The 144,179-nt window shown below is 45.5% G+C and overlaps 2 protein-coding genes across 2 annotated transcripts; one reads left to right on the top strand and one right to left on the bottom strand.

The window, feature by feature from the left end:
* Positions 1–63,970: 63,970 nt before the first annotated feature.
* Positions 63,971–82,670, bottom strand: LOC141178610 (uncharacterized). Its single transcript, XM_073660497.1, has 7 exons — positions 82,569–82,670; positions 71,738–71,887; positions 71,432–71,608; positions 71,225–71,348; positions 71,044–71,141; positions 70,763–70,853; positions 63,971–67,226 (listed from the first exon to the last, which is right to left on the bottom strand). Exons 2-7 carry the CDS (start codon positions 71,813–71,815, stop codon positions 66,049–66,051), a joined length of 1,746 nt encoding a protein of 581 aa, XP_073516598.1. The 5' UTR covers positions 71,816–71,887; positions 82,569–82,670; the 3' UTR covers positions 63,971–66,048.
* Positions 72,673–129,960, top strand: LOC141178690 (uncharacterized). The gene is made up of 7 exons (XM_073660576.1): positions 72,673–72,753; positions 124,451–124,600; positions 124,726–124,905; positions 124,986–125,109; positions 125,193–125,290; positions 125,459–125,549; positions 127,605–129,960. Exons 1-7 carry the CDS (start codon positions 72,673–72,675, stop codon positions 129,296–129,298), a joined length of 2,418 nt encoding a protein of 805 aa, XP_073516677.1. The 3' UTR covers positions 129,299–129,960.
* The last annotated feature ends 14,219 nt before the right edge of the window (positions 129,961–144,179 follow it).

The following is a 144,179-nucleotide window of genomic DNA, read 5'->3' as shown; positions in this document are numbered from 1 at the left end:
TATTTTGTATTTTTTTTCTTATATTTTTATGATATATGACATAACCTAATCATGCATTGTGAAGCGGTTAATACTATAACTATTGGCCAAATGGACCAGGTCCTTCTGCCCACTTGGATTTACCCTGCTCTCTATGAGAAAGCTAAATCCCAGTCGGCTAAAGGACCAGGTCCCTGTGAGTGTTTTAATACTAGACCTAGCCGGCTAAAGGACCAGGCCCTTCCTCCCACTTGGATTTAGCCTGCTTTATATAAGAAGGCTAAATCCCAGCCGTTGATTTCTTGGTGTCTTTATTTGAAGTAAATAGATTTTTCAAGTGAGTCAACACCCAAAGTTGTACATTCATTTTTAAGGCTATGTGCCCACGATGCAGAAATGCTCAGGATTTTTTCCTGAGCGTTTCTGCATCTCCCTGGCAGAAAAAATACATGCGGATTGTACATGCGGATTGTACATGCAAATTGTACATGCGGATTATACATGCAAACGGCATGGATTTATATAGTGTGACCGTAAAGAATGTTAAAAAATAAATCTATACTTACCTTCCGATGGCCCCCGGAGTCTTGATTCCATGCGTCTCGGCTTGCCAGCAGCTCTACACTGAAGGACCTGCTGTCACATGACTAAATGACATCAGCGCAGGTCCTTCAGTCCACCGCGATCTGCCGGCAAGCAAAGACGATCACACCGCGGGCCATCAGAAGGTAAGTATAATATTTATTTTTTATTTTATTCTTTTTTTTTTACAGGTTCTATGGTACCCGGGTCTGGAGGAGAGTCTCCTCTTCTCCAGACCCGGGTACCATCCGCACATTGAAACGCTTGGATTCCGCATGTACAGATGCAGTGATGCGGAATCCAAGCGTTCCCATACAAGTCAGTGGCGGCGAAAATGCAGCGCTTCCGCAAATTAATTGGTAATGCTGTGTTTTTTTCCACAATGATAATCCGCAGCGGAAATCTCCGCAGCATGTGCACAGCACATGGGATTATCATTGGGGAACATGGCAGGCCTTGCCGCTGTGGAAACGCTTAAAAAACGCATAGTGGGCACACAGCCTAATACCATTTTATATTTTTAATGCATTTCGATTCAGCCCAAAAAAATAGCAAAATGTATTTTTTTGTGATGAATAAACCTAGCAATTTTATTATACAAATAATTACACTCAGTGCTGATTGTTCAGTTTGTCCAAAATTCAACTTTTTACGAATGTAGACCAGTGCTGACCGACAGCACCACCGTTTTTAATAGTGGGGGGAGCTTTACAGGGAAAAGCCTAACGGAACGCAGCCGACAATTATCAGAATTTACAACAGAAAAACAATGTAAGTTAGTACAGAAATGTACAGGGTTACTGGAGTATAAGGATGTCCTCCGTGCAACAACTCTATTCTAGCTGACTCACTACAGAAAACCAAGTAAATGAGCCAAAGTGTAAATTGATATATGTGGAAAGTGTAAGAACACGTTCACACTATGGCCAGTCCAGAGAGAAAACACAAGATAAAAAAAGTTAAGCATATACCGTATTTAGTGAAAAAAAATGTTAAATTCGTGGATAAAGGTTGGACTTGATGGACCTAGATCTTTTTTCATCCTATGTAACTACAACCCCTGGCAAAAAAGATGGAATCACCGGGCTCGGAGGATGTTCATTCAGTTGTTTAGTGTTGTTGAAAAAAAGCAGATCACAGACATGGCACAAAACTAAAGTCATTTCAAATGGCAACTTTTGGGCTTTAAGAAACACTAAAAGAAATCAAGATAAAAAATGTGGTACTCAGTAAGGGTAATTTTTTTTCACACCAAGCACAGGGAAAAAAATATGGAATCATGAAAAACAAACACACAAAAGAACACTCCAATACATCACTAGTATTTTTGCACCACCTCTGGATTTAATAACAGCTTGCAGTCTCTGAGGCATGGACTTAATGAGTGACAAACAGTACTCTTCATCAATCTGGCTCCAACTTTCTCTGATTGCTGTTGCCAGATCAGCTTTGCAGGTTGGAGCCTTGTCATGGACCATTTTCTTCAACTTCCACCAAAGATTTTCAATTGGATTGAGATCCGGACTATTTGCAGGCCATGACATTGACCTTATGTGTCTTCTTTCAAGGAATGTTTTCACAGTTTTTGCTCTATGGCAGGATGCATTATCATCTTGAAAAATGATGCCATCATCCCCAAACATCCTTTCAATTGATGGGATAAGAAAACTGTCCAAAATATCAATGTAAACTTGGGCATTTATTGAAGATGTAATGACAGCCATCTCCCCAGTGCCTTTACCTGACATGCAGCCCCATATCATCAATGACTGTGGAAATTTGCATGTTCTCTTCATGCAGTCATATTTATAAATCTCATTGGAATGGCACCAAACAAAAGTTCCAGCATCATCACCTTGCCCAATGCAGATTCGCGATTCATCACTGAATATGACTTTCATCCAGTCATCCACAGTCCACGATTGCTTTTCCTTAGCCCATTGTAACCTTGTTTTTTTCTGTTTAGGTGTTAATGATGGCTTTTGTTTAGCTTTTCTGTATGTAAATCTTATTTCCTTTAGGAGGTTTCTTACAGTTCGGTCACAGACATTGACTCTAGTTTCCTCCCACTCGTTCCTCATTTGTTTTGTTGTGCATTTCCTGTTTTGGAGACATAGTGCTTTAAGTTTCCGGTCTTGACGCTTTGATGTCTTCCTTGGTCTACCAGTATGTTTGCCTTTAACAACCTTTCCATGTTGTTTGTATTTGGTCCAGATTTTAGACACAGCTGACTGTGAACAACCAATATCTTTTGCAACATTGCATGATGATTTACCTTCTTTTAAGAGTTTGCTAATCCTCTCCTTTGTTTCAATTGACATCTCTCTCATGATTCATGTCAGTCCACTTGGTGCAACAGCTCTCCAAGGTGTGATCACTCCTTTTTAGATGCAGACTAACGAGCAGATCTAATTTGATGTAGGTGTTAGTTTTGGAAATGAAAATTTACAGGGTGATTCCATAACTTTTTCCCTCTGCTGGCTGTGAAAAAAATTACCCTTACTGAGTACCACATTTTTTATCTTGATTTCTTTTAGTGTTTCTTAAAGCCCTAAAGTTGCCATTTAAAATGACTTTAGTTTTTTGCCATGTCTGTGATCTGCTTTTTTTCAACGACATTAAACAACTGAATGAACATCCTCTGAGCCCGGTGATTCCATAATTTTTGCCAGGGGTTGTATGTAAATAATATGCAATGCAAAAAAAAGAAGAAGCATGGACCGCACCTCCAAAAATCATACATTTGATCTAATGCCTCTCGGCAAAAATATATATAACTGAACATGAGGTTCTTAGTTTAACATTCTGATCAGACTGTATGAAACCCACTGCCACGTCACGGCAAACCTCGTAGTGGGTCCTAACATTTCCTACCTGAACGGGAGTGGAGCCGTGCGCCAACCACCGCCACAGCAACAATGCACCAGCAGGGCGGGCGGCCTGGTGCCTCACAGCACCCAAGCTGCAAGACTGAGTCCCCATGACTCCAGGCCGCGCCACCCCACAAGCACAAAACCACAGCAACAATGGCCGACACACTGCACCAACACCACATGAAAGGAGCATTGTAGCTCACCTTCCTCAAGCTCTCAAGTGAGAGCAAAACATCCTGGGGGCCAAATGGCGGGGGGCGAAATGTACCCCGGAGCGAATTGCTTGGGGCGAACTGCTGGGGGCGAAACATCCAATTCCCATTTAAGTCACATGCTGTCCATTTCCTTGTGATCCTCCTTGAGATGGTTCTACGCCTTCATTGGAGTCCAGCTGTGTTTAATTCAACTGATAGGACTTGATTTGGAAAGGCACACAACTGTCTATAATACCTCACAGCTCACCGTGCATGTCAGAGCAAATGAGAATCATGCGCTCGAAGAAACTGCCCAAGGAGCTCAGAGACAGAATTGTGGCAAGGCACAGATCTGGCCAAGGTTACAAAAGAACAGCAATAAACTGTACCGTGGATTCCCAGGCGCCAGTACGTGTCACAATGATGACACATGGAAGTCATCTGTGTGTCATCCTTGTGCGGGACGTTTTGTGGCCAGTGCCTCGAGAAAAAATGGACATGTCAGCGTGTTTTGCCTATTGACACACGGTCCGAGAAAACATTGACATGTGCACAGACCGATTCAATAAAATGGGTCTACGTGTGTCAGTGTCTCCAGTACGTGTGGAAACGGATACCACACGTACTGGAAACATGGACGTCTGAAACACGCCTTAAGAAGTAGGTTGGATGTCCAACCATGGCTATGTGGCTTCCAGAAAAAAAAACAGCATCGCTTGAGAGATAAGGGTGATAATGGACGTCAGACTGACCATCTGCACTGCTGCTCAGTTCTACAAGAGATAAGTGCTGCATTGTGCCGTATATGATGGGCGATAAGGGGGTTATCTGGTGAAAACAAGTTTTCTATACTCATGTTTGATAGCATTGTTATAAGATACTATTGATCAGATGAAACAGTATTATGTATATCATATATCCATGTACTCTAGATTTGAGTTACTGCAAATTAGGTCCTCCTCCGTGGCTAAAAATGCTCACAATTTGTAAGAGGCTCACGTTTAACACTCTGTAAAGTATGTAATGTGACCTCTGCCAGATTCTGTCCTATGGAGCAGCGGCAGCACCAGCAGTCAGACCCTCAGCGAAAAGAAACTTTACGAAAATGCCTCTTTATAAACAAAAAAAATCTGTCAAAAAATGTTTTGCCCCATATATGACCTGGAAGGCTAATCAGACTGTATGGGCCACATGGAAAGCCAAGTTACATAAGCAACTGTTTTTTAACCCCTTCGTGACCGGGCCATTTTCAGTTCTTCCCAGAGCCATAACTTTTTTTTATTTTTCGGTCAATATGGCAATGCGAGGGCTTATTTTTGTGGGACGAGTTGTACTTTTTAACGACACCATTGGTTTTACCAATTTATTGTACTGGAAAACGGGAATTCTAAGTGCGGTGAAATTGCAAAAAAAATTGAAATTCCACAGTGGTTTGTTACCATGTTCACTAAATGCTAAACCTGACCTGCCATTATGATTCCAAAGGTCATTACGAGTTTGCAGATACCAAACATGTATAGGTTCTTTTTTTATTTAAATGGTGAAAAAAATTCAAAGTTTGTTAAAAAAAAATTGCAACATTTTTTGGGGATCTGGGGCCGGGTGATGGCTTATTTTTTGCGCACCAAGCTGATGTTTTTATTGATACTATTTTGGAGTAGATCCAATATTTTGATCGCTCGTTATTGCATTTTATTGCAATGCTGCGGTGACCAACAAAAACGTAATTCTAGCGGTTTGAATTTTTTTCTCGTTATGCCGTTTACCGATCGGATGAATTCTTTTTATATATTGATAGATCGGACGATTCTGAAGGCAGCGATACCAAATGTGTATATTTGATTTTTTTTGCTATGGTTTTATTTTGAATGAGGCAAAAGGGGGGGGGTGATTTAAACTTTTATTTCTTTTTATATTTTTAAAAACTTTTTGTTTACTTTTTGAATGCTTCAATAGTCTCTATGGGAGGCTACAAGCTGCAATTATCTGATCGCCTCTGCTACACACAGGTGATCATCAGATCGATAGTGTGTAGCAGAAATGCTCACTTGATATGAGCCACGACCGCTGGGCGGCGCTCATAGCAATCTGGCAATGGAAACCGCAGAGGTCTCCTGCAGGCGCCGGGTTGTCATGCCAATCCATCGGCGACCTGCGGTCATGTGACAAGGATGCCCATAGGCGGCATTAGTGACGCGCTTCCTGTAAGTGCAAGTTAAATACCACTATCAGAGATTGACAATGGCATTTAATCACCACAAAAGTTAGCTGAAATGGCAAATAAATAGTATTTTTGTGTCGCTCAAAATTCAAAACCCTAGAAAAGGACACATCAAATTCATAATAGGGTCATAAAATCTCAAAATTTATTAGATCAAGTTAAAAACATGATGAGAAGATAAGGGAAAAAGGGGGGGAATAAATCCAAAGAGGGGGCATACATAGGGGGATGTATAAGTAAATATCAATAGTAGATAAAAAGATGACTCTCATGTCCACATAACATAGCATATATAACCACAGTGGGAGAAAACATCACTGAAATGTGTAAATGTTAATAACAGATACCACAATTTTGAATGGGAGCAAAAGCATAAATAAGTAAAGTGCACAGTGCCTAAAAGACAATAATGCCCCTAGATGGATATTCAGAGGATCTGTATATAACAGAGTGTACTACAAGTGAACATATAATATGCGGAGAAACATGAGCTCAAGATATAATGAAGTTAGTAAGAAATACTGACCCCCTGGGAACCACACCTCACATCCGATATGTGATCCGATGTCTTTGACAAAGCATTGGCGAAACGCGCGTCGGATGTGAGGTGTGGTTCCCAGGGGGTCAGTATTTCTTACTAATTTCATTATATCTTGAGCTCATGTTTCTCCACGGCAAAGAAGGGGGGCAAGACACGGCAAAGAAGGGGGGGAAGACACGGCAAAGAAGGGGGGGAAGACACGGCAAAGAAGGGGGGAAAGACACGGTAAAGAAGGGGGGGACACGGCAAAGAAGGGGGGAAGACACGGCAAAGAAGGGGGGAGACACGGCAAAGAAGGGGGAGACACGGCAAAGAAGGGGGGAAGACATGGAAAAGAAGAGGGGGAGACACGGAAAAGAAGGGGGGAAGACACGGCAAAGAAGGGGGGAAGACACGGCAAAGAAGGGGGAAGACACGGCAAAGAAGGGGAGAGACACGGCAAAGAAGGGGGGGAGACACTGCAAAGAAGGGGGGAAGACACGGCAAAGAAGGGGGGGAAGACACGGCAAAGAAGGGGGGGAGACACGAAAAAGAAGGGGGGGAACACACGGCAAAGAAGGGCGGAACACACGGCAAAGAAGGGGAAAGACACGGAAAAGAAGGGGGGGAGACATGGAAAAGAAGGGGGGAGACACGGAAAAGAAGGGCGGGGGAGACGCGGCAAAGAAGGGGGGAGGACACGGCAAAGAAGGGGGGAAGACACGGCAAAGAAGGGGGGAAGACACGGCAAAGAGGGGGGGGAGACACGGCAAAGAAGGGGGGAAGACACGGCAAAGAAGGGGGGGAGACACGGCAAAGAAGGGGGAGACACGGCAAAGAAGGGTGGGAGACACGTCAAAGAAGGGGGGAAAGACACGGCAAAGAAGGGAGAGGGGAAAGACACGGCAAAGAAGGGGGGGACACGGCAAAGAAGGGGGGAGACACGGCAAAGAATGGGGGAAAGGCACGGTAAAGAAGGGGGGGAAGACACGGCAAAGAAGGGGGGAAAAGACACGGCAAAGAAGGGGGGAAGACACAGCAAAGAAGGGGGAAAGATACGGCAAAGAAGGGGGGAAAGACACGGCAAAGAAGGATGGGAGACACGGCAAAGATGGGGGGAATGACACGGCAAAGAAGGGGGAGGGGAAAGACATGGCAAAGAAGGGGGGAAGACACGGCAAAGAAGGGGGGAGGACACGGCAAAGAAGGGGGGAAGTCACGGCAAAGAAGGGGTGGAGACACGGCAAAGAAGGGGGGGACATGGCAAAGAAGGGGGGAAGACATGGCAAAGAAAGGGGGAAGACACGGCAAAGAAGGGGGAGACACGGCAAAGAAGGGGGGAAAAGACGGCAAAGAAGGGGTGGGAAAGAGACGGCAAAGTAGGGGGAAAGACACGGCAAAAAGGGGGGGAGACACGGCAAAAAAGGGGAGAAAGACATGGCAATGAAGAGGGGAAAGACACGGCAAAGAAGGGGGGAAAGACACGGCAAAGAAGGGGAGGGGAAAGACACGGCAAAGAAGGGGGTGGAAAAGACACGGCAAAGAAGGGGGAAGACACGGCAAAGAAGGGGGGGAAGACACGTCAAAGAAGGGGGGAAGAGACACGGCAAAGAAGGGGGGGAGACACGGCAAAGAAGGGGGGAGACACAGCAAAGGAGGGGGGACACGGCAAAGAAAGGGGGGAAAGACATGGCAAAGAAAGGGGGAAAAGACATGGCAAAGAAGGGGGGGAGACACGGCAAAGGGGGAGGGGGAAGACACGGCAAGGATGGGGGGGGGCATGGGATCTCGAGCACCACGCAAGTAACAACGCCTCCTCGTTCCCCACACAGACCCCCAGCACGCAGCCCCATGCAAATAAAAGGATCCCCTCTAGTGTTGATCGAGCACTAAAATGTTTGGGTGCTTTAAGCTCGGGCCGAGCTCACCGTGATACTCGGGTGCTCGACCCGAGCAATGAGCCCAATGTTAGTCTATAGGAGACCCGAGCATTTTTGCGGTGGCACCCCCGGCAGTCTGTAGAAAGCCTAAAAAGTGCCCAAAACGATAGTGACAGTGCTCAAATGACATGGGGACAGCATGGGCATCGCCCCAGGAAGCATTTCTGACCCCCAGGTCACTGCTGTCAACAACGTGGTCAGAGGTATTAAGCCACTTTTACAGGCTCACAATAAAACGTTCAAAAACGAAACTGAAACTGTTTTCCTGTGAAATATGTTAAGGAACATCCTTTCCAGGGTAACGACTTATGTATAAGGTAAAATAAATAACCAAAAACAAAAATACTCCTCCACACCTTGGGCTATGTTCACAAGTAGCATTTTTTATGCGTTTTTGCACTTTTGTATTGCTTTCAACCGTGACAAATGCATTCACCGGGAAATGTCATTTTAACATTTTACAACCTTATCTGGCCATGTGCTGTGTGACACATGCATACAGTGCTGAAAAGACATGGGAACAGCATGGGGAAGACCCCTGGAAGCATCTCTGACACCCAGGTCACTGCATAAAAGTGTGCCCATCAAAAGTGATCCTTGCCGCATCAGAAGATGCAGACTTGCAACTATCCCCGTGCAAGTCCTTGTCCCAGGGCAGTGTTTAATTGTACCTCCCCCATTCCTTGCAATGCAAGCGCAAGTATGCAGCCTGCCACCCACCCACTCCCAGGCTGCAGTACCATACTGCTTGCTTGCACTTGAAATTGGACCTTTTAGGCATGTGGAGGCGGAATCTGGCCACCACTTCATGGCTGCGTCGGCGGCCTGGTATCCATACTCAGTCTCCAGGCGGCCGGGTGTCCACGCTTGGTCCCCAGCCGCCAGGGGGCAGCCGGGTGTCCATACTCGGTCCCCAGCCGCCCCGCGGCCGGGTGCCCACACACGGTCTCCAGCCGCCTGGGGGCGGCCGGGTGTCCATAAACGGTCCCCAGCCGCCCCTATTTGTCGCGGTGCGCCTTATACACAAGCGTTCATACCAAAACATTATATGTGCTCTCCCCAGTGCATTTAGTGGGAAGGACAGCCTAACCACAAACACGTGGACAAGTGAATGTGGCCAGGGATGGTCCATCTCACTGACGCCTTCACACTGGGTTAATATTGTAGAAGCCGGGACACAGTTGGACACTGGGATACAACACGTCCTCCAGACATAGAGGATTGCGGGTCCTGGGTCAATCAGGCTTCAACACAAAGTTCAGAAGGTAGACAGCAGCAGTGGTCGGCCTCCTACACAACGAGTAAATTATTAATGATCTTGAGGCCATCCATCTCCTTAGCTTTCTGTTACTTGGAATGCAAGCGCATGTATGTAGTAGCGGCTAGGCCTGAGGTGGTCAGCGTTTTGGCGCATATCCTACCTCCTCCGAGGATTGCTGGATGTTTTCCTGCTACTATACCAGTTCTATGACTCCCATTAAAACAAAGCTTCAGGTGATGGATGAGGTGGTGGCAAAGGAGAAAGAGCAGGAGGAACAGGGACCATTCACATCAATATCAGGCCAGTCAACCACACATGTCTTGTAGGATATGTTTCTGTACCAAAAGGAGCGGTTCGGCTACACATTTATAGGGCAGTGAGTGCAAAGCCTACCAAAAATTTCGAGGCACTCCAATGCCCCTTGGAAGTGACATGGAGGTCAGAGGGCCTTAACTAAGCCGTTTTTTCCATTTATAGCAACTGGGTCTCCTGTACACTGTTGGCCTAAGCAGTGAATGGAAGGCTTTCCAAAAATTATGAGAAACTGCAATGCCCCTTGAAACAGACGTGGATTACATTGTACTAAAAGCCTTCTACCCATTATTGGGGAGTGGGTCTCCCTTAGTGTTCGCCTATGCATTGAAAAGCAAAAGCTGACTAAAATTAGGAGGAAATGCAATGCCCGTTGGAAGAGTCATGGAGGTTAGAGGTAATTAAAAACAACATTTCAATGCCCCTTGGAAGAGCTGTGGAGTTCAGAGTGGTTTAACAAGACGGTTTTAATGCCCCTTGGAGGAGACGTGGAGGTCCCAGTGGAATAAAAAGACAATATCAATGCCCCTTGGAAGAGTGGTGGAGGTCTCAGTGGAATAAAAATACAATATCAATGCCCCTTGGAAGAGTGGTGGAGGTCGCAGTGGAATAAAAAGACAATATCAATGCCCCTTGGAAGAGTGGTGGAGGTCCCAGTGGAATAAAAAGACTATCAATGACCCTTGGAAGAGACGTGGAGGTCACAGTAGCTTAACAAGATGATTTTAATGCCCCTTGGAAGAGACGTGCAGTTCAGAGTGGTTTAACAAGACGGTTTTAATGTCCCTTGGAAGAGATGTGGAGGTCGCAGTGGAATGAAAAGACAATATCAATGCCCCTTGGAAGAGTGGTGGAGGTCGCAGTGGAATAAAAAGACAATATCAATGCCCCTTGGAAGAGTGGTGGAGGTCCCAGTGGAATAAAAAGACAATATCAATGACCCTTGGAAGAGACGTGAAGGTGTCACGCTGTCTCTGTATACTGGAGGAGGGGGGCCTAAGCTGACCCTAAGCTGGGGCCCTGACTAATCCCTCAACCTGGAGGTACTGTTAAAGGTACAGAGGTCCAGGCCACCAGCGTAACCCCTACCTCCTGAGGATCCCTGCACCTAAGTAATCTAGTCCTGAGAAGGACCCCGATCACAACAAAAGGGGACAAGTAATAATATGCCCACACACAGTACTTAGACGAACGAGACAGTACAAGGGAAAAACCAAAACCACCTTGCATACAAAAACTACACAACTACAACAGAGGGAACACCAACGGGAAAGGAGATAAATGATAAAGCGAGGAAGGGAAAAAACTCTCCAAATACACTTATCTCTGAAACTCCAAAAACCACGATCCGCTCTGTTAGTCTGCATGAAATGCTTTCACCGACACTTCCCTAACAGACCAGCAGGCATTTGAAGGAGTCTCACTACAGCAGCATTGATTGCAGCTGGGCGAGGCTGGACCTCGTCTAGCACAGAGAGAGAGAGAATTAACTCCCTCACTGCCGAAAAACACAAAGCACCAAAAAGTCAGCTGCGAGAAGTCAGGCTGTGTAATCGTGACGATCTTCGTGGCGACACACCCGTGACAGAAGGTCACAGTAGCTTAACAAGACGATTTCAATGCCCTTTGGAAGAGACGTGGAGTTCAGAGTGGTTTAACAAGACAGTTTCAATGCCCCTTGGAAGAGACGTGGAGGTCACAGTAGCTTAACAAGACGGTTTTAATGCCCCTTGGAAGAGACATGGAGTTCAGAGTGGTTTAACAAGACGGTTTTAATGCCCCTTGGAAGATACGTGAAGGTCCCAGTGGAATAAAAAGACAATATCAATGCCCCTTGGAAGAGTGGTGGAGGTTACAGTGGAATAAAAAGACATTATCAATGACCCTTGGAAGAGACGTGGAGGTCACAGTAGCTTAACAAGATGGTTTTAATGCCCCTTAGTCTCCCATAGTCTTTGCCTATGCCGTCCAAGCAAAAGCTGCCAAAAATTAGGATGGAGGAACTTGCAATGCCCCTTACAAGAGCCATGCAGTACAGCATATTAAAAACATTATTCCCAATATTGGTGAGTGGGTCTCCCACAGTCTTTGCCTATGACTTCCAAGCTAAAGCTGCCAAAAATTAGGACGGAGGAACTTGCAATGCTGGCAAACAAAAGCCATGCAGTACTGTATATTAAAAACATTATTCCCATTATTGGGGAATGGGTCTCCCATAGTCTTTGCCTATGCCTTCCAAGCAAAAGCTGCCAAAAATTAGGATGGAGGAACTTGCAATGTCCCTTACAAGAGCCATGCAGTACAGCATATTAAAAACATTATTCCCATTATTGGGGAGTGGGTCTCCCATAGTCTTTGCCTATGCCTTCCAAGCAAAAGCTGCCAAAAATTAGGACGGAGGAACTTGCAATGCCCCTTACAAGAGTCATGCAGTACAGCATATTAAAAACTTTATTCCCATTATTGGGGAGTGGGTCTCCCATAGTCTTTGCCTATGCCTTCCAAGCAAAAGCTGCCAAAAATTAGGACGGAGGAACTTGCAATGCTGGCAACACGGACCACGGTCACCCTGGTGGTATAGTGGTGGTGGAGGCTGAGGATAAGGAGAAGAGAAAAAACAGCCGAAATGAGGAAGCGTATACCCATTTGTGGGTGTGAAGCGGTGCATGGGAATACACCTCCCGAAATAACACAGTGGATTTGACTTTATGTTACTCTGCTGTCATTTGGTGGTGATGAGAAGTCTGACCCAATCCAGCCCTTGTTCATTTTGATAAGGGTCAGCTTGACAGGCGAGTGCGCTTATCAGTTATAATTCCCCCAGCGGCACTAAAAACACACTCCGATAACATGCTAGCGGCAGTGCCGGCCAGGACCTCCAAGGCTTACAGAGCGAGGTCATTCCAAGTGTCCAGCTTGGATACCCAATAATTAAAAGGCACAGAGGAATCACGGAGGGCGCTGGTACGGTCGGCAAGGTACTCCCTCACCATCTTTTGAAACTTTCCACTCGTTGTGAGAGTACCCCGCCCCTCAGGGCCTGTTAGCTGGGCGGGTCTCAGAAAACTGTCCCAGAACGTTGACAGTGTTCCCCTGCCTCTGCTGGATTGGAGTTGCGTCTCTCTCGCCTGTACGCCTTGGTTGGGCAACGAACTGTGACCTCTGCCGCTAGCATGTTCAGATGGGAATTTTTTTTAACAGTTCTGCAGCAAGGGCCTTCTGGTACTGCCCCATTTTTGTAGACCTCTCCACCTCAGGAATAAGAGAGTTAAAGTTCTCCTTGTAGCAGGCATCTAAAAGTGTCACCAAACAGTAATGACTGTCACCCAACATTTCGACAACGCGAGGGTCACTGTTAAGGCAGTGTAACACCAGTCTGGCGCACATGGCTGACTTTATAACGGGCAAGACTTCCGTGTCCTCACCAAGATGACGACTGACCATGCTCTCTTCCTCCTCCTCCTCCCCCCTGTCCTCGGGCCACCCACGCTGAACCGACGGTATGACAGTTGTACAGGTACTACTGTCTACAGTGCATGATACCAGCTCCTGTTCTTCCTCCTCTTCCTCCTCTCCCTCATTGTCCCCCAATGCACGTTGGGATGAGATGAGGCTGGGCTGTGTGTAATCGCCCGCTACGGCTTCTTTATCCATCTCATCATACTCTGGCTGCAATGCCTCCTCTTTAATTCTCTGCAGAGAGCGTTGCAAAAGACAGACAAGTGGGATGCTGACGCTAATGATGGCATCATCGCCACTCACCATCTTGGTGGACGTCTCAAAGTTTGTCAGGATGGTACATATGTCAGACATCCAGGTCCACTCCTGAGGTCTTATGTGTGGAGTCTGACCTGAATATCGACGGCCTTGTTGCATCTGGTACTCCACAACTGCTCTCTTCTGCTCACAAATCCTTTGCAACATGTGCAGGGTAGAGTTCCAACATGTGGGGACATCACACACCAGTCGGTGTGCCGGAAGCTGCAAACGCTTCTGCAACACAGCAAGGGCGGTAGAAGCTGTAGCCGACTTCCGAAAATGAGCTGACAGGCGGCGTACTTTGACGAACAGGTCTGGAAACTCGGGGTACGATTTAAGAAACCGCTGAACCACGAGGTTAAGCACATGAGCCAGGCATGGTACGTGTGTGATCTCGCCTTTCCTCAGAGCCACCACCAGGTTACGGCCATTGTCACACACGACCATGCCTGGATATAGGTTCAGCGGTCTCAGCCACAGATCTGCCTGCTCTTTCACAGCTGTCCACAACTCACAAAGAGGTGTGACGTTTATCACCTAAGCTTATGAGTTTTAGCACAGCCTGTTACCGCTTGGCTGAGGCAGTACTGCAGTGCTTCCAGCTTGTAACTGATGTGATATCTGAGATGGAGGCTGAACATGAGGAGGAGGAGGAGGAGGAGGATGATGCGCAGGAGCTGTGGGGGCAACTCTGACTGACATAGGGCCCGCAATCCTCGGTGTGGGGAAGATGTGTTCCGTCCCAGGGTCCGACTGGGTCCCGGCTTCCACTATGTTTACCCAGTGTGCCGTCAGGGAGATGTACCGTCCCTGGCCACAAGCACTTGTCCACGTGTCCGTTGTCAGGTGGACTCTCCCAGTAACTGCGTTGATGAGGGCATGGCAGATGTTTTGGGACACGTGCTTGTGTAGTGCGGGGATGGCACACTGGGCAAAATAGTGCCGGCTGGCGACCGAGTACCGAGGGACTGCCACCGCCATAAGGTGGCGGAAGGATTCCGTCTCCACCAGCCTAAAAGGCAGCATTTCCAATGTAAGCAGTCATGAAATGTGCGAATTTAGGACTGTGGCCTGTGGGGCATTGGCTGCGAATTTGCGCTTTCGTTCAAAGGTCTGGGATATGGACAATTGAACGCTGCGGTGGGACGTGAACGTGGACGTTGATGCTGTTTCTTGAGAAACTGCCATAACAACTGAAGACTGAGAGGAGGGGGCATCTTTGCATGCAGTATGGACAGGGGATTGCCTTGCACGCACAACAGGGGGTGCTCTTACACGCACAACAGCTGAAGAAGCAGTGGTGACACCCTCTGACACTGGTCGTGGACCCTGGGGTTCGCCCCACAAAGTCGGGTGCTTTGCTGACATGTGCCTGATCATGCTGGTGGTGGTCAGGCTGGTAGTTTTGTCACCCCTGCTGATGCTGGCCTGGCAGGTGGTACAAATGGCCTTTTTGGGGTTATCAGCAGAGTCTTTAAAAAAATTCCAGACTCTGGAAGACCTACCGCTTGTACTGGCAACATCCCTCGTGTTGGTGTTACGGGGAACGGTTGCCCGCCTTCTGTCTGCGGCCACCACACTGCTTCTTCCTGCCTGTTGGTGTACTCTGCCTCCCTCCCCCTGTGTGTTGCTGGCCTCGCTTTGCGTGTCTTCCTGCCACGTTGAGTCAGTTACTAGATCATCCACCGCCTCCTCCTCTTCCACTTCCGCACCACGGTCCTTCTCCTCACTTCTTGGCAATTGTGTCTCGTCATCGTCCACCTCTTGCGACAAATTGCCAGCGTCGCCTTCCTGTGGCCGTGGCTGTTCAAATATTTGGCCATCGCTACATGGGATCTCCTCTTCCACCACTTCAAGCGGAACAGGCGAGGGGCCCAAATATGGAAATGGACCAGTGAACAGCTCTTCAGAGTGTCCAACTGTAGGATCAGTTGCTGTCTGACGACACTCGGCATGGTGGGAGGAAGGAGCATCAGGGTGAGGAGGAGTATGCAGTCGAGACTCATGGCTACTAACATTTGACCGTGTGGAAGACAGACCGGAGGTGGTGGTGCCCAGGTGACTGGAAGTATTATCTGCTATCCAATTAATAACCTGTTCACACTGATCAGTTCACAATAGTGGTGTTGTTGTGTGCTTCCCTAGTAATTCAGTCAAGAACTGGGAGCGAGAAGATGTGGCTGTTGGTTGTGGCACATTTTCACCTTGGCCACGGCCCCGTCCTCTGCAGTCACCATCACCAGAACGTCCAGTTTCACGTCCCTTGCCACGTTCCTTGCCCATTGTAAATTAAGTAAAATAGCTTACACTCGCACTATCAATGGAAAAAGGGTAATAAAAAGGAGATTAGAATCGTGGAAGAGGAAAACCACAGTTCTAGTTCTCTGGTCTACACCAGAATCTTTTAAACAGATATATTTGTGTCTGAACAGTCAGCGAGACACTGAAACTGTTTTTTTTACGTAAAAAAGGCAAAAAGGTGGATTACACCCAGATTTGAACCGTGGAAGAGGAAAACCACAGTTCTATTTCTCTGGCCTACACCAGAATCTTTTAAACAGATATATTTGTGTCTGAACAGTCAGCGAGACACTCAAACTTTTTTTTTTTTATGGAAAAAAGGCAAAAAAGTGGATAATACAGAGATTTGAACCGTGGAACTGCAAAACCACAGTTCTAATTATCTGCCTGAAACCAGACTCTTTTAAACAGATATATTTGTGTCTGAACACTCAATTTTATTTTTTTTTTGGGGGGGGGAATACTAAAAGGTTAATAAGACGGGTATTTGTACAGTCTGACTGAGGAAAAAAAAATAAAAGAGGCTTTAGATGAAAAAAAGGATTTTTCCTGGCCCCTGAGACCTGGGGCTAAGTCTAGCAATTTGAGAAGCAGCACACAGGACTGTAATGCACTGTTTGTTGGTATAACCACTGCGTCTCCTATACAGCCTGCCTGACTGCCTGCCTGATATCTGGGATGGATATTATCCCTCAGAAGGACTGTTTGTTTGATTTTGCAGGCTTTAGAGACCCTACACTACCTATTTCGCAGTATAAATCTCTCCCTAGCTCAGCAACACTCTCCCTACACTGTCTGATCCGGAGCGACTGTGTCCAAGATGGCGGCGCCCGGTTTTAAATACTCGAGGTGATGCTGTGCGGCCAGCCAATCACTGTAATGCCCACAACCAACATGGCTGCGGCATTACATTGACTGGCTGGCAATCCCTGCATGTTCATTGGCTCTGTAAAGAGCACCAAACATGCAGGGCAGAGACCCAAGCTCCCGCCCGAGTAACCATAAAATGCTCGGTGCTCGCCGAGTAGTGCTCGCTCAACACTAATCCCCTTCTTTCCTACGGAGATCCAAACCTACAAAATCCTCCTACAATGGAGCATGAGGCCCCGCCCCTTCTGGTGACATCATCAGATTGCATGCTCACATTGGTATGACGTCAGCAGAGGTCCTTTAGCCCAGAGGTCCCCAACCTTTTTTGCACCAGGGACCGGCTTTAAGCAAGACCAGTTTTCCATGGCCCGGTGGGGGTGGGGGCGGGGCTTTGGTCATATGGGGGTGGGGTTATGGAGGGGTGGAGCTGTATGGGGAGGATGCTGGCGGGACCTCGGTGTACAGCGCTGCTAAGTAGCAGCATTGTACATTGAGCGTCAGTGTATACAGCGCTGCTGCTTAGCAGCGCTACACACTGAACACCGGTACCGGGAGCCGCGTCACTGAAGCCAGTCTGCTGCCCCAGCACGCCCCACATAACATGTTCTGCCGGGGGCGTGTCAGTGAGGAGAGCCTGCCGCCCCACCCCGTCAGGAACACACCATGCTGTGCTGTGGAGGGCCGCGTCACTAAGACCCGCCCGACGCCCCACCCCGTCCTGCATAATGTTCTCTGCCGGGAGCTGCGAGCTGTCACGGCTATGGCAGAAAACATTATAAATCCACACAGAGCGAGCTCTGACCAGGCGCAGGGCCGCGGAGCTAGCTGTCAGCGGCGCCGCGGACCGGCTGAAAAACCCCAACGGCCCGGTCCTGGTCCGCGGACCGGCGGTTGGGGACCTCTGCTTTAGCCGACTTGGCTTTACTGTCTATCCTGACTGTATCCCACGTGGCTCCTTCTGTCCCTGTGTGCGGCTCTGCAGGTGCAGGTCTGTGCAGACTTCGCGCTATTCTCTGTGGATTATTCCTCTTCCTTCTATATCACTGCCATACTCCGCAGCGCTGTACACATTATTATCGCACTCACTATAGTCCTTATTCACACCTGCGATTCCTATCTGTGTCTGTGCAGTGATTGAGGTTTCCTCTTTGCCTCCAGAGAGTAATGTCCTCCCCTCTGTACTGGCCACTGTAATAATTCTCCCTTCTCCCCCTGTGACCCTACATGATAATATTCACCTGCAGCGGCCAGAACTCCTTCTATGTGCCCGAAATAGTATTACTGCCCCCTGTGTGCCCCCATATATTAGTAATGTTCCCTATGTGCCCCCATATATTAGTAATGGCCCCTGTGTGCCCCCATATATTAGTAATGTCCCCTATGTGCCCCCATATATTAGTAATGGCCCCTGTGTGCCCCCATATATTAGTAATGTCAGCTGTGTGCCCCCATATATTAGTAATGCCCCCTGTGTGCCCTCATATATTAGTAATGCCCCCTGTGTGCCCCCATATATTAGTAATGTCCCCTATGTGCCCCCATATATTAGTAATGGCCCCTGTGTGCCCCCATATATTAGTAATGTCACCTGTGTGCCCCAAAATATTAGCAATGTCCCCTGTGTGCCCCCACATATTAGTAATGTCACCTGTGTGCCCCCATATATTAGTAATGTCCCCTGTGTGCCACCATATATTAGTAATGTCGCCTGTGTGCCCCCATATATTAGTAATGTCCCCTGTGTACCCCATATATTAGTAATGTTCCCTGTGTTCCCCCATATATTAGTAATGTCCACTGTGTGCCCCCATATATTAGTAATGTCACCTGTGTGCTCCCATATATTAGTAATGCCCCCTGTGTGCCCCCATATATTAATAATGCCCCCTGTGTGCCCCCATATATTAGTAATGTCCCCTGTGTGCCCCCATATATTAGTAATGTCCCCTGTGTGCCCCCATATATTAGTAATGTCCCCTGTTTGCCCCCATATATTAGTAATGTTCCGTGTGCCCCCTTATATTAGTAATGTCCCCTGTGTGCCACCATATATTAGTAATGCCCTCTGTGTGCCCCCATATATTAGTAATGTCCTCTGTGTGCCCTCATATATTAGTAATGCCCTATGTGTGCCCCCATATATTAGTAATGTCCCCTGTGTGCCCCCATATATTAGTAATGTCGCCTGTGTGCCCCCATATATTAGTAATGTCCCCTGTGTGCCCCCATATATTAGTAATGTCGCCTGTGTGCCCTCATATATTAGTAATATCCCCTGTTTGCCCCCATATATTAGTAATGTCGCCTGTGTGCCCCCTTATATTAGTAATGTCACCTGTGTGCCCCCCATATATTAGTAATGTCCCCTGTGTGTCCCCATATATTAATGCCCCCTGTGTGCCCCATATATTAATGTCCCCTGTGTGCCCCCATATATTAGTAATGTTACCTGTGTGCCCCCATATATTAGTAATGTCCCCTGTGTGCCCCCATATGTTAGTAATGTTACCTGTGTGCCCCCATATATTAGTAATGTCTCCTGTGTGCCCCCATATATTTGTAATGTCACGGGCCATATACCAGGATGCACTACATGGGACCATTATACTGTGGGTACTGTATGTGGCCATTATACTGTGGTGCACTATATGGGACCATTATGCTGGGTTGCACTATATGGGGGGGATTATACTATAGTGCACTATATGGGGCCATGATACTGTGGGGCACTATATGGGGCCATTAGACTGTGGGGCACTGTATGGGGCCATTAGAATGTGGGGCACTGTATGGGGCCATTAGACTGTGGGGCACTGTATGGGGCCATTAGACACTGGGGCACTGTATGGGGGGCCATTAGACACTGGGGCACTGTATTGGGGGCCATTAGACACTGGGGCACTGTATGGGGGGGCCATTAGACACTGGGGCACTGTATGGGGGGCCATTAGACACTGGGGCACTGTATGGGGGGGGGGCATTAGACACTGGGGCACTGTATGGGGGGGGCCATTAGACACTGGGACACTGTATGGGGGGGGCATTAGACACTGGGGCACTGTATGGGGGGCCATTAGACACTGGGGCACTGTATGGGGGGGCATTAGACTCTGGGGCACTGTATGGGGGGCATTAGACACTGGGGCACTGTATGGGGGGGTATTATACTATAGTGCACTAAATGGGGTCATGATACTGTGGGGCACATTATAGTGTGGGGCACTGTATGGGGGGCCATTAGACTGTGGGGCACTGTATCGGGGGGCCATTAGACTGTGGGGTACTGTATCGGGGGGCATTATACTATAGTGCACTATATGGGGTCATGATACTGTGGGGCACATTATAGTGTGGGGCACTGTATGGGGCCATTAGACTATCGGGCACTACATGGGGCCATTATACAGAGGACTTGGTGACTCTGATGAGCGGTGTAGTTACTGAGGTCACTGCTCATCAGAGCCGCCAGGTCTTGTGGAACGCAGTGGGCCCCAGAGTGGCTGCTGCTGCGGCCTATGGAGCGTCGTTGTCTGAACAAGGCTCCATAGCCTTTGGATGTTGGATTCAGGGATCATCGTGGGAATACCATGGACTATGTCGGACCTGCATGGTTTTGTTTTTTTTCAAAAATAAATTGGTGAACCAGGAAGAGTGTCGGGGAGTCTTTCTTCAAATAATTTTTTTTTTATGTCTGTGTATTTTTTTCTCCATTACTAACCCCAGGGCTTGATGCCAAATGTGTTTTTTGACAATTCACAGCTGATATCAACCTCAACTATCATTACCCCAATTGCCACCGCACCAGGGCAATAGAGAAGAGGTGGGCAAAGCGTGTATTTTCAGGCTGGAAAGGGTCAATAACCAGGATCCTTCTGAGCCTGATATCAGCCCGCAGCTGTCTGCTTCACCTTGCCTGGTTATGAAAAATAGGGGGGGACCCCACGTGGTTTTTTTTTTTTTCATTTATTTATTAGGGTAAACACCATTTAGTGCCACATGAAAAGCACTTAAGGGTGCAAGTTTATTATATGTAGGGGCTTGTGAAATTATATATAAAAGCCTCAAACTTCTGTGTGTGAAATAGACATGAGATGTAACGTGATAGAAGATTACAGTCCGGGGAAGACGGGAAACATTCATATAGACGACCGGTGGAGATATAGTCAGTGACGGACTCTGGCCAAATATGTTTCTAGAGCCATAGAAGAAGATGAAGATGTCGTCCTCATTATGAAGTAGTTATTTCTTATGTCACATGTAATGAATATCTCCTGCAGTATTGCTAATGCTGATTCCAGTGTCTGTAAATGAGACGAAAATTAGCTTTATGGAAGATGAGTTTATGAGAAACGTGTTCAGCTGCAGACTCCAAGGAAGAAACTGCTTGTTGTCTGTGACCTAAAATATATAGGTTTTATTACTAGATGTAAAGCAGAAAACTAAATACTGTAAAATAATAAATCTCATATGTTTCCCCTTATTATCTCCAGTATTCTCCCATCAAAGATGGATATGGACAGAGTCAAGATGGCGGAGAGGATATTACACCTCACCCTAGAGATCCTCTTCCGGCTTACTGGAGAGGTGAGAGATTCTGATGATGTCACATTACTTCATTCTTATCTATGGGAATAACAGATGGACAGAACTGGAGAGGTGAGGACTCTGGAAATGTCTGGAGTGAGATTTATTAATGTGTCTCTCCATAACCAGGATTACACAGTAGTGAAGAAGACCTCTAGTGAGCACTGTCAGGACCCTGTGTCTGAGGGATGGGAAAGACCCCTGAGCCCAATCACGGGGCCTCCACCTCAACCCTTGATACATGAGGACATCAATGACCAGAAGATCCTAGAACTCACCTACAAGATGATTGAGCTGCTGACTGGAGAGGTGACACTGCTGGGACATTATACAGTAACGCTATGAAGAGATTGGGGGAATGACGGTATCATTGTGTGTGTCAGGTTCCTATAAGGTGTCAGGATGTCGCTGTCTATTTCTCCTTGGAGGAGTGGGAGTATTTAGAAGAACACAAATATCTGTACAAGGACGTCAAGATGGAGGTTCCAAGGTCCCTCATATCACCAGGTAATAGACAGGACTAAATACACACGGCCTATAATTATCTGTATGTAAAGAATAAATTCAGTCCCTGTATGTGTTTCCTCCAGATCTATCCAGTAAGAGGACAACACCAGAGAGATGTCCCCGTCCTCTTCTTCCACAGGACTGTAAACAAGAAGATCCCAATGTTCCTCAGGATCATCAGGTAGATGGAGAGAAGGTGTCATGAGATCTCCCTTATGATGTGTAGACTGCTGTGAAGGTCTTGTGCTCAGTCTTGTTTTATCCACCATTATTATGTTTTATACTTGTGTAATGAGAATGGTGGAGATGGAAGGATTAGAGCTGATCATAGATGTGACTTCTCCATCTGTCTGTGACTTTTACAATATTTGTTTCAGGGTGAATATCTGACCCATATTAATACTACAGAGACATATGAGAGGGGTGATGAGCGGTGTAAAGAGATGATCCTACAGATAACCTCCCAGGTGAGTAGTAACCACTAAATGCACAGAAGTCACAGATTCTTCTCAGTCACCGGCTGTGGCTGCTTTATCAGTGGTGTAGTCCGGCCGTATCACAATCGTGTGATCACCATTTTGCCTCTAGACCAAAACATTCTCTTCCACCCAAAACTGTTCAAATGATTTTGGGCATTGAAAGCCCTTTTTCAATAGAATTTACAACCTGCAGGATCCACCTACCCTCTGTTGGCTTCCTAGAATCCTGATATCTTATTGGATGAATCTACCTTCTCTCCCTTCTGTGCTGCTGAATGTGCTCATATGGTCCCTACAAGACCAGGTCCAGTCTTTCTGGCCCAACTTCACATTTATGATCGACAACATTAAATGTGCAGTGAGGCCAAGTGTGAATTTCTGTACAATAACAACAGACTTTCCCTTTATCCTGACTTTACAATTTCTTTTAAAACCAACTAACTTCAAACCAGATTGTGATAAACTACATAAAAAACATTACACCTGTGCCATGATATATCTCTAAGCTGTGCGTGGCTGATGGCTGTAATATACATTTATTCACGCCTGCAGGAGATGTGTTGGCTCGAGCCCTGGTTTCATGGATTCACTCCACGTCATAAATTCCATTATGTTTTCAATCCTAAAGGAATTCGGATTACTGCACGATCTCTTTTAAAATGGGGGCGCTAATACTTTCTCTTTTCTTCTGGTCAGGGCTCATAGTAGCTCCAATGGTCCACCATAAATGAGTGCAACTCCGGTTTAGTGTTGGCGTTCTCCCCCCCATACATAAGATTTTGTTGGGGATGTAACATTTTTTTATTCCATATCTTTTTTTACAGGTTAATTCTGTGTGATGGTTTGATTGTGGTGGGATCGGCCTCACTTATGTGAGTCTGTAACTCCCTGGTAGTCTTTAAAAAAGAAAAAGGTCTACATTTCCTCTTCCAAATGCCCTTACGATACGTTAGATTGCTAACAGCCACTGAGCCCCATGCTCTAATTACCCCAGAGAGGTTTCTCCACTAGTTACGATTTACTGATGAAGACTGTTGACTTTGATCATTTCAATAGATGTGTCATTGTCTATACTCGCAATTTTTGACTGCACTAGTTAGTGTCCAAAATAGGGATTGCCTTGCCCATCACCCTTTTACCCCTCTACATGGATCTGGACTTGCACCCCTAGGCTTGGGCCACGGTGTTACCTGCTGTTCTTTGATGTGAGATAGGAAAAAGAATAGTCATGTAGCCGGGTCAGAGCCAAGGGCTGGACAGAACCTGCATCACCCAGAGCTTCTGGTTCTGATGTCTCCTCCATTACCAGCGCCGCCTGCAGGATGAATAAGGCATCTGGTGAGAGAAGCAGATGTCGCAGGAGCAGATCCCAGAGAAAATGGGACCCACCTTTTGCAGAAGCCCTAAAATAACAAAATTGCTGAAAACCAGAGCAGTAGAAATCCCCATAAAGTGACTCTATTTTGGAAATTATAACCCTCAGTGAAATAATCTATAGGAGTAGTGACTATTTTGATTCCACAGGCACTTTCCGGAAATTAGCACACGGTGGATGTTGGAGAAAGAAAATTGGAAATATATAATTTCATTACCCAACACATAGTGCCCAGATTGTGCTTCAGGAGACACATAACGTAAATTAAGTGGGTTCTTCTCACTATAGTAATGTCAAATACATGGATGCTAAATGTGGTTTGGGTGCACTGCAAGGCTCAGAAGCGAGGGGGAGATTTCAATTTGGGCGAGTGGATATTGCTGGATTAGGTTATGGAAGCTATGTTACTTTTCAAGAGCCTTTGAGCCAATAATGGTGTAGAAACCTTTGTTTTTCCATTGACAGATGATGGACCTGAGTGGGGACTTGTTTTTTGTGAAATGAGTAGAAGTTTTTATTGGTATAATTTTCTCCTACATAACATTGTTTGGTGACTTTTTATTCCATATTTGGGAGGCAGAATGAACAAACAGTTGAACACCACGCTCCACTGGTTCATCCTATGAGGTTTTCTATTAGACTGTGATCTGTCATTGTCTTGATGAATAATTCAGTATTTTACATAACTTACCATTTTTACAGACAGTTTAAGTAGAAATGTTCAAAAATATAAAATTCAAGGATATTTTATTCTAAAATAATAATTGGTTTTATTCTTGGCAGATGACTGTACCAGGAGATTAGAGGGACAGCTGACATCTTCAATTTTTAAATCAGATGATCTTGAGATCCCACAGGGTACAACTGAAGTGAATGCTATTACTACAGATAAACCATCATCCCTTCACAGCAAAGATCTGTCATCTGATCCTATGAAACAGATCCTGTCTTCTGATTCATTATCGACTACTACGGAAAATCAAAGTCACAAAATAAGCATTAAAGAACAAACTGCTCCTAAAGGAAAGAAGCCATTTTCACATTCAGAATATGGAAATAGTTTTCCCCTCAAAAAGTCTATTCTTAAACATCAAAAAATTAACACGACAGAGAATAGGTTTGTATTTTCCAAGTGTGGGAGATGTTTTAACCAGAAATCAGATTTGGTTAAGCACCAGAGAACTCACACAGGGGAGAAGCCTTTTTCCTGTTCAGAATGTGGGAAATATTTTAACCATAAATCAAGTCTTGTTACACACCAGAGAACTCACACAGGGGAGAAGCCTTTTTCCTGTTCAGATTGTGGAAAATGTTTTAACCTGAAAGCACATCTTAATAGACACCAAATAACTCACACAGGGGAGAAACCATTTTCCTGTTTAGAATGTGGAAAAAGTTTTGTGAACAAATCATATCTTTTAAGTCACCAAATAATTCACACAGGGTAGAAGCCTTTTTCATGTTCAGAATGTGGTAAATGTTTTAACCATAAATCAAATCTTGTTAGGCACCAGAGAACCCACACAGGGGAGAAAGCATTTTCCTGTTCAGAATGTGGAAAATGTTTTAAACTGAAAGCGCATCTTAATAGACACCAGAGAATTCACACAGGGCAGAAGCCATTTTCATGTTCATAATGTGGAAAATGTTTTGTGAAGAAAACATGCCTTCTTAGTCACCAGAGAACCCACACAGTGGAGAAGCCTTTTTCATGTAATTAATGTGGGAAATGTTTTACACGGAATCAACTTTTAATAAACATCATAGAAGTCACATTGGGGAGAAGCCTTTTTCATGTAATTAATGTGGGAAATGTTTGACAAGGAATCAACTTTTAATAAACATCAGAGAAGTCACACAGTGGAGAAGCCTTTTTCATGTTCAGAATGTTGGAAATGTTTTAACTGAAAATTGTATCTTCTTAAAGGAGTTGTCCACTACTACTGCCAACTCCAGAACCAGGCAGTAAGAACTAACACTGGCATTACCTAAGTGTCAGAGGTGAGCTTATATAGCAGAGGGGAGTGGCCAACACTGAACAGCTGAGACAATCCAGGTAGGAAAGCTCCAGCAGCTTCAACTAAACAGATTAACCCTTGCACTGCTAGCAAGGAAAAAACCTGCACTTTTGAATATGATGGTGAAGTACTTTTAACCAGTGCAGAAGTACATGAAACCAGACACCGCAGTCTTCTGGCCCCTCTCTGTCATGGTAACCCAGTGACTCTAACTCTGAAATTGCAATCACTATTAAGCCTCAGCCCTAAAGCACACCACATATTTAATTTCTGCTGGTATTTTTTGGGGAAAAAGGTAACAATTTTAATGGAAGTGGTCATCAGAACGTGATACCTGACCAACCTAGGCGGGGGGATGTGTTAGGGGTCCTATTAATTACTCTCTGACCCATTCCTTTACTCGGGTTGAGGTGCCATTGGCCTTATTTAATGCATCCAACAAAATTGAAGAAAAGCGGCACTCACCAGGTATGCAATTCAAGAGTCCTTTATTTCCAGTACATTGGAGCAGGATCTAACTGAGTGGAGGACAGGGAGTGTGCAGGGGAATGAGGGAGAATCACAGCCGTTTCACGCAGCTGTGCTTCAATGGGTTCAGCTAACAATGCCGTAGCCACTGATTCCTTTTGTAAAAAAACAGGTGCAGAATAGTTGTCATTATCAGTGCATGCAAAACATTGTGCAATTTAAAAACATGTTAAAAGATAATTACAAAAAACACGGACATTTATTTTTATTTATTTCACTCACTTATATACCACTATTAATTCCATTGGTGCTGTCAATCTAAATTCCCTGCCAGTATGTCTCTGGAGTGTGGGAGGAAACCCACCCAAACACAGGGTGAACATACAAACTCCTTGCAGATGTTGTCCTTGGTGGGATTTGAACCCAGGACCCCAGCGCTGCAAGGCTGCAGTGCTAACCACTGAGTCACCGTGTTGCCCATCCAATCTGTCATTTAGTCGCAAAGGACCCTGGGCTGCAGAAGTAAGAATCCATCTTGCTTCTTGTTTTAATAATAACACATGATGATTTCTAAATTGTGGAGGGAACTTGACCTTTTCTATTCCTGCAAAACACTTCGGATCAGCATTATGATAATCATGCATGTGTCGTCTAAGTGGAGGAGCTCCCTTTCCAGCAATTGTAGAGCGATAATGTTCTCTAGATCAGATAAACAGAGGTCTTATAGTTTTACCTTTCTTATAGAATTTACATGGGGAGATGACGTATACCACACATGCTATGCTATGTATGATGCTATGATATGATGTGCTTAGTTCTACATGACACAAAGTCCTTCACATGTCAGGTCAATGGTCCTAAGCGGAAGCTTTTATCTGTGATCTGCAGGTGGTAGAACGAGCAGCTGCCGCATCTGAAGGGTCTCTAGCCAGTTACCTGTATTGTGTTCAGTTCTGTTTCTGACTATTAAATCTCCCAATTTACTACTTCTACATGAAGATAGGGGTTTATTATTGGCTTTCTCGTTTAGCTCTTTGTCACTTTCTATCAGGTGTCCGTTTTGTCTTATAGCTGTATGGATCACCTTATCCATTGCTTTGTGTTTGACAGTTAAAGTTAACCTCTCTACAGTACTCTGCTTTGTCTTATCTTTCTGTTTTAATAAATCTTTTTGAGTTTTTTTACTGACTGTCTGTTCATTTAGTAGGGGTAATGGATAACCTCGACTAAGAAAATTATGTTTGAGTTCATTTGCTTGTCTGGAAAATGTGTCATCATTGTTATTGATCTTTCTTAATCTCAGGAATTGACTGTAAGGAGCCATCTCTTTGTGTGCTGTGGATGTGCACTGTTACAATGTAACAGCAAATTTGTTACAGTGTTGTTTTTATACATTTCTGTAACTATTTTTCCTTCCTGTATGTTTATTTTGACATTGAAATATTCTGAGTTCCCCCACAATTTGCAGCAAATTTCATATTTTGAACAGTAATTCAGATAAGGAACAAAAGAAAAAAAAACTGCAAACTAGTGCCCGCCCATCCAATAAACACATCATCTACATACTGGAGATATGCATGGATGGGTTTGAGGTAGTGGTGACATATTTATCTTCAAAAAAAGCCAAGAATAATTGGCAAAAACACATGCCACAGGGGTACCCATTGCAGTTGCAGCCTGCTGAAGGAACCACTTGTCCTGAAATTTAAAAGTGTTATGGGATAAAACAAAACCCAAAGCTTCACTTACAAAGTCATTATAGTCCTTATTTTCACTTGCATTATTTAACCCCTTTACCCCCGAGGGTGGTTTGCACGTTAATGACCAGGCCAATTTTTACAATTCTGACCACTGTCACTTTATGAGGTAATTACTCTGGAACGCTTCAACGGATCCCCCTGGTTCTGAGAATGTTTTTTCGTGACATATTGTACTTCATGATTGTGGTAAAATTTCTTCGATATGACTTGCTTTATTTGTGAAAAAATAGGAAATTTGGCGAAAATTTTTGCAATTTTCAAAAATTTGAATTATCATGGCCTTAAATCAGAGAGATATATCACACAAAATAGTTAATAAATAACATTTCCCACATGTCTACTTTATACTGTCTACTTTTTTTTGTTAGGAAGTTATAATTTCTCATTTTTCCAACAAAATTTACAAAACGATTTTTTTAGGGACCACATCACATTTGAAGCGACTTTAAGGGGCTTTTATGACAGAAAATACCCAAAAGTGCCACCATTCTAAAAACTGCACCCCTCAAGGTGCTCGAAACCACATTCAAGACATTTATTAACCCTTCAGGTGCCTCACAGGAGTTTTTCGAATGTGGGAGAAATATGAACATATAACTTTTTTTTCACAAAAATTTTACTTTAGACCTTAAATTTTTTTTTTATTTTCGCAACGGTAACCGGAAAAAATGCACACCAACGTTTGTTGTGCAATTTCTCCTGAGCACGCAGATACCACATATGTGGGGAAAAAACACTGTTTGGGCACACAGCAGGGTTCGGTAGGGAAGGAGCGCCATTTGACTTTTTGAATGTAATATTTGGTTGAATAATTAGCAGACGCCATGTCGCGTTCTGGGAGTCCCTGATGTGCCTAAACAACTGAAGCTAGACACCTCAGGGAACTTCTCTAGATGTGTGGTGAGCACCCTGAACCCCCAGGTGCTTCACAGAAGTTTATAACGTAAAGCCATGAAAATAAAAAAATCTAACTTTTTCCACAAAAATGATATTTTAGCCCCAAATTTTTTATTTTTACAAGGGTAAGAGGAGAAAATGGACCCCAAACACTGTTGTGCAATTTCTCCTGAGTATGCCGATACTCCATATGTGGGGAAAATACACTGTTTGGGCACTCGGCAGGGTTCAGAAGGGAAGGAGCACTATGACTTTTTGAACACAAAATTGGCTGAAATCAAGAGCGGGCGCCATGTCGTGTTTGGGGAGCCACTGATGCGCCTAAACAGTGGAAACCCCCCAAAAGTGACCCCATTTTGGAAACTACACCCTCATGGATTTTATTAAGGGGTATAGTGAATATTTTGAACCCAGAGGTACGACACAGAATTTGAAAACATTAGGTCATCATATTGAATTAGTTGTCATTAGTCTTGAGTGCAAGTGCTCGCTACTTGAGTTTGCATCGGGTACTCGGGTATGCACCATGTATCGCGGATGCTCAAGTGACATGCTCCAGTCCTCGCTCCGCATGTTTCACGGTTATTAGACACCCAAAAAAAACATGCAGGGATCACTCGTGCATGGCAGGCAATCCCCCGTGTTTTTTTGGTTGTATAACAGCTGCGAAACATATGAGGCAGAGCATCTCACTCGAGCACCCACCATACTCGGGGCATACCCGAGCACCTGATTCAAACTCAAGTAGCGAGCACCTGTGCACAACACTAGTCGCCATATCGTCATTTTTTTTCTTTACTTCTGAAAAAATCCCAACCCCAACACAACCCTAATACAACTCCAACCCTAATATAAGCTTTACCCTAGTACAACCCTAAAGTTTATTTTTTATGCTGTTCCTCGTGCGGTATTTAGTCATCTAAGTAATTAGACGACTTTATTTTACGGGTCGGTGCGATTACAGCGATACCAGATTCATATCGGGTTTTCATGTTTGTCAGTGGTCACACACTAAATGACGTTTTTTTTGCAAAGACTAGTTTTTGCAACTATTTTTCCATATTTCGGCTGACAGTCATGTAAGGGCTTGTTTTGTGTGGGACGAGTTGACGTTTTTATTAAATGACCATTTTTGATCACTTTCTATTCCGATTTTTTGGAGGCAGAATAAACAAAAACCAACAATTCAGGATTTTTTTTTTATGCCGTTCTGCGTGTGGTAAGATTGATAAGACAGCTTTATTCTTTGGGTCAGTACATTTACAGTGATACTACATTTATATACAGTACAGACCAAAAGTTTGGACACACCTTCTCATTTAAAGATTTTTCTGTATTTTCATGACTACGAAAATTGTACATTCACACTGAAGGCATCAAAACTATGAATTAACATATGTGGAATTATATACTTAACAAAAAAGTGTGAAACAACTGAAAATATGTCTTATATTCTAGGTTCTTCAAAGTAGCCACCTTTTGCTTTGATGACTGCTTTGCACACTCTTGGCATTCTCTTGATGTGCTTCAAGAAGTAGTCACCGGAAATGGTTTTCACTTCAAAGGTGTGCCCTGTCAGGTTTAATAAGTGGGATTTCTTGCCTTATAAATGGTGTTGAGACCATCAGTTGTGTTGTGCAGAAGTCTGGTGGATACACAGCTGATAGTCCTACTGAATAGACTGTTAGAATTTGTATTATAGCAAGAAAAAGGCAGCTAAGTAAAGAAAAACGAGTGGCCATCATTACTTTAAGAAATGAAGGTCAGTCAGTTCGAAAAATTGGGAAAACTTTGAAAGTGTCCCCAAGTGCAGTTGCAAAAGCCATCAAGCGCTACAAAGAAACTTGCTCACATGAGGACCGCCCCAGGAAAGGAAGACCAAGAGTCACTTCTGCTTCTGAGGATAAGTTTATCCGAGTCACCAGCCTCAGAAATCACAGGTTAACAGCAGCTTGGATTAGAGACCAGGTTAATGCCACACAGAGTTCTAGCAGCAGACACATCTCTTCAACAGCTGTTAAGAGGAGACTTTGTGCAGCAGGCCTTCATGGTAAAATAGCTGCTAGGAAACCATTGCTAAGGACAGGCAACAAGCAGACGAGACTTGTTTGGGCTAAAGAACACAAGGAATGGACCAGTGGAAATCTGTGCTTTGGTCTGATGAGTCCAAATTTGAGATCTTTGGTTCCAACCACTGTGTCTTTGTGCGACGCAGAAAAGATGAACAGATGGACTCTACATGCCTGGTTCCCACCGTGAAGCATGGAGGAGGAGGTGTGACGGTGTGGGGGTGCTTTGCTGGTGACACTGTTGGGGATTTACTCAAAAATGAAGGCATACTGAACCAGCATGGCTACCACAGCATCTTGCAGCGGCATGCTAATCCATCCGGTTTGCGTTTAGTTGGACCATCATTTATTTTTCAACAGGACAATGATCCCAAACACACATTCAGGCTGTGTAAGGGCTATTTGACCAAGAAGGAGAGTGATGGGATGTTACGCCAGATGACCTGGCCTCCACAGTCACCAGACCTGAACCCAATCGAGATGGTTTGGGGTGAGCTGGACCGCAGAGTGAAGGCAAAAGGGCCAACAAGTGCTAAGCATCTCTGGGAACTCCTTCAAGATTGTTGGAAGACCATTTCTGGTGACTACCTCTTGAAGCTCATCAAGAGAATGCCAAGAGTGTGCAAAGCAGTCATCAAAGCAAAAGACATATTTTCAGTTGTTTCACAATTTTTTGTTAAGTATATAATTCCACATGTGTTCATTCATAATTTTGATGCCTTCAGTGTGAATGTACAATTTTCATAGTCATGAAAATACAGAAAAATCTTTAAATGAGAAGGTGTGTCCAAACTTTTGGTCTGTACTGTATATTTTTTTATGTTTTGGCGCCTTTACATAATTATATAGAAAAAAAAATTTTTTTTTGCATCGCTTTATTCTGAGAGCTATAACTTTTTTATTTTTCAGCTGATGAAGCTGTATGGCAACTTGTTTTTTTGTGGGATTTTTTTGTGGGATTATTTACATTTGTCTTTTTATCGCGCGTTATTCTATTTTTTGTTTGGCGGAATGATGATAACGCATTGTTTTTGCTTCGTTTATTTTTATTTTTTTTCCCGTGTTTACTAAAGGGGTTAACTTGTGGGACAATTTTATAGCTCAGGTTGTTCCGGACACGGCGATTCCAAATATGTGTACTTTTATTGTTGTTTTTGTTTTTTTTCATAATAATATTTAATTTAAGGGTGCAGTGTGTATATATATATATATTTTTTTTTTTGATTATTTTTTCTTTATATATATATATATATATATATATATATATATATATATATATATATATATATGTATAGATATATTTTTTTTACAATTTTTTTTACTTCTTTTTTTCCCACTTTTTGACACTTTCTTTTACTTTTACACTTTATCCCACTATGGGACTTTCACTTTTTTGCTGGCTGATCACTAGTATAACATAGAGATGCAGCACCTGCATCTTTATGCTATACAGGCTTTCAGCCTACATGCAGAAGTTACTTTGATTGAGCTGTGCGCATGATCAAAGTACGTTCCTGATGCCTGGTGACCCGGATGTCGTCATGACGACATCAGGTCCCCATAGCAACTACCGGGACCCAGCACAGACAGCGCGAGATGCCTGAGAGAAGATAAGAGGGGCTTGCTTACCGTCCCTTGCTCCTGGAATGCCGTGATCGGCTTCAATCGCAGCATTTCGGGGGTTAATGTGCCAGGAGCGGGGTGGCACCGCTCCTGGCACATAGTACCGGCGGCGATCTCCCTGCACAGCTTGTGTGCGGGAGTGATCACATTGTGCGTAATGGTAGTAGTCCAATAGGCTCAGGACACAGGGACGTACTATTGCTGACAATGTCAGAGAGGGGTTTTAATATACATTCAATTGCCGTTTTTTGGGGAATTCTTGTACAAAGGCTTTCTACATCTATCGATGTTAAAATAAAATCCTCCTGCCATTCAATGTCATAGAAAGTCTTCAGGAATTCACCAGATTCTTTTAGATATGATGGAACATTTGTTAACAATGGTCTCAGCAGCCAGTCGAGATATTTTGACAGTGGTTCCATTACAGAACCAATCCCCGAGATTATCGGACTGCCAGGAGGTGAGGTTAAGGATTTGTGCACTTTGAGTACATAGTGCCAGTATTTTTCAACCTTTTTCTCAAAAATGTACGGAGTTGATTTTTATATTTATTAGTTGGATCATCCGGCAAAGGAACATATGTGGAGTCATCCATTAATTGTCTGTGTGCCTCTGAGATATACCATATGATGCCCTGTTATGGGGGAGGTCTGCTGCTGACACTGTTATAGGGTTAATGTACCCCAATTCTATACTAATATCCCCCATCCTGATATATATATATGTCCCTATCCAGACATATATGATTCCCATATTGATATATATGGCCCCCCATCCAGGTATGCACACACAGCTCCGCTCCGTACGCCTCTTGCACACGCGGCTCCGCTCCGTATGCCTCATACACAAACGGCTCTGCTCTGTATACCTCGTATACACGCGGCTCTGCTCCGTCTACCTCGTACACACGGCTCCGCTCCGTACACCTCGTACACACGCACCTCCGCTCCGCACACTTTGTACCCACGCGGCTCCGCTCCGTACACCTCGTACACACACGGCTCTGCTCCGTACACCTGGTACACACACGGCTCCGCTCCGTACACCTCGTACACACGCGGCTCCGCTCCGTACACCTCGTACACGCGGCTCCGCTCTGTACACCTTGTACACACGCACCTCCGCTCTGCACACCTTGTACAAACGCGCCTCCACTCCATACACCCTGTACACACGCGGCTCAGTACACCTCGTACACATGGCTCCGCTCCGTACACCTCGTACACACACGGCTCTGCTCCGTACGCCTAGTACACACGCGGCTCCGCTCCGTACACCTCGTACACGCGCGGCTCCGCTCCGTACACCTCGTACACACGCGACTCCGCTCCGTACGCCTCGTACACACGCGACTCCGCTCCGTACGCCTCGTACACGCGCGGCTCCGCTCCGTACGCCTCGTACACACGCGGCTCCGCTCCGTACGCCTCGTACACACGCGGCTCCGCTCCGTACGCCTCGTACACACGCGACTCCGCTCCGTACGCCTCGTACACGCGCGGCTCTGCTCCGTACGCCTAGTACACGCGCGGCTCTGCTCCGTACGCCTCGTACACACGCGGCTCCGCTCCGTACGCCTCGTACACACGCGGCTCCGCTCCGTACACCTCGTACACACGCGGCTCCGCTCCATACACCTCGTACACACGCGGCTCCGCTCCGTACACCTCGTACACACGCGGCTCTGCTCCGTACACCTCGTACACACACGGCTCTGCTCCGTACACCTCGTACACACGCGGCTCCGCTCCGTACACCTCGTACACACGCGGCTCCGCTCCGTACACCTCGTACACACGCGGCTCTGCTACATCCACACTGTAAACCCCTCCTGACCCCACACATAAACTTCAGCTCATCCAGCACCATGACAACCAGCACAGCAGAGTCCTGCATCCACTGAGGCCCCTGATCATGTGACCCCTGACTCCTCCCCTCCTGTGACCTCATCACAGCTCCTGTGCGCACAGAGCAGCCATATATGTGGTGGCGGCTCTGCAGGTGGAGGTTTGTGGAGATTCCCTGTTATTCTCTATTATTTCTTCGTCTTCATTCTATGGCGCCTCCATACTCCGCAGCGCTGTACACACATTATTATCACCGTCCCCATCGGGCCTCACTCTCTCCTCTTTCTTCACATGTGTTCACATTCACCATTTGCCACCTTCTCCATCTGTGTAATGATGTTTTTCATACATTTTTAGGAATATTTAACTTTTTGGCGTCGGGCGATTGAAAGTTTTTGTGCTTTAGAACAAAATTCACTTTAAAATGTACTGACAAAAGAAAAAAAAAATTCCACAATTTTTTTAACACTTCTTTAAATGTTCAGTGTGAATGAGCGGTGTGAAGATCAGTGGGTGCTCTTGTCCGCCGGCCCGGCTGTCTTTAGAAAGACCGCATGGACCAGGGCTCAAGACGTCTCTGAGGGTTCAGCAATGGTCAATGGAGCCGATCTGTATTACTCCAGCCGGGGCTGTAGTCCCCTAAGCTGACATGCTGTAGAATGACACCGAATAGAGGCAGAGACCCCCTTTTTATAGATCACAATTGTCCTTGCAGCCATTATTCACAGGTCAAGGGTCAGGGTTGAAGGTGGAAAGAGCTCATGACTCATTGTTTGAGCATTTAATCAACTTGCATAGTTTGTCCTCCATTGCTCAGCAAATTAACAAATATGTAATCAGCATGTTATCAAACAGTATGACCATGCTCCATGACCCTATATTTTTAAGATTTGCAGACAATAAGTTGCAATACATCTTAACTCAATTGTTAACATTCAGGAATATTCAAACAATAGTCTGTGTTAATCAACACCGCTGCTTTGGCGGCTTCCTTTGGCTCTCGGTCCAGCACAAACTGTCGCACTTCCTCAGGGCAAAGATGAAGAAACTGGTCCTTCACCATCAGATCTTTCAGGTCCTCAAAAGTGATGACTGACAGTCCTTGGACCCACATCACTGTAGCTGTCATGTGGTCCACTCTATAGGGCTCTGAACTTTTTCCGGTATGCCTCCGGAGTCAGCTGGTACTTTTTAATCAGGGCCTGCTTGATGGCCTCATAGTCTCCATCGTGGGCTTGAGGGAGAGAAGCAAACACTTCCAGAGCTTTTCCTCTGAGCCCTGGAGTTATATCTGGTCCACTGGTCCTCGAGCAGCTGGTACTGTCTGCAGGCTTTTTCAAATCTCTGCAGAAATATGTCCAAGTCCCTGTTCTTTTCCATTACAGGAATATGCTCGGGATGGGGTTTAAAGCTGTTGGCACTGTTGCACTCATGGGTATGTATGGGGGATGGCTCCTTCTGAATCCAGGCTAGCTCCAGTGAGGACAGACGCTCGTTTTGGGCGTGTCGCTCAGCAGCCTCTCCGTCAGCTTGGGCCTGTCGCTCAACAGCCTCTCAGTTACCTTGGGCCTGTCGCTCAGCAGCCTCTCGGTCAGCTTGGGCTTGTCGCTCAGCAGCCTCTCGGTCAGCTTGGGCCTGTCACTCAGCTCTCTCAGCCTCTCAGAATTTCATGATCAGCTGTTGTCGTCCATCACAATCGTCTGCTGCGAGCTGCTCCCAGGCCATCTGCAGGTGGGGGTCCACACTACCCTGGCTGCGGGTATGACTGTCAATCACAGGTGGGACCCCTGCAACAGCCCCGTCTAGGCCTTGGTTGGCTGCCCCATCATCAGGGTTCTGCTGGCGGACTGGCTCTGTGGCACCTTGCAACAGTTCAGCAATCATTTGGGCCTTGGTTTTGCCTGTGGGGTCAATCTGTCCCAGCTCACAGAGGGCAGTGATAGTGTCCTTAGACTGCTGGTGATACCAGGGCTCTCCACGCATAACCATCATTGCCAAACAAGAGATAGAACAGAAAAACAAGAGAAGGGGGGTGCAACTGCTGCACGTACAGTAATGTCCCAGATAAAATATATTAAAACACTGAGTCTGATTCCTTAAAACTTTGCACAGAATTCTTGCAAGAACCGTGCAAGTGTTCAGAGACAGAAATGATTGCTCAATCCAGCCACTGATGTTCTGTAATATCCCACCGTTGCCATGAAGTTGTCAGGGACGACACCAGCGAGATCATACAATATCCCACCGTTGCCCCCAATTTGTCAGGGATTATGCACACGCACAATCCTGATTACGCATTACGTAACTATCGGCAAGCGAGCAGTGAGCGTATGGCATACACACCTACGAATTCCAGTGATTGGAATATGTGTATATGCCCCCGTATGGTCACTGCCAGCTTCACGATAATCCAATTAAGATTATTCGCTGCCACCACCAATCAGTTTTAAATATTCAATACAGGTCTGATTAGACACCTGCTTTCTGGTAGTGTATATGTCTTCGGGGAAGGAACTATTACAGAGCAAAAGAAACAGGACTATTACATTTTATATTTAATCCAAAAGGGAGGCAGTGTTTATGAAAAAATATACAAACATTCTACAAAGGGGGACAAGAGGATACAACACATACAATTACACAAAATAAAAGGGATTAACAGAAAAAACTTACTAGACTGATCGCGGAGACGATTCAGTTTAGCTGGAGGGAAGCAATCCAATTCTGGCCGTTATGGATGATATGGATGAACTCTTTATGTATCAAATGACCAAGTTCTCCAAAAAATATGACGTAGTGGTCATGGGATATTTCAACTATCCAGACATTTGTTGGGAATCTCTCTCAAGTAAAACTAACAGGTCAAGCAAATTCTTATCCTCTCTTGCTGACAACTTTATCTTCCAAAAGGTAGGAGAGAAAACAAGGGGATCTGCTACTTTGGATCTAATCCTTATAAACAGGGAGGAAATGGTTAAGGAGGTAAAAGTGGTTGGGACCCTAGGAGGCAGCGATCATGCTATTATAGAATTTTGGATAACTAGAGGAGGAAGACATGTGAAGACTCAAACTTCAAGGTTAGATTTCAAAAAGGCAAATTTTAAGCGACTCAGAAAGAGAATAGGAGGGATCCAATGGCTGGATGTCCTTAAGGACAAAAATGTCCAGGAAAGATGGAAATTTTTAAAAATTAGATTCTCAAAGCACAATCGTTAACAATCCCGAAAAGTAGGAAGAATGGGAAGCATTTAAGGAAACCAGGATGGATGAACACAGAACTTAAACACATGCTAAAAAGAAAGAAAAAAATGTTTATCAAATGGAAAGAGGGAGGCATATCTAAAGAAGATTATAATGCAGTCTGCAGATCCTGCAGGGCACGTATCAGGTTAGCTAAAGCTGACAATGAATTAAGGCTTGAAAGAGATGTCAAAAGCAATAAAAAAGGATTTGGGGGGTATGTCAAAAGTAAAAGAAAAGTCAAAGATGCTATAGGATTTTTACAGGATGAAAATGGTGAAATGGTAAGAAAGGATGTTGAGAAGGCCGAACTTTTTAATTCCTATTTTGCATCTGTTTTCTCTCAGAAAGAAAATGTAACATCAAGGAATAGAAGAATCCAGGTTATCTGTAAACAGAGAGATTGTGAGGGAATATTTAGCTAACATGAATGAGTTCAAGTCTCCAGGTCCAGATGAATTACACCCCAGAGTACTGAAGGAGATCGTAGAAGAAATTTTAGAACCACTCTCCATAATCTTTGAAAATTCTTGGAGAACAGGAGAAGTCCCAGAAGACTGGAGAAGAGCAAATGTTGTTCCTATCTTCAAAAGGGGGAAGAAGTTGGACCCAGGGAACTATAGGCCGGTGAGTCTGACATCTATACCAGGAAAGATCTTTGAACAAATTATTAAACAACATGTATGTAAGTACCTGGATAAGAATGAAGTGATTAACCAGAGTCAGCATGGGTTTGTAACTAACAAGTCATGTCAGACTAACTTAATTTCCTTCTATGACAGAATCACTGGGTGGATCAGGGAAATGCTGTAGATATAGTATATCTTGACTTCAGCAAAGCATTTGACAAAGTATCTCACACCATCCTTATTGAAAAAATGACCAAGTATGGAATGGACAAGGCAACTGTTAGGTGGATTCATAACTAGCTTAGTGATCGGACTCAAAGAGTGGTCATAAATGGCTTCACATCCAGTTGGATGAATGTCTCAAGTGGGGTACCACAGTGCTCTGTCCTGGGACCTGTATTGTTCAACATCTTTATCAATGATTTAGATGAAGGAATTGAGGGTAAACTGATTAAATTTGCTGATGACACAAAGCTAGGAGGGATAGCTAATACTAGAGAAGAGAGAGAGAGGATTCAAAAAGACCTAAATAAACTGGAGCAGTGGGCAGCAACTAACAGAATGGTTTTTAACAGGGAAAATGCAAAGTACTACATCTGGGCAATAAAAATAAAAAAAGCATATACAGAATGGGAGGAATAGAGCTAAGCAACAGTACATGTGAAAAAGACTTAGATATACTAATAGATCATAGACTGAACATGAGTCAACAGTGTGATGCAGCAGCAAAAAAGGCAAATACAATTCTGGGATATATTAACAGAAGCATACAGTCTAGATCACGTGAAGTCATTATCGGACTTTACTCCTCTTTGGTCAGACCTCATGTGGAATGCTGTGTCCAGTTTTGGGCACCACATTTTAAAAAAGACATTGACAAACTGGAGCAAGTTCAGAGAAGAGCGACCAGAATGGTGACCGGTCTGCAAACCATGTCCTATGAGAAACGGTTACAGGATTTGGGAATGTTTAGCTTGCAAAAAAGAAGACTGAGAGGAGACTTAATAGCTGTCTACAAATATCTCAAGGGCTGTCACATTGTAGAAGGATCATTTTTAGTCTCATTTACACAAGGAAAGACTAGAAGCAATGGGATGAAACTGAATGGGAGGAGACACAGATTAGATATTAGAAACATTTTTTTGACAGTTAGGGTGATCAAGGAGTGGAACAGGCTGCCACAAGAGGTGGTGAGTTCTCCTTCAATGGACGTCTTCAAACAGAGGCTGGACAGACATCTGTCTGAGATGATTTAGTGAATCCTGCTTTGAGCAGGGGGTTGGGCCAGGTGACCCAGGAGGTCCCTTCCAACTCTACCATTCTATGATTCTATGGAACGGGACCACTACTTACACAAATATGTATCTCCCGACATGAGTATAGATCAATATGCAGCTTGATCTTTTAAGCTGAAGGGGGGCACTGCCCACACACTTCCCTGTGATGACCTCACGTGAGCTGGTCTCCATACTTCATTGTTTTTATTAAATTTCTAACTTCTGCAATAACTCCTCGCTGGTTGATCGCAGAAGTTAGCAAGTGATGCCATCTTTTTTATTTTGATTTTACCTTTACCTAGAGACCACACATGACATGACTGCTGTCCATTATTTTTGTGTTCTTGTGTTACAGCTCAATGGGAGGGCGCACAGATCCGGAAAAATATGCATATTGTTCCTTAGCTAGCGCCGCCGCTAAAAATATGTCCCATACCAATCAGAATTATCGAACTCCTGATATTCCATATTTTATTTCGGTGCCTACAAGTCTGCAGATTCAACACATGTGCAAATGAGAATGCCCCGGCTATTATGAGGAGTGTGGTAGATTCCCTTTGAAGCCTTGACGAGATATTCCTATTTACTCAGGTGTCTATTCATCATCCATGTCTCTCCTTTTGGTATGGTAATTAGCCTGGATAATTGAGTTTGCCACCTCTTGTTTGTACTGCCATTTGCGTAGAGACAGCTCTCTAGATTGTGAGCTCTTCTGCTTTGACATGTGGTATAGGGGAGGGGGGACAGTGAGAGGGATTTCAGGGGGGAGAGAGGTTCTTAATATTTTCTATGACAATGGGGGATTCAAGGAAGATAGATTTTGGATGTATCTGATGTCTATGGGGGCTTTGTCTATTTTCCTTTGGCTGCCTTATAAAGGTAACTGAGTTATTAGGCTTTAAAGTAGACACTTTTAACCCCCTGATGAAATATGATGCACTAGGTATGTCAAATGCTAGCTTCCTGACTTTAATGCAGGCTCGTAAAAAAAGCCTGTGTCTTTGTCAGCAGATGATGGCTGTGATCATCTGACTTGCTGTTAAATGCCGCTTTTAATCTGTGACAGCGGCATTTGCAATGCATCAGCAGGGGGCGCGCTGTTCTAACTGCTCATCGGAGCTCCCCCAATGTGTGGGACACTGATGGGTCTTCGTGACAGCTAGGGATTTGTTGAAAACCCTGTGCCTGTCATAAGCCAACCCATGCCTGGCATTGATAGACTATGTTTTTTGCTATACACAGCAATATTGTGGCACTGCTGTATATAGCACAAGCGATCAGATGATCGCAGGTTCAAGTCCCCTAAAGGGACTAAAAAGTGTTAAATATACAAAAAAATAAAATAAAAAATAAATATATATATATATATATATATATATATATATATATATATATATACAGTACAGACCAAAAGTTTGGACACACCTTCTCATTTATAGATTTTTCTGTATTTTCATGACTATGAAAATTGTACATTCACACTGAAGGCATCAAAACTATGAATTAACACATGTGGAATTATATACTTAACAAAAAAGTGTGAAACAACTGAAAATATGTCTTATATTCTAGGTTGTTCAAAGTAGCCACCTTTTGCTTTGATGACTGCTTTGCACACTCTTGGCATTCTCTTGATGAGCTTCAAGAGGTAGTCACCGGAAATGGTCTTCCAACAATCTTGAAGGAGTTCCCAGAGATGCTTAGCACTTGTTGGCCCTTTTGCCTTCACTCTGCGGTCCAGCTCACCCCAAACCATCTCGATTGGGTTCAGGTCTGGTGACTGTGGAGGCCAGGTCATCTGGCGTAGCACCCCATCACTCTCCCTCTTGGTCAAATAGCCCTTACACAGCCTGGAGGTGTGTTTGGGGTCATTGTCCTGTTGAAAAATAAATGATGGTCCAACTAAACGCAAACCGGATTGAATAGTATGCCGCTGCAAGATGCTGTGGTAGCCATGCTGGTTCAGTATGCCTTCAATTTTGAATAAATCCCCAACAATGTCACCAGCAAAGCACCCCCACACCATCACACCTCCTTCTCCATGCTTCACGGTGGGAACCAGGCATGTAGAGTCCATCCGTTCACCTTTTCTGCGTCGCACAAAGACACGGTGTTTGGAACCAAAGATCTCAAATTTGGACTCATCAGACCAAAGCACAGATTTCCACTGGTCTAATGTGCATTCCTTGTGTTCTTTAGCCCAAACAAGTCTCTTCTGCTTGTTGCCTGTCCTTAGCAGTGGTTTCCTAGCAGCTATTTTACCATGAAGGCCTGCTGCACAAAGTCTCCTCTTAACAGTTGTTGTAGAGATGTGTCTGCTGCTAGAACTCTGTGTGGCATTGACCTGGTCTCTAATCTGAGCTGCTGTTAACCTGCGATTTCTGAGTCTGGTGACTCTGATAAACTTATCCTCAGAAGCAGAGGTGACTCTTGGTCTTCCTTTACTGGGGCGGTCCTCATGTGAGCCAGTTTCTTTGTAGCGCTTGATGGTTTTTGCAACTGCACTTGGGGACACTTTCAAAGTTTGCCCAATTTTTCGGACTGACTGACCTTCATTTCTTAAAGTAATGATGGCCACTCGTTTTTCTTTACTTAGCTGCTTTTTTCTTGCCATAATACAAATTCTAACAGTCTATTCAGTAGGACTATCAGCTGTGTATCCACCTGACTTCTGCACAACACAACTGATGGTCCCAACCCCATTTATAAGGCAAGAAATCACACTTATTAAACCTGACAGGGCACACCTGTGAAGTGAAAACCATTTCCGGTGACTACCTCTTGAAGCTCATCAAGAGAATGCCAAGAGTGTGCAAAGCAGTCATCAAAGCAAAAGGTGGCTACTTTGAAGAACCTAGAATATAAGACATATTTTCAGTTGTTTCACATTTTTTTGTTAAGTATATAATTCCACATGTGTTAATTCATAGTTTTGATGCCTTCAGTGTGAATGTACAATTTTCATAGTCATGAAAATACAGAAAAATCTTTAAATGAGAAGGTGTGTCCAAACTTTTGGTCTGTACTGTATATATATATATACAGTACAGACCAAAAGTTTGGACACACCTCATTTAAAGATTTTTCTGTATTTTCATGACTATGAAAATTGTACATTCACACTGAAGGCATCAAAACTATGAATTAACACATGTGGAATTATATACTTAACAAAAAAGTGTGAAACAACTGAAAATATGTCTTATATTCTAGGTTCTTCAAAGTAGCCACCTTTTGCTTTGATGACTGCTTTGCACACTCTTGGCATTCTCTTGATGAGCTTCAAGAGGTAGTCAGCAGAAATGGTTTTCACTTCACAGGTGTGCCCTGTCAGGTTTAATAAGTGTGATTTCTTGCCTTATAAATGGGGTTGGGACCATCAGTTGTGTTGTGCAGAAGTCAGGTGGATACACAGCTGATAGTCCTACTGAATAGACTGTTAGCTGCTTTTTTCTTGCCACAATACAAATTCTAAGTAAAGAAAAACGAGCGGCCATCATTACTTTAAGAAATTAACGTCAGTCAGTGGGAAAAATTGGGAAAACTTTGAAAGTGTCCCCAAGTGCAGTTGCAAAAACCATCAAGCGCTACAAAGAAACTGTCTCACATGAGGACCGCCCCAGGAAAGGAAGACCAAGAGTCACTTCTGCTTCTGAGGATAAGTTTATCCGAGTCACCAGCCTCAGAAATCGTAGGTTAACAGCAGCTCAGATTAGAGACCAGGTCAATGCCACACAGAGTTCTAGCAGCAGACACATCTCTTCAACAACTGTTAAGAGGAGACTTTGTGCAGCAGGCCTTCATGGTAAAATAGCTGCTAGAAAATCACTGCTAAGGACAGGCAACAAGCAGAAGAGACTTGTTTGGGCTAACGAACACAAGGAATGGACATTAGACCAGTGGAAATCTGTGCTTTGGTCTGATGAGTCCAAATTTGAGATCTTTGGTCCCAACCACCGTGTCTTTGTGCGACACAGAAAAGGTGAACGGATGGACTCTACATGCCTGGTTCCCACCGGGAAGCATGGAGGAGGAGGTGTGATGGTGTGGGGGTGTTTTGCTGGTGACACTGTTGGGGATTTATTCAAAATTGAAGGCATACTGAACCAGCATGGCTACCACAGCATCTTGCAGCAGCATGCTATTCCATCCGGTTTGTGTTTAGTTGGACCATCATTTCTTTTTCAACAGGACAATGACCCCAAACACACCTCCAGGCTGTGTAAGGGCTATTTGACCAAGAAGGAGAGTGATGGGGTGCTACGCCAGATGACCTGGCCTCCACAGTCACCAGACCTGAACCCATTCGAGATGGTTTGGCGTGAGCTGGACCGCAGAGTGAAGGCAAAAGGGACAACAAGTGCTAAGCATCTCTGGGAACTCCAAAATTGTTGGAAGACCATTTCTGGTGACTACCTCTTGAAACTCATCAAGAGAATGCCAAGAGTGTGCAAAGCAGTTTTCAAAGCAAAAGGTGGCTACTTTGAAGAACATAGAATATAAGACATATTTTCAGTTGTTTCACACTTTTTTGTTAAGAATATAATTCCACATGTGTTAATTCATAGTTTTGATGCTTTCAGTGTGAATGTACAATTCTCATAGTCATGAAAATACAGAAAAATCTTTAAATGAGAAGGTGTGTCCAAACTTTTGGTCTGTACTGTATATATATATATATATATATATATATATATATTAAAATCACACCCCTTTTTGCCTATTAAAAATTAGGAAATAAAAAATACACATATTTGCTTGATATCGCTAAGTTCTTAAAATATGATCAAGATATGTCATAGAAAATATTAAGAATTTCTCTCTCCCCCCCCCCCCAAGCCCCTCTTCCCCCTCTCCTATACCATTTGTCAAATGAAGCGGAGCTTGCAATCTAGACAGCTGCCTTTATGCAAATGGCAGGGGACAAAAGAAACCTCAAACTCAATAATCTAGGCTAATTATCATACCAAACAGAGACACATGGGTGATGATAGGCACCTGGGTAAAGAGGAAACTGCTCGTTTAAGCTACAAAGAAATTCTATCACATTCCATATAATAGCAGGGTCATCCTCATTTGCAAACTCCTTTTGCTCACCAGTCTCGTAGGCACTGACACAAAATATGGAATATTGGAAGTTCTATAATTCCGATAATGATAGGACCCACATTTTTAGCAGAGGGTCTAGCTAAGGAACAATGTGCACATTTTTCCGGATCTATGAGCCCTTCCGGGGAGCTATAGCGCAAAAGTACAAAAATAACAGACAGCAGCCATGTAATGTCTGGTCTCTACAGAAAGGTATATTCGCAATAAAAAATATGGCGTCGCTTGCTAACTTCTGCGATCAACCAGCGAGAAGTTATCGCACAAGTTAGAGATTTTAATAAAAACATGAAGGGTGGAGCCGAGACCACGTGAGGTCATCCCAGGGGAGTGTGTGGGCAGGGCCCCCATTTAGCATAAAAGATCCAGCTGAAGATGGGTCCATACTCATGCCGGGAGGTATATATTCTATAAACAGGGGTCCCGTTCGATAATGGTCCATTGGAGCGCCTCCTTTCCAGCTCAACTGAATCGTCTAGTAAGTTCTTCCATTAATCCCTTTTATTTTGTGTAACTGTATATTCTATATTGTATTGCCCCCCTTAGTAAAATCTTTGTATATTTTTCATAAACACTGCCTCCTTTTTGGATTAAATATAAAATTTAATAGTTCTGTTTCTTGTGCTCTGTAATTGTCCCTCCCCCGAAGGCATATACGCTACCAGAAAGCAGGCGCCCAATCAGGCCTGTATCTGATCGGTGGTGACAGTGAATAATCTTAATTGGGCTATCGTGAAGCTGGCAGTGATCATACGGAGGCATATACACATATTCCATGCATTGGAATTCGGAGGTGTGTACGCCATACGCTCACTTGTCGCTAATTACGGAATGAGTAATCGGAATCGTGCGTGTGCCGAATCCCTGACAAATTGGTGGAAGCGGTAGGATATTGTATAGTCCCGCTGGTGTCGTTCCTGACAATGTAAAATAAATTAATCAGCTCGGTAAACTATGTAACGAAAAAAATCAAACCGCAAGAATTCCATTTTTTTTGGCCACTACAACAACCCAAAAATTTAATAATGGGCGATTAAAACATAGTATTTACCCAAAATTATATCAATAAAAAAATTGGCTAGGGGTGCAAAAAAATAAGCCCTCACACAGCTCCATATCCCGAAAATTGAAAACGTTACGACTCTTGGAAAATTACATCACAAGCTAATTTTTTTTTACAAATTTCTGATTTTTTTTTTCACCACTTAAATAAAACAAAAACTATGCATGTTTGGTATCTGCATAATCGTACTGACCTGGAAAATCATGCTGTCAGGTAATTTTTACCATAAAATTAACACTCTAAGTAAAAAACAATTACAGAATTGTGCTCTTTTGCTATTTCCCCACACTTGAAATTTTTTTCCCACTGTCCAGTATCACATGATTAATTGGATGGTGTCATTCAAAAGTACAACTCGTCCCACAAAAAACAAGCCCTCACATGCTTATGTGGATGGAAAATAAAATAATTCTGGGTCTTGGAATAAGGGGAGGAAAAAAACAGATAGGTAAAAACAAAATGTCATCTGGCCCTTAAAGGATTAAAGAAGGAGCAGGGGTTGTGTGTTCATGTTGGGATTGTATTTGTAATGTAGTCACAAACCCATGATTGAACAGACTACACAGACATGGTAAAAAAACGTCTACTGAATAAATATATGACAGCCAAGCGTACTAAATAGATCCGGTACCAGAACCAAGCATAGTATCTAGATCCGGTACCAGGACCAAGTGTACTACTTTGATACAGTACCAGAACCAAGCTTACTACACATCAACAGGAACAGAACCTAGGTTACTACATAGCTACAGGAACAGAACCATGCCTATTAGAAGCAAACTGTAACAGAACCTAGATTACTGCTGATATACATTTACAAAGGAAGGTTACTGTATATATATGGGATCAGCAAAAACTTACTGCGTAGAAATAATAACAGATCCATACTCGTTATGTTGATACAATAACACAATCAAGCTTGCTACATTGGTACCACAACAATTATATAATAAAAAGAGTGTGGTTTGGAAACTGCCGTCCTAATTGTGCTGCATTCAAGGCGCATTGTGATAACAATAGTGAACATTACATGAGGGTCTTAGTAAAGTCCCCACACACCAGTTGTTTATTTAATTCACCGAAAAAAACTGATAGGTAATGTGTACATAAGTCTCTGAATCATAACTGTGGTAGTTTAGGAAGCCTGGGGAACCTGACATGATGGAGAGGAGATGAGTTTAATGACAAACATATGAAACATCATGTCTGCATAACCTGCATTTTCTTACATCATAAGACACAATACGTATATCCACATCATTGTTTTTTTCCTTTAAAAAAATGTTCCATATAAACAGCACGTAATTGGCAAAGTTATATCCTTTTTTTCGTAGTGTATATACAGTACAGACCCAAAGTTTGGACACACCTTCTCATTTAAAGATTTTTCTGTATTTTCATGACTATGAAAATTGTACAATCACACTGAAGGCATCAAAACTATGAATTATCACATGTGGAATTATATACTTAACAGAAAAGTGTGAAGCAACTGAAAATATGTCTTATATTCTAGGTTCTTCAAAGTAGCCACCTTTTGCTTGTAGCATCAGCGTCTCTGCACCGTACTAGGCAGAGACGCCGTCCCTCTCACCTCCCCACTCCTGGCGCGGCGTCCTCCAGCGCTTCTCTCCCCGCTGCTTCCGGCACGCGCTCCTTCCCCGGCAGTGTGCTTAGAGCGCGCGCGCTCCCCCTCTCTTAAAGGGACCGCGCGCGCCGTCCTAAGGAGTCCCCGGCCAATTGCCGGAGGACCTCCCATATTTAAGGCACCTCCTCCAAAATGGAGGTGCCCGAGCAATGTTTGCACTGTGTCTCACCTGTGCTTCAGCCCTCAGGTCCCGCTGCTAGCCTGACTTCTCATCCTGCCTGCCAGCCTGTTACTTGCCTTGTCCGTCAGATCGCTCACCTGGGAGCGTCTCCTACTTACCTGCCTTGCCTGCCAGTCCGCTCACCTGGGAGCGTCCTTCAGTCATCTGCCTGTCTCCTGCCTCGTCTGTCAGACTGCTCACCTGGGAGCGTCCACCAGTCACCTGCCTGTCTCCTGCCTCGTCTGTCAGACTGCTCACCTGGGAGCGTCCACCAGTTACCTGCCTGTTATCTGCCTTGTCTGCTGACTGCTCACCTGGGAGCGTCCACCAGTTACCTGCCTGTTACCTGCTGTCTCCGTCAGCCCGCTCACCTGGGAGCGCCCGCCAGCTACCTGTCAGGTACCCGCCTCGCCTGTCTACCCAGAGACTGCCCCGGTCACTTGCCGTGACCACCTGCCTATCTACCCAGAGACTGCCCGGTCACTTGCCGTGACCACCTGCCCATCTACCCAGAGACTGCCCCGGTCACTTGCCGTGACCACCTGCCCATCTACCCAGAGACTGTCCCGGTCACTTGCCGTGACCACCTGCCTATCTTCCCAGAGACTGTCCCCGTCACCTGCCGTGACCACTTGCCCGCTTACCCACAGACTGTCCCCGTCACTAGCCGTGACTACCTGCCCACCTTCCCTGGGAGCCACCCGCTTCCTTACAAGGACTGCCCCCTTGTATAGTTGCTCAGAGGTTCCACCTCCCAGACCCGTTACAGTGCTTTGATGACTGCTTTGCACATGCTTGGCATTCTCTTGATGAGCTTCAAGAGTTAGTCATCGGAAATGGTTTTCACTTCACAGGTTTAATAAGTGGTATTTCTTGCCTTATAAATGGGGTTGGGACCATCAGTTGTGTTGTGCAGTAGTCTGGTGGATACACAGCTGATAGTGCTACTGAATAGACTGTTAGAATTTGTATTATGGCAAGAAAAAAGCAGCTAAGTAAAGAAAAAGGAGTGGCCATCATTACTTTAAGAAATGAAGGTCAGTCAGTGCGAAAAATTGGGCAAACTTTGAAAGAGTCCCCAAGTGCAGTTGCAAAAACCATCAAGCGCTACAAAGAAACTGTCTCACATGAGGACCGCCCCAGGAAAGGAAGACCAAGAGTCACCTCTGCTTCTGAGGATAAGTTTATCCAAGTCACCAGCCTCAGAAATCACAGGTTAACAGCAGCTCAGATTAGAGACCAGGTCAATGCCACACAGAGTTCTAGCAGCAGTCACATCTCTACAACAACATTTAAGAGGAGACTTTGTGCAGCAGGCCTTCATGGTAAAATAGCTGCTAGGAAACCACTGCTAACGACAGGCAACAAGCAGAAGAGACTTGTTTGGGCTAAAGAACACAAGGAATGGACATTAGACCAGTGGAAATCTGTGCTTTGGTCTGATGAGTCCAAATTTGAGATCTTTTGTTCCAACCACCGTGTCTTTGTGCGACGCAGAAAAGGTGAACGGATGAACTCTACATGCCTGGTTCTCACCGTGAAGCATGGAGGAGGAGATGTGATGGTGTGGAGGTGTTTTGCTGGTGACACTGTTGGGGATTTATTCAAAATTGAAGGCATACTGAACCAACATGGCTACCACACCATCTTGCAGCGGCATGCTATTCCATCCGGTTTGCGTTTAGTTGGACCATCATTTCTTTTTCAACAGGACAATGACCCCAAACACACCTCCAGACTGTGTAAGGGCTATTTGACCAAGAAGGAGAGTGATAGGGTGCTACGCCAGATGACCTGGCCTCCACAGTCACCAGACCTGAACCCAATCGAGATGGTTTGGGGTGAGCTGGACCGCAGAGTGAAGGCAAAAGGGCCAACAAGTGCTAAGCATCTCTGGGAACTCCTTCAAGATTGTTGGAAGACCATTTCTGGTGACTACCTCTTGAAGCTCATCAAGAGAATGCCAAGAGTGTGCAAAGCAGTCATCAAAGCAAAAGGTGGCTACTTTGAAGAACCTAGAATATAAGACATATTTTCAGCAACTGTTGAGAGGAGACTTTGTGCAACAGGCCTTCATGGTAAAATAGCTGCTAAGAAACCACTGCTAAGGACAGGCAACAAGCAGAAGAGACTTGTTTGGGCTAAAGAATGCAAGGAATGGACATTAGACCAGTGGAAATCTGTGCTTTGGTTTGATGAGTCCAAATTTGAGATCTTTGGTTCCAACCACCGTGTCTTTGTGTGATGCAGAAAAGGTGAACAGATGGACTCTACATGCCTGGTTCTCACCGTGAAGCATGGAGGAGAAGGTGTGGGGGTGCTTTGCTGGTGACACTGTTGGGGATTTATTCAAAATTGAAGGCATACTGAACCAGCATGGCTACCACACCATCTTGCAGCGGCATGCTATTCCATCCGGTTTGCGTTTAGTTGGACCATCATTTATTTTTCAACTGGACAATGACCCCAAACACACCTCCAGGATGTGTAAGGGTGATTTGACCAAGAAGGAGATTGATGAGGTGCTATGCCAGATGACCTGGCCTCCACAGTCACCAAACCTGAACCCAATCGAGATGGTTTGGGGTGAGCTGGACCGCAGAGTGAAGCAAAAGGGCCAACAAGTGCTAAGCATCTCTGGGAACTCCTTCAAGATTGTTGGAAGACCATTTCCGGTGACTACCTCTTGAAACTCATCAAGAGAATGCCAAGAGTGTGCAAAGCAGTCATCAAAGTAAAAGGTGGCTACTTTGAAGAACCTAGAATATAAGACATATTTTCAGTTGTTTCACACTTTCGTGTTAAGTATATAATTCCACATGTGTTAATTCATAGTTTTGATGCCTTCAGTGTGAATGTACAATTTTCAGTCATGAAAATACAGAAAAATCTTTAAATGAGGTGTGTCCAAACTTTTGGTCTGTACTGTGTGTATATATATATATATATATATATATATATATATATATATAGCATACTTATGTAGTAGATATATACATATATATGTATATACAGTACAGACCAAAAGTTTGGACACACATTTTTCTGTATTTTCATGACTATGAAAATTGTACATTCACACTGAAGGCATCAAAACTATGAATTAACACATGTGGAATTATATACTTAACAAAAAAGTGTGAAACAACTGAAAATATGTCATATATTCTAGGTTCTTCAAAGTAGCCACCTTTTGCTTTGATGACTGCTTTGCACACTCTTGGCATTCTCTTGATGAGCTTTAAGAGGTAGTCACCGGAAATAGTTTTCACTTCACAGGTGTGCCCTGTCAGGTTTAATAAGTGGGATTTCTTGCCTTATAAATGGAGTTGGGACCATCAGTTGTGTTGTGCAGAAGTCAAGTGGATACACAGCTGATAGTCCTACTGAATAGACTGTTAGCAGCTTTTTTCTTGACATAATACAAATTCTAAGTAAAGAAAAACGAGTGGCCATCATTACTTTAAGAAATGAAGGTCAGTCAGTCCGAAAAATTGGGCAAACTTTGAAAGTGTCCCCAAGTGCAGTTGCAGAAACCATCAAGAGCTACAAAAAAAGTGGCTCACATGAGGACCGCCCCAGGAAAGGAAGACCAAGAGTCACCTCTGCTTCTGAGGATAAGTTTCTCCGAGTCACCAGCCTCAGAAATCGCAGGTTAACAGCAGCTCAGATTAGAGGCCAGGTCAATGCCACAGAGTTCTAGCAGCAGACACATCTCTTCAACAACTGTTAAGAGGAGACTTTGTGCAGCAGGCCTTCATGGTAAAATAGCTGCTAGGAAATCACTGCTAAGGACAGGCAACAAGCAGAAGAGACTTGTTTGTGTTAGAACCCTCCTGTTTGTTTTTTCCATCTTGTGTTTTGCGGTCACGTGACCATCTGCATTTATATTCCAGCTCCGCCCTTATGGCTGTGCTGGACTTCAGTGTTTGACTGTTTCTCTAGCCAGGTGCTTCTGTGCCTTTCTCTGTCAGTTCGCTTGGTCCTTCTGGGATCTCTAGTACATTTTTGTCAGTTTGTATTTTTGTGTTTCTGCAACTACTACTCTGTTTAGGAGGTGTCCCACTTTTGTCCCAGTCCTTAGTTCTTTTAGGGACCTTTCTTAATGCTATAGGTCTTCGTTCAGACTAGCAGAGGACTAAAGCGGGTCTGTTCGCTAGGCACAGGCAGCCCGCTACATCGTAGGGATTCAGCTTAGTCTTACTGTAGGGACAGCTTTCCCCTATCTTTCCTTAGTACATGTTGCAGATCATAACAGTATACACAACCACATTCTTATCAATCAAAGGACTCAGGATGTCATTAATAAAGTTCTTAAAAAAATGCAGGAGCATTGGTGAGACCAAAAGGCATCACCAGATTCTCAAAATGACCTACCGGGGTGTAAAAAGCAGTTTTCCATTCGTCACCCTTTTTCACTCGTAACAACTTGTATGTCCCCCGGAGATCAATTTTGAAGAACCTCTTGGCCCCCAATTAACTGGTTAAACAAGTCAGGAATTAACGGCAATGGGTAGGAATTGCGTACGGTAATCTTATTAATTTCACGAAAATCCAGACATAGATGTAAACCCCCATCCTTTTTTTAACAAAGAAAAATCCAACTGCCACAGGCGACTTAGAAGGTCTAATGTGACCAGCAGCCAGGCTAGTGTGTATGTACTCCTCCAAGGCCTTTCTTTCAGGGATAGTCAGATTAAACAAAACGACCTTAATGGCGCAATCATAATCCCTATGAGGAGGTAAAATTTGTGACTCCTCCTCTTAAAAAACCCTCCAAAAATCTTGAATAGGTACAGGTAATTCCCCTTTTTCCACAGACGCAATGCGACCATTACAACATTTATCATAGCACTTCGGACTCCAAGACTTAATCACATTAGTAGACCAGTCCAATAAAGGATTGTGCCTTTTTAACCAAGGCAATCCTAGAACAACCCGAGAGGGTAAATTATCTAAAACAACCAAGTCCAAAATTTCTTTGTGAACTCCATTGATAGTGAGGGGAAATGCAGCAATCTTGTGAGTAATATACAGTATTTCAAGGGAGTGTTATCAATTGCAACCACAGAAATAGGTGATGACAAAGGTTTGGATTTCAATTTAAGTTTTTCCAAAAACCCTTTATCAATCACACTAAGTGTTGAACCACAATCCACAAATACCTGAAATTCAATTAAATCTTCCTGCAAAGTAGTACTCCCATAAAGAAATACTCCTGCAGAGTGTAAACAAGCTATACGGGCCTAACTGACCTTTTTTTTTCTTTACTTAAACGACGCTCACAATACTTAATCAAATGGTCAGCTTTACCACAATAAAGACACAATCCTTCGGAAAACTTCCGGTCTCTTTCCTGAGAGCGGAGTGGCATCGCCCCAACCTCCATCGGTTCTCCGTCGTCAGAGCAGATTTTCTGGGGACTAGGAACAGACATTACATGAGTCTTTCCCTCATTAAGCCTGCACCTCAATCTCCTGTCTACACGAACAGCTAACTGCATGGCATCCTGCAGAGTCTCAGGTGCAGGGAATGCAATTAGAAAATCCTTAACTCTTTCACTCAGACCAGCAAGAAATAAACATTTCAGCACAGGATCATTCCATTTAACTTCTGAAGCCCATCTCCTGAAGTGTGTGCAATAATTTTCAACATCATCTGACTCCTGATTCAAACGCCTGAGCTCTGCTTCAGCAGATCAGATTCGATCAGGATCATCATATAATAGCCCCATAGCAGAAAAAAAAATCTTCAACAGACCTTAAACACGGACCATTAGGTTGGAGAGAAAAGGCACACCCCTGTGGTTCATTGCGCAAAAGTGACATAATAAAACCAATGCGCTGTGATTCATTCCCAGAGGACCTTGGTCTCAAACGAAAATATAACCAATAAGCATTTTTAAAGGAAAAAAAATCTTGCTGTTTACCATAAAAAACATCAGGCAGTCCTACCTTGGGTTTGACAAAATGCGCTCCAGAACAGCTACTCCCGTGTTGCTGAAGCTCGGCCACCTCCAGAGACAATCCCTGCAGGCGTTGAGCCAAATCCTGGACGGAAACCATACTGATCCCCGAATTTCTTTCCTTTTAGTTTTGTGGGCTGGACTTACTGTTATGATCTGCAACATGTACTAAGGAAAGATAGGGGAAAGCTGTCACTACAGTAAGAATAAGCTGAATCCCTACGATGTAGCGGGCTGCCTGTTCCTAGCGAACAGATCCGCCTTAGTCCTCGGCTAGTCTGAACGAAGACCTATAGCATTAAGGGAGGGGTCCCTAAAAGAACTATGAACTGGGACAAAAATGGGACACCTCCTAAACAGAGAAGTTGTTACAGAACACAAAAAGACAAACTGACAAAAGGTACTAGAGGTCCCAGAAGGACTAAGTGAACTGACAGAGAAAGGCACCGAAGCACCAGGCTAGAGAAACAGTCAAACACTGAAGTCCAGCACAGCCAGAAGGGCGGAACAGGAATATAAAGGCAGATGGTCACGTGATCGCAAAACACAAGATGGAAAAAACAAACAGGAGGGTTCTAACATGGTCGAGTCGCCAGAAGAAAGCCATTACTGCGCAAAGGCCACAACGTATCTCGCCTACAATACGCCAAACAGCACAGAGACAAGCCTCAAAACTTCTGGTACAAGGTAATTTGGAGTGATGAGACCAAAATTGAACTTTTTGGCCACAACCATAAACTTTAAATTTGAAGAGAGGTCAACAAGGCCTATGATGAAAGGAACACCATTCCTACAGTAAAGCACGGAGGTGGATCGCTGATGTTTTAGGGATGTGTGAGCTACAAAGGCCCAGAAAACTTTGTAAGGGTTGAAGGAAAGATGAATGCAGCACGGTGGCTCAGTGGTTAGCACTGTAGCCTTGCAGCGCTGGGGTCCTGGGTTCAAATTCCACCAAGGACAACATCTGCAAGTAGTTTGTATGTTCTCCTTGTGTTTGTGTGTTTTCCTACGGGTTCTCCGGTTTCCTCCCACACTCCAAAGACATACTGATAGGGAATCTAGATTGTGAGCCCCGATGGGGACAGTGCCGATATTGTCTGTGAAGCCCTGTGGAATTAATGGCGCTATATACAGTTATATGAAAAAGTTTGGGCACCCCTATTAATCTTAAGCTTAATGTTTTATAAAAATTGGTGTTTTTGCAACAGCTATTTCAGTTTGATATATGTAATAACTGTTGGACACAGTAATGTTTCTGCCTTGAAATGAGGTTTATTGTACTAACAGAAAATGTGCAATCTGCATTCAAACAAAATTTGACAGGTGCATAAGTATGGGCACCCTTATCATTTTCTTGTTTTAAATACTCCTACCTACTTTTTACTGACTTACTAAAGCACTTATTTTGGTTTTGTAACCTCATTGAGCTTTGAACTTCATAGCCACGTGTATGCAATCATGAGAAAAGCTACTTAAAGTGGCCACTTGCAAGTTGTTCTCCTGTTTGAATCTCCTCTGAAGAGTGGCATCATGGGCTCCTCAAAACAACTGTCAAATGATCTGAAAACAAAGATTATTCAACATAGTTGTTCAGGGGAAGGATACAAAAAGCTGTCTCAGAGATTTAACCTGTCAGTTTCCACTGTGAGGAACATAGTAAGGAAATGGAAGAACACAGGGACAGTTCTTGTTAAGGCCAGAAGTGGCTGGCCAAGAAAAACATCAGAAAGGCAGAGAAGAAGAATGGTGAGATCAGTCAAGGACAATCCTCAGACCACCTCCAGAGAGCTGCAACATCAACTTGCTGCAGATGGTGTCACTGTGCATCGGTCAACTATACAACGCACTTTGCACAAGGAGAAGCTGTACGGGAGAGTGATGCGAAAGAAGCCGTTTCTGCAAGCACGCCACAAACAGAGTCGGCTGAGGTATGCAAAAGCACATTTGGAGAAGCCAATTTCCTTTTGGAAGAAGGTCCTGTGGACTGATGAAACCAAGATTGAGTTGTTTGGTCATACAAAAAGGCGTTATGCATGGCGGCAAAAAAACACCGCATTCCAAAAAAAACACTTGCTACCCACAGTAAAATTTGGTGGAGGTTCCATCATGCTTTGGGGCTGTGTGGCCAATGCCGGCACCGGGAATCTTGTTAAAGTTGAGGGACGCATGGATTCCACTCAGTATCAGCAGATTCTTGACAATAATGTTCAAGAATCAGTGACAAAGTTGAAGTTACGCAGGGGATGGATCTTTCAGCAAGACAATGATCCAAAACACCGCTCCAAATCTACTCAGGCATTCATGCAGAGGAACAATTACAATGTTCCGGAATGGCCATCCCAGTCCCCAGACCTGAATATCATTGAACATCTGTGGGATCATTTGAAGAGGGCTGTCCATGCTCAGCGACCATCAACTTAACTGAACTGGAGTTGTTTTGTAAAGAGGAATGGTCAAAAATACCTTCATCCAGGATCCAGGAAATCATTAAAAGCTACAGGAAGCGACTAGAGGCTGTTATTTTTGCAAAAGGAGGATCTACTAAATATTAATGTCACTTTTCTGGTGAGGTGTCCATACTTATGCACCTGTCAAATTTTGTTTGAATGCAGATTGCACATTTTCTGTTAGTACAATAAACCTCATTTCAAGGCAGAAACATTACTGTGTCCAACAGTTATTACATATATTAAACTGAAATGGCTGTTGCAAAAACACCAATTTTTATAAAACATTAAGCTTAAGATTAATAGGGGTGCCCAAACTTTTTCATATAACTGTAAGTGAGTAAAATAAATAAATAAATAAATAAATAAATAAATAAATAAAGCAGCACGTTTTCAGCAAATACTGGAGGCAAATTTGCACTCATCAGCCCGGAAGCGGCACATGGGACGTACTTGGACGTTCCAACATGACCACGATCCAAAACTAAAAGCCAAGTCGACCTGTCATTGGCTACAGCACAACAAAGTGAAGGTTCTGGAGTGCCAATCTCAGTCTCCTGACCTCAATGTCATTGAGCCACTTTGGGGAGATCTCAAGCGCACAGTTCATGCTAGACAGCCCAGGAATTTACAGGAACTGAAGACTTTTTGCCAAGAAAAATGGGCAGCTTTACCATCTGAGAAATTAAAGAACCTCATCCACAACTACCACAAAAGACTTCAAGCTGTCATTGATGCTAGAGGGGGCCATACACGGTATTAAGAAATGGGGTATGTAAACTTTTGATTAGGGTCATTTGGATGTTTTTGGTTGTCATTAAGATTTAAAAAGAGAAAACACAGTAGTTTGACAATAAATGGCTTCACCCAACCAATAACCATGAGTGGAGAAACAGTTTTTTTGTTATCATTCATATTCTCTGAAACAAGGCCGAGAAAGGAAAAATTCTTCCGGGGTATGTAAACTTTTGAGCAAAACTGTATATATACACTGCTCAAAAAAGTAAAGGGAACACTCAAATAACACATCCTAGATCTGAATGAATGAAATATTCTCATTGAATACTTTGTTCTGTACAAAGTTGAATGTGCTGACAACAAAATCACACAAAAATCATCAATCGAAATCAAATTTATTAACCAATGGAGGCCTGGATTTGGAGTCACCACCAAAATTAACGTGGAAAAACACACTACAGGCTGATGTAAATTTGATGTAATGTCCTTAAAACAAGTCAAAATGAGGCTCAGTATTGTGTGTGGCCTCCACGTGCCTGTATGACCTCCCTACAACGCCTGGGCATGCTCCTGACGAGGTTGCGGGTGGTCTCCTGTGGGATCTCCTCCTAGACCTGGACTAAAGCATCCGCCAACTCCTGGATAGTCTGTGGGGCAACGTGACGTTGGTGGATGGAGCGAGACATGATGTCCCAGATGTGCTCAATCGGATTCAGGTCTGGGGAATGGGCGGGCCAGTCTATAGCTTCAATGCCTTCATCTTGCAGGAACTGCTGACACACTCCAGCCACATGAGGTCTGGCATTGTACTGCATTAGGAAGAACCCAGGGCCAACCGCACCAGCATATGGTCTCACAAAGGGTCTGATGATCTTATTTCGGTACCTAATGGTAGTCAGGCTACCTCTGGCGAACACATGGAGGGTTGTGCGGCCCTCCAAAGAAATGCCACCCCACTCCATTACTGACCCACTGCCAAACCAGTCATGCTGAAGGATGTTGCAGGCAGCAGATCGCTCTCAACGGCGTCTCCAGACTCTGTCACGTCTGTCACATGTGCTCAGTGTGAACCTGCTTTCATCTGTGAAGAGCACAGGGCGCCAGTGGCGACTTTGCCAATCCTGGTGTTCTGTGGCAAATGCCAAGCCTCCTGCATGGTGTTGGGCTGTGAGCACAACCCCCATCTGTGGATGTCGGGCCCTCATACCACCCTCATGGAGTCAGTCTCTAACCATTTGTGCAGACACATGCACATTTGTGGCCTGCTGGAGGTCATTTTGCAGGGCTCTGGCAGTGCTTGTCCTGTTCCTCCTTGCACAAAGGCCGAGGTAGCGGTCCTGCTGCTGGAGTTGTTGCCCTCCTACAGCCCCCTCCACGTCTCCTGGTGTACTGGCCTGTCTCCTGGTAGCACCTCCAGCCTCTGGACACTACGCTGACAGACACAGCAAACCTTCTTGCCACAGCTCGCATTGATGTGCCATCCTGGATGAGCTGCACAACCTGAGCAACTTCTGTGGGTTGTAGAGTCCGTCTCATTCTACCACGAGTGTGAAAGCACAACCAACATTCAAAAGTGACCAAAACATCAGCCAGAAAGCATTGGTACTGAGATGTGGTCTGTGGTCCCCACCTGCAGAACCACTTCTTTATTGAGGGTGTCTTGATAGTTGCCAATAATTTCCATCTATTGTCTATTCGATTTGCACAACAGCATGTGAAATTGATTGTCAATCAGTGTTGCTTCCTAAGTGGACAGTTTGATTTCACAGAAGTTTGATTTACTTGGAGTTATATTCTGTTGTTTAAGTGTTCCCTTTATTTTTTTGAGTAGTGTATGTATATATATATATATACACACACACACACACACACACATATATATATATATATATATATATATATATATATATATATATATATATATATATACAGTACAGACCAAAAGTTTGAACACACCTTCTCATTTAAATATTTTTCTGTATTTTCATGACTATGAAAATTGTACATTCACATTGAAGGCATCAAAACTATGAATTAACACATGTCGAATTATATACTTAACAAAAAAGTGTGAAACAACTGAAAATATGTCTTATATTCTAGGTTCTTCAAAGTAGCCACCTTTTGCTTTGATGACTGCTTTGCACACTCTTGGCATTCTCTTGCTGAGCTTCAAGAGGTAGTCACCGGAAATGGTTTTCACTTCACAGGTGTGCCCTGTCAGGTTTAAAAAGTGGGATTTATAGCCTTATAAATGGGGTTGGGACCATCAGTTGCGTTGTGCAGAAGTCTGGTGGATACACAGCTGATAGTCCTACTGAATCAGCTAAGTAAATAAAAACGAGTGGCCATCATTACTTTAAGAAATGAAGGTCAGTCAGTCCGAAAAATTGGGCAAACTTTGAAAGTGTCCCCAAGTGCAGTTGCAAAAACCATGAAGCGCTACAAAGAAACTGGGTCACATAAGGACCACCCCAGGAAAGGAAGACCAAGAGTCACCTATGCTTCTGAGGATAAGTTTATCTGAGTCACCAGCCTCAGAAATCGCAGGTTAACAGCAGCTCAGATTAGAGACCAAGTCAATGCCACACAGAGTTCTAGCAGCAGACACATCTCTACAACAACATTTAAGAGGAGACTTTGTGCAGCAGGCCTTCATGGTAAAAAAGCTGCTAGGAAACCACTGCTAACGACAGGCAACAAGCAGAAGAGACTTGTTTGGGCTAAATAACACAAGGAATGGACATTAGACCAGTGGAAATCTGTGCTTTGGTCTGATGAGTCCAAATTTGAGATCTTTTGTTCCAACCACCGTGTCTTTGTGCGACGCAGAAAAGGTGAACGGATGGACTCTACATGCCTGGTTCTCACCGTGAAGCATGGAGGAGGAAGTGTGATGGTGTGGAGGTGCTTTGCTGGTGACACTGTTGGGGATTTATTCAAAATTGAAGGCATACTGAACCAACATGGCTACCACAGCATCTTGCAGCGGCATGCTATTCCATCCGGTTTGCGTTTCGTTGGACCATCATTTCTTTTTCAACAGGACAATGACCCCAAACACACCTCCAGACTGTGTAAGGGCTATTTGACCAAGAAGGAGAGTGATGGGGTGCTACGCCAGATGACCTGGCCTCCACAGTCACCAGACATGAACCCAATCGAGATGGTTTGGGGTGAGCTGGACCGCAGAGTGAAGGCAAAAGGGCCAACAAGTGCTAAGCATCTCTGGGAACTCCTTCAAGATTGTTGGAAGACCAGTTCTGGTGCCTCCTCTTGAAGCTCATCAAGAGAATGCCAAGAGTGTGCAAAGCAGTCATCAAAGCAAAAGGTGGCTACTTTGAACAACCTAGAATATAAGACATATTTTCAGTTGTTTCACACTTTTTTGTTAAGTATATAATTCCACATGTGTTAATTCATAGTTTTGATGCCTTCAGTGTGAATGTACAATTTTCAAAGTAGCCACCTTTTGCTTTGATGACTGCTTTGCACACTCTTGGCATTCTCTTGCTGAGCTTCAAGAGGTAGTCACCGGAAATGGTTTTCACTTCACAGGTGTGCCCTGTCAGGTTTAAAAAGTGGGATTTATAGCCTTATAAATGGGGTTGGGACCATCAGTTCTGTTGTGCAGAAGTCTGGTGGATACACAGCTGATAGTCCTACTGAATAGACTAGAATTTGTATTATGGCAAGAAAAAGCAGCTAAGTAAATAAAAACGAGTGGCCATCATTACTTTAAGAAATGAAGGTCAGTCAGTCCGAAAAATTGGGAAAACTTTGAAAGTGTCCCCAAGTGCAGTTGCAAAAACCATCAAGCGCTACAAAGAAACTGGCTCACATAAGGACCGCCCCAGGAAAGGAAGACCAAGAGTCACCTATGCTTCTGAGGATAAGTTTATCTGAGTCACCAGCCTCAGAAATCGCAGGTTAACAGCAGCTCAGATTAGAGACCAGGTCAATGCCACACAGAGTTCTAGCAGCAGACACATCTCTTCAACAACTGTTAAGAGGAGACTTTGTGCAGCAGGCCTTCATGGTAAAATAGCTGCTAGGAAACCACTGCTAAGGACAGGCAATACACAGAAGAGACTTGTTTGGGCTAAAGAATGCAAGGAATGGACATTAGACCAGTGGAAATCTGTGCTTTGGTCTGATGAGTCCAAATTTGAGATCTTTGGTTCCAACCACCGTGTCTTTGTGCAACGCAGAAAAGGTGAACGGATGGACTCTACATGCCTGGTTCCCACCGTGAAGCATGGAGGAGGTGTGATGGTGTGGGGGTACTTTGCTGGTGACACTGTTGGGGATTTATTCAAAATTGAAGGCATACTGAACCAGCATGGCTACCACAGCATCTTGCAGCGGCATGCTATTCCATCTGGTTTGCATTTAGTTGAACCATCATTTATTTTTCAACAGGAAAATGACCCCAAACACACCTCCAGGCTGTGTAAGGGCTATTTGACCAAGAAGGAGAGTGATGGGGTGCTACGCCAGATGACCTGGCCTCCATAGTCACCAGACCTGAACCCAATCGAGATGGTTTGGGGTGAGCTGCAGTGAAGTGAAGGCAAAAGGGCCATCAAGTGCTAAGCATCTCTGGGAACTCCTTCAAGATTGTTGGAAGACCAGTTCTGGTGCCTCCTCTTGAAGCTCATCAAGAGAATGCCAAGAGTGTGCAAAGCAGTCATCAAAGCAAAAGGTGGCTACTTTGAAGATCCTAGAATATAACACATATTTTCAGTCGTCTCACACTTTTTTGTTAAGTATATAATTCCACATGTGTTAATTCATAGTTTTGATGCCTTCAGTGTGAATGTACAATTTTCATAGTCAAGAAAATGCAGAAAAATCTTTAAATGAGAAGGTGTGTCCAAACTTTTGATCTGTACTGTATATATATTTTTTTAAAAATTAAAAAATAAGTTCATTTTTTTCTATATAAATGGTAAATAAGGTTCACGGTGCTGAATTTACTGTTTGCATTCGTCACAAGTATAATTTACAAGTCTTTTGCATAAGTACTTTGCACAACTGCAACATATCACATTTGTTTTGTGATTACTTGATGTTAGTCAGAAGGCGCATTGTTTCAGTTTTAGGCTGGTTGAGGCCGTGGGTATCGTAGCAGTGCCAGTGGAAGTTGTTGGTTCACTTTTCTTAGCATGCTGTTGGATCCTGTGGACAATGGCTACTGCTCCATCATTTCTCGGTGTTACTTTTCTTTCTTCGATATATGGGCTAACCAGTGATTCTCCCAACTCCTCTATAAAAATTCTTCTTTTATATAGTCTATTTTTGTTCCAATTTGGGTGTATTTCACGCCATAACACGAATGCATTGTATGCCGACACATCAAGAATGTTGTAAAAGACAACTCTTGGCCACCTATTTGTTTTGCGTTTACAGGTGTAAGTGCCTATGAGTTGATCTAGAGCAGGGGTCTCAAACTCGGCTAAGTATATGAGCCGCACATAGAAAGAATGCAAATTTGAAGGGCCACATTCTTTGCAGGATATGATATTTTTAATGATACCATATTGTTTTTTTCTATACACATTTTGGATAATTTTTTCAACATTTTTGGCTGTTTTATTTTATTCTTTACAATGGCACTCATTTTATGGGCTATGGTACAGTTTTGAATTTTTTTTACAATTTTTATTTCCTTTTTGTGTCCACTAATTGGCGACATACAGTGATTTTTTTTCTTCTTACAATTAGCACCATATAGTAATTCTGATCAACTTCTTAGAGTAATGTTCCCATCTTGTAGTAATGTTCTCCATCCTGGTCCGCCTCTTGTAGTAATTTTATCCATCCTGGTCCCCATCTTTCAGTAATGTTCTCCATCCTGGTCCCCATCTTGTAGTAATGTGCCCTTCAGGGCCCCATCTTGTAGTAATGTGCCCATCCTTGTCCTCATCTTGTAGTAATGTGCCCATCCTGGTCCACATCTTGTAGTAATGTCCCCCCATCCTGATCCCCATCTTGTAGTAATGTCCCCATCTTGTAATAATGTTCTCCATCCTGGTCCCCATCTTGTAGTAATGTTCCCCATCCTGGTCCCCATATAGTAGTAATGTCCTCTATCCTGGTAACCCATCTTGTAGTAGTGGCCAATGCTGGTCCCTAACTTGCAGAACATTCAACTGAAAAGAATCACTGACTTCGGCTGCCCTCAGGACTAGGCCGCAGTCATTACTGGTGCTCCAATGCTTGCGGGCCCTCGGGCTGCGTGTTTGAGACCCCTGATCTAGAGTATCAACTGCCCCTTTTGTGGCATTGTAATGTAAAATCATGTCCGGCTTTCTGTCCTCTCGATTACTGATTGCACTATCATGGTGCATCGTGCTCATCAGAATGACTGTTTGTGTTTTTTGGGAACGTAAGAATCTACTGTGGTATCCTTAGTAAAAATAACACATAGAACTATAAATGTCTCTCTTACTGAGGATACCTTGTGGCAGTTCTGGCTTATTTTTTCTAACAGTACCCAGCATGGTCATTTTTCTGTTCAGCAACATCTCCTCCAGTTGGTATGATGTGAAAAAATATAACATTTTGTCCTTTGAGTCCGTGTGTCAAATCCAAAACTACTCGCATGCCTTGATTTTTTTCAGCTCTTTCTCCAGTGTTTTTCCCTATGTATACCTGAGAGTTTAGAGCGTATGAACTTTTGCTGTCGCACAGAGTCCATATTTTGATGCCGTACTTTGCAGGCTTACTTGGAATATACTGTGTGAATGGGCACCTACCTCTGAATGACACCAGTTGTTCATCTACAGTCACATTTTCACCAGTATTATAAAATGTTGGTAGAATCTCTACCCATAAATAAGATACAGCAAAAATTTTGCACATAACTATACTGGAAGCGAATCCATCTGCTGTATCGTAATTTGAAAATGTATGTACGTGTAAATCAGCATGGACCAAAAGGACCTAGATAAGTCGATAAACAGTAGTAGATGCAATATACATATAGTCCAAAATGAGATTAGAACTCCTTTATTTTACTCAAAAAATGGCTGAAGATTAGTATAAAAGGCTATCGGCCATTTTTGACCAAACAGTACAAGTGTAAAAAAAAACCTGGAGCAAGAAGTAAAAAAAAAAAAAAAACACCTACTACCCACAGTAAGAACCCCTCAAATGAGGAAACGTCAATTAACCACAAGTTTCAGAACCGCATAATGAATATTTAAAAAAATATCAAATTTCAACTTTGGTCATTTTTGACCGAACAGAACAGCAGGGTTAAATAAAGATTCTTATTGTGAAGCAATAACTCGAGATGCTGGATTTAAGAATTTGAATTTTTGTACAAAATTTGTTAGCATTTGTTGTCATTTTCCATTTTTGATGAGTATTGTACAACCATTTAAATATGGACATGAATGTAAACTTACATTCTTTCCTACCAATCCTTAATTTTTGAAGATCATCTATGTCTGGGAAACTCTTGGTTGAACAGTAAATCAAATATTTTAATCTGTCCGAATCATTTATCCATTGATTAGGAGAGTCATGTTCACAGAACATTAACACCAGACGTCTGGAAAATGTCACAGGAATCCACATTTTAAATAATTGATTCCTCTCCTCATTAGTTAAATTAAACTTATCACCAAAGCTCTCAAATATCTCGGAATTTCTACAGACATGGATTTTTGGAATGATTTTTTATCATTTTAACAAATTTTTCCAAACTTTAATGTGTAGCTTTTAAGTTTTCTTCTAATTTTAATGGTCTTTGTACATAAGCTCCTCCTACATTACTTAAGTCAATTATCATGTCTCCTACATCACTTATTATGTCAGTTTCTCGTTCATCCGTTCCCATGTCAGTCTCTTTGTCAATAGACACAAGGTCACCTTCAGTAGCTGTCATCTTGTTCAATTTCCACATTACAGTCAGAATCAGTAACATCATTAGTATCCTCTGACACTATTACACAGTCATGCTTAGACTTTTCTGACACTATTACACAGTCATGCTTAGACTTTTCTGACACTATTACAGTCATGCTTAGACTTTTCTGACACAAGTTTGTGAAATACGTCAATGAATTGTAAAATATTTTTCAACTTCTTTGTCTCTATAAAAGGACACCAGCTTAGAATCTATTTTTAAATTCTCCATTTCACATTCTGCGCATAAGCTAAGCCACAAAAACGTCTAAGTCAGTCTCGTCAGTAGCCTTAAATTTTAGTTTACTTTGCTTAGAAAAGAAGAAATAATATCCATATTTTTCCTTAACTTCAGATTTCTCAGATTCTCCTTAACACTGGGGTTTGGTCATCAGTGTACGTCTGATCCTTGTAGTACTTCTGGTGCCTGTCAATCCATCTTGAGAATATATCAGTCCTCAATCTTCTGTAGGTTCTTTCTGATTCTTGTGACAAAGTTAGTGGATTTCCCGACACTTGGACAACAGGTGTTCAGCAAAAGCTTTCCTCCTCTCCCCCACCTTGTTCAAGGAGAAGGAAGCCACTTGAAAGCACAAAAAAATCAGGAATGGGGGCTCGCCAAAATGTTAAATATACTTATTTTCATATATTTATATATAGATAGGACTGTTTATCAGATGCGATTGTTCAAAGAATATATTTTTTATTTTTGGGTTGTCCATTAAAAATAATAATTCCAGCAGTTACATAAAATAGGTGAAATAGTTACAAAATGATTTTCCATTTGTCCATAATTAGCCTATTAGTTGAGATTCACCCATCTTTTCCTGGGATCCTGAATGGTAGGTTGCGTCTGTCTGTGTCCAGCACGTGTGTCAGGGTCTACATGTCAGCTGCCTCTTCAGCTCTTAGATCCTAGCACTGAGCCATGTAATGTAGAATGGAAAAGAGACCCCGAGCCTCCCACCCTGTATGGGTTATATTGGCCCCTCACAGCACCTGTTCTTCTGCTTATGGCACTAACTTACACTGAGCTAAAAAGACAAGAATAGCCTGAATGTCTTGTCAGCAAAACCTAGCTCGAGGCTGATCTATATAGAATTCAGATTAAAAAATGAATATCCATAATTCATATTTAACAGTAATATAGCACACCTAGAAGTGTATAGGATTATAATGTTTATTACAATATTATGGTTATATAAGAAATTTCAAGAATGTGGAATGTTAATTGTAAGATATAGTGACTGCAAGTTATCAGACGGTAATGGGCAAGCTGAAAGGATATATAGGAGAGATGCATGTATGTCATCCCTATGGTATGTTATTTTATTACTGTATGTACTGGTTTCTTGGTTTGTAGAAAAAATCTAATAAAAAAAGAACTATAAAAATTTATTGGATTAAAAAAAAAAAAGATTAGGAAAAAGGCTTCTCCCCTGTGTGAGTTCTCATGTGTCTATCCAAAGCTGATTTCTGGTTAAAACCTTTCCCACATTCTGAACACGAAAAAGGCTTCTCCCCTGTGTGGGTTCTCTGGTGCTTAATCAAAGCTGATTTATGGTTAAAACATTTCCCACATTCTGAACACGAAAAAGGCTTCTCCCCTGTGTGAGTTCTCTGGTGACTAACAAAATCTGATTTATGGTTAAAACATTTCCCACATTCTGAACACGAAAAAGGCTTCTCCCCTGTGTGGGTTCTCTGGTGCTTAATCAAAGCTGATTTCTGGTTAAAACATTTGCCACATTCTGAACATGAAAAAGGCTTCTCTCCTGTGTGAGTTCTCTGGTGATCAACCAAAGTGGATTTCCGGTTAAAACATTTCCCACATTCTGAACATGAAAAAGGCTTCTCCCCTGTGTGGGTTCTCTGGTGCTTAATCAAATCTGATTTCTGGTTAAAACATTTGCCACATTCTGAACATGAAAAAGGCTTCTCCCCCGTGTGAGTTCTCTTGTGGATATTAAGAAGTGATTTCTGGTTGAAATATTTCCCACATTCTGAACAGGAAAAAGGCTTCTCCTTACTGTGAGTTCTCTGGTGTCTAACAAAAGCTGATTTCCAGTTAAAACATTTCCCACATTCTGAACATGAAAAAGGCTTCTCCCCCGTGTGAGTTCTCTTGTGGATATTAAGAAGTGATTTCCGGTTAAAACATTTCCCACATTCTGAACATGAAAAACGCTTCTCCGCTGTGTGAGTTCGCTGGTGCGCAACAAAATCTGATTTCTGTTTAAAACTTCTGCCACATTTGGAACAAAGCAATCTATTGTCTGCTGTGTGTATTTTTTGATGCTTAAGAATAGATTTTTCGAGGGTAAAACTATTTCCATTTTCTGAACGTGAAAATGACCTCTTTCCTTTAGGAGCAGTTCGTTTTTTAATGCTTATTTTTTTATTTTGATTTTTTTCCTTCATAGTCGGTAATGAATCAGAAGACAGGACCTGTTCCATAGGCTTAGATGATAGATCTTTGCTTTGAAGGGATGATGGTATATCCGGAGAAATGGCATTCACTTCAATTGTATCCTGTAAGATCTCAAGATCATTCAATTTAAAAATCTCCTGTCCCTCCGATCTCCTGGTACAGTCATCTGCCAAGAAAAAAAACAATTAATAATTTTGAATGAAATATCCTTGAATTTATATTTTTGAACATTTCTACTTAAATGTCTGTAGAAATGGCAAGTTATTGACAGAATGACAGTGAAACGTGAAAACCTCACAGGATGAACCAGTAGAGCGTGGTGTTGAACTGTTTGTTCATTCTGTCTCCAAAATATGGAATAAGAAGCCACTAAACAATGTTATGTAGACAAAAATAATATCAATAAAAACGTCTTCTCATCCATAAACCAATGCAGCAAAATCCGGTCTCCCAAAGTCAAATCTCCCCCTTCCTTCTAAGCCTTGAAGTGTGCCTAAACAATATTTAGCAACCATGTATTTGGCATTACTATAGTGAGAAGAACCCACTTAATCTACAGTGTGTGTCTCCTGGAGCACAATCTGGGCACTATGTGTTGGGTAATAAAATGGCAAATGCGTAATTTTCACTCTCCAACATCCACTGCGTGCTAATTTCTGGAAAGTGATTGTGGAGTCAAAATATTCACTGCACCAATAGTTAATTCACTGAGGGTTATAATTTTCAAAATGAAGTTACTTTATGGTGATTTCTACTGCTCTGGTTTTCTGTCATTTTATTATATTAAGGCATCTGTAAATGGTGTGTCCCATCTCCTCTGGTGATAAATGGATTATATAGCACCAAGCCTGTTCGTGGTGGCCATCTTTTGAACTGCCAGGTGACCATACAGTTCATACAGTGCCCCCAATACATTGTGTCTGGGAACTATTCCAGCAAGATCTGCATTCCTAATAGCTAAATGTCGCTCCTTCCCTTCTTAACCTGCCATGTGCCCAGACAGTAGTGTACAGCTGTATATAGGGTATTGTCAAATTCAAGAGAAGTTGGAAAATAATTTGTAAGGTCCATTTGTTTCCTATTATCCTTTGTGAAGAATTCCAAAGTTATCTCCACATAAAGTGACACATGTCAGATTTGAAAATGGAGCCTGACTAGAAACATAAAACTGGCTGCAGGAAGAGGTTAAATCAGAGGATCACTGAAGTCAAAAACTGTGACTATAGACAATAACACATCTACTGAAATGATCAAACTCAACAGTCTCCATCAGTTAAAAACGAGTAACTAGTGGTGAAACCTCTCTGGGGTAATTAAGAGTATGGGGCTCGGTGGCTCTTAGCAATCTAAACTATCGTAAGGGACAATATTTTCTGTCAGATGAGTTTCAAGAAGAAATATTAGACATTTAAAGAGAACTTTTCATAATAGTGCAGAGCTGAGGTGTCTTAAATTTAGACCTCGGGCATTGGGAAGACATAATGGAGACCTTCTTTTAAAGACAACGAGGGAGTTACAGAGTCACATAAGTGAGTCAGGCCGATTCCACTACACTCAAACTATCATACAAAATGAACCTGTAAAAAAAGACAGAATAAAAGATATGTTACATCCCCAACAACAATATATGTATCAGGGGAGAACTACAACACTAAACCGGAATTGCAGTCATTTATGGTGGACCATTGGAGCTACTATGAGTCCTGATGAGAAGAGTAGAGAAAGTATTGGTGCTCCTGTCAGGCAAAATGTATTTTTGGTCATAGTTTTAAAAAATGAGAGCTGTCTCAAATCTCCACCCCCCCTGTCCATTTGTAAGAGTTTTACATAGAAGTCACTGTTGCTTTTCCCCCAAACCTCAGGAATTTTTAAGAGCGTCATAAAGCCTCAGCTCAGAAAAAGCACTGGTATACCCTGGATTTTTCCCTCCAATCCTATTGTTTAGCTGTACAAACGTTTAATGTCGATTTTAATAATGCACATGACTGTCACAAACACAGGGACCACATTTTTGAGATCGTCAACTTGGAGACTATCTCAACTAGGAGACCACCGGAAGCCCGGGAAATGGGTTCTGAGCTTCTGAGCATCATAGAGATTTCATATTTGATATCCATCTTCATGAATAGTGTTGAGGGCAAACATGATGTCTCCATCTTGGATGTGGGACCCCCCCACACCAAGATATGAAATCTGAAGGAGTTTTAGGTCTTCTGCAGCTGGGTGGGTTCACAAAGCCGAGCCCCCGTGTGAGGTAAGCACCATGGGTGTCTCCTAATGTTTTGGCCCCTTTACTAAAAACCAGAACGGCCATTTTTTAAGTCATTCTTGCCCCGGGACGTCAGATGCATGCACACCACGCTGCGTGGAAGAATCGCATCTAATTTCCGGGGACCCATCCCCCCCACAGAATCTGAGACCATCACCACGTGGCACAGGTTTTGCTATTACTTATCCCTTTTATTTTAATAACTGTTTATGCATATATGTACATTGTCTCTTTTATAATATCTTTTGTAAATACTGCCCACTTTCGGGAGTAAATCATTATTATTTACCAGCTTCGTTCTTCTTGTCCTATGTCGAGCACCCGCTAATTCACGTTACCTAATGGGTACCCGATCCACCTGTTAAGCGATTGGTGGTGGAAGTATACCAGTATTTATGTGATAATGTGGTTTGAGGGTGGCTGGTCGGAGGTAAATATACATTCCTGGAAGGAACTGGTGGTATATATATACGTCCTGTTACATCACGTGCCGCAATAGTCGACATAAATTAGAGCAGCTGCGCCCGTGCTTATCCTCGGTCAATACCGTGTTTGATCAGCAGGATAAGGGGGCACCAGAGAGCTGCAAGGTCTGACCAATTGGTGTTTTCGTGACAGCTCCCCATTTCAGGAGAGATTGTGCAGTAATCTGAATTCCTTAGGATTGAAAACATAATGGAATTTATGATGTGGAGTGAATCCATGAAACCAGGGCTCGAGCCATGCCAACACATCTTCTGCAGGCGTGAATATATGTATATTACAGCCTTCAGCCAAGCACAGCTTAGAGATATATCATGGCACAGGTGTAATGTTTTTATGTAGTTTATCACGATCCTGTTTGAAGTTAATTGGTTTGAAAAGTCAAGATAAAGGGAAACTCTGTTGTTATTGTACAGAAATTCACACTTGGCCTCAATGCACATTTAATGTTGATCATAAAAGCGAAGTTTGTCCAGAAAGACTGGACCTGGTCTTGTAGGAACCATATGAGCACATTCAGCAGCACAGAAGGGAGAGAAGGTAGATTCATCCAATAAGATATCAGGGATCTAGGAAGCCAACACCATCATTACCCTCCGCTTTCTCTTACAGGCCCAGCATAATATTTTTCTTCAAGTGATTTTCTAACGTGTCAGCACATTCTACGTACGCGGTCATTTGGCTTTGTTACAGATCTGGGCAGGTAACGGACAGAGTCTCCTAATCCCAGGAGGTAGGTGGATCCTCCAGGTTGTAAGTTCTCTAGAAAAGGTCTTTCCCAATTCACAAAGTAATTTGAACATTTTCGGATGGAGGAGAATGTTATGCTCTAGCGGCAAAATGGTGATCACACGATTGTGATACTACCGGACTGCACTACCAATAGAGCAGCCACAGCTGGTGACTGAGAAGACTCTGTGACTTCTCTGCATTTAGTGGTTACTACTCACCTGGATGGTTATCTGTAGGAATCTCCTCTTTACACCGCTCATCACCCCTCACATATGTCTCTGTAGTATTAATATGGGTCAGATCTTCACCCTGAAACAAATATTGTAAAAGTCACAGACAGATGGAGAAGTCCCATCTATGATCAGCTTTAATCCTGCCATCTCAACCGTTCTCATTATAAAACATATAATCCTGGTGGATAAAACAAGACTGAGCACAAGACCTTCACAGCCGTCTACACATCATAGGGGAGATCTCATGACACCTTCTCTCCATCTACCTGATGATCCTGAGGAACATTGGGGTCTTCCTGTTTACAGTCTTGTGAAAGAAGAGGATGGGGACATCTCTCTGGTGTTGTCCTCTTACTGGATCGATCTGGAGGAAACACATACAGGGACTGAATTCATCCTTTATATACAGATAATTATAGGCCATGTGTATTTAGTCCTGTTTATTACCTGGCGATGTGAGGCACTGGGGAACCTCCATCATGACGTCCTTGTACAGATCTTTGTGTCCTTCTAAATACTCCCACTCCTCCATGGAGAAATAGACAGCGACATTCTGACACCTTATAGGAACCTGACACATACAATGATACCGTCACCCCCCCGATCCCTTCATAGCATTACTGTATAATGTCCCAGAATTCCCAGCAGTGTCACCTCTCCAGTCAGCAGCTCAATCATCTTGTAGGTGAGTTCTAGGATCTTCTGGTCATTGATGTCCTCATGCATCAGGGTGTAAGGTGGAGGCCCTGTGATTGGGCTCAGGGGTCTTCCCCATCCCTCAGACACAGGGTCCTGACAGCGCTCACTAGAGGTCTTCACTACTATGTAATCCTGGTAATGGAGAAACTCATTAATAAATCTCACTACAGACATTTCCAGAGTCCTCACCTATCCAGTTCTGTCCATCTGTTATTCCCATAGATAAGAATGATGTAATGTGACGTCATCAGAATCTCTCACCTCTCCAGTAAGACGGAAGAGGATGTCTAGGGTGAGGTGTAATATCCTCTCCGCCATCTTGTCTCTGTCCATATCCATCTTTGATGGGTAAATCAGGAAAATTCTCTTATCTAGAAGATTTTCACTGAGAGGATCCGATATTGTAGAAACCTGAATAAGAAGATGAGACAATGTAACATAAAAATCCTGTGTAATAATACAATTACTGGAGATAATAAGGGAAACATATGAGGAGATTTATTATTTTACAGTATTCAGTTTTCTTCTTCACATCTACTAATAAAACCTACTGTATATATTTTATGCCACAGAAAACAAGCAGTTTCTTCCTCTCCAGTTGAATATGTTTCTCATAGACTCATCTTCCATAACACTAATTGTCGTCTCATTTACCGACACTGGAATCAGCATTAGTAATACTGCAGGAGATATTCATTACACGTGACATGAGAAATAATTACTTCATGGTGAGGACGACATATTCATTTCTACTACAGCTCTAGAAACATTTTTGGCCAAAGTCTGTCACTGACTACATCACCACCAGCTGTCTATATGAATGTTTCCCGTCTTCCCCGGGCTCTACCATGTTGGATCTCATCACTGATTCACACACAGAAGTTTGAGGCTTTTATAAAAGCTTTTTTGTTTGCACAAACACCGCAGACAGAAATTATTTGATACCAAAGTCTCCATATACAGTTTTTTATGGGGTTTATTTATGGCCTTAGGCTTTCCTATATTACAAGAAATACACCAGAAAAAAAATCAGATATTAAAATGTTTCAAAAGAAAACTGGCACCAACAATTCTTGTAAAAAGAAAGAAACTTGCAAAACGTATTAGGCCCATTGTTATTTCTTAAGAAGTTAAACATTTGTTTTTTTAAAAAAATAACTCTTTTGGGCACCAGAACATAGATGTACACCGCAGGGATGGCACAAGTGCGGCTGCAACAGAAACCTTGGCAGTTTAACCACTTGCTGCTGTCAAAAGGAAACATGGCATCTATGAAGGTTTGACAAAGTTTGGCTCAATTCCCCTCCTCACCCAAGTACTCAATAGTAATAAGTTACCTTTTAACACCCCCAAACACATTAGACTAAAGTTGCATTAAAGCACTGATTTCAGTGGGGTTTAGTCGACTATACAATGTATTTGGGGCCTACCGACATATAATGTCAGGGCAGAGAAGGATCTGGCATCCTGAATTTCAGAGGCTATTCCGTTTGTTCTTCCTGTAGATAATCCTCCGCTATAGGAGTCCGGAGGTGACTCTCTCATACAGACCACAGGAAAGATGGAATATTTGTGTGTATGGGGGAGTCGGGAGAGATAGCCGTCTGCCAAATGACCATTTAGGCAACACTTATCTCATGTGTATGGAGTCGTTAGTATTACACTAACAGGCAGGGATAATACACGGCACTACAGTAGTACAGTGCATCACCGGAGCGATCAGAGGCTTGCATGTTGTATGATCGCACTAATCAGTGTTGTTTAAAAAAAGGTTTAAAGTGAAAAAAATATTACAGTTTTATCAACAAGAAATATCAGTCACTATAGTGAAAACAGATTCACTGCGCAATGTTAGGTAAGTCACGTCCATAACAACAATAGCTATAAGTGGACCCCCCAACCTCAAAAGGAAGTAAATATGTATATAGAGAACTCATATCTCCTGATTCTGCAAATCTGGACCAGATGATGTGGAGATGAATGAGGAAGAACAATGTCCAGGGGTACGTGCCCACGATCAGGAATAGCAGAGTTTTGGATGCAGCTCACCTGTGCTGCGTATAAAACGCTACATTCCACATTACAAGCACAGTAGATGGGATTTATAGAAATCCCATGCCCAAGGTGCTTCTATTTGACGTTGCGTAAACTCACCGGTGGTGCGGGTTTACGAGCCACAGCATGTTAATTTCTGTTGTGGAGACACTAGTCTCCGCAAACAGAAATTTCCACAATAGAAAGTATTAGATGTGGTAAATCCGCATTGTTCAATGAACACATGCAGATTTAACTGCGTGATTGAATGCAACGTATTAATGCATAATGCAGAAGAAGCAGTCCGGAACTTTCTGGTTACATGTAGCAGTATATAACTTTTGTTACAAGCCACAACAGTCCAGCAAACCATTATGGGAAGGCCCATCATCCCTTGTGTCACTACGGCCCCTGAGAGCTACTCTATGCTCCCAGTTGATTTGTCAGGACCTCACTGGCTGAGGTCCATCGGTACAACTTCTCAGTAGTACTCTCTATGTTCATTCGATGACTGGCTTCCTCAGGGGGCTGGGGTTATAATTAGTGTTGAGCATTCCGATACTGAAATATCGGGTATCGGCCAATATTCGCGGTATCGGAATTCCGATACTTTTGCAATATCGTATACCGGAATCGGAAGTTCCCATAATGCAATGAGCCATTTTCATTTTATTCAGCCAATGAGGATCCTAAGAAGTGTGGGCACATCCTGTTAGGCATGTAGGCATCTTAACTAATGGCATGGCTTTGATTGGCTGCTGAAATGATGTCATGATGCACTATAAAAGCCGCCGCCGCCATTTTGAGCTCACTCTGCTGTGAATTCAGTTAGGGATAGGACGCTGTTGTTCTGAGGGACAGTTTTAGCTACCTATTTGGTCTATTCTGCTTTACCCAAGCTACTTTATAAATCGCTGTGCCTTGCAGCGCTAGTGCACAGTTCTCTGTGCTGTTCACCGCTGTCTGCAAGGTCTGTGTGTGTGAGTGCAGCTCACCCTGTAGTGTGTGCTTCAACCACGTCTGGTTGTAGTGCACTCAGTGTGTGTCACTGCCTCATACATTGTCCTTTTTTGCCAATTCATAATTTTTCCTGATATCTCCCATTAGTGTGGTGGTTCCATCCGTATTCAGCTAAATTGGTTCCAAACACACTATATAGGAGAAGATAGAGGAGCCTTTCTGCAGCATTGTGCCCTGCAGCCCCAGCCAGATTAGTATTAGCCTATTTTTTGTAGCCTCATCTATTGCATTGTAGGTTACCTTCCTACATTGTAATAGCTACAAAAAGTTTGTGATACTATCGTTATTACATCTTTAGGCACATCCAGTGTCTTTTTGTGACAAAAAAAAACCTAAATAAAGTTCACCAAACACTCCACTTTACAGTTGTGTAGGCCACATTAGCTCTTATTAAAGGCTAGTCCACACTTTATAAAATTAGTGTTTCTTATACCTGTTAGCAGCTGTTCAGGAATAAGCACACTAAGCCCTTAGTACTTTTCTGCCTATCTTTATCTGTCTACCAAGATGAAGAAGGCAGGGAGTAAGGCATGTGGTCGTGGGCATGGAGTTTCTGCAGGGAGAGGACGTGAGGATTCTGTGCCTGCAGGGAGAGGACGTGGGGATTCTGTACCTGCTGCGGGCACCAGTGACTCAGCATCCCCCAGTTTTACCAGGGAACAGTCCTTTATGCGCAGCTTTGTAGGAGCTAGCCGAACCCCACTGGAGGACCAAATTGAAGCCGTTGTCGGATGGATGGCAGCTAACGCATCGACTTCAATTAGTTCCAGATCCTCTCAGGTCCTGAGCACTGAAGAGCACCCATCTGTCTCTTCACCACCTGCCAAATTGTCCAGGCAGTCAGAGAGCCCTGGACAGGAGCCATCTCTACTTCTGTTCTCTGAATCTCTTGGCTTGTAAAGAGGGAGCCAGCCAAGCAGAATTCGAGAATTTGAAGAAGAGGTAGCATGCAGTGATGCGCAACCGTTTTGTCTCTCTGAATCTGAAGAGGCGGGTGGGCCAGTGCCTATGGTCAGCAGCACACCTCAGTACGCATCTGATGATGAGACTCAGGTGCCACTTTCTGGTGCGTACTGTGCTGTCGAGACTACCCAGGAGAAGCAGTTGTTTGAAAAGGGTGGTGTAGATCAGAGGTCCCCAACCGCCGGTCCGCGGACCAGGACCGGGCCGTTGGGGTTTTTCAGCCGGTCCGCGGGGAGAGGGGGCCCCTCTAGCCTCCAGCAGGGCCGCCATCAGGGCATGACTGCCCTGACTCCAGTATGGGGCCCGGCCGGTAGGAGCCCCCTCGGAGCCCCCCTCTTGTGCGTCTCTCTCCTCATGGGGCCCCCGGCCGCATGCTAAGCGCCGGGTCCGGGACATCTTAGCGCTGCGCTGCTGCGGCAGCACCTTCATGATTCCCCTGACTTCCGGTCATGTGACGGCGCCGTCACATGGCCGGAAGTCAGGAGAACCTGGTGTCAGCGATTTGGACGAGCGCCAGGATTCTGCAGGGATCGCATGGGGGTAAGTATAACAAGTTTTATTTTTTTTTAAATACAATTAACTAGGAGTGGGGGGAATGGGAGATGCACATGGGGGGAGGGGAGAGATGAGAGATGCACATGGGGGGAGGGGAGAGATGAGAGATGCACATGGGAGGGAGGGGAGAGATGAGAGATGCACGGGGGGGTGAGAGATGCACGGGGGGGTGAGAGATGCACGGGGGGGATGAGAGATGCACGGGGGGTGGATGAGAGATGCACGGGGGGGTGAGAGATGCACGGGGGGGATGAGAAATGCACGGGGGGGATGAGAAATGCACGGGGGGGATGAGAGATGCACGGGGGGGATGAGAGATGCACGGGGGGTGGATGAGAGATGCACGGGGGGTGGATGAGAGATGCACGGGGGGTGGATGAGAGATGCACGGGGGGGATGAGAGATGCACGGGGGGTGGATGAGAGATGCACGGGGGGTGGATGAGAGATGCACGGGGGGGATGAGAGATGCACGGAGGGGATGAGAGATGCACGGGGGGTGGATGAGAGATGCACGGGGGGTGGATGAGAGATGCACGGGGGGTGGATGAGAGATGCACGGGGGGTGGATGAGAGATGCACGGGGGGTGGATGAGAGATGCACGGAGGGGGATGAGAGATGCACGGAGGGGGATGAGAGATGCACGGGGGTGAGCTGCACATGGGGGGGTGAGAGATGCACATGGGGGGGTTATGTTTACATAACTTTGTTGCCTTATGAAGGGCGGGGGGGGCCCCCAAAAATTTCTTGCACAGGGGCCCACTACAGTCTGTGTCCGCCCCTGGGATGAAGTAAATGCAGCTGAACAGCAGCTGTCAGGACAGCTGCCCTGTCCTGCTGCAGGGCGTGATGGGGCCTCAGTGATGCGGCTCCTGGCACAGCACATTATGTGGGGCTCCTGGCGGGGACCTGGTCTACACTATATGATAAGTATGCACTAAACTCCAAATCCCTCCATTACCCCGCCCCCATATGACCAAAGCCCCGCCCACCCCACCCCCTCCTTGCTGGGCCATGGAAAAATGATCTTGCTTCAAGCCGGTCCCTGGTGCAAAAAAGGTTGGGGACCACTGGTGTAGATGATGAGGTCCTTGACCCATCATGGTGTGAGGGACAGGAAGGTGGTGGGAGCAGCTCTGAGGAAGAGATTCCCCGAACAGCCCAAAAAGGAGGGAGAGGGAGGGGGCAGACTTGGTTGCCTGTAGCCTCCACTTAGGCACCCATTAGGAGCATGGCTCTTCCAAAATCCAAAGCGGGCGCTCCCAAGACTTGCAGTGCCTGGTCCTTTTTTGACACAGTTGCAGATGACATTTGCTTTGTCAAATGCAAGCTGTGTAATCAGAAGGTGAAAAGAGGGAAAAGTGTCAGCAACCTCAATACCACAAATATGTGGAAACATGTGCGGACCAAGCACATGGTGGAGTTACAAAAACACACTGAAGACCTAGGCCAACCTACAGCGCCACCTACCACCTCTTCAGCTCGTGTTGTAGCCTCTTCCTCCAGCTCACACACAGCTGGTTCGGCTTCCTCACAGGATCGCCATGGAAGAATCTCTGGCACTGTTGTACAGAGACACAGTGTAATTCCACCCACAGCACCACTTTCCCAGTCATCCTCACACTCCCAGGCCAGTCTACAGCCATCGTTAGCACAGGCATGGGAGAAAAGGCGCTCATACTCGGCAAACCACCCCCGAGCACAGGCTCTGAATGCTGGCATTGCTAAACTACTGGCCCTTGAAATGCTATCATTCAGGCTGGTGGAGACTGACACCTTCCGTAACTTTATGGCATTGGCAGTCCCACAATACAACGTACCCAGCCGCTTTTATTTCAGCAGGCAAGCCGTCCCTGCCCTGCAACATCATGTGGAGGGAGAAATTAAACATGCGCTACAAAATGCCGTCAGTAGCAAGGTCCACCTGACCACCGATGCATGGACCAGTAAGCATGGACAGGGACGATACCTTTCCCTCACTGCCCATTGGGTAAATGTTGTGGAGCCGGGTACAGATCTTGAGAGTGGCGCTGTACGTGTTCTGCCAACTCCAAGGATTGCAGGAATCCAGTCTGTACACATTGACTCCTCCTCATACTCCAGTTCCTCTGAATCAGCGCTGCAGGAGCCATCACGGTCTACCTCCACATCGACCCGTGAACGGTTGGTTACCTGTTATGATGACCGATATGAGCACAGCCGTGGCCAAACGTCAACAGGCCGTATTAAAATTAATTTATTTTGGGAATCGAAGCCACACAGCGCAGGAGCTCTGGAATGCCATCAAGCAGCACAGCGACGTGTGGTTTGTGCCAGCGAATCTCCAGCCAGGCATGGTAGTGTGTGACAATGGCCGAAATCTGGTGGCAGCTCTGGGCCTAGGCAACCTCATTCACATCCCATGTCTGGCACCTGTGCTCAACTTGGTCGTGCAGAGTTTTTTGAGGGACTATCCGGATCTTGATGCACTGCTTCACAAGGTCCGCATAGAGTGCGCTCACTTGCGGCATTCCAGCAACGCAAGATCACGCATTGCAGCTCTGCAGCGCCGATTACGTCTTCCGGAACATTGCATCATATGTGACCTACCCACCAGGTGGAATTCAACGTTACATATGTTGGAGAGGTTGTGTGAGCAGCAGGCAGCAGTAATGGAGTACCAGCTGCAGCAGGCGCAAACAAGTCGCAGTGCGCGCCGTTCACACTTCACCACCACTGGGTGGGCCTCTATGAAGGACATTTGCCACGTTTTGCGTGCCTTCGATTATTCCACGCGGATGGCGAGTGCAGATGATGCACTAGTCAGCATGACTATCCCCCTTATCTGCCTGCTTGAAAAAACACTGCAAGCACTAAGGGACAAGGTTTTGGAAGAGGTGGAGGATGAGGAGTCACAAATGCCATCTGATTCTCTACAGTCTGCGCAACGTGGTTCCTCACAAAGACCTAGGCAGGGGACACTTTGTGAGGAGGATGAGGAGGAGTCAATGGATGAGGAAGACATCTGTCCAGAGGAGGGAGGTACACAATGCTCTAGTAGTCAGTATCTAGAGCGAGGGTGGGGTGATGCAGAGCAGGCAGAGATCATGCCTCAAGCAGGGGACAGCGTTTCTTGGCCAGTTGGCAGTCTGCAGCACATGGTTAATTTCATGCTGCAGTGCCTGAGAAACGACCGCCGCATCGCCCACATTCTCAACACGGCTGATTATTGGGTGTCCACCCTCCTAGATCCTCGCTACCGGGACAACTTACAAAGCCTCATAACACCGTTGAACCGGGAGTACCAAGACGCACTGGTGCATTCCATCATGTTCTCCATTCCAACCGAGAGCAGTGCTGCTAGTGCTTTACAAAGCAGCTCAGTGCGTCGAGGCAGTGGAGGAAGCTCTGCACAAAGAGGGAGCAGAAGCAGCGCCTCAGCACAAGGCAAGACCAGTATGGCCCAAATGTGGCAAAGTTTTGTGTCCCCACCGCCACAAATGTCTACACCATCACAGACGGCTCCAGTCAGCAGGAGGCAACGTTTCCGTCAGATGGTGACAGACTACATGTCTTGCCCTCTCAGTGTACTCCCAGACGGCTCTTCTCCCTTCAAGTTTTGGGTCTGTAAGCTGAATACATGGCCAGAGCTTAGTCAATATGCATTGGAGGTGCTAGCTTGCCTTGCTGCTAGTGTATTATCGGAACGTGTCTTTAGTGCCGCAGGTGGTGTACTAACAGACCGTCGCATGCGACTATCGTCCGATGAAGTTGACCGGCTTACTTTTCTCAAAATGAACAAGGCCTGGATCTCTCATGAATTTGCCAGTCCTCTTCCAGAATAAATAATTGGTTGGCAACAGTATCCAGGTCTCCTGTTGTGTTCATGTTTCTACCACCTGAACTGTAATCCCTGAGCTCCAACACCGCCAGTTGGCGCTCAGAAGTGCCGTCTGCACAGTCAACACTTGCTGCCGTGTTATTGGGGTTCAGTAACGTCAGCTGTTCCCCTGCTGTGCGGACGGCAATTTCTCCTGCTTTGTCCACATCCACTGTACTACTGATTTAAAACTTGCTCCAATTACACCTCTGGCTCCTCTGTTTCTAGTATTTACCCTGGGCTCCAATACCGCTAGTTACTGCTCAGAAGTGCCGTCTGCACAGTCAACGCTTGCTCCAGTGTTATTGGGGTTCAGTAACGTCAGCTGATCCCTAGCTGTGTGTCCGGCAATTTCTCCTGCTCTGTCCACATTCACACTACTACAGATTTTAAAGTTGCTCCAATTACGCCTCTGGCTCCACTCTGTTTTTAGTATTTACCCTGGGTTCCAGCACCGCCAGCTGTTTCCCAGCAGTGTCTTCGGCACGGTTACTCCCTCCTGCCCAGCCTGGTTCCAGCAATCCAGCTGTTTCTGGGTAGTGTCAACGTCACTTTCCCTCCAATGCGTTGTCCTGTCGTGTTGCGGTCGGGTTAGCCGACTCTATGGTGCCTGCAGTTTAGGTGACTCCTATGTGGGCTGCGGGATCTGGCAATGAAGGCTGGTTCCATAGTGCCAATAGGACAAGCACCCCCTGTAGGACTGTGGGTTTTGGTAACTGCGGCCAGCTCGCGGCCTTGAAACTTTTTTTTACATGGGTACCTTCTGCTACTCATCCGGGTTCCAGTACCGTCAGCTGGTTCTCGGCAGTGCCTTTGGCTTAGGTGCCTCCTTCTCGGTATCCAAGTTTCACCAACGTCTGCTGGTCCTTGGTAGTGCTTTCTGGCACAGGTACCTCCTGCTTAGTAACCGAGTTCCAGTACCGTCAGCTGGTCTTCGGAAGTTCCATTGGCTCTTGTACCTTCTGCTACCCATCCGGGTTCCAGTACCGTCAGCTGGTCCTCGTTAGTTCCATTTGCTTTGGTACCTTCTACTACCCATCCGGGTTCCAGTACCGTCAGTTGGTTCTCGGCAGTGCCTTTGGCTTAGGTGCCTCCTTCTCGGTATCCAAGTTCCACCAACGTCTGCTGGTCCTTGGTAGTGCTTTCTGGCACAAGTACCTCCGGCTTAGTAACCGAGTTCCAGTACCGTCAGCTGGTCTTCGGTAGTTCCATTGGCTCTTGTACCTTCTGCTACCCATCCGGGTTCCAGTACCGTCAGCTGGTCCTCGTTAGTTCCATTTGCTCTTGTAACTTCTACTACCCATCCGGGTTCCAGTACCGTCAGCTGGTCCTCGGTAGTTCCTCAGCCTTCTTGTACCTTCTGCTACATTTCCAAGTTCAAGCTTTTTGAAATTGCTCTTGGTAATCACTCTGGATCTCCCTGACGAGGACCCTGAAGACCTCCCCGAAGAAGATGAGGACCCCGAAGACGAGGACCCCGAAGACGAGGACCCTGAAGACGGGGACCCTGAAGACCAACCCGAAGAAGACGAGGACCCCGAAGACGAGGACCCCGAAGACGACCCCGAAGAAGACGAGGACCCAGAAGACGACGACCCTGAACACGAAGACCCTGAAGACCACCCCGAAGAAGACGACCCTGAAGACGAGGACCCCGAAGACGACGACCCTGAAGACTACCCCGAAGAAGACCAAGAAGATGACCCTGAAGAAGTTGAACAAGAGGACAAAGAAGAAGAAGACAACCACCAAGATACAGAAGAACAAGAGACAGAAAACCAAGAAGCAGAAGTACAAGAAGCTGCAGAACAAAAAGCGGAAGAACATTAAGCATAAGACTAAAAATCAGAGGAAAAGATAATATCGAAATTATAAGCAGAAGATGACTAAGCAGTGTATGGGGGTGAGTCCGTTCCTCCTCGTGGTGCCCCTGGAAAAGACCTGCTGCTGCAGGCCAAACTGAACGCGGACAAATCCTGTTGTAAATCTTTTGTGACAAGCAGAACAAAAGGTGTAATGTTCAAACTTTTATAGATAACTACAGGAATGCCTGTCGCAAATAAGAATATGATGAAGATGAAGAAGTAGAATATGAAGAAGAATAATAGTTGAATAAGAAGAATATGAAGAATGTAAAAAAAAAGAATAATAAAAAGAAGGTGAAGAAGAAGATGAAGAAGGTGAAGAAGAAGTTGATGAAAAAGATGCTGATGCTGAGGATGATGAAGGAGAAAGTGTGGGAGAAGTAAAAAAGAAGGTGAAGAGCATGGAAGTAGTGAAACATAAATATCTGACAAAATATAAAAATACTTAACATAGTCAATATTTCCGTAACTCAGAACGTCTTAAAAAAAAATATTAATTCCTGCTATTCCATTTGATTGGGCTAAACCTCTATGCCTTTATTGTCTCCCCCCCCAATACATTCTACATTATTCTTAGTTGTTTTCCTTCATGTAGAATTAACCTACAAGGAAAGAAAGGGTTTATTTTCATTCCGATATTTCTGTCCCATTGACTTGCATTGGTTTCCGGTATCGGAATCGGCGATATCCGATACTTTTTGGGTATCGGTCCGATCCAATCCGATCCGATATTTCCCGATATCGGAAGGTATCGCACAACACTAGTTATAATGCAATAAAAAATGGAGTCACTTACCTTTTAAAGCCTTTGCTTTAGCACCATAGGTCCAATAGGTACCAATAAATTGGCCACTTCTATGTCCAAAATCTTAACAGCTTCTTGCTCTTTTTTCCTGCAGTCATAGTGGAGATAATATGGCGAAATTTTAAATTGATATACCACTTTTAAAGATAATTAATGTTTTATTGCTTTTAATCCTTTAATTAGGGTTTATTTACCCCTACGGTAATTTGGTCATACGTAAATATCTCATAGGTCCTGGGTTTATTAGCATCTGCAACAAAAATGGGGCTAAGTAAGTATTTATTAATTAGCCATGGGGTAGATAGTACCATTTTGTGTATGTAGGAGGCAGTACTGTGGGAAAATTTTACTGTGTGTGGGGAGGTGGCAGTACTGTGGGAACATTACACTGTTAGTGGGGGATGGCAGTCCTCTGGAAACATTATAATGTGCATGGAAGGATGGTGGTATTGTGGGAACATTAAACTTTGTGCTAGGGGAATGCTAGTACTGTGGGAACATTATACTGTGTGTGGTGGGAATGGTGGTACAGTGGGAATATTATAATGTGTGTGAGGGATGGTGGTACAGTGGAAACATTATACTGTGTGTGCGGAGGATGGTGGAACTGTTGAAATATTATCTTTTGTATGAGAGATGGCAGTACTGTAGGAACATTATACTGTGTGAGGGGCATCATACATACTGCATAAGAAGTGTAAGATTGTGCGCCATAAAAAGAGAAAATCCTCAGTGTTGTGCAGCATTTGTATAAGAAGATTGCCATCTGTCGTCCAAGCGGAACCCTCCAGAACCAATTGGAAGAGATCGAGTTTCAGGAAGGAGTCTAGATGGTTCACCAGGTAAGGTGACTTTGATGATCCAGTTTCTTGACATAAAAGGCCAGCTCCCCAAAATGGTAGCAGATTTGTTGCCAAGCAAAGAATCGAGCACGATATGTGCAGGGGAATCTGAAGCCGAGGAACCAGGCCGTGGTAAAACCCAAGGCAGCGCGTTGTGGTGCGCCGGGTAGCAGAACCCGGCCGGTGCCAGATGAGTCCCAGAATCCAGTCTATGCTAGCTAAAGCCCAAGAACCAGACCTGCGCCGGTCAAGAGCCGAAGTCGCAGCTACGCCAGTCAAGGCCAGAGAACTAGACCCCAGTAATTCGGGTATGCCCACAGTTGGATAAGCACCGAAGATCCGCGAAGAGATTCCTCTCGGGAGTATACGGCTACAGTGAAGAGTGGGAGGCGCAAGTGAGCCAGGCTGCTGCTTCCAGCACTGACGTATGCTACAGGGGTTGGTCCAGGCTACTACAACAAGCAGGGCAAGGCTGGTTGAAGTGATGGCGGCCCAGCGAGCCTTGATAAACTTTGTCAGGAGGACTTGCATCCTATGGGGAAGAACCGGAAACCCCCGCTGGGAAAATATTATATACAGTGGGTACAGAAAGTATTCAGACCCCTTTAAATTTTTCACTCTTTGTTTCATTGCAGCTATTTGGTAAATTCTAAAAAGTTTATTTTTTTTCTCATTAAAGTACACTCTTCACCCCATCTTGACTGAAAAAAAAAAACAAAAATGTAGAAATTTTTGCAAATTTATTAAAAAAGAAAAACTGAAATATGACATGGTCATAAGTATTCAGACCCTTTGCTCAGAAAATCATATTTAAGTCACATGCTGTCCATTTCCTTGTGATCCTCCTTGAGATGGTTCTACTCCTTCATTGGAGTCCAGCAGTGTTTAATTAAACTGATAGGACTTGATTTGGAAAGGCACACACCTGTCTATATAAGACCTCACAGTGCATGTCAGACCAAATGAGAATCATGAGCTCAAAGGAACTGCCCAAGGAGCTCAGAGACAGAATTGTGGCAAGGCACAGACCTGGCCAAGGTTACAAAAGAATTTATGCAATACTCAAGGTTCCTAAGAGCACAGTGGCCTCCATATTCCTTAAATGGAAGAAGTTTGGGACCACCAGAAGTCTTCCTAGACCTTGCCATCCAGCCAAACTGAGCCTTGGTGAGAGAGGTAAAGAAGAACCCCAAGATCACTGTGCTGAGTTCCAGAGATGCAGTAGGGAGATGGGAAAAAGTTCCACAAAGTCTATCAATGCAGCCCTCCACCAGTCGGGCCTTTATGGCAGAGTGGCCCGACGGATCCTCTCCTCAGTGTAAGACATATGAAAGCCTGCATAGAGTTTGCTCAAAAACACATGAAGGACTGCCAGACTATGAGAAATAAGATTCTCTGGTCTGAGACTAAGATAGAAATTTTTGGTGATAATTCTAAGAGGTATGTGTGGAGAAAACCAGGCACTGCTCATCACCTGCCCAATACAATCCCAACAGTGAAACATGGTGGTGGCAGCATCATGCTATGGGGGTGTTTTTCAGCTGCAGGGATAGGATAACTGGTTGCAATTGAAGGAAACATGAATGCGGCCAAATACAGAGATATTCTGGATGAAAACCTCTGCCAGAGTGCTCTGGACCTCAGACTTGGCCGAAGGTTCACTTTCCAACAAGACAATGACCCCAAGCACACAGCTAAAACAACAAAGCAGTGGCTTCAGAACAACTCTGCGACCATTCTTGACTGGCCCAGCCAGAGCCCTGACCTAAACCCATTTGAGCATCTCTGGAGAGACCTGAAAATGGCTGTCCACCAACGTTCACCATCCAACCTGACGAAACTGGAGCGGATCTGCAAGGAAGAATGGCAGAGGATCCCCAAATCCAGGTGTGAAAAACTTGTTGCATCAATCCCAAGAAGAGTCAAGGCTGTACTAGCTCAAAAGGGGGCTTCTACTCAATACTGAGAAAAGGGTGTGAATACTTATGACCATGTGATATTTCAGTTTTTCTTTTTTAATAAATTTGCAAAAATTTCTACATTTCTACATTTTTTTCAGTCAAGATGGGGTGCAGAGTGTACTTTACTGAGAAAAAAATGAACGTGTGTGCGTGTGTGTGTAAATATATATATATTTATTTGTCGGGACCATCACCCTTGTCAATAGCTAAAGTAACATACGGTCAGAGGCTGCGATTACAGTTAGAGGGAGCCGGAGAATTCATTGTATATCTGATATTCTAGATTTCACCTTGTAATCTCCCTGTTCTGCATTATTCACGGTTGCTATAGTTATAACATTTCCCCCATATCAGGGACATAAATAATTATATTTGTTACTCCCACATTGTGTATGTCTGTGCGTTGTATCCAGTCACCTGATTACAGGGGCATAATGGGGGCATTATACTGTGTGGGGGCATCATACATCCTGCATAAGGGGCATAATGGGGGCATTACACTGTGTGGGGGCATCATACATCCTGCATAAGGGGCATAATGGGGGCATTACACTGTGTGGGGGCATCATACATCCTGCATAAAGAGCATAATGAGGGGGCATTACACTGTGGGGGCATCATACATACTGCATAAGGGGTATAATGGTGGTATTACATGGTGTGGGGGCATCATACATCCTGCATAAGGGGGGCATTACACTGTGTGGGCATCATACATCCTGCATAAGGGGCATAATGGGGGCATTACACTGTGGGGGGTATCATACATACTGCATAAGGGGCATAATGGGGGCATTACACTGTGGGGGGCATCATACATACTGCATAAGGGGCATAATGGGGGAATTACACTGTGTGGGCATCATACATCCTGCATAAGGGGCATAATGGGGGCATTACACTGTGGGGGGCATCATACATCCTGCATAAGGGGCATAATGGGGGCATTACACTGTGGGGGGCATCATACATCCTGCATAAGGGGCATTACACTGTGTGGGGGGCATCATACATCCTGCATAAGGGGCATAATGGGGGCATTACACTGTGTGGGGGGGCATCATACATCCTGCATAAGGGGCATAATGGGGGCATTACACTGTGTGGGGGCATCATACATCCTGCATAAGGGGCATAATGGGGGCATTACACTGTGGGGCAGTAAAGGGGTCCTGTACTATGAGAACAATACGTTTCCTCCCTTCCTGTCTCCATAGTTGGGTCGTATGTATCTATTACAGGAAACAGAACAAAAACCTTATGATTCTTATAAATGGGCAACACAAGACCCCAAAAGAGTCTCCGTGCTGAAGGGGTTAATGCCCCCTGCGCCCAGTAATGGGGTCTCCACATACCTCCACCTGCAGAGCCGCCACCACATATATGGCTGCTCTGTGCGCACAGGAGCTGTGATGAGGTCACAGGAGGGGAGGAGTCAGGGGTCACATGATCAGGGGCCTCAGTGGATGCAGGACTCTGCTGTGCTGGTTGTCATGGTGCTGGATGAGCTGAAGTTTGTGTGGGGTCAGGAGGGGTTTACAGTGTGGATGTAGCAGAGCCGCGTGTGTACGAGGTGTACGGAGCAGAGCCGCGCGTGTACGAGGTGTACGGAGCGGAGCCGCGTGTGTACGAGGTGTACGGAGCGGAGCCGCGTGTGTACGAGGTGTACGGAGCAGAGCCGCGTGTGTACGAGGCGTACGGAGCGGAGCCGCGTGTGTACGAGGCGTACGGAGCGGAGCCGCGTGTGTACGAGGTGTACGGAGCAGAGCCGCGTGTGTACGAGGTGTACGGAGCAGAGCCGCGTGTGTACGAGGTGTACGGGGCAGAGCCGCGTGTGTACGAGGTGTACGGGGCAGAGCCGCGTGTGTACGAGGTGTACAGAGCAGAGCCGCGTGTGTACGAGGTGTACGGAGCAGAGCCGCGTGTGTACGAGGTGTACGGAGCAGAGCCGCGTGTGTACGAGGTGTACGGGGCAGAGCCGCGTGTGTACGAGGTGTACGGAGCAGAGCCGTGTGTGTACGAGGTGTACGGAGCGGAGCCGCGTGTGTACGAGGTGTACGGAGCGGAGCCGCGTGTGTACGAGGTGTACGGAGCGGAGCCGCGTGTGTACGAGGTGTACGGAGCGGAGCCGCGTGTGTACGAGGTGTACGGAGCAGAGCCGCGTGTGTACGAGGTGTACGGAGCGGAACCGCGTGTGTACGAGGTGTACGGAGCGGAGCTGCGGGTGTACGGAGCGGAGCCGCGTGTGTACGAGGTGTACGGAGCGGAGCTGCGGGTGTACGGAGCGGAGCCGCGTGTGTACGAGGCGTACGGAGCAGAGCCGCGTGTGTACGAGGCGTACGGAGCGGAGCCGCGTGTGTACGAGGCGTACGGAGCGGAGCCGCGTGTGTACGAGGCGTACGGAGCGGAGCTGCGGGTGTACGGAGCGGAGCCGCGTGTGTACGAGGTGTACGGAGCGGAGCTGCGGGTGTACGAGGCGTACGGAGCGGAGCCGCGTGTGTACGAGGTGTACGGAGCGGAGCTGCGGGTGTACGGAGCGGAGCCGCGTGTGTACGAGGTGTACGGAGCGGAGCTGCGGGTGTACGAGGCGTACGGAGCGGAGCCGCGTGTGTACGAGGTGTACGGAGCGGAGCTGCGGGTGTACGGAGCGGAGCCGCGTGTGTACGAGGTGTACGGAGCGGAGCTGCGGGTGTACGAGGCGTACGGAGCGGAGCCGCGCGTGTACGAGGCGTACGGAGCGGAGCCGCGCGTGTACGAGGTGTACGGAGCGGAGCCGCGTGTGTACGAGGTGTACGGAGCAGAGCCGCGTGTGTACGAGGTGTACGGAGCGGAGCCGCGTGTGTACGAGGTGTACGGAGCAGAGCCGCGTGTGTACGAGGTGTACGGAGCGGAACCGCGTGTGTACGAGGTGTACGGAGCGGAGCTGCGGGTGTACGGAGCGGAGCCGCGTGTGTACGAGGTGTACGGAGCGGAGCAGCGCGTGTACGAGGCGTACGGAGCGGAGCCGCGCGTGTACGAGGCGTACGGAGCGGAGCCGCGCGTGTACGAGGCGTACGGAGCGGAGCCGTTTGTGCGGAGCCGTGTGTGTACGGAGCAGAGCCGTGTGTGTACAGAGCCGTGTGTATGCTGTATACTGCTGTATACCCCCCCAGGTTCAGTGGGAGAGACTCGGTAAAACTGCGCTCGGACGTCTCTTGTTTCTCGCACAGATATTGATAACATAAGATGGAGTCAGACGAACCCTCCTACAAAACCTGATAACAAAGTCATTACTGCAGGACTGGATGAGAAAGGGATTTATTCTACAAGAAACGCTGGGGCCACAAATGAGAGAATCCGGGCCCCGTGGCTGGATACTTCGGGCCCCCGGCGTGTTAGGAGCAGACGGGGTCTTTGTCCCTGGAGCTTCTCTGCTCGGTATAATGAGACTCTGATCTTGTTGTTATAAAGAGGGTTGGAGTAGAATAGAAGCTGCTGAATATGAGGACCTTGTCTGATCTCTATGTCCTTGTGTACAGAGCTATGGAGATAGCGCTATTCTCTGTATAATAGATGTGATGTCGCTGGAGCCCTAATATTCCTGTACAGGGGTCTCTGGAGAGATAATCTTTCCCCAGCATTATGGATCAGGGAGAAGGGAAAAAGGGATTGAGGACATTTTATTGTAATTTCCCTTTAAATAAAACTGTAATAAAAAATAACCGAGTGAAAAAAAGTTGTACATTTTCCCACCATGTTGTCTGTAGGAGGTAAAGAGCCGAGGTTGAAGATGCTTTATGTCCAGAAGTCTACAAAAGGCCCCGGCCCCACTATCAGTATTTGGTCAGTATTCGGTCAGTATTTTTTCTCAGGAGAGGGGGATAAATGTAGAATTGGTGACTTGTTTCCATTATACCTTTTCTCTGATTGTTCCTCACCTGGTTTTAGCTCCCACTCCAGAGAAAAATCGCGATCCTCCTGCGACTGTTAACATGTTAAATGCCGCTGTCAATCTCTTTAAGGACATCATAAGTCCTGCCCATCAGCGCCCGTATCACATGACCGCGGATCTCTGATGGGTTGGTATGACAACCCGGGGTTTCCAGGAGACCCCTGCAGTTGTCATTGCCAGATTGCTATGAGCCCAGCGGCAGGGCCGGCTCCAGGATTTCGTGGGCCCCAGGCGAAAGAGAGTCTCAGTGGGCCCCTTTAACAAATACCATGATTCATGATGCACAGATACCGCAGACAAATATATATATATGTATATCAATGCCAAAGATTCCACTTCTTACATTACATGAGTGATATCTAAATTCTACAATAGCTCAGAAACCGGCGAATCCACGGAGCACACAATGCAGAATGGGAACTATAGTCCACCATACAGTATTACGGGCACCACTAAGTCCCCCATACAGTATAATGGCCCCACATAGTCCTCCATACAGTATAAAGGCCCCACATAGTCCTCCATACAGTATAATAGGCCCCACATAGTCCTCCATATAGTATAATGGGCCCTACATAGTCCTCCATACAGTATAATGGGCCCCACATAGTCCTCCATACAGTATAATGGGCCCCACATAGTACTCCATACAGTATAATGGGCCCCACATAGTCCTCCATACAGTATAACGGACCCCACATAGTCCTCCATACACTATAATGGGCCCCACATTGTCCTCCATACACTATAATGGGCCCCACGTAGTCCTCCATACAGAATAATGGGCCCCACATAGTCCTCTATACAGTATAATGGGCCCCACATAGTCCTCCATACAGTATAATGGGCCCCACATAGTCCTCCATACAGTATAACGGACCCCACATAGTCCTCCATACAGTATAATGGGCCCCACATTGTCCTCCATACACTATAATGGGCCCCACGTAGTCCTCCATACAGAATAATGGGCCCCACATTGTCCTCCATACACTATAATGAGCCCCACATAGTCCTGACAGGAGCCATGGCAGTAACTCACCCAGTGACCCCACATAGTGGAGAGATGGGCACAAGGTGGTCAGACAGTGCCAGGAGAAAGGGTCACATACCATTACAGTATAGCCCTCATACAGCGGAGAAGACTGTCACCATCATCCCTGCCCCTGCCTGCCACTTCCTACTCTGCCATTCCACACAGACAGGTCAGGCCAGGATTTCCTGTAAGATGCTGCAGACAGTGCTGTGCTGACTATATATATCTATGTCTTTCTATATATATAGATACTGTACATGATGATGCATGTGATTGTCACTGTATCTATATATAGAAAGACATTACATAAGAAATGCAGTGTCTGTCAGTCAGATAAAGTTACCGGCCGTCTATGTTTGCTGGCTGTGGCCGGCGCTTGAATACTGAGGAGCTCGAGCTCGGAGGAGGGACCCAGGCTGAAGGCAGCGCATGCGCTGTAGACAGGTGAACATAGATGGTGCCATCATCTGACTGGATGTGTGCGCTGCCCGCGCACGCGCTCTGCGGCACCAGGAGGCTAAAGATGCATCTGTGGCTCTGCTGGCTGGCGGTAACCCAAGACGCGGCGGGAGTGCTCACATAGCAACCAAGGTGAGTGCGGGCACCCCGCTGTCCAGAAGAGGATCTGCCGGCCGGCGGTAACCCAGGACGCAGCAGACAGCACCAGCGCTCACATAGCAGCCAATCAAGATGAGTGGGCCCCCCTGCTGTCCAGGGCCCCGGCACTTGCCCGGGTGCTGACGCCGGCCTTGCCCAGCGGTCGTGGCTCATAGCCAGTGAGCATTTCTGCTACACACAGGTGATCTGATGGTCGCAGCTTCTAATTTCCTATGGAGACTATTGAAGGAAGTGAAAAGTAAAAAAAAAATGTTTTTAAAAATATAAAAAAATATAAAAGTTTAAATCTCCCCCTTTCGCCCCATTCAAAATAAAACGATAACTAAAAAAATCACGCATACACATATTTGGTATCGCCGCGTTCAGAATCGCCCGATCTATCAATATATAAAAATAATTTATCAGATCAGTAAACAGTGTAACGAGAAAAAAATCAAAACGCCAGAAGTATGTTTTTTTGGTCTCCACAACAGTGCAATAAAATGCAATAACGAGCGATCAAAACATCGTATCTACCCCAAAATGGTATCAATAAAACGTCAGCTCGATGTGCAAAAAATAAGCCCTCACCCGGCCCCAGATAGCGAAAAATGGAGATGCTACAGGTCTTGGAAAATGTCAACTTTTTTTTTTTTTTTTTTTAACAAACTTCGGATTTTTTTTCACCACTTAAATAAGAAAGAACCTCTACATGTTTGGTGTCTAACAACTCGTAATGACCTGGAGAATAATGATGGCAGGTCAGTGAACATGGTAAAGAAAAATAAACTGGGAAATTGCACTTTTTTTTTTGCAATTTCACCGCACTGAATTTTTTTTCCCGTTTTCCAGTACACAATATGGTAAAACCAATGGTGTCGTTCAATAGTAAAACTTGTCCTGCAAAAAACAAGCCCTTACACGGCCATATTGACGGAAAAATAAAAAACGTTATGGCTCTGGGAAAAAGGGGAGTGAGAAACTAAAATGCAAAAATGGAGAAACCCAAGGTGGTAAAGGGGTTAATATCAAATATTTATAAAAAAAAAAGAAAAATGTTAGAAAATATTTGTTTTTATTTCTTTCATATAGGCATCGAAGAAAACCAGCGTATGGATCTTTTCCAGCCTGGGTGCCGGGTTATCTGGGCCCATTCCATCCGGTGTTGTTCATATGGTGCGAAATCCCTTCCCAGATCCCCTGAATTCCTACATGGGATGTAAATTCCCTCAGGACCGACCCGCTGAATTCACGTCTTATCGATGAACATTTACATTTTGTTAATATTTATCCTGAACTTTGGAAAAGCGTCTAAATGGTTAATATTTCTGATGAATTGTATCATTTATTTCAGTTAAATGTAGAAGAAAGATTTTTGGCAATGTTCACACTCTGCATCTGAGGCTGAATGGTCCACAATGTACATTATATAATCATTGTCATAGAGCATTTTATAGAGAAATTCATAAACATTTTGAAATAAATAGATAGTGTGGAGACACGAGGGTCAGTGGGTGGTCTCATCTTTAGAAAACCATATGGACCACGGCTCACCCCCCTGAACGCCCGCTCTCCTTTCTCGTGGACACTACTCAGACCAGACAGGGTGAGGGTCAGGGCCGGCGTCAGCACCCGGCGCACCCGGGCAAATGCCGGGGCCCTGAGCAGGCAGAGGGGCCCACTGGCGGTCGCGCACCCCGCTGGGCTATGGGCGGAGGAGAGCGGTGTCAGCGCCCGCCCTTCTCCGCCGCTTGCTCAGGGCCCCGGCAGCCCGATACTTACCTCTCCCCGTGCCTCCGCAGATCAGCTGTCTTCCTGCTCTCCGCTCCCTGTGACGTCTCAGGTCAGAGGGCGCGGTAACGTCTTTACACCGCGCCCTCCCCTGAGCCGTCACAGGGAGCGCTGAGCGGGAAGACGCCGACAACGCTGGAGTTCGGAGCCGAGCGGCGGGCAGCAGGTAGCAGGTGAGGAGAAGGGAGGTGAGTATTTGATTTATTTATTTTTTTTAATGTATGGAGGCATGGGGCATTATAAAGAGGGGAGGGGGGGCATCCTGCATGGGGCATTATAAAGAGGAGGGGTGACAGCCTGCATGGGGCATTATAAGGTGGGGAACAGCCTGCATGGGGCATTATAAAGAGGGGGGGATTCCTGCTTGGGGCATTATAAAGAGGGGGGGATTCCTGCTTGGGGCATTATAATGAGGAGGGGTGACAGCCTGCATGGGGCATTATAAGTTGGGGACAAGCCAGCATGGGGCATTATAAGGTGGGGAACAGCCTGCACAGGGCATTATAAAGAGAGGGGGGGACATCCTGCATGGGGCATTATAAAGAGGAGGGGTGACAGCCTGCATGGGGCAGTATAAAGAGGAGGGGTGACAGCCTGCATGGAGCATTATAAAGAGGAGGGGTGACAGCCTGCATGGGGCATTATAAAGAGGGGGGGCAGCCTGTATGGGGCATTATGTGGGGGGTAACAGCCTGCATGGAGCATTAAAAGGGGGGGGCCTGTATGGGGCATTATGTGGGGGGGAACAGCCTGCATGGAGCATTATAAGGGGGGGGGGCAGCCTGTATGGGGCATTATGTGGGGGGTAACAGCCTGCATGGAGCATTAAAAGGGGGGGCCTGTATGGGGCATTATGTGGGGGGGGACAGCCTGCATGGAGCATTTATAAGGGGGGGGCAGCCTGTATGGGGCATTATGTGGGGGGTAACAGCCTGCATGGAGCATTAAAAGGGAGGGGCCTGTATGGGGCATTATGTGGGGGGTAACAGCCTGCATGGAGCATTATAAGGGGGGGACAGCCTGTATGGGGCATTATGTGGGGGGTAACAGCCTGAATGCAGCATTATATGGGGACCGGTATCCTGTATGGAGCGTTATATGGGTGCCAGTATCCTGTATGGAGCGTTATATGGGGGCCAGTATTCTGTATGGAGCCTTATATGGGGGCCAGTATTCCGTATGGAGCCTTATATGGAAGCCAGTATTCCGTATGGAGCCTTATATGGGGGCCAGTATTCCATATGGGGGCCAGTATTCCGTATGGAGCCTTATATGGGGGCCAGTATTCCGTATGGAGCCTTATATGGGGGCCAGTATTCCTTATGGAGCCTTATATGGGGGCCAGTATTCCATATGGAGCCTTATATAGGGGCCAGTATTCCATATGGGGCCTTATATGGGGGCCAGTATTCCGTATGGAGCCTTATATGGGGGCCAGTATTCCGTATGGAGCCTTATAAGGGGGCCAGTATTCCGCATGGAGCCTTATATGGGGGTCAGTATTCCGCATGGAGCCTTATATGGGGGTCAGTATTCCGCATGGAGCCTTATATGGGGGTCAGTATTCCGCATGGAGCCTTATATGGGGGTCAGTATTCCGCATGGAGCCTTATATGGGGGTCAGTATTCCGTATGGGGCCTTATATGGGGGCCAGTATTCCGTATGGGGTCTTATATGGGGGCCAGTATTCCGTATGGGGTCTTATATGGGGGCCAGTATTCCGTATGGGGTCTTATATGGGGGCCAGTATTCCGTATGGGGCCTTATATGGGGGCCAGTATTCCGTATGGGGCCTTATATGGGGGCCAGTATTCCGTATGGGGTCTTATATGGGGGCCAGTATTCCGTATGGGGTCTTATATGGGGGCCAGTATTCCGTATGGGGCCTTATATGGGGGCAAGTATTCCGTATGGGGCCTTATATGGGGGCCAGTATTCCGTATGAAGCGTTATATGGGCGCCAGTATTCCGTATGGGTGTTATATGGGGACCAGTATTCCGTATGGAGCCTTATATGGGGGCCACTATTCTGTGTGGAGCGATTCACCGGTTTCTGAGCTATTGTGGAATTTACAATAGATATCACTCATGAAGTGAAATCTTTGAATTGTACTATATATATATATTTATCCGCCGTATCTCTGCATCATGAATCGTGGTATGTGTTAAAGGGGCCCACTGAGACTCTTTCGCCCGGGGCCCAGAAAAACCTGGAGCCGGCCCTGGTGAGGGTAACACAGTGCTGCAATAATTTATTGCCCCAACACCAGCCAGTCACATACAGTACAACCCCAGCAAGTACATAAGATGGTGCACATGACATAGTCTCACCTTTCCGCTGGCTCTGAGCAGCTGTGACTTTGGGGCATCCAGAGCCGACTACCCCAACTTCTGGCCGGCAACCAGAGAGGAGGTAGCGGCAAGCTTAGGAAACTGAGTGAGTGCAGTGAGGTATGTGGCCAGGTGACCTGATTGTCCCAACCTGGATTCTCCAGCGTCTTTGAGGGGTCAGTGATGGTCAGTGGAGCAGATCTGTGTTCCACCAGCTGGTCGGTGGCTTGCTGTAGAGTGTGTGGAAAAAGAGGCAGATCCTACTTTTCTAGGTCACACCTTGTATTCAGGTATTTTCCCACAGGATTGCGAGAAGGTCGTCTCTCATTGTCCAAGTGTTCATAGTTTGTCCTTCAATATTTGCATGAGAACAACCTTGAATGCACTAATACAATAGGTAGACAGGAAACTAACAATGATCAATGGCTCAGTTAGCCTGTGCCTTTCTTCCACAAGGACAGCAGGACAATAAGCTGTAGGGGGCGCTATAATCTGTACACAGCAGCCATTCAAGATTCCAACAACTAATTACATCTACAACTAGAGTCAGGGACAATAGCTCCTGTCCCTGTGCCCACTGACTAACAATGCATTTGGCAGAATTAAGAAGAAATGCTGGTTCCTCACATAGATATATGCAAATATACAACTATCTCTAAATATATATACATCTATATATGGATATAGACATAAAGTTCAAATGAAAACACAGTTCAAGGTATAAATTTTCACAATAACACAAGTCTTGTGTGTATAAAGTCTTATTGTGAAGGATGTGTTCTTGCTAATCTCTGAGACTATAGGAGCAGAACAGAAGCTTTAGGACGGAGTCACACTACCCGTAGACAAAATCGTTCCGATTCTCACTGATGAGAGTCGCACGAGTTCTCCGTATGGTAATCCGTGTGTAATCCGTGTGTAATGCGATGATGCGATATTTTCTCACCCATGTATCCGTATGACATCAATATGCAACGTGTTTATCTTCTCTGCAACTATTCTTCTCCAATCATTTACAGGACCATTTACAGTGTTCTGTGCTACAGAATGGTAATGTAACCATAAAAATTGGACGGCATACGGATGGTCTGTGTGGCGACCAATTTTTTTCTCACACCCGTAGGCTTGCATTGGCGAGTCTCTCACAATATATGCGTACAATCACAGCATGCTGCGATTTTGCATGAACGCCGAATACGCCTGAGAAAAAAAACGGTTATCTGAGCTGCCCTATAGAATAACACTGGGCCGAGTGCTGTGCGATGTTTTATATGTTATACGGTAGTGTGACTCCGGCCTTACCTGACATATCTGCTTCTAGAAGAATGTGACATGGAAGGAGGAAGAGCAGCACAATCCTGTTTTTGTGGATGAAGGACTTGTACACGCAACCCGGTAAACACTGATAAAGAGAACAAGTAACAGGAGCAGCGCTCCAGGGAAAGTACTGACAACGTCTGAAGCCCCCATCACACTAAGCGAGATCGCTAGCGAGATCGCTGCTGAGTCACAAGTTTTGTGATGCAACAGCGACCTCAGCAGCGATCTCGCTATGTTTGACACTTAGCAGCGACCAGGCCCCTGCTGTGAGATCGCTGGTCGTGTCAGAATGGTCTGGACATTTCTTTGATTGTTGAGGCCCCGCTGGGTAGCATGCATCGTTGTGTTTGACACCTTACCAACGACCTTGTTGACGACTCAGACACAGAGACACATAGGCTTGCATCGTTATACAGGTCGTTACGGGTCGCCGCATCGTTGCTGCGTCGTAGGGAACATCTGACTGTTTGACATCTCACCAACGACCACATAGCAACGCAGCAACGATCCCTGACAGGTCGTATCCTCTGGGAGAGGAAGTGGTGATGTCCAACTCACTTAATGAGTTCAAGAGAGGCCTGGACGCCTTTCTTGAGAACAATAAAATTACATCTTATGCTTAGTGATAGTTAATTAATCCAGGGATTTAATCTGACTGCCAGATTGGAGTCGGGAAGTGAATTTTTCCTCAATGATGTAAATTGGCCTATACCACATGGGATTTTTTTGCCTTCCCCTGGATCAACGCTGCGGAATAGCTGCAGTGCACAAGAAATAGGCTGAACTGGATGGACGCTTGTATGTAACTATGTAACTATGTATCGTTGTCGGAATCACTGTAGCATCACTGAGTGTGACGGGGCCTTGACTGTATTCACACAGATACAGAGGACTTTATTCACACAGATACAGAGGAGGTTATTCACACAGATACAGAGGATTTTATTCACACAGATACAGAGGAGGATATTCACACAGATACAGAGGACTTTATTCACACAGATACAGAGGACTTTATTCACACAGCTACAGAGGACTTTATTCACACAGATACAGAGGACTTTATTCACACAGATACAGAGGACTTTATTCACACAGCTACAGAGGACTTTATTCACACAGATACAGAGGACTTTATTCACACAGATACAGAGTAATGATGGACGAGCACTAAAATGCTCGATGCTCGGGTTGAGCACATTGGAATACTCGGGTGCTCAACCCGAGCAACGAGCCCAATGTAAGTCTATGGGAGACTCGAGCATTTTTCAGACTGATCCCCCCGGCAGTCTGCAGAGTTTCGATGGGAACAGTGCTCAAATGACATGGGAACAGCATGGGGAAGATCCCTGGAAGCATTTCTGACTCCCAGGTCACTGCTGTCAACAACGTTGTCAGAGGTATTACGCCACTTTTACAGACTCACAATAAAACATACAAAAACAAAACCAAAATGGATTTTCCTGGTAAATATTTTAAGGAACATCCTTTCCAGGGTAATGACTTGTATATAAAGCAAAATAAATAACCAAAAACAAAAATACTCCTCCACACCTTGGACTATGTTCACACTTAGCTTTTTTGATGCGTTTTTGCACTTTTGCATTGCTTTCAACCGTGACAAATGCATTCACCAGGTAATGTCATTTTAACATTTTACAACCTTATCTGGCCATGTGGTGTGTGAGATATCATCAGACACATCGTGTTTCATTTATGATGGAGGGACTCTGAAAGTCACAAAGCCTATTTTTATAGGGCCATCAGGTGCCCTTTATTATTCTTAAAGGACCAGCAATCGGCCCTCACTATTCTTAGAGAGCCATTAGCCGGCTATGTTTTATTGTTCCCATTACTGAAGACTGGGTCTCCTATAGTGTTGCTGCGTATGCAGTTAGTGGCAGGGCTGCCCAAAATTTGGATGCACCCCAATACCCCTTTTGAAGAGACTTAGAGGAGGGCCTCCTGAAAACAATGTTCCCATTATTAGGAAGTAGGTCTCCCATTGTGTTTGCCTATGCAGTGAATGCAAAGGTTGCCAAAAATTTGGAGGCACTCCAATGCCCCTTGGAAGAGATGTGGAGGAGGGCCTCATAAAAAAATGTTCCCATTAGAAAGGAGCAGGCCTCCTTACTTGTAATGCCCATGCACTAAATGTATGGGCTGACAAACATTTACCCCTGGGGGTATACATGAACATACTGTATAAAAAAAATTTTTTACGGGCATCATAAATACCCTTTAAAAAATTATGTGGATGTTGCATCACGGACCACGGTCACCCTGGTGATATGGTGGTAGAGGATGAGGAGAAGGAGGAGGACAAGAGCAGATAGCCAAAATCAGGAAGCGTATACCCATGTGTGGGTGTGAGAAGGTGCATGGGAATACACCTCCCAAAAAGAGACACTGGATTTGAGTTTATGTTACGCTGCTATCATTCGGTGGTGTTGAGAAGTCTGGCCCAATCCAGCCCTTATTCAATTTTATGAGTCATCCTGTCAGCATTTTCAGTTGACAGGCAGATGCGCTTATCAGTTATAATTCCACCAGCGGCACTAAAAACACGCTCTGATAAAATGCTGGCGGCAGGGCAGGCCAGGACCTTGAAGGCATAGAGAGTCAGTTCATTCCACGTATCCAGCTTGGATACCCAATAATTATAAGGCACAGAGGAATCACGGAGGACGTTGGTACGGTCGGTAAAGTACTCCCTCAGCATCTTCCCAAACTTTGCACTCCTTATGAGAGTACCCTGCACCTCAGGGCCTGTGCGATGCGAGGGGCTGAGAAAATTCTCCCAGAACTTTGACAGTGTTCCCCTGCCTCTGCTGGATTGAAGTTGTGTCTCTCTCACCTGTTGTCCTTCGTTGTCCAACGAACTGTGACCTCTGCCGCCGGCGTTTTCAGATGGGAATTTTTTAATAGTTCCGCAACAAGGGCCTTCTAGTACAGCCCCATTTTTTGTAGACCTGTCCGCCTCAGGAATAAGAGATATAAAGTTCTCCTTGTAGTGTGGGTCTAGAAGTGTCACCAACCAGTAATGACTGTCACCCAAAATTTTGAGAACGCGAGGGTTATGAGAAAGGCAGCGTAACATAAAATTAGCCATGCGTGCCAGACTGCTAACAGGCAAGACCGTGTCCTCACCAAAAGGATGACTGACCATGCTCTCTTCCTCCTCCTCCTGTCTGTCCTCTGGCCATCCACGCTGAACAGACAGTATTACAGCTGTGCAGGTAGTACCGTCTATAGCGCATGAAACTAGCTCCTGTTCTTCCTCCTCCTCCTCCTCTTTGTCACCCAATCCACGTTGGAATGAGATGAGGCTGGGTTGTGTGTAATCACACTGTATGGTTCCTTGCTCCATCTTATCGTGCTCCGCCTGCAATGCATCCTCTTTGATTGTCAGCAAAGGGCGTTTCAGAAGACAGAGAAGCGGGATGGTGATGCTAATTATGGCGACATTGCCGCTCACCATCTTGGTGGAGTCCTCAAAGTTTTGGAGGATGGTACATATGTCTGATATCCATGTCCACTCCTGAGGTCTTATGTGTGGAGTCTGAACTGAATACCGACGGCCTTGTTGATGCTGGTACTCAACAACTGCCCTCTTCTGCTCACAAATCTGACCCAACATCTGCTGCATAGATTGCCAACGCGTGGGGCATCACACACCAGTCTGTGAGCCGGAAGCTGCAAATGCTGCTGAAACACGGCAAGGGTGGCGGAAGCTGTAGGTGACTTTCTAAAATGGGCACACAGGCGGCGTACTTTAACAAGCAGATACGGTAGTGTGACGGATCAACCCCGTACTCCAAGATTTTGCCACATGGGGGTTGTCGTAGCGCCTATGCAGCTAAGGGGACATAATGTTATAAAGTGGGGTGAATATTGTGGATCGCATATTGTTGGACATTCTGTGATGTGACCGAAGCACTCCTGGCCCCCACCTTCCTGTGCTCACTTAGCAGGGGCAAACAGACAATGTGCTGATTAATGGGTTGTTGCCTAACTGCTGTCTGGGAGCCTACTGTGGGTATTATCTAGTGAGAACAATGGGTGCTAAAAATAGCTTGTGTGATTCTCTATAAAACCTGCTTGTGAGAATAAAAGTTTAGTTCATCTTGGAGACACTGTGCGATAGTCATATTTTATATATCCCAGTGTAAGAAAAGCCTTTCCATGTCAGGGGCCTGCAGAAGAAGATTGGACATCTGCGGATGGGGTAACTAGCTCCCGTCACACTGGTGGCAGCGGTGGGATTCGGTCCATCTTCTTCAGGAACCAAGGACTGAATGGAAGACATCTACCGGAAGCTAAAGAGAAATACGTTGAAGGACCTTGTGGAAGCTCGAGGGTTAACCGCCAGCAACAAAACAAAAGCGGATTTGATAGCAGCCATTATGGAGCTCGACAACGCAACAACCTCCAACGGGAACGTGGAAGAGACTGAATTCCAGAGGGAGGTAAAGAGCAGACTGGCACTTTATGCTCCCAACCCGGCAGTACAGATCATAGATAAGGTGATGGCTGATGTGCGTACTGATCTGGATGAAAAGATGGAGAGGGCAGAGCGGATGGAGCTAGCCAGGATGGAGATGCCAGAGAGGACCAAGATAGAGCTAGCCAAGATGGAGATGGCGGAGCGGAGAGAGGAGATACAGCGAGCAGGGGGAGCCCTGGCTTCCTCCCTGGTTCCAGCAGAGGTAAGCCACAAAAAGATCCAATACAATGCCTTCCGACAGTTGGGGGAGGCAGAGGAAGACATTGATGGCTTTCTGCAGGACTTTGAGCGGCAGTGTACCCTTCATAAAGTGGAGCCGGAGGATTGGGTCCAGATTCTGGCCAGCAAGCTGACAGGCCGGGCAGCGGATGCCTATCGCACTGTATCGGATAAGGACTGTATGGACTATAAGCGAGTCAAAGAAGTGATCTTGGCCCGGTATGCACTAACACCAGAGGCATACCGTCAAAAGTTCCGCAAAACCACAAAACGGGAAACGGATACCCATGCTGAATGGGCCTGTAAACTATGGTGGTCACTGCTACAGTGGGTACAAGGTAGCAAAGCAGACACGAAGGAGGACGTCCAACAGCTCATCGCGTTAGAACGATTCTTTACTGGGTTAACTCCCGAGACGCAAGAATGGCTTCGGGACCGACGACTCTTGAGGAGGCTGCACGGCTGACCGATGAACATTATGATGCCAGGAGGGCCCAATTGTCAGGGTCCAAAACTGTCTCAAGAGGCCCTCCCATGGGTCTGGAGGCCCCTAAACCACAGAAGCTTGGCGGGGGACCCACCAATACCCCGGCCTACCAGAGTCCTCCTGGGGTGCGATGCCACACCTGCCATCAGCTGGGTCACCTGCAGAGACACTATCCCAACCGGACCCAGCGCACCCAGTGGCCAAAACCGGAAACGGCTACCTTCAACCGGGCCGCTGTACGCTGCTACCAAGGCGAAGCCGACCCGGCATCGGTGGCTATGGCTAATTATGGGATGGAAGAGAAAGAGGGAGTGCTGCATGAAGTGGACCCTGTGCAGGCAGCCCAGGCGGATAATCGACAACAACATTGACAGTCGGTGTGGATTAATGGGAAACAGCTGCAGGGATTAAGAGATTCCGGAGCTACTCTGACCCTTGTGAAGTCGCATCTCGCCCAAGGCCAAAATATGGGTCGAACAGTGGCGGTCCGTGTAGCAGGGGGAGCCATACATCGACTGCCCACGGCCAAGATTCACCTGAACTGGGGGGCCGGGGATGGCTTTGTCGAGGTCGGCATGATGAAGGATTTGCCTGCAGATGTCCTGCTGGGAAATGACTTGGGGCCCATGTTGTCTTCCTTCTCGGTTGCCCCCCTGGCTGAGACATATCCTGTGACTACCCGGAGACAACTCGAGCTGCGGAGGCGGAATCACACTCAGAGGAGGCCCAGGTAAGACACTACAGCCCTTCACGTATTCCCATAGCCAGACACATTTCATGGGACACCCCAGCAGAATTTAGGAGGGAGGTACTAGAGGATCCCTCATTGCAGGGGTATCGCGGGAAGGCACAGGAGGGGAGAGGGGTACTGGAAGGTGAACAGTTTATATGGCATCAGGGACTCCTCTACAGGGTTACAGAGCAAACTCACTCAGGGACGAGCCCCACTGTACAACGACAGCTGGTAGTTCCCAAAAAGTATAGGCAGGAGTTTCTGCGAATCTCTCATGACATACCCTTGGCGGGGCACCTCGGAGTCAGCCGCACCAGGTATCGTCTGACACAAAACTTCTTTTGGCCAGGGTTATCCCATGATGTTCGTCAGTACTGCCAGACCTGTGACAGTTGCCAGCGCATTGGCAAGAGGGGAGATCGCTGCAAGGCCAAATTACACCCCCTTCCCATTGTGGAGGAGCCATTTAGCCGAGTAGCGGTCGATCTGATAGGGCCGTTAGTCAAACCCAGTCCGTCAGGGAAAAGGTATATATTGACAGTGATAGATTACACCACGCGGTATCCAGAGGCGGTTGCCTTACCTAACATACTCCTTTGTTGGGTGAAGAGAATGGGGCATCAAACTCCGCTGCTCGCCTGTCAGAATTATGTACCAGAGGAATCCAAGTCAATGTAATAATAAAATAGACTTTATTTCTAAAGTGATCACACCACTTCCTCAGGACAGTCTATAGACGCACCTTCGAGATAGGACAGAAGGTCCTGGTACTAGAACCGGTTAGGCAGAACAAATTCCAGGCCGCATGGGAGGGGCCTTACCGGGTAGTGGGGAAAATAGCCGACACCACCTACAATGTCTCCGATTGTGACGACCCCAGGGTTATCCGCATGTTCCACGTGAATATGCTGAAGGCCTACCGGGAGCGCCCTGAAGAGGTAGCTGCCATCTGCGCACCCGAAGCAGAGGATTTAGCCGAACTCCCCTTGCCTGATGTCTTAGGTGAGAGGACTCAGTCGAAAACTTGGGACCAGGTACACTTAGGAGAAAACCTAGGGGCCCGGGAGAGAGAGCAGGCTGAGACATTGCTGAGGCAGCCGCAGAGGATGTTCTCAGAAAGACCGGGGTTCACCTGACTTGCACAACACAAGGTTGAGACACAAGATCAGACCCCCCTGAGACAACCCCCCTTCCGCGTCCCGGAGTCTGTACGAGAAGGGATGTGACAAGAGATACAGGAGACGTTGAGTTTAGGGGTCATTGAGGAGTCAGATAGTCCCTGGGCGTCCCCTGTAGTGTTAGTGCCTAAGAAAGATGGGACTACCCAGTTTTGTGTAGACTATCGCAAGATAAATGAGAAAACTGTGACGGATGCGTATCCCATGCCGCGTGTGGACGAGTTGTTAGACCGGCTGGCTGGGGCAAAGTATTTGACCACCATCGATCTATGCAAAGGCTATTGGCAGATCCCCCTAAGTCCTGATGCTATTCCCAAGTCTGCATTTGTCACTCCGTTTGGCTTATTCCAGTTTCGGGTTATGCCATTTGGGATGAAGAATGCCCCCGCGACCTTCCAGAGGCTCGCTGACCGGCTTCTGGATGGTCTCCAGTACTATGCTTGTGCCTACCTGGATGACATCACCGTCTACAGCGCGACATGGGATGAGCATCTAAATCACCTAGAGACAGTATTGGATAGGATCCACAAAGCTGGAATCACCCTGAACCCCAACAAGTGTCACATAGGCAAAGCAGAGGTGCAGTATTTAGGACATTGGGTGGGGGGTGGAAAACAACGACCAGAACCCGCCAAGATTGAGGCCGTAGCCAAGTGGCCCACCCCACGTACTAAAACCCAAGTCATGGCCTTTCTAGGGACAGCGGGGTATTATAGGAAATTTGTCCTTAATTACAGCAGCATTGCCAAGCCCCTCACTGATCTGACACGTAAGAACCTCCCCCGCCAGATAACCTGGACCCCCGAGTGTGAGGAAGGCTTCCACCAGCTAAAGGACGCTCTCACAAATACCCCGATATTGGCCGCACCCGATCCAACTAAACGTTTCCTGGTTCACACGGACGCATCTACGTTTGGGTTGGGGGCAGTACTGAGCCAAGTTGGGCCGGATGGCCAAGAACACCCAATAGCTTATCTGAGTCGGAAATTACTGCCTTGAGAAGTCAGCTATGTGGCCGTCGAAAAGGAATGCCTGGCAGTAGTATGGGCTGCCAAGAAGCTCCAACCATATTTGTATGGAAGACAGTTTTCCCTCATAACGGACCATAACCCCCTGGTATGGCTTAATCGGGTCTCCGGTGACAATGCCAGACTACTACGGTGGAGTTTGGCGCTACAACCGTTAAACTTCACCATCCACTATAGACCCGGCAAGCAAAATGGTAACGCCGATGGACTAAGCCGACAAGCTGACCTGCTACCAACCTCATAAATCGTGGACCTCCTCCAGCTGATCTGTCAGGGAGCAGACTGGGTAGGCCGATCCTGTCCGGGAAGGGGGAGCATTGTGACTCATCAACCCTGTACTCCAAGATTTTGCCACATGGGGGTTGTCATAGCGTCTATGCAGCTAATGGGACATAATGTTATAAAGTGGGGTGAATATTGTGGATCGCATATTGTTGGACATTCTGTGATGTGACCGAAGCACTCCTGGCCCCCACCTTCCTGTGCTCACTTAGCAGGGGCAAACAGACAATGTGCTGATTAATGGGTTGTTGCCTAACTCAGGGCCGATGTCAGCACCCGGCGCACATGGGGAAATGCCGGGGCCCTGAGCAGGCAGGGGGGCCCACTGGCGGTCGCGCATCCCGCTGGGCTATGGGCGGAGGAGAGCGGTGTCAGCGCCGCCCTTCTCCGCCGCTTGCTCAGGGCCCCGGCAGCCGGATATTTACCTCTCCCCGTGCCTCCGCAGATCCGCTGTCTTCCTGCTCTGCGCTCCCTGTGACGTCTCAGGTCAGAGGGCGCGGTGATGACTTTCCATCGCTCGCTCCCCTGAACCGTCACAGGGAGCGCAGAGCGGGACGACTCCGGCAACGCTGGAGTCCGGACCCGAGCAGCGGGCAGTAGGTGAGAAGGAGGGAGGTGAGTATTTGATTTTTTTTTTTTTTTAAATGTATGGAGGCATGGGGCATAATATGGGAGGGTGACATCCTGCATGGGGCATAATATGGGGGGGTGACATCTTGCATGGGGCATTATAAAGAGAGGGGGGGTGACATCCTGCATGGGGCATTAAAAAGATAGGGGGGGTGACATCCTGCATGGGGCATTATAGAGAGAGGGGGTGACAGCCTGCATGGGGCCTTATAAAGAGGGGGGGCACATCCTGCATGGGACATTATAAAGAGAGGGGCGGTGACCTCCTGCATGGGGCATTATAAAGAGAGGGGGTGACATCCTGCATGGGGCATTATAAAGAGAAGGGGGTGACATCCTGCATGGTGCATTATAAAGAGAGGGGGGGTGACATCCTGCATGGGACATTATAAAGAGATGGGGGGTGACATCCTGCATGGGGCATTATAGAGAGAGGGAGTGACAGCCTGCATGGGGCCTTATAAAGAGGGGGGGTACATCCTGCATGGGGCATTATAAAGAGAGGGAGGGTGACATCCTGCAAGGGGCATTATAAAGAGGAGGGGTGACAGCCTGCATGGGGCATTATAAGGTGGGGAACAGCCTGCATGGGGCATTATACGGGGGGGACAGCCTGCATAGCGCATTATGTGGGGGGAACAGCCTGCATGAAGCATTATAAGGGGGGGACAGCCTGTATGGGGCATTATGTGGGGGGTAACAGCCTGCATGGAGCATTATAAGGGGGGGACAGCCTGTATGGGGCATTATGTGGGGGGTAATAGCCTGCATGCAGCATTATATGGGGGCCAGTATCCTGTATGGAGCGTTATAAGGGGACCAGTATCCTGTATGGAGCGTTATATGGGGGCCAGTATCCTGTATGGAGCTTTATAAGGGGACCAGTATTCTGTATGGAGCGTTATATGGGGGCCAGTATCCTGTATGGAGCTTTATAAGTGGACCAGTATCCTGTATGGAGCGTTATATGGGGGCCAGTATTCTGTATGGAGCCTTATATGGGGGCCAGTATTCCGTATGGAGCCTTATATGGAGGCCAGTATTCCGTATGGAGCCTTATATGGGGGCCAGTATTCCGTATGGAGCCTTATATGGAGTCCAGTATTCTGTATGGATCCTTATATGGGGGCCAAGTATTCCGTATGGAGCCTTATATGGGGGCCAGTATTCCATATGGGGCCTTATATGGGGGCCAGTATTCCGTATGGGGCCTTATTACGGGCCAGTATTCCATATGGGGCCTTATATGGGGGCCAGTATTCCGTATGGGGCCTTATATGGGGGCCAGTATTCTGTATGGGGCCTTATATGGGGGCCAGTATTCCGTATGGGGCCTTATTACGGGCCAGTATTCCATATGGGGCCTTATATGGGGGCCAGTATTCCGTATGGAGCCTTATATGGGGGCCAGTATTCCCTATGGAGCCTTATATGGGGGCCAGTTTTCCGTATGGGGCCTTATATGGGGGCCAGTATTCCGTATGGGGCCTTATATGGGGGCCAGTATTCCGTATGGGGCCTTATATGGGGGCAGTATTCTGTGTGGTACGATTTGCTGGTTTCTGAGCTATTGTGGAATTTACAATAGATATCGCTCATGTAATGTAAGAAGTGAAATCTTCGGCATTGTACTATATATATATTTCTCTGCGGTATCTGTGCATCATGAATCGTGGTATGTGTTAAAGGGCCCACTGAGACTCTTTCGCCCCGGGCCCAGAAAAACCTGGAGCCGGCCCTGGCCTAACTGCTGTCTGGGAGCCTACTGTGGGTATTATCTGGTGAGAACAATGGGTGCTAAAAATAGCATGTGTGATTCTCTATAAAACCGGCTTGTGAGAATAAAAGTTTAGTTCATCTTGGAGACACTGTGCGATAGTCATATTTTATATATCCCAGTGTAAGAAAAGCCTTTCAATGCCAGGGGCCTGCAGAAGAAGATTGGTCATCTGCGAATGGGGTAACTAGCTCCCGTCACAGGCAGCTACGGGTAGGATTTGAGAAACCACTGAACCACGAGGTTAAGCACATGGGCCAGGCATGGTACGTGTGTGAGCTCGCCTCGCCTCAGAGCCGTCACCAGCTTCCGGCCATTGTCACACACGACAATTCCTGGCTGTAGGTTCAGCGGTGTCAGCCACAGATCTGCCTGCTCTATCAGAGCTGTCTACAACTCTTCAGCATTGTGTGGTTTGTCACCTAAGCATATTAGCTTCAGCACAGCTTTTTGCCGCTTGGCTGAGGCAGTGCTGCAGTGCTTCCAGCTTGTGACCGATGTGGTCATTTTGGAGATGGAGGCTGAAGAGGAGGCTGAGGAGGATGATGTGCAGGAGCTGTAGACTGTGGGAGCTAACCTGATTGACCTAGGGACCGCAATCCTTTCCATCGGGAGGACGTGTTCCGTCCAAGGTCCGACTGGGTCCCGGCTTCCACTATATTAACCCAGTATGCCGTCAGCGAGATGTACCATCCCTGCCCACAAGCACTTGTTCACGTGTCTGTGGTTAGGTGGACTTTCCCGGTAAATGCGTTGTTGAGGGCACGACTAATGTTTTGGGACACGTGCTTGTGTAATGCAGGGACGGCACACCGGGAGAAATAGTGGCGGCTGGGGACCGAGTACCGAGGGACGGCCGCCGCCATCAGGTTGCGGAATGCTTCTGTCTCCACGAGCAACATTTCGAGCGCAAGCAGACGTGTAATGTGGGAATTTAGTATTGTGGCCTGTGGGGCGTTGGCTGCGTATTTGCGCTTGCGTTCCAAGGACTGAGGTATGGACAACTGAATGCTGCGCTGGGACAAGGATGTGGACGTGCTTCCTGATGCTGCTACTTGAGAGTGTGCAACGAAAGGTGCAGGGCAGGAGGCATCTTCGCATGCACCATGGACAGGGGATTGGCTTGCATGCACAACAGCGGAAGAAGCAATGGTGCCACCCGCAGACACTGTTCCTGGACCCTGGGGTTCGGCCCACAAAGTTGGGTGCTTTGCTGCCATGTGCCTGATCATGCTAGTGGTGGTCAGGCTGCTAGCTTTGCCACCCCTGCTGATGCTGGCCTGGCAGGTGGTGCAAATGGCCTTTTTGGGGTTATCGGCAGAGTCTTTAAAAAACAACCATACTCGGGAAGACCTAACAGTTGTACTGGCAACTTCCTTCATGTTGGTCTTACGGGAAATGGTTGCCTGCTTTCTGTCTGCGTCCACCACACTGCTTCTTCCTGCCTGTTGGGGTGCTCTGCCTCCCTCCCCCTGTGTGCTGCTGTCCTCGCTCTGCATGTCCTCCTGCCAGGTTGGGTCAATTACTATATCATCCACCACCTCGTCTTCCACTAACGCACTCTGGTCCTCCTCCTGACTTTCTGGCAATTGTGTCTCATCATCGTCCACCTCTTGTGATACTTTCCCACCGTCGCCTTCATGTGACCGTGGCTGCTCAAATATTTGGGTATCGCTACATGTGATCTCCTCTTGCCCCACTTCAAGTGGACCGGGCGAGAGGCCCGAATCTATAAATGGAAAAGTAAACAGCTCTGCAGAGTGTCCAAGTGTGGGATCATTTGTTTTCGGGCACTCGGCCTGGTGGGAGGAAGGAGGATCAGGGTGAATATGCGGTCCAGACTCACGGCTACTGAGACTTGACCGTGTGGAAGACAGGGTGGTGGTGGTGGAAGCATTATCCGCTATCCAATCAACAACTTTTTGACACCGCTCTGGGTTCAATAGTGGTGTGCTGCGGTCCCCTAGAAATTGGGACAGGAAGGTTGGGCAAGAAGGTGTGGGTGTTTGTTGTGGCACAATTTCAGCTAGCCCACGGCCTCGGCCTCGGTATGCACCATCACCATCACGTCCAGTTCCCCGTCCCTTGCCACGCGCCTTGCCCATTTTAAATGGAGGACAATATCTTCCACGCTCACTACAAATGGCTGAATTTGGAGCAAAGTTATATGTAATCTATGTGATGGAGGAACCACAGTTTTAAATACCTGGCCTGTAGGTAACTATTTTGAACAGCAAACAGGTGCCAAAAACTTTGCTGACACACTGAAAAAAAATTTGAATGGAGGCCAAAAATGGCAGTATTTTCAGTGCAATTATATGTGAATGTGATCCGTGTGACGGAGAAACCACAGTTTTAAATACCTGGCTGTAGGTAACTATTTTGAACAGCAAACCGGTGTCAAAAACTTTGCTGAGACACTGAAAAATAATTTGAGTGGAGGCCAAAAATGGCAGTATTTTCAGTGCAAATATACAGTACAGACCAAAAGTTTGGAAACACCTTCTCATTTAAAGATTTTTCTGTATTTTCATGACTTTGAAAATTGTACATTCACACTGAAAGCATCAAAACTATGAATTAACACATGTGGAATTATATACTTAACAAAAAAGTGTGAAACAACTGAAAATATGTCTTAGGTTCTTCAAAGTAGCCACCTTTTGCTTTGATGACTGCTTTGCACACTCTTGGCATTCTCTTGATGAGCTTCAAGAGATAGTCACCGGAAATGTTCTTTTAACAATCTTGAAGGAGTTCCTAGAGATGCTTAGCACTTGTTGGCCCTTTTGCCTTCACTCTGCAGTCCAGCTCACCCCAAACCATCTTGATTGGGTTCAGGTCTGGTGACTGTGGAGGCTAGGTCATCTGGCGTAGCACCCCATCACTCTCCCTCTTGGTCAGATAGCCCTTACACAGCCTGGAGGTGTGTTTGGGGTCATTGTCCTGTTGAAAAATAAATGATGGTCCAACTAAACGCAAACCGGATGGAATAGCATGCTGTTGCAAGATGCTGTGGTAGCCATGCTGGTTCAGTATGCCTTCAATTTTGAATAAATCCCCAATCGTGTCACCAGCAAAGCACCCCCACGCCATCACACCTCCTCCTCCATGCTTCACGGTGGGAACCAGGCATGTAGAGTCCATCCGTTCACCTTTTATGCGTCGCACAAAGACACGGTGGTTGGAACCAAAGATCTTAAATTTGGACTCACCAGGCCAAAGCACAGATTTCCACTGGTCTAATGTCCATTCCTTGTATTTTTTAGCCCAAACAAGTCTCTTCTGCTTGTTGCCTGTCCTTAGCAGTGGTTTCCTAGCAGCTATTTTACCATGAAGACCTGCTGCACAAAGTCTCCTCTTAACAGGTGTAGAGATGTGTCTGCTGCTAGAACTCTGTGGGGCATTGACCTGGTTTCTAATGTGAGCTGCTGTTAACCTGCGATTTCTGAGGCTGGTGACTCAGATAAACTTATCCTCAGAAGCAGAGGTGACTCTTGGTCTTCCTTTCCTGGGGCGGTCCTCATATGAGCCAGTTTCTTTGTAGCGCTTGATGATTTTTGCAACTGCACTTGGGGACACTTTCAAAGTTTGCCCAATTTTTCAGACTGACTGACCTTCATTTCTTAAAGTAATGATGGCCACTCATTTTTCTTTACTTAGCTGCTTTTTTCTTGCAATAATACAAATTCTAACAGTCTATTCAGTAGGACTATCAGCTGTGTATGCACCTGACTTCTGCACAACACAACTGATGGTCCCAAACCCATTTATAAGGCAAAAAATCCCACTTTTTAAACCTGACAGGGCACATCTGTGAAGTGAAAATCATTTCCGATGGCTACCTCTAGAGTGTGCAAAGCTGTCATCAAAGCAAAAGGTGGCTACTTTGAAGAACCTAGAATATAAGACATATTTTCAGTTGTTTCACACTTTTTTGTTAAGTATATAATTCCACATGTGTTAATTCATAGTTTTGATGCCTTCAGTGTGAATGTACAATTTTCAAAGTCATGAAAATACAGTAAAATCTTTAAATGAGAAGGTGTGTCCAAACTTTTGGTCTGTACTGTATGTGATCCGTGTGACGGACGAACCACAGTTTTAAATAGCTGGAATTTTAGCGCTGTAATATGGAAAGGACCTGGCTGTATTCTGTAGTGCCAACAAGCAAATGGCGCAGAAAAATGGTGTTCTCTGGATTGCTTTTTAAGCAAATAATGAGGATTAAGATCCCCATAAAAATATTCCTGGCCCCTGAGACCTGGGCCTTTGTCTAGAAATATCTAACAGCAGCAGAAGGCAGAACTGGAATGGAGCCTCTTGTGCTATATGCACTGCAGTCTGCTATATACCCTGCCTGCCTGCCTATATACACTGCCTGTCTGATATCTCTGCAGATGGATTAGTCCTCAAAAGGACTGTTTGTTGAGATGGATAGGTGTAATGTACTTGTTTTCTCCCTACACTACCTAATATACAACCAAATCTCTCCCTAGCTCAGCAGCACCTCTCCCTACACTGCCTGATTGCGGAGTAGACTGACGAGCACAGCGGCGCCAGGTCTGATATAGACCTGATGACACTGTGCGGCCAGCCAATCACTGTAATGCCACAACCAACATGGCTGTGGCATTACAGTGAGTGGCAGGCAATCCCTGCATGTTGATTGTCGCGCTAAAGAGCGCCAAACATGCAGGGAGGGGACCCAAGTATCCACCCGAGCAACCCCGGAAATACTCGGCGAGCTCGGAGCATCTTGAGTACTGAGATGCTCAGGCGATTACCGAGTACTTGCGAGTATGCTCAATCATCACTAATACAGAGGACTTTATTCACACAGACACAGAGGACTTTATTCACACAGATACAGAGGACTTTTCAGGTTCTTATTTGAGGCATTTTTATCATCGACTAGGTGTTGTAGCTAATCAGAAGTGCGGATCCAGAACACGATGTCCAGGAGACACAGTAACTCCATCTCATCCATATAACAAGGAGCCGTCAGCGCACAGGACAGATTCCCGCTTTTCCTGCTTTCAGACAGCTCTCCATATATCTATTTATCTAATTATCTATTAGTCTATGTATCTATCTATTATCTATCTATCTATCTATTATCTGTATATCTATCTATCCATGTATCTACTCCAAAAATAAAGGACAGCACTCCTTGTAGAAAACATAATGTGGTTTAATGGCCCATAAGGGCTAGTGGCGACATTTCGGCTCTGATTTGAGCCTTTCTCAAGCAGTGAATAAGTGAAGTTACATCATATAAATAGAGTCATCCGTCATATAATCAATGATATAAATAAAGTGCATAAGTGCTTTACAGAACCAAAATGCCTAGTACAAAAGACATGTGCAAACCTCCTTGTATATTTATAAAGTGCTGGTGATACACGGATTGCAGATTTACACAAAACACACATTACATTTAATTGCAATCAAGTACCAGATGCGTAGCTTTCAATAATCAAAGATAACATGACTCACCCCATTGGATCATATAATCGAGCGCCAAAACTCTGCATCTATCAAATGCTACCGCACATGTCAGTGTCAGCGCCAGGAAGATTCCTGGCCGGCATGCGCTCTAAGCGCCTGAGTGTATCCTGCGCCATGTTTGTTGAAGTAATAATCTCAAATCGTACTGCGCATGTCACAGGCTGCTTAAGCATCACAGGAAGTGCTGCGCCTGACACAGGCTGTCAAAAAATTCCCACGCAGCAGTAGTGCCGTAAGTGAGGTCGCGCTCCTGTCAGTGTATCACGGCTGCAGAATAGAGACGTCACATATTCTGATGTGGCCGTTCTATTCATGAGATCGATGTGGGACACTCACAATATGGACTACGGCAGACAGTGAACATTATGGTCATTTATTATTTTTTTCTTTATTTCAGGAGACAATGGCTTCAGGGATTAGGTCTAAGGTGAGTATATGGTGTTTTTATTTTTTATAGGGGACAAGATCTGCCCCCTTACGTGTGATGACAGTAAGAGGTTCAGCAATCTGAGAAAACCCCTAATGAATTTCCTATAATAGTTGGCGAATCCTACACAACGTTGCAACACTTTGAGGTCACTAGGTTGGACCCAATCTATAGTGGCTTTCACCTTCCCAGGATCCATCGTAAACCATCAGCCGATAAAATAATCCCCAGGAATGAAATTTCTTGAACAGAAAAAAACATTTCTCAATTTCATCAAACAAAGAATTCTCCCTCAACCTTTGTAATACAACACTGACATATTCCTGGTGAGAATCCAAATGAGGAGAGAAAATTCTATATCATCAAGATAAATCACAAGAAATCTCCCAAAGTAATCAGAGAAATATCATTCAGAGAGTGGTGAAATCCTGTTGGTGCATTGGAGAATCCAAAAGGCAGGATCTTGCGGTTTCCCACTGTATTTTTTTATTGTAATGTATTTTGTGTATTTTATCTTGTATTTAATAAAGCATTGTTATATTTTATGAATCTTGGTTCATGAGTACATTTTCTATATGATATGAGCTTTAGGTAATTTAGAATTAAGGAGAAGATTAATAGCACAATCATAAGGACAATGGTGAGGTAGTATCTCTGCCTCCTTTTCCGAGAACACATCTCTGCAGTCCGTCAGGTACCATGGCCGACCCTCCAGACTAGCGGAGCAAATCTGTACTGACTTTAGACATTTCACAATTTCCTTATGACACCAATCAGCAAGTGCTTCACTCTGTGCTCCACACTTACTACTTCTGTTATCTACGTTCTGCTCCGAGCACATCGTCCACACACATCTCCTCTCCGTATACCTCGTACACACACAGCTCCTCTCCGTATACCTCGTACACACACATCTCCTCTCCGTATACCTCGTACACACACAGCTCCTCTCCGTATACCTCATACACACACGCCTCCTTTCCGTACACCACGTACACACACGTCTCCTCTCCGTACACCTCGTACACACACGTCTCCTCTCCGTACACCTCGTACACACACTTCTCCTCTCCGTACACCTCGTACACACACGTCTCCTCTCCGTACACCTAGTACACACACGTCTCCTCTCCGTACACCTCGTACACACACGTCTCCTCTCCGTACACCTCGTACACACACGTCTCCTCTCCGTATACCTCATACACACAAGTCTCCTCTCCGTATACCTTGTACCTTACTCTGTAGTTTGCTTGGTCTTTTGACCACTAGTACTTTTGTTTGTTTGTTTGTCTTTGCTCTGCTACAATTTCTGCTAGGAGGTGTCCAACTATATCCCAGTCCTTAGTTCTTTTAGGGACCCCTCCCTTATATCTATAGGTCTGCGTTCAGACTAGCCGAGGACTTAGGTGGGTCTGTTCACAAGGAACAGGTCCCCCGCTGCATCGTAGGGAATCAGCTTGGTCCTATTGTAGGGACAGTTTTCCTATCTTTCCTTAGTGTTTGTAGCAGTTCATAACAGTAAGTCCAGCCCAAAAATAAAACACTCTAAGGAAAGAAATCCTGATTTCAGCATGGTGTCGGTTCAGGAGCTGGCTCAACGCCTGCAGGGACTGTCTTTGGAGGTGGCAGAGCTCCAGCAACACGTGAATAGCTGTCCTGGAGCGCATTTTGTTGAACCGAAGGTAGGACTTCCAGATTTTTTTTATGGTAAACGGCAAGTTTTTTTTTCCTTTAAAAACGCTTGTTTATTATATTTTCGTTTAAGACCCAGATCCTCAGCGCATTGGGTTTATAATGTCACTTTTGCGCAAAGAACCTCCAGGATGGGCCTTTTCTCTACAACCTAATGATCCGTGTTTTAGATCTGTGGAGGATTTTTTTTCTGCTATGGGGTTGTTGTATGATGATCCTGATCAAGTCTCATCTGCTGAAACTGAATTAAGACGTTTGAAGCAGGGATCAGGTGATGTGGAAAATTATTGTACATACTTCAGAAGATGGTCGGCTGAAGTGGAATGGAATGACTCAGCATTAAAATGTTTGTTTCTTGATGGTCTAGGTGAAAGGGTTAAGGATCTGCAGATTGCCTTCCCAAAACCTGGAACCTTGCAGGAGGCAATGCAATTAGCCATACGTGTGGACAGGAGACTGCTGCTAGGAGTAATGAAGAGAAATCTATTGCTATGGCAGCTCCTAGTTTTCAGAGGGTCTGTTCGGAGGGTGGAGAACCGATGGAGATTGGGGCGATGTCACCCCACTCTCAGGAAAAAGGATTGTGTTTTTATTGTGGTAAATCTGACCACTTTATTAAGAACGGTGTGCTTCGTTTGAACAAAGAAAAAAAAAAAAAAAGGTCAGTTACGCCCGCATAGCATGTTTAAACTCAAAAGGAGTATTTCTTTCTGGAAGCACCTCATTCCAGGAGGAGTTGATTGAATTTCTGGTATTTGTGGATTGTGGTTCTACACTCAATGTGATTGATGAGGGTTTTTTAGAAAAATTTAAATTTGAATCCAAACTTTTGTCATCTCCTATTTCTGTGGTTGCTGTTGATGGCTCTCCCTTGAAAGGTATTACTCACAAGGTTTTTGAGTTTCCCCTCACCATTAATGGTATCCACCAAGTGAATTTGGATTTGGCGGTATTAAATAATTTGCCTGCTCCAGTGGTTTTGGGGTTACCTTGGTTAAAATTGCACAATCCTGTACTGGACTGGTCTACCAATGAAATTAAGTCTTGGAGTCCTAAGTGTTCTGATAGATGTTGTAACGGTCGCATTGCTACTGTGGAAAGAGGGGAATTACCTGTACCTATTCAGGATTTTTGGAAGTTTTTTTCTGAGGAGTCACAAGTTTTGCCTCCTCATAGGGACTATGATTGTACTATTGAGTTTGTCCCTGGAGCTACTCTTCCCAAGAGTCGCTTATTTAATCTTACTATCCCTGAGAGAAAGGCCTTGGAGGAATACATACAGACAAGCTTGGCCGCCGGTCACATTAGACCTTCTAAGTCACCTGTGACTGTTGGATTTTTTTTTGTAAAAAAAAAGGACGGCGGTTTACGTCCATGTCTGGACTTTCGTGAGATTAATAAAATTACAGTACGCAATTTCTACCCACTACCATTAATTCCTGACTTGTTCAACCAGTTAGTGGGGGCCAAGTGGTTCTCTAAGATTGATCTCCGGGGGGCATACAATTTGTTACGTTTGAAGGAAGGTGATGAGTGGAAAACTGCTTTTAACACTCCAGTGGGTCATTTTGAGAATCTGGTTATGGCCTTTGGTCTTACCAACGCACCAGCGTTTTTTCAGAACCTTATTAATGACATCCTTAGACCATTGATCGGTAAGAATGTGGTGGTGTATTTGGATGACATTTTGATTTTTGCACCGGATCTGGAGTCTCATTGGCAGAGCGTACGTGAGGTTTTGCAGTTGTTAAGTGACAATTCACTTTTTGCTAAGCTGGAGAAATGTGAGTTCGCTGTGCAGAGAATTTGTTTTTTGGGCTACATTATCTCCAGTGAGGGCTTTGAGATGGACCCTGTGAAGGTTCAGGCGGTGCAGGAATGGCCTAGGCCTATTGGTTTGAAACCAATACAGAGATTTTTGGGTTTCGCCAATTATTACAGAAAATTCATTAAGAATTTTTCTATAATTGTTAAGCCGCTGACCGATCTCACCAGGAAAGGTGCAAATGCGGTTCAGTGAACTACTGAGGCCATTGAAGCTTTTGTGTATCTCAAGGAGAGGTTCAGTTCTGCCCCCATCCTTATGCAGCCTGATGAGACCAAGCCTTTTTTGGTCGAGGTTGATGGTTCTTCGGTGGGGGTCAGTGCTGTTTTGTCTCAGGAAAACAAGGATGGAATACATCCCTGTGCTTTTTTAAAAAAAAAAATTTCTGAGACCGAACTTAATTATGATGTCGGTAATCGGGAATTGCTGGCGATTAAACTCACATTTGAACATTGGGGTCATCTCTTGGAAGGTGCTAAATTTCCCATTCAGGTTTTTACTGATCATAAGAATCTGATCTATCTTGATGCTGCCAAGCGCTTGAATGCCCGTCAAGCTAGGTGGGCACTTTTTTTTTTGCGGTTTAAGTTTTCTGTTACTTACATCCCGGGTACCAAGAATGTAAAAGCGGATGCTTTATCTCGCAGTTTTTCTCCCATGGTTGGTACCGAGGAGGAGAAGAGCATTTTACAGGAAGGTGTTGTGATAGCAGCATTGGACTCCGTTTTGGAAGATGGGATTCTGAAAGCCCAGGAGGATGCCCCATCTAACACTCCCCATGGGAGGTTGTTTGTGCCTAGGAACTTTAGGAGAGATTTGTTTGTGGAGTGTCATGAGTCTCGGTTGGCAGGTCATCCAGGAATTTCAAAGACTAAGAGACTTATAGGTCGCAGTTTTTGGTGGCCTGGTTGGCAGAAGGAAGTCATTAAGTGGGTGCGTCAATGTACTGTGTGTGCTAGATCTAAGTCTTCACATGCTCCTGCTGCGGGGTTGCTTTGCCCTCTGGAGGTTCCTAGTGCTCCTTGGACGCATCTTGCGATGGATTTTATTACTGACCTTCCTGCCTCTGAGGGTTTCACTGTTATCTGGGTGGTCGTGGACCGTTTTAGCAAGATGTGTCACTTGGTTCCCTTCATCAAACTGCCCTGCGCCAAGACACTCGCTAAGGCTTTTGTTAAAGAAATTGTCAGGCTCCATGGCGTTCCTACCGACATTGTTTCCGATAGGGGACCTCAGTTCGTGGCTCGTTTTTGGCGTGCCTTTTGTGACAGGTTGGGAGTCCATTTGTCATTTTCGTCTGGTTATCATCCTGAGTCTAATGGACAGACAGAAAGAAAGAACCAGGATGTTGAACAGTTTTTGCGTTGTTTTGTGGCTGACAATCAAGAGGGGTGGTCTGAGTTTCTGCCACTGGCTGAATTTGCTCTTAACAACCATACATCCTCTTCTTCTGGGTGTTCTCCTTTTTTTGTTGTACTGGGAGACATCCGTCGTTTGGGTCATTCTCCAAATTGGTATCGGCTGTGCCGGAGGACGAGAATTTTTCCGGTGATTTGGAAAGAGTTTGGACTGATGTACATCATAACCTTCAAGAGGCTAACAAAAAATCCAAAAGGTACTTTGACAGGAAACGTCAAGAGGTTTTGTTTACTGTTGGTGACATGGTTTGGTTGTCCTCTAGGAATCTGCGGTTGAGGATTCCTTCTAAGAAATTGGGCCCGAAGTTTGTAGGTCCGTTTAAGGTGCTTCAGGTAGTTAACCAATCTGCTGTTAGGTTGGAGGTTCCTACCTCCTGGAAGATTAATCCGGTGTTTCATGTTTCCTTATTGAAAAAAGGTGATATTTCTGAAAGGGACGCCACTGTCTCTGTTCCTCCGGTGGAGGAAGACGGTGAATATGAAATTTCTCGCATTCTTAATTCTAGATGGCATAGAGGGAGATTGCAGTATCTCGTCGCTTGGAAAGGTTTCGCTCCCGAGGATAACTCCTGGGTAAGGGCGGATGATGTCTCTGCTCCTAGACTTGTCGGAGCGTTTCACAGGAGGTTTCCTGATAGACCTGGGCCTGGAGGATCCAGAGGATACTCATAGAAGAAGGGGTACTGTTAGAACCCTCCTGTTAGTTTTTTCTATTTCGCTGGTCACATGACTTCTTGCCTATATAATCCAGCTCCGCCCTCCTGGCCTTGCTGGACTTCAGTGTTACTTTTACTCTTAAGCTAGCCAGGTGCCTTGTACCTTACTCTGTAGTTTGCTTGGTCTTTTGACCACTAGTACTTTTGTTTCTTTGTCTTTGCTCTGCTACAATTTCTGCTAGGAGGTGTCCAACTATATCCCAGTCCTTAGTTCTTGTAGGGACCCCTCCCTTATATCTATAGGTCTGCGTTCAGACTAGCCGAGGACTTAGGCGGGTCTGTTCACAAGGAACAGGTCCCCCGCGGCATCGTAGGGAATCAGCTTAGTCCTATTGTAGGGACAGTTTTCCTATCTTTCCTTAGTGTTTGTAGCAGTTCATATCAATACCTCATACACACACGTCTCCTCTCCGTATACCTCGTACACACATCTCCTCTCCGTACACCTCGTACACGCGCGTCTCCGCTCCGTACACCTCGTACACGCGCGTCTCCGCTCCGTACACCTCGTACACGCGCGCCTCTGCTCCGTACACCTCGTACACGAGTGCCTCCGCTCCGTACACCTCGTACACGCGCGCTTCCGCTCCGTACACCTCGTACACGCGCGCCTCCGCTCCGTACACCTCGTACACGCGCGCCTCCGCTCCGTACACCTCGTACACGCGCGCCTCCGCTCCGTACACCTCGTACACGCGCGCCTCCGCTCCGTACACCTCGTACACGAGCGCCTACGCTCCGTACACCTCGTACACGCGCGGCTCCGCTCCGTACACCTCGTACACGCGCGCCTCCGCTCCGTACATCTCGTACACGCGCGCCTCCGCTCCGTACACCTCGCACACGCGCGCCTCCGCTCCGTACACCTCGTACACGAGCGCCTCCGCTCCGTACACGCGCGGCTCCACTCCGTACACCTCGTACACGCGTGGCTCTGCTCCGTACACCTCGTACACGCTCGCCTCCGCTCCGTACACCTCGTACACGAGCGCCTCCGCTCCGTACACCTCGTACACGAGCGCCTCCGCTCCGTACACCTAGTACACGCGCGCCTCCGCTCCGTACACCTCGTACACACGCGGCTCCGCTCCGTACACCTCGTACACACGCGGCTCCGCTCCGTACACCTCGTACACACGCGGCTCTGCTCCGTACACCTTGTACACACGCGGCTCCGCTCCGTACACCTCGTACACACGCGGCTCCGCTCCGTACACCTCTTACACGCACGGCTCCGCTCCGTACACCTCTTACACGCGCGGCTCCGCTCCGTACACCTCGTACACACGCGGCTCCGCTCCGTACACCTCGTACACACGCGGCTCTGCTCCGTACACCTCGTACACACGCGGCTCTGCTCCGTACACCTCGTACACACGCGGCTCCGCTCCGTACACCTCGTACACGAGTGCCTCCGCTCCGTACACCTAGTACACGCGCGCCTCCGCTCTGTACACCTCGTACACACGCGGCTCCGCTCCGTACACCTCGTACACACACGGCTCTGCTCCGTACACCTCGTACACACGCGGCTCTGCTCCGTACACCTTGTACACACGCGGCTGCGCTCCGTACACCTCGTACACACGCGGCTCCGCTCCGTACACCTCTTACACGCACGGCTCCGCTCCGTACACCTCTTACACGCGCGGCTCCGCTCCGTACACCTCGTACACACGCGGCTCCGCTCCGTACACCTCGTACACACGCGGCTCTGCTCCGTACACCTCGTACACACGCGGCTCCGCTCCGTACACCTCGTACACACGCGGCTCCGCTCCGTACACCTCGTACACACACGGCTCCGCTCCGTACACCTCGTACACACGCGGCTCTGCTCTGTACACCTCGTACACACGCGGCTCTGCTCCGTACACCTCGTACACAGGCGGCTCTGCTACATCCACACTGTAAACCCCTCCTGACCCCACACATAAACTTCAGCTCATCCAGCACCATGACAACCAGCACAGCAGAGTCCTGCATCCACTGAGGCCCCTGATCATGTGACCCCTGACTCCTCCCCTCCTGTGACCTCATCATAGCTCCTGTGCGCACAGAGCAGCTATATATGTGGTGGCGGCTCTGCAGGTGGAAGTATGTGGAGACCCCATTACTGGGTGCAGGGGGCATTAACCCCTTCAGCACAGAGACTCTTTTGGGGTCTAGTGTTGCCCCTTTATAAGAATCATAAGGTTTTTGTTCTGTTTCCTGTAATAGATACATACGACCCAAGTATGGAGACAGAAAGGAGGAAACGTATTGTTCTCATAGTACAGGGCCCCTTTACTGGCCCCACAGTGTAATGCCCCCCATTATGCCCCTTATGCAGGATGTATGATGCCCCCACACAGTGTAATGCCCCCATTATGCCCCTTATGTATTATGTATGATGCCCCCACACAGTGTAATGCCCCCATTATGCCCCTTATGCAGTATGTATGATGCCCCCACACAGTGTAATGCCCCCATTATGGCCCTTATGCAGTATGTATGATGCCCCCCACAGTGTAATGCCCCCATTATGCCCCTTATGCAGTATGTATGATGCCCCCACACAGTGTAATGCCTCCATTATGCCCCTTATGCAGGATGTATGATGCCCCCACACAGTGTAATGCCCCCATTATCCCCCTTATGTATTATGCCCCCACACAGTGTAATGCCCCCATTATGCCCCTTATGCAGTATGTATGATGCCCCCACACAGTGTAATGCCCCCATTATGCCCCTTATGCAGGATGTATGATGCCCCCACACAGTGTAATGCCCCCATTATGCCCCTTATGCCGGATGTATGATGCCCCCACACAGTGTATTGCCCCTTATGCAGTATGCATGATGCCCCACACAGTGTAATGCCCCCATTATACCCCTTATGCAGTATGCATGATGCCCCACACAGTGTAATGCCCCTATTATGCCCCTTTTTCATTATGTATGATGCCCACATTCTGCCCCTTTAATCAGGTGACTGGATACAACACACAGGCAAACAGAAACCCTCTAACCGTATGTTACTTTATCTACTGACAAGGGTGATGGTCCGGACACATATAGGCCATTATGCTCTCCCATGTGGAACACATAACTACGGTCATGCGCAGTCACTGGTACGAGTGGAGTGGTGACAAACAGTTTATCTGGCGTTTCAGTGTAAAGCACGCCACTCCTGGACATGCATACTAGGGGGTGGACATTATCGGACCACTAGCTCATGAGAAGTAGCGCAGTAGATTATTGTAGACAGACTCCATTCTATATATCCTATGACAATTCACCTCTAGGAATGGGAATGGATCTCCTAGTCTGGGAGGGGTTTTGGATGAAGTAGGATATTTTTACATGGACACCTGGCTATTAGGCACACTATGCTGAACATCATGAATTATCATCCCTGTATGAAGCCTCCTGATGAACCTGTTGGGGAAACACGTTGAGGCGGATGAACCATTCTCTGATGAGTACCATACCTTTTGCTTTATATATACCTTGAGACATATCTGGTCCTATTTAATGTATCAGTGTATTTTTTTGATATATGTCAGAGTTAACTACGGCTTCTGAGGTACAGCCACCAGTGAGCGGGGGCACCATTGTTGAGGGTGCTAACCTCCGCAGGTAGGCAGTATCAACTTTGTTTAGGTACAGGATCGGGTACAGTAGTGACTGTATCAATTGTTCAGCAGCATCATTGCTTACATCTGTTTATGTACATCCACAACAAGCCATTCAGCAGGTAATTTTGCTAGTTTTAAGTATAAATAAATATATATCTTGTTAGTCCCAGTTTTCAATTCATATATTTAAAAAAGGTTTAATATTTTATTTTAGGGGGGTGTTCCCACAGTAGTGCCCCACAGCTAATGAATGAATACTCACTTAGCCCCATTCTTGGTGCAGATAATAATGAACCCAGTATCTATGAGATATTTTCCACACAATAGTTGGCAAGACCGTATCATCCATAGCGGTCGCCCATGCGGCCTGTATGGTGCCCATGAACTGAGACGGCTCGGCACCAAGCACGCTCTCCTTACCCATCATCACAATTTCAGTGATATCCACATTCCCATGATGGTGATACCATTGAATAGAATAGGGAGTCAGGGAGTTGAAGGGTCCCTGATCCACCATTCAGCCGTTTGTGTGTGTGTGTGTGGTGTTTTTTTTTTGTTGTTGTTTTTTTTTAAATATCAGGAATTAGGGGGGGCAATCATACTGTCTGTGAGCCCTCTTTCTGAGCTAGATGGGCACACAGGAGAACAAGGGAATAAGGGAATATTGCTGCCCGATAGGTGTCATCTGTATGTATGTATGTATGTAATACTAACGGCCCCATACACAAGATAAGTGTTGGCTGAGCGGTCATTTGGCAGACGGCTATCTCTCCCGACTCCCCCATATGCACCAATATTCCAGCTTTCCTGTGATCTGTATGAGAGAGTCACCTCCAGACTCCTCTATTGGAAGATTATCCACAGGAAGAACAAACGGATTAGCCTCTGAAATTCAGGATGCCAGATCCTTCTCTGCCCTGACACCATCTGTCGGGAGGCCCCCAAATAATGTATATAGTCTACCAAACCCCGGAAATCAGTGCTTTCATGCAACTTTAGTCTAATGTGTATGGGGGCATTAAAAAGTAACTTATTGGACATTGCCTCTGGCCCGGCCTAATAGACTTTTCTACATTACAGGCCCAGACACCATTATTGGTTATTTAAGTATCGTAGTAACTAGGCATCCCCATACTATCAAGTACTTGAGAGAGGAGGGGCATTCAGTGGAACTCTGTCAAACCTTCTTAGATGCCATGTTTGTCCTTGACAGCAGCAAGTGGTTAAACTGCCAGGGTTTGTGTAGCAGCCGCACCTGTGCCATCCCTGCCTGTACATCTATGTTCTGATGCCCAAAAGAGTTACTTTTTAACATGTTAAACATTTGTTTTAAAATAATTAACAAAATGTTAATATCTGCTTTTTTATGGAGTTTTTCTTGTAATATAGGACAGCCTAAGGCCAGAAATAGACTCCATAAAAGACTGTACATGGAGACTTTGGCATCAAATAACTCCCGTCTTAGTGAGACTGCTACCAAATAATTTCTGTCCACGGTATTTGTGCAAACAAAGAAACTTTTATAAATGCCTCAAACTTCTGTGTGTGAATCAGACCTGAGCTCTAACTTGTTAGAAGATGACAGTCTGGTGAAGACAGGAAACATATAGACGGCCGTTGGGGATGTAGTTTGTGACAGACTCTGGCTAAATATGTTAATAGAACGGTAGTAGAAGATGAAGATGTCGTCCTCATCATGAAATAGTTATTTCTCATGTCACGTGTAATGAATATCTCCTGCAGTATTGCTAATGCCGATTCCAGTGTCAGTAAATGAGACGAGAATTAGCAATAAGGAAGATGAGTCTATGAGAAACGTATTCAGCTGCAGACTCCAAGGAAGCAACTGCTTGTTGTCTGTGGCCTAAAATATATAGGTTTTATTACTAGATGTAAAGAAGAAATCTAAACACTGTAAAAAATAAATCTCAAATGTTTCCCTTATTATCTCCAGTAATTGTATTATTACACAGGATTTTTTGATGTTACATCGCTCATCTTCTCATTCAGGTCTCTACAATATCGGATCCTCTCAGTGAAGATCTTCTATATAAGAGAATTTTCCTGATTTACCCATCAAAGATGGATATGGACAGAGACAAGATGGTGGAGGGGATATTACACCTCACCCTAGAGATCCTCTTCCAGCTTACTGGAGAGGTGAGAGATTCTGATGACGTCACATTACATCATTCTTATCTATGGGAATAACAGACAGAACTGGAGAGGTGAGGACTCTGGAAATATCTGTAGTGAGATTTATGAATGTGTCTCTACATAACCAGGATTACACAGTAGTGAAGAAGACCTCTAGTGAGCGCTGTCAGGACCCTGTGTCTGAGGGATTGGGAAGAACCCTGAGCCCAATCACAGGGCTTCCACTGCATCACCTGGTACATGAGAACATGAATGACCAAAATATCCTAGATCTGGCCTACAAGATGATTGAGCTGCTGACTGGAGAGGTGACATTGCTGGGAATGCTGAGACATTTTATAGTATAGCTATGAAGGGATTGGGGGATGACTGTCATTGTATGTGTCAGATTCCTATAAGGTGTCAGGACGTCACCGTCTATTTCTCCATGAATGAGTGGGAGTATTTACAAGGACACAAAGATCTGTACAAGGACATCATGCTAGAGGTTCTCCAGCCCCTCACATCACCAGGTAATAGACAGGACTAAATACACACGACCTATAATTATCTGTATGTAAAGAATGAATTCAGTTCCTGTATGTGTTTCCTCCAGATCTATCCAGTAAGAGGACAACACCAGAGAGATGTCCCCGTCCTCTTCTTCCACAGGACTGTAAACAAGAAGATCCCAATGTTCCTCAGGATCATCAGGTAGATGGAGAGAAGGTGTCACGAGATCTCCCCTATTTGTCTTGTTTTATCCACCAGTATTATATGTTTTATACTTGTGTAATGAGAACAGTGGAGATGGCAGGATTAGAGCTGATCATAGATGGGACTTCTCCAACTGTCTGTGACTTGTACAATATTTTTTTTCAGGGTGAAGATCTGACCCATATTAATACTATAGAGACATATGAAAGGGGTGATGAGCGGCGTAAAGAGGAGATTCCTACATATGACGACCCAGGTGAGTAGTGACCACTAAATGAAGAGAGGTCACAGATTCTTCTGGTTTACTGGTCATGTAGGCTGGCCATATCACAATCGTGTGACCACCATTTTGCATCTAGGCCAAAACCTTTTCTTCCACCAAAAATTGTACAAATGACTTTGGACATTGAAAGCCCTTTTCTATAGAACTTACAACCTGGAAGATCCAACTACCAACTGAAATTAGAAGATCCTGACTTTTACCTGCCCAGATCTGTAAACTACAAAGCTAAATGACAGCATATGTAGAAAGTGCTGACAAGTTAGAAAATCACTTAAAGAAAAATATTATGATGAGCCTGTAAGAGAAAGTGGAGGGTAATGATGCTGTTGGCTTCCTAGAATCCTGATATCTTATTAGATGAATCTACCTTCTCTCCATTCTGTGTTGCTGAATGTGCTCATATGGTCCCTACAAGACCAGGTCCAGTCTTTATGACCAAACCTCGCTTTTATGATCGGCAACATTAAACGTGCGGTGAGGACCAAGTGTGAATTTCTGTATAATAACAACAGAGTTTCCCTTTATCCTGACTTTTCAATTTCTTTTTAAACCAAATAACTTCAAATAGATAAATTATACAAAAAACATTACACCTGTGCCATGATATATCTCTAAGCTGTGCGTGGCTGATGGCTGTAATATACATTTATTCACGCCTGCAGGAGATGTGTTGGCTCGAGCCCTGGTTTCATGGATTCACTCCACATCATAAATTACATAACATTATCGATCCTAAAGAATTTAGATGCAATTTATCCTGAAATGGGTGGCACTAATACTTTCTCTACTCTTCTGGTCAGGACTCATAGTATCTCCAACAGTCTACCATAAATTAAGTGCAACTCTGGCTTAGTGTTGGAGTCCCCCCCCCACCCCCCAAACATACATTCTTGTTGGGGATGTAATGTATTTTTTTATCCTGTCTTTTTTTTTTACCTGTTCATTCTGTATGATAGTTTGATTGTGGTGGGATCGGCCGGCCTCACATATGTGAGTCTGTAACTCCCTGGTAGTCATTCAACAAAGGTCTCCATTGCCTCTTCCAAATGCCCGAGTTCTAAATTTAAGACATCTCAGCTCTGCACTATTATAAAAAGTTCTCATTAAATGTATATTTCTACTTGATACTCATCTGACAGAAAATATTGGCCCTTACTATAGTTTAAATTGCCTGGAGCTACCAAGAAGCATACTCTAATTATCCCAGAGAGGTTTCACCACTAGTTACTTTTTTTTTCGATCTTTTCATTAGATGTGTTATTGTCTAGAGTCAAAAGTTTTGCCCATCACCCTTTAACCCCTCTACATGGATCTGGATTTACACAGAGACCCCTAGGCTTGGACTTGGTGTTGCCTGCTGTTCTGTGGTGTGAGATGACAAGAAGAATAGTCAGGTGGCCGGATCAGAACAAGGAGGGCAGAGAATATACAAAATCAGAAGACACAATAGTAGTCAGTAAACGAGCTGGGATCACAAGAAGAAACTAAGAAGAAAATACACAACATGGGAGCTGAACCCAGAAGACTTAACCAGCGGAGAACAAGGCTGTATCAGGCAGCTTCCAGCATTATGCATGAGCTTTAGTAGGGTGTGGTGCTTTCCATTTGAGTTAAGTAGGGAGCATATTTGACTTTGGAAGAGCAGATTTTGCTGGATTAGTTTATGGAAGCCATGTTTCTTTTTCAAGAGTTTTTGAGCCACTAATGATGTGGAAACCTCTGTTTTTCCGTTGACAGATGATGGACCTGAGTGGAGGCTTGTTTTTTGTGAGATGAGTAGAAATTATTATTGGTATCATTTTCGCATATTTCATATTTGGGAGGCAGAATGAACAAACAGTTGAACACCAAACTCTACTTGTTCATGCTATGAGGTTTTCTATTAGACTGTGAACTGTCATTATCTTGGTGAATAATTCAATATTTTTACATAACTTGCCATTTGTACCAACAGATTAAGTAGAAATGTTCAAAAATATGAATTTCAAGAATATTTTATTCAAATATAATATTTTTTTTACTTAGCAGATGACTGTACTAGGAGATCAGAGGGACAGCTGACATCTTCAATTTTCAAATCAGATGAGCTGGAGATCTCACAGGATACAATTGAAGAGAATGCTATTACTCCAAATATACCATCATCCCTTCCCAGCAAAGATGTGTCATCTGATCCTTTGAAACAGGTCCTATCTTCCGATTCATTACCGACTACTAAGGAAAATCAAAGTCATAAAATAAGCATTAAAAAACTAACTGCTCCTAAAGCTAAGAAGCCATTTTCACGGTCAGAATATGGAAATAGTTTTCCCCTCAAAAAGTTTTTTCTTAAACATCAAAAAATTCACACAGCAAAGAATAGATTTCCTTGTTTCAAGTGTGTGAAATGTTTTAACAAGAAAGCAAGTCTTCTTAGTCACCAAAGAACTCACACAGGGAAGAAGCCTTTTTCATGTTCAGAATGTGAGAAATGTTTTACAGGGAAATCAAATCTTGTTAACCACCAGAGAACTCGCACAGGAGAGAAGCCTTTTTCATGTTCAGAATGTGAGAAATGTTTTACAGGGAAATCAAATCTTGTTAACCACCAGAGAACTCACACAGGAGAGAAGCCTTTTTCATGTTCAGAATGTGAGAAATGTTTTACAGGGAAATCAAATCTTGTTAACCACCAGAGAACTCACACAGGAGAGAAGCCATTTTCTTGTTCAGAATGTGGAAAATGTTTTACAGATAATTCAAGTTTTATCAGACATCAGAGAATTCACACAGGGGAGAAGCCTTTTTCATGTTCAGAGTGTGGGAAATGTTTTAACCGGAAAGCGCATCTTGATAGACATCAGAGAACTCACACAGGGGAGAAGGCTTTTTACTGTTCAGAATGTGGGAAATTTTTTTTCCGGAAAGCGCATCTTGATGGACATCAGAGAACTCACACAGGGGAGAAGCCTTTTTCATGTTCAGAATGTGAGAAATGTTTTAACCAGAAATCAGATCTTGTTACACATCAGAGAATTCACACAGGGGAGAAGCCTTTTTCATGTTCAGAGTGTGGGAAATGTTTTAACCGGAAAGCGCATCTTGATAGACATCAGAGAACTCACACAGGGGAGAAGGCTTTTTACTGTTCAGAATGTGGGAATTTTTTTTTCCGGAAAGCGCATCTTGATGGACATCAGAGAACTCACACAGGGGAGAAGCCTTTTTCATGTTCAGAATGTGAGAAATGTTTTAACCAGAAATCAGATCTTGTTACACATCAGAGAACTCACACAGGGGAGAAGCCTTTTTCATGTTCAGAATGTGGTAAATATTTTAACCGGAAAGCGCATCTTGATAGACATCAGAGAATTCACACAGGAAAGATGCCTTTTTCATGTTCAGAATGTGGGAAATGTTTTAACCAGAAATCAGATCTTGTTACACATCAGAGAACTCACACAGGGGAGAAGCCTTTTTCATGTTCAGAATGTGGGAAATGTTTTAACAGCAAATCAGCTCTTGTTAAACATCAGATAACTCACACAGAGGAAAAGCCTTTTTTATGTACAGAATGTGGGAAATGTTTTAACCAGAAATCAAATCTTCTTAGTCACCAGAGAACTCACACAGGGGAGAAGCCTTTTTCCTGTTCAGAATGTGTGAAATTTTTTAATCGGAAAGCGCATCTTGATAGACATCAGAGAAGTCACAGAGGGGAGAAGCCTTTTTTATATCCTTAATGTGGAAAAAGTTTTACTTGAAAAGACTTACCTTTAGCAAAAAAAAATCTTGCTAATAAGTGAGTGCGTCCTATAGACTGGAGATAGCTTCCTGTGACCGAGAACAATGAGACCGTGTCCTTCCTGATCAGTGAGAGAACTGCTCTCTCCTCAAGCCCCACACCTATCTAACTGATTGGTGCAAAAGAGGAGAGGAAGGTACTGGGACCTATGCAGAGGCAGCACGTCCTGACTGAGCAGCTGAAGAACCTAGCTCATGGACCTTTCAGATCATGTAACACTGTTTTACCTATTTTTAAAAGTTGTTAGGTTCCGTTATGAACTGTGCCATTTCTTAATGAGTTTGACCTCCTGAATTCAAATTGGACAATGAGTTTTCCTTTTACTGCTACATATAATTAATGATAAAAGTTTCAGTACTTTGAAACATTATTTTTGTAAATATACCGATGCAGAATATTTTATTATGCCAATTTTCTGATATTTATTTAGAGGAAACTTAGAAACAATTCAAGTAACTAAAACCTGTCTAATCCCTATTGCGAATTTTAAACCGTTACAGAAATTGCACTACAAAATTAGTCCTCATTCAGTGACAACTGTTTTTTGCTTGTTTCTTGTACTCCTGTATCAAATCATCTCTTAAAATTATGCAACAGTAATTTGCAAGCATTGATGGATTTCATTTTCCTTGATATCTTTTTCTCTATAGCTGCAATATCTTGGTTACATCTCTCACCATCCTCGTCTCTCACTACTCCACAGTTTGGTGTAAGAAAAGTCCAGAATGTAAGAAATTAATCATTAAGGACATGTTACAGCCATGATCCTTATATGTTTTGAGGAGAAATAACACCCAACTCTTCATAGTTACTGTATCTGCTCGAGTTTCCCAAAAAGTTAGTTACCACAAATGCAAATGTAAACCATACTGCTTTTTCCTTGCCCTGCAACGAATGAAAAAACTCCTCATCTTGAAGAAGCTTATGAATCTGAAGTCCAATAAAGACTCCTTCTTTTATATTTGCTTCACTTAACCTTGGAAAGTTATCAATCAGATGCATGAATGCTTTTAATTTTTTATCCATAGCCTTTTCAAAGTTCTTCATTAGGCCCAACTTGATAAGATTTTGTTGCCACCATTGCCTAGGTGGGTCCTCAACTTATGGATTCAGGACAATTTACTCCCTTGCTGAAGTGAATGTCAGAGAGGCCAGTCCCTTTTTTTGTAGCAATATTCTCTTGCACGACTATCCCACTCACACAGAAAGCAAAAATGAAAAAGTGAAAAAAAAAACACTTTTTCATTTTTACAAATCAATTTGTGAAGCACCTGGGGGTTCCAAGTGCTCACTATGCATCTAGATAGGTGCCTTGGGGGGTCTCGTTTCCAAAATGGGGTCACTTGTGGGGGAGCTCCAATGTTTGGGCACGCAGGGGCTCTCCAAACGCAACATGGTGTCCGCTAACAATTTGAGCCGATTTTTCCATTCAATTTGTTAGCGGACACCATGTTGCATTTGGAGAGTCCCCGCCCGGATGTTTCACGGTTATTAGACACCCAAAAAAAAACATGCGGGGATCGCTCGTGCATGGCAGGCAATCCCCGCAAAGTTTTTTTGGCCGCGAAGCATATGAGGTGGAGACTCGAGCATGTCACTCAAATACCCACGATACTCAATGCATACCAGAGTACCCGATGCAAACTCAAGTAGCGAGCACTTGCGCTCAACAGTAGTCACCATATCGTCATCTTTTTTTCTTACTTTTGAAAAAAATCCCAACCCCACCACAACCCTAACCCCAACCCCAACCCTAACCTCAACCCTAACCTCAACCCTAACCTCAACCCTAACCTCAACCCTAACCGTAGCACAATCCTAACCCTAGCACAACCCTAACCTGAGAGTTTATTTTTTACGCCGTTCCTCCTGCAGTATAAGTGATTAGACAACCTTATTCTTCGGGTCGGTGAGACTACAGCGATACCAGAATCATATGGGGTTTTTATGACTGACAGCTGTCACACACTAAAAGACGCATTTTTTGTAAAATCTAGTTTTTGCATCGCCATATTTTGAGAGCTATAATTTTTCCAGATTTTGGCAGACAGTCATTTGACGGCTTGTTTTTTGCGGGATGAGTTGACTTCATTATTGGTGCCATTTTCAGGCACGTGACATTTTTTGATTGCTTTCTATTCTGATTTTTGGGAGGCAGAATAAACCAAAACCAACAATTCAGGAATTGTTATTTTGTTTTTTTTTATTCTGTTCCGCGTGTGGTAAAATTGATAAGGCAGCTTTATTCTTCGGGTCAGTACGTTTACAGCGGTACCACATTTATATCGTTTTTCTATGTTTTGCACTTTTACATAATAAAAGTAATTTTATAGAAAAAAATATTTTTTAGCATCGCTTTATTCTGAGAGCTATAACTTTTTTATTTTTCAGCTGATGGAGCTGTATGGCAGCTTGTTTTTTGCGGGACGAGATGACATTTTCAGCGGTACCATTTTTATTTATATTTGTCTTTTTGATCGCGTGTTATTCCATTTTTTGTTTGGTGGTATGGTGATAAAGCATTGTTTTTTGCTTCGTTTTTTATTTATTTTTTTTTACCGTGTTCACTGAAGGGGTTAGGGAGAAGATTGTTTGGAGATGCACTGCGCATGTCCAAAAAATCTTCCTGCTGTCTGGCAATCCGGATGTTGTCATGATGACATCGGGTCGTCATGGCAACATCCTGGAAGCCATGGCAGACAGCGCTGGAAGCCGGAAGAGGAGGTGAGTATCTGCGATCACCTCCCCTTGCCACCGCAATGCTGCGATCGACTTTGATCGCAGCATCACAGGGGTTAATGTTCTGGGAGCGGTGCGTGACCGCTCCCTGCACATAGTACCGGGTGTCAGCTGTGACAATCAGCTGACACCCGGCAGCGATCGCGCCCGCACAGCCTGTGTGCGCGCGCGCGATCGCCATGACGTACTAATACAGGTCTGGCTCTTAAGTCCCAGGGCACAGAAGCGTATTCGTACATCTAATGTTGTTAAGGGGTTAAAGACATTTTCATTGCAGTGGTACATTGTAAATTCTCTCCATCTGCTTTCAATGTACATTTTGGTGGTCTTAAAGATGAGATAGAACAGGCTTGCAGAACAGCAAATATCAGCACTGCTGGCAGAAACAGATGATCTTGAAAATAGGTCAAGGCTCAATGATATACCACTTATTGGTGTGCCTGAAAAAATAGAAGGCGCCTTTCCTACTGAATTCTTTGAAAACTGGCTGAAATTAATAATCAGGCTTGAAACCTTAACCCTCCTATAAGCTGTAGAACGAGGTCATAGGGTGCTCATCTTCCTCCTGGGCTTCCACAAAGACCTGTGCTGGCTAAAGTTTTACACTACCGGGACAAAGATATTATCCTGCGACAGGCAAGGGATCACCCAGATGTAACAATCAATGGGTCCAAAATCTAGATCTTTCCAGATTATTCTATAGAAGGACTGAAACAAAGAGCCAGATTCATTGATATCAAAAAACATCTGAGAGATCTGCATGTTCCATATTCAATTATTATATTTAATAAACCTTTCTGAATTGACGTCTGCAATAAACCAGCAGCACGAGAATTATCCACAAACTTCTCCAGATCCTGATATTCATCGGTTTTGACAAACCCATGAATCTGCAGCAGCTGAACATCAAACTTAAAACGCCAAGAAAAGAATACGGATCAGGTTAGCACAATCTGATACAAATAATCTTAAATGTTTGTTGGGTAAGGCCCTATTTGCGCTACTTTCTCCCTAGTGTTTTATCTTGGATACAGCAGCAGTACCTTGGAATCCTCTCCCGGTCTGGAAATTGTCAAAGGAGAGCCCGGCTGCAGAGGGCATTATCTATATATCTACATCATGGAATACTTTTACAATCGACTATCATCAAGGGTTACAAACTATTAGACAAAATGGAGGATCCAATATGGACATGGACAGCTCTACAAACATTTCCTAATGACAATACGTTTACACTTGAATGGAACTCTAAATAATTGTCTGCACATTATGTTAACTAGTGTTGAGCCACCCCCGTAGTGTTCGAGTTCGGTTCGTCGAACACCCGTGTGTTCGCCGAACTGTTCGTCGAACACCTTCGAACACCGTTAAAACCAATGGCAGGCAAACAAAAACACATAGAAACACATAGAAAACACCTTCAAAGGTGTCCAAAAGCTGACAAACTGCTCAGAAGACACAACTAACACATGGAAAAGTGACAAGTACATATAGTCATGCGAAAAGAAAAGAAGTGGAGGAGTAAAAGGAGGGGGAGACACAGATATAGGCATGTCATGCCCTTCTAAAATCCAAAAAGTGAGAAGCCGACACGGCCAGTCCGTTCCTGCCTGTGCCACCTCTGTGTCGCCGGGTTTGTGCCAGAGCCGCGGTGGACCCTGACGGCCAGCCCCCCTATCCCAATACTGGTGCCTGTCCGCCGGTGGGTCGAGGCCCCCCACGGTGGGGGGGGGGGGGAGTAACATCTGCAGAAGAAAGACCATCTTCCAGCCAAACTAAGATGTCGACTTCTTTTCGTGGACAATGTGATACGATCCCATTCTTACGGACACGCCCATCGCTACAAATTCTAGATGAGGCACAAAAACAGCAGGTGCTTCAACGGATATCAAGTGCTCCTTCAAGTGGGCTCTCAATCACCTCAATTTCAACATCACAAATACTCCAGTCCTCAGAGGTGTCACCCCAATCGCACTTGCTTCCTCACAGCTCCCAAGTCTCCAGCTGCCCGTCTAAGTATGGGGTAACACAGATGGCTGAGTCTGCCCAGCTGTTTACTCATACTATAGCCTGGGAAACGGAGGTCTGCTCCAGAGCTTCTGTTAATCCAGATGAGGAAATGATCTGATCCGATGCCCAGAATCTTTATAAGTTGGATCCAGGACCAGATGAAGAAGGTTCTGAGCATAATGTAGACCCTTGTTCCCAAACTGTAACTCCTGTTGGTGGAGACAATGATGAAGACGATGATGAGACTCAAATACCTGATTGGAGCGACAACTTGACTTTTCGGTCAGGGCAGGAAGAGGTTGGCTCTGAGGGCGACGGGTGTGATAACACACAGGGTGATGATGACGAGGTTGGAGATCCCACTTACTGTCAACCCACAGTCAGACAGTCGATGAGGTCAGCAGAGGAGGTGGAGGAGGATGTGACTAGCCCTGGGGATGGGGATGACTCGGTACCCGGGCATTTGCCTGGCCTTGGGGATGTCGCGGTGGTCGGCTCCCTGGCCCGTACCCTGGGGTCTCTCTTTAAAAGGGTGGATAATTGTTAATTTTATAAGAGTTCATGACGCCACCTGTGGTATCTGGTGACAAGCACCAGCGCTGCAGCAGTCCACTGAGGCCGGTGATAAGGCAGCTCGATGGTATAGCTCCCCACAGGTGGAGCTAGGTCTCAGGGCAGCGTATGCAGGGGGAATGCAGGACAGGCGAGACCCAGCTGGGTCAGAGCAAGAACGGGAACGGACACGGTAGTCACTTCAGTACCTTTTACTGGTGGAAATTCAGGCACATCCCGGAGCACTGTAGGGTGAAGGGTGCATATCAGGATCCTCCCCAATGAGCGGGTGTAGGGCCTCCTGTTTCTTGCCTCTGCGTAGTAAGTTTCTGACCTGCCTGGAGCTAGGCCTAACTTTGTCTCTGTCCTGCGCTGGCTGACCTTGTGGTAGGGCCTTCTCTTGGAGTTCACGCTCCCAGTATGCGGGGCTTAAGCGTCTCCTGGCTCTGTTACATATCAGCACCTTAGCGATCCTGGGACTTGTAGTTCTCCAGGGATTCCGGTTATGCCTTACTGGGTCATAGAGATACCGGTAAGCTCGGATCCTGTGTCCGGTAAATGCTTCGGGGTGAGCTGGTTAAGCTCCTCTGCCCCTTATGTACTAACTCGCCACTCGCCTTCGGCCTACTCGGGCCCTCACTAGGCTATACACACTAACGGCAGCTTGCCGCGCTTCACTGATCTTACGGCACCGGCACACCTTAAGCTCTATCTGGGCTCCCTGAATCTAGCAAGCAGGAGCCTCGTGCTCCACTGCTGAACTATTAACTGCGTTCTCTAGACTAGACTGAGCTCCACTGCAGACTGACCTCTCTTAGGCTTCTCTACTGCAGGAACTCTTCAGAGGAACTGAACTGCCTAACTCCACCTTCCCTATTTATATCCCTAATGGGCTCCCTCTGCTGGTCTGAGGTGGAAGGTGGAGATGTGTGAATGTTTATGGGGGCCTCTTGTGGAGGATTCCATCAATGCACTCTTGTAGGATCTGTGATACCAAGCGCAGCGGGGCATCACAGATGCTATTGACGACGAGGTTAGGTTGCGCCTTCCTGAACAGAGACGGAGTACTGGAAGCACGTCAACAACTGCATCCTCAACCACAACTCTGCCTCTGACCACAAGTCGTAGTGGCTCTTCAGGTCACATGGGCTCTAAGCCTTGCATAGCCTGGGCATTTATTCAGATCGATAAGGATGACCCAACTCGTGTTATCTGTAATATTTGTCAGCAAAAGCTAAGTAGAGGCCAAAAAATACATAGTTTGAGTACTTCATGCATGTACCGTCACATGGATATGAAGCATAAGTTGCAGTGGGAAGCTCACTGTGCTACAATGCGGCCTAGCCGGCTGGGCCAACCACCGTCTGCCCCATCTTGTGCATCTGCAGCCTCTTCATCCTCTGTGACTGGGGGGACAGCAGTCACACATGTTTTTGGACGCAGACCTGCCACCTCTTTACCCGCAACAGCCAGTGTGATTGGCAGGTCGTCAGTTCATTGGGAAGTGGAAACACCTGCTAGTGTTGAGCGCTCTCCGACATCGAGAGCACCACCTTTGGATCAAGGCAACCTAACATGTCCGCCTGCATCTTCCTCACAGACCGGCAGTTGCCGGGGACACCCTACTCAACACCGTCTAAGCACAACAGCCAGCCCTCGGTCCCTCAGATGTGGAAAAGTAAAAGACCATTTCCTCCTAGCCATGAGAAAGCTAAGAGGTTGAATTTCACCATCTGCAAGCTGTTGGCTACAGAAATGCTGCCTTTCCACCTGGAGGACACAGAGGATTTTCAAGACCTTATGTCCGTCACAGTGCCCCAGTACCAGATGCCCAGTCGGCACTACTTCTCAAAGAAAGGTGTGCCTGCGCTCCACTAGCATGTCGCACACAACATCACCGCTTCTTTGAGAAACTCTGTGTGTGACAGGGTGCACTTCACCACAGACACTTGGACGAGAAGGCATGGACAGGGGCGTTACATGTCGCTGACTGGGCACTGGGTAACTATGGTGACAGCAGGACAAGGGGCTGCTGTCCAAGTCTTACCGTCCCCACGAGTTGTGTGTTAATCCTCTTTATCTCGAACTTCCTCCACTGCTTCTGCCTCCTCAACCTCCTCTCGGTCCTCCACCTGCACCCAAAGCCTGTCTGGTAATGCCACCTGCTTTCTAACTGCGCAGAAGGAATCCTGCACACCTCCTTACTATGCTGGCAGCAGGGCTCAACGCATCAGTGTTTACTTTGAAATGTCTGGGAAATGTGAGTCACACAGCTGAGGAGTTTTGGTCAGCTCTGGAGACCCAGTTTCATGAAAGGTTGTCTCCACTGGACCTGCAACCAGGGAAGGCCATGTGCGACAATGCTGCAAACCTGGGTGCGGCACTTCGCCGGGGCAATGTCACACACGTGCCTTGTATGGCTCACGTGTTGAACCTGGTTGTCCAGCAATTTTTAGCCCACTATCCCGGACTAGATGGCCTTCTGCAGAGTGCACGGTCGCTGTGTGCTCACTTCCGCCGTTCGCATCCCGCAGTTCAACGACTTACATCTCTACAGAAGTCGTTGGGCCTGCCAGTTCACCGGCTGAAATGCAATGTGCCGACACGGTGGAATTCAACTCTGCACATGTTGCAGCGACTGTGGCAGCACCGACAAGCCCTGGTGCAATACGTTCTGACGTATAGCCTGGGCCAACGAGATCCAGAGGTGGGGCAAATCACGCTGGAGGAGTGGTCTCAGATCAGGGACCTATGCACCCTTCTGCACAGTCTTGAAATGGCGACGAAGATGTTTAGTGCTGACGATGCCATTATCAGCATGACTATTCCGGTGATTTACATGCTGGAGCACATGTTAAACAGAATTCGGAGTCAGGTGGTGGGACAAGAGGAGGTGGAGGAAGTAGAGGAGGAGTCGTATGCGGAAGGGATAACCTCTCCAAGGTCCAGACGGTTGGCAGCACCAAGGCGGCAGGCATGGGAGGGTGGGGGAGAGGGATTAACCAGGGCGCATGGTAGCAGCCAAACTGTTGAGGAAGGTGCAGGAGCCGAGGAAGAAGTGGAGGACGAACTGGCAATGGGCATGGAAGACTCATCAGATGAGGGAGACCTTGATCACATTTCTGTTGTGCGAGGTTGGAGGGAGAGGGCAGAGGAAGGAAGCATGATTCTTACCTCGCTACCAACACAACAAGGACTTGGTCCTTCTGGATGCGCAAGACACATGAGTGCCTTCTTGCTGCATTACCTGCAACATGACCCCCGGATTGTCAGAATTCGAAGTAATCCCGACTACTGGGTTGCCACACTCTTAGATCCCCGGTACAAAAGTATATTTGCCGAAATAATTCCTGCCATAAAAAGGTATTGACGAATGCAGGAGTATCTGTTGCAGAATCTTACATGTGCTTTTCCACAAAACACCAGTGGTGCACGTAGTGAATCTCACAGTTCTAACTTGCCAACGGTGGGACTGTCGAGTCTTCATCACTCAAACAGTAACAGTAACACAGTATCTGCTGGTAACAGCAATTTTGTGGAATCGTTTCACCACTTTTTTAGACCATCCTTTGCAAGGCCACAGGAGACAAGAAGTCTGACACCTAATCAATGCCTAGAGAGGATGGTACAGGAGAATCTCCAAGTGAACATCGAAGCCATGACTGTGTCACTGGACCCTTGCTCATTTTGGTATTCCAATCTTGAAAAATCGCCGGAGCTCGCCACTCACGCCTTGGAGATCTTGTCATGCCATGCAGCCAGCGTTCTCTCTGAACGTGTGTTCAGCGCTGCTGGTGGTGTGCTGACAGATAAGCGCACGAGGCTGTCCACTGAGAATGTAGACAGACTCACGTTCATAAAGATGATCAAATCATGGATTCGCAAGGACATTTCTACCCCTGTGTCATCCTTGGGAGACTAAAAGCTTGGGGATTTGGTAAAATCACCTCACCAACCGTTTTAAGCAACAGTGGGGCAATTGATGCCACTTAACCCTAGAACGCATGACCATAAAAATCTACACTTTCACATACCTGGGGCCCTTTAGGCCCGTGTGCAAATAACATGGAATAACTCAAACTCAAATGACAAACAACTATATACATGAAGAATACCTAGAGTTTCAAAATTCTAACTAAAGCAATCTTGCAGAAAATAGAAAACAATTAACTGGGCGGGCCTGCAAGGCCACAGGTATGCGTTCTAGGGTTAAGTGGTGTCTGTGCCACAATTTTGGGAGTCCCCTTGCTGTGTCTTACGTGACGTTGGCATCGTCAATTCCAGGTGGGTTGGGTCGCACCCCCCCCTTTTAACTGTAAGAAACTACATACACTATGGCTTGGGGTAACACAGATGGTTGAGTCTGAAGAGCTGTTTACTCAGAGGTCTGCTCCAAATCTTCAGTGTCTGCTAGTCAGCGTAGAATTTTTAACTGCATCTAGCCTAGGCAATATTTTGGGCGTAGTAGCCCAGCTGCGAAGCAAGCTGCACCGCCTGTGTATCTAATAAGAATTTTTAAATTAATCTAGCCTAGGCAGACTGTGGGGACCCCCAACCAAACCCAGATGCTCAGCCCCCCTACCGCCCCCCTTTCATGGACAACCCAATAATGTAACTCTTACAACTGGATGGGTGAGGATCGGTCACAGCTTTATTAACTCTTTATACTCATTCCATTAGAAAGGCATTTTATTTCTAAAATAATTCAGCTTGTTGCAGCATGCCCTGGGTCCCCACTCCGGCAAGTTGGCCAACAAGTGTAACTCTCCAACATGTCCTTTCTATTTCCAGGCCACGGAGGATCCAGCGTACTCGTATGCAGGACTCTGACCCCCACCCATCACTCTTAACGCTTGTTCCACTCCGTCCTGGAGTCCTGACAGGAATATGTCCAGTCCAATATCTATTAAGTGAACACCGTCGGGCCGTATGAGGCCTGCTTTATCTCCTTCCAGTTGTCGGTGTCGTATCACTACACCGCCTCTGTCTCTTCTAAATTTTGCCATCCGAATATTTATTACCCGCCTTGTCCATTCGATGGCCGTGATGTCTCGCGCACCTTGCCATACCGCTATCGGCACAATCTCTGACCATACTATAGCTAATTTTGTGAAAAATTCTCTGAAGCGCTCAGTGTCTCGTTTCATTATTGCCATTAGTTATGCGCTCTTGTGATGACCTAGGTTGTTTCCCCCGGCCTGTATAACTAAGATGACCGGACCTCTTGCCTCTCTCTCCCTACCTTGATTACCTCCATTAGTACCTGTGGCCATAGCAGGCCTCTAATACCTCTCCAGTTGAAATATGTGTTATGAAACTCTAATTTCCTCCCGCCTGGGCGGACTTTCGCCCTTTTTTGTGCCCAATATATATACGAGTGGCCTATCACTCACACTGTTGGCTTAGCGTCACCTGTAAAAGAAACAAACCACGTTAGGATAACAAGTCCGGTCTTATGTATCTCGCCAAACACGTGGATCGCCATCTCCCTATCCTCTGAACTTCCGTTTCTGACAGTCCTGCTCTTGCTGCTTCCATGGCCGCACCTATGCGGAATGAGTGTGTCCCGTAATCTTTGGGGTGGTTCCCTGCCAATGTTATGCATTTATTAAATATAGCTTGGAACAGGTATCTTGATAATGGCGTTCCATCAATGTGTGATACGAAGAAATTACTTTGTGATCTGATGGTTAGATATGTTTTTACTATTGTTACCCGACTCAGTGTACCGTTTGTGGGTTGTAGAAGTACCCAAGTACCCCTGCCCGCTGGAACAGTTTTCGATTGGTGTATGCGTACACGTATTGCATTATTGGTTATGACTACTTCCTGGTGTAATAAGCGTCCACTGGTGGTAATTTTGGATTGAGGGACTAATTCGCTTATACATAGCGCCCCGAAGAAGGCGATCACAAATGCAGTAGACATTAGTGTTGCTTCAAATTGTGAGTGTCATGTTAATGGTGTTAGGGATAAGATGTGAGAAATCAGTTTTAGTGACACGGGACGGGACGTCTACATTCCTGACTTGGCTGACCCCTTTTCCACCCTTTTATGGATTGTCTGATGATGAATCTTTGTCACATCTCCCCAATTCAGTAGTTGGAAGTGAAATGCTACTCCGGTCAGACACCGCTGCGCTGACGCCCCTGATATGCCCCTCATCATTAGCTGGTGGAGAAATTCTATGGTGACTTGTGATCTGGCTTGTTCACATTGGTCAACCCGTCTGCCTGCTACTAGTCGTGTCCACTCTTCCCATGCCTTACCGTATGCTTGCCACGTTGACGGGGCAACTGGCGCTCTGATTAATGGCATCAACTATTCGCCACTAGATCCTATAGGGAGGGTGGGTAACTGTTGCCCGATGGGTGGGCGTTGTGGAAGAGCTCTGTGAAAATCTGCCAATTGAATTGTTATAAAGCGTTAGCAGCAGCTTTATACCCCTCAGCATAGTGGCTAGCGCGGACCCATACATTGTGTTTTAGGCACAGGAATTCTAGCCTGCGTAGTAGGCCTAGCACTGGGAGAGACGATGATGCCATCTTATTAATGCAGTGCGCTAGGCTGGTGTTTTGTGTTATGAAGCGTATATTTTTGTTAGCCAGGCGCGCGCCCCATATTTCTATTGCTACCACTATTGGGAAAAATTATTTTCAGGGCTAGATGCAGCTAAAAATTATTATTAATTTCAAAGCTGGTGGAGCTTGGTATAGATGGCCTAATACAATGAGTCCCACACACTGCTAGAAGCCCAAATATTTTTTCAGAGGTAGATGCAGATAAAAATTATTTTTAATTTGCAACCTGATGGAGGTCAGTATAGATGGACTAATAGAGAAAGTCCCACACACTGCTAGAAGGCCAAATATTTTTTCAGAGCTAGATGCAGATAAAAATTATATTCAATTTGCAACCTGATGGAGGTCAGTATAGATGGACTAATAGAACAAGTCCCACACACAGCTAGAAGCCCAAATATTTTTTCAGAGGTAGATGCAGAAAAAAATATATTCAGTTTGCAACCTGATGGAGGTCTGTATAGATGGATTATTAGAACAAGTCCCACACACAGCTAGAAGCCCAATATTTTTTCAGAGGTAGATGCAGAAAAAAATATATTCAGTTTGCAACCTGATGGAGGTCAGTATAGATGGACTAATAGAGAAAGTCCCACACACTGCTAGAAGCCCAAATATTTTTTCAGAGCTAGATGCAGATAAAAATTATATTCAATTTGCAACCTGATGGAGGTCAGTATAGATGGACTAATAGAACAAGTCCCACACACAGCTAGAAGCCCAAATATTTTTTCAGAGGTACTGTAGATGCAGATAAGAATTATTTTTTATTTGCAACCTGATGGAGGTCAGTATAGATGGACTAATAGAGAAAGTCCCACACACTGCTAGAAGGCCAAATATTTTTTCAGAGCTAGATGCAGATAAAAATTATATTCAATTTGCAACCTGATGGAGGTCAGTATAGATGGACTAATAGAACAAGTCCCACACACAGCTAGAAGCCCAAATATTTTTTCAGAGGTACTGTAGATGCAGATAAAAATTATTTTTAATTTGCAACCTGATGGAGGTCAGTATAGATGGACTAATACAACAAGTCCCACACACAGCTAGAAGCCCAATATTTTTTCAGAGGTAGATGCAGAAAAAAATATATTCAGTTTGCAACCTGATGGAGGTCAGTATAGATGGACTAATAGAACAAGTCCCACACACAGCTAGAAGCCCAATATTTTTTCAGAGCTAGATGCAGAAAAAAATTATATTCAATTTGCAACCTGATGGAGGTCAGTATAGATGGACTAATAGAATGATGCTATGCCCAAAAGATTTTACTTCACTAGGTGCAGTAAAAAAATTGGTATTCTATACACAAGTGGTATATCTTGCAACACAGATAGGCTACTCCACTGACTAACACACTCTGCAATAGGCCAAAAAGGATTAGCTTTGCTAGATTCAGCCAAATGCTGTGAAAAAAACTTGCACAGCACTGGCACAGACCTGCCTGGCAAAAACTGATAGGAACTGATGTAACCTAGTCCTGAAAAGGACTCCAATTACAATTAGTCTTTACTCCCACAACCTATCTATTTAAGAGCACAGACCTGCCTGATAAAAGTCATAGGAAATGCTGTAACCTAGTCCTTAAAAGGACTGCAATCACAACTATTCCCTACTCCCAAGCTATCTGTAGATTTGTGCGAAAATTGGCTTGAAATTAACAAGGTATAGCGCACACAGCAACAGCGGTGCCGTCTAACACGCAGCTGCAGCAGTGAGAAAATGGTGGCGACGGGGAAAATGGCTTGGTCTTATAGGGCAAGGACATGTGACATACACTGCCAATGACAAATGCCCTTGCTTGTGTGAAAAAAAGCACTTCGCTCCGTGTGTGCGCTGCTGATAGGCTGACAGATTGCACCTCCCCACTGTAAATGCGGGAAAGAGAAAAAAAAAATGGAGATCTTCATTGTTCCTGCAGAGATCCATCCCCTGCCCCTCCCCCCACCCCGCTGTACACTCAAACTGCGTATTAACATTAATTTTCATCATTACTGAGAAAAAATCCAGTTATGATTTTGGTGCACGAACAGTTATCGAACATAACCTCGAACAGCCGAATTTTTCTCAAATTGTTCGTGTTCGCCGAACGGCTCGAACACCGCCCAAAACAGCTCGAATTTGAGATTGGCGAACAGTTCGAGTAGAACAACGCTCATCTCTAATGTTAACATGTTTACATAAAAAGAGAACACAATTGTGTGAAACTGCAACTGAAAAAGTTCTATATTTAGCTAAGGACTGTGAAGACCTGGGGTATTCTGTTGGCATAATACTACTCAGACAACACAGTGTGAGGGTAAAGCAGTGTGACAATATTTTATTGAACCACCAAACGGACATTAAACAGAACAGTCCCAACAAATACCTAAGATGGTACAACATTACACAGTCTTGTCCTTCTGCTGACTCGTCAGGGATAGAACTGTGATTTTGGGACTTCCAGGGCCAACTACCTCAACCAGTGGCCCCCGCTTTTGGCGGGCGTCCTCAGAGAGGAAGTAGCAGCCAGCTTAGGAAGCTGACAGTCCATCGAGGTACAAGGCCAGGAGACCCAAGGGTCCCACCCTGGCCTCTGAGAGTTTCCATGGGTTCCAGGCGACCCGAGGGTCCCACCTGGCAGCCCCTAACAACATATCCATGGGGCCAGGTGACTTCATCGTCCCAACCTGGTCTCCACAAATGTATCCATGGGTTCTCTGATGGTCAATGGAGCAGCTCCGTATCCTTCCAGTCAGGGCCGTTCATCCTTAGGCTGGAATCATGTAGAATCCAAATCTGTGTCTTTCTGGATTGAGCCATGCTACCAAGCTGATGCCCTGAAAACTCTGACTGATTTTTGATTCTCTCTTTCAATTCTCACTGCTACAGAGGCATATGTCCCTTAAATAGTTACAGTTGTCCTTTCACGTATGCATCCACAGGTCAAGG

Source organism: Phyllobates terribilis, unplaced genomic scaffold, assembly GCF_046119375.1.
Source record: "Phyllobates terribilis strain yellow unplaced genomic scaffold, ASM4611937v1 Scaffold_29__1_contigs__length_15306474, whole genome shotgun sequence".
Lineage (NCBI taxonomy): Eukaryota > Metazoa > Chordata > Amphibia > Anura > Dendrobatidae > Phyllobates > Phyllobates terribilis.
Note: the sequence above shows the minus strand (reverse complement) of the source record. Positions and strands in the feature narration are given on the sequence as shown.

What these genes read in the sequence shown, in the direction of transcription:
- LOC141178610 (XM_073660497.1), bottom strand. Translation starts at nt 71,815, where the DNA reads ATGGATATGGACAGAGACAAGATGGCGGAGAGGATATTACACCTCACC. An exon ending in TCTTCCGTCTTACTGGAGAG is followed by an intron (nt 71,609 to 71,737) that starts GTGAGAGATTCT and finishes CTCCATTACCAG; the next exon opens with GATTACATAGTAGTGAAGAC. An exon ending in TCCTACAGATAACCATCCAG is followed by an intron (nt 67,227 to 70,762) that starts GTGAGTAGTAAC and finishes TTTTCTTGGCAG; the next exon opens with ATGACTGTACCAGGAGATCG.
- LOC141178690 (XM_073660576.1), top strand. Translation starts at nt 72,673, where the DNA reads ATGGCACAAGTGCGGCTGCAACAGAAACCTTGGCAGTTTAACCACTTG. An exon ending in ATGTTCCTCAGGATCATCAG is followed by an intron (nt 125,291 to 125,458) that starts GTAGATGGAGAG and finishes ATTTTTTTTCAG; the next exon opens with GGTGAAGATCTGACCCATAT. An exon ending in TCCTACATATGACGACCCAG is followed by an intron (nt 125,550 to 127,604) that starts GTGAGTAGTGAC and finishes TTTACTTAGCAG; the next exon opens with ATGACTGTACTAGGAGATCA.